The sequence below is a fragment of the Miscanthus floridulus genome, chromosome 7 (genome assembly GCF_019320115.1).
Source record: "Miscanthus floridulus cultivar M001 chromosome 7, ASM1932011v1, whole genome shotgun sequence".
NCBI lineage: Eukaryota > Viridiplantae > Streptophyta > Magnoliopsida > Poales > Poaceae > Miscanthus > Miscanthus floridulus.
Genome location: NC_089586.1, coordinates 36933250 through 37077428, shown reverse-complemented (window position 1 = coordinate 37077428; position 144179 = coordinate 36933250). Strand labels below are relative to the sequence as shown.

Genomic DNA, 144179 nt, shown 5'->3' with positions numbered 1-144179 from the left:
ATCTAGTTTCTTAACTTGATTGCTTTGTGTGAGCTTGATGCTTGTTATTTAGATGCTTAGGCTAATTAAGATAAGTTGTTAGCTGCCAGTTTTTGGCCTCGTACTGATGATGAACAACTTTACCTTAGGTTGCTAGAAAGTGGAGAGTGTATGTTTCTTATACTCGAAAAGAGATATGCACCTACTCAGTAAAATTAAGTTAATCATATTATCACCTTGTCATCATGTTGTTAAGAATGTATATATATACATTGCACCATATCATTCATATCATCCCTTGTGCATTCTATATAATTATCTATGTGCTCATGCATATAGGATCGATAGAGGGAGTGACCTTGTTGGAGTTCGAGTTCGAAGGAGAGGAGACACCGTAGGAAATCCCACAGCAGGAGGTTACCGAAGGAGAAGGACAGGATCAGGAGGAGTTGCTCGAGTGCCCTGACCACCGACCCTCAGCCTACTTGAAAGGTAAGCCCCAGAGCATTTTAAGCCTCCTATGTTTTATAAATATCCACTTGAGTTCTTTATGCTTGATGCATTAAGTTGTAGGAGTTGTTTGGAAACACTTGATGCATATATTCTCCTTGTCTAGAAATATATTCTTTGAACCCTATGTAGGTCCAGGATTGAATATATGCTTAGCCATGCTTAGCTCGGTAGAAGTCAGGTGATTTCCTGTCACTTGCGAGATATAGGTGGATACCAGATCACGACTTGCTATATTTGCTATCATGGAAAAGAACCATGTGATGATGTAAATGGAGGCCGAACGGAATCTATGTGGTAGGTTGATTTATGTGATTCCATCTGTGCCGATTAAGGACCGCATCATTAGAGGTCCTATTGTCATTTTGAACACAGCCTCTCAGTTAGCTGGCCGGATAACTCGTTCTGACCACGAAGCCGAGTAGCTCAACTCAGACTGGGAGTCATTCTGTCCAAGTGCGCACACTAGAGGTAGTAAGGATGTGCGGGGAGCCAAATGGAAGCCCAAGGGTAGGCTAGGCCTGAGCATCCTAGCAGCTGGTTAGTCCCTGAGGGTGCGGCGCTGATTGAACCCGCAAAGTTGAGTCTTGAGTTGTACCAAAGGTGACCCAACGTAACCTCGATGGGGGAAGTATGGGTTTGTGTTAGGATTTTTGCCCAGCTAGTTGCGATCGATTCAAATCGCCGTCTCTCTCGGATAGTGAGAAACTTGACTAAGCTTCTTCATCGTAGTAACTTGATGAATGGTGATGGTTATGATGAATGTGAAGATATTACACTAGATATGGTTACAATTGTTTGCTTCATCTTAAATCAAGTGATTGCTTTAGTATAGGTGCTAACCTAGACATGCTTAGGTATAACTTGTTGCTAGAATAACTGAACAGATCAAGATATGTATTACTTCTGCTTTTATGAAAAATGTCATCAAGCCAGCTCTACCTTTCACGGCCTTGCATAATCCTTGGTGTCTCTTTAATTTTGGTTTATGACGGGTAAGTTTAGCTGAGTATATTCCAGTACTTAGGGTTTATTTACCACTTATTGCAGATGGTACTGTGTATCAAGGTTATTGCAAGCACTGCTTCTCTCCAGCTATGGACGAGGAGTGAGACCGTGGGCACGGTCCTTCTATATTAGTTGTTCAGGATGCTTTTGTTGGACTTGATCATGGAACTGACATGTATTTGAACCGTGTGTTATGGTTTCAAAACTATGTTGCTTCCGCTACTAAATTTGAACCTTGGGTTGTAATAACTTTATTCATACTTCAATGTATGTTGAATAACTTGTGAACTTTATGTAACATGTAACATGTATATTGAATCATGTACGATCTTGGTTGTATATTGGTTATGTTTTGAGGTCCTTCACGACACTCGATGGGCTATCGGGTTTATATGGGCTCAAGTATGACAGTGTGACCGCTCCGGTGGTTGACATTATACTTGTGCTCTTGTAAATTGGTCGGTTCTATTACACCGCACTTATAGCTTTGCCTCACCCATGCGCTCCTCACTGATCGACTCGTGCCATCCCTAACCGTCGGAATTGGCCATGCGCCTGATTCCCGTTGTGGCATGCTGCCATGACCACCGCATGTCGCTCCGCCATGACCAGCCCTTGCAGATGTTTTGTACTCTACGTGGCCTCCTATAGCTCATCGGTTCACCGGTTCCTTGAATCCTATGTAGGATGCACTGGAACGCCATCGTGACACCGGCTCGCGCTGCCGCATTCACCAACACCGCCGGCCACCTCTCTCCACCGCATCCCCGCCTTGACCGGGTAGCCAAACGGCGTCGTGGTGAGCTCCTAACGCTAACTGTGCCCTCTGTTTTATCTCAATCACACCATAGCCATTGGAACGTCGTCGCCTTGACGTGCTCTACCCCGTTGTCCGCCATGGCCACGGGCAAGCTCACGTGAGGCCTTCATTCGATCAATCGATAGCGTAGATAGGCTCGCTAGGTCGAGGGAAATGTGATGGTGGCCTCGCCTTCACCGGAGGCCTCACTGTTGGGCACCTCCGCTATGTTAGGGCGCCACCGTGCCACCATGGCCAGCGTTGAGCTCACCGGGGTACCCATTTCATTCAACCGGTAGTGTGGAGGGGCGTGGGGGTTGATCGGGATCATGTCAGGGCGGTCGCCGTCGCCGGAGACCTCATCGGTGACGAGCTATCGTCGGTCAACGGCGGTGTAACCATGGTCACATGCGGGAACACTATGCCGCTGACCAGGGCCCCACCTATCAGTGGCTTTGGTTGGCTGGGTGTGGGTACGAAATGTTTTTCAACCTTTTTTCGATTTTTAGATAATACTTAAATGTGCTGATTCTTGTTAATTTCATAACTAATTATTTAGATCTGCTAAAATTATAAAACTTTTTGTGTAGCCTTGTTATCATGTACCATACCAAGCAAAAATATGAAATGGCTATTTCCAGTAGTTTTGTTATGCTCAAAAAATTACCTCTTTTAATTAATAAATGGACCTTCCATGATTTTTATAGGGTAAAATATTAATCCTTTAATCATGAAAATTTGTGTGTACGCTTTACATGCTTAGACCTGCTTTCACAAAAAGTTTCGTACTATTTTGATAAATGTAACTTAGTTAATTAATTTAAGTATTTTTAAATGCCTTTTATGAATTAATAAAAATACCAAAATGATTTCTATAAATCCTTAAATGGTTTTAATGTGATTTTGGAGTTGATTGTGGACCTTGGAACACAAAACCCTACTGTTCCTTAGCAACTTAATTACATGATAGTTATGCTCATAATTAACTTGTTAGTTAATAAATAAAATAGTCTACTCAATGTTTAATTAGTAAATACATGTGATTAGGTCATGTAATGATCCTTGCTTGCTCTCATGGTTCAACTTGATGCAATTTTTAGTTAAATACCTTGCCTTGCTTGATTAGTTTAATATATTAAGTGTTGCTTTCATGGTAACAACTAATTAACTTCTTAGTTAAATAATGGAAATGCTTTTATAATAATAACCCTAGTTCTTTGGTGAAGGAAAGTTGTACTCAACTTTCTTAAGGTTGTTATACTCTGTTATGCACCTGTGTATCCATCATCATGCATCATGGCATGTAGTCCATCATATTAAGCAAGCATCATTTATTACGTGTAGTGTACGAGAGTGAGAAGTTTCATGTTGATCAAGTTTCGGAGAAGGTCCATCCACCTGCGATGTAGATGCCAAGTTTGACTACTAGATCTTTCTCTGGAATCTAACCTTCTCTGCAACACAGGCAAGCCCCGATGCATACCACCCTTCTCTAGTATTTACAAATCGTTATCACACTTAACTCTTGTGAGATGTGCATTAAGTAATTAGGAGTTGGTCGAATACCATTGCTGCATGATTACCTTGATATATAGGTATCCTTCGTTGGACCCTGCTAGTATGAATTGGTCGATACCTTTAATGCTTAGTAATGCTTGACTTCGATAGAAGTCGAATGATGGTTTGATCATTCAAGAGAATCAGGTTTACCTTGTTCTTCTCAACTTTGGTTATGGGTTGTGAAATACCATAGTTATGATAATGATAAATTGAGATCGGGCGGGTAGCTAGCATCGAGAATGGAGTCTCCATGTAGTGCTCTGCCTATATCGATTAAGGACCGTTCATTGTAGGCCTATTATGGTCGAGACCTTGCAGTACTGGCCACATACCCTGGTAAGCCTAATACCTCGGCTATTCCATTATGTGAAAGGTCAACCACGCTCTGGGAGTGGAGAGATGGCGAGAGTAGCGTGTATCCATCATGTGAATCCACTAGCAGTGGCGTAGGGAGGTGGAGTACTGTGCTCTCGGGTAGCGCATGACCCATTCATGTTTTGGAGGATTCGAGTGAGGGTTGATATATGTAGGTTTAGGTCCGGGCCTAGACCTGCATATGTCATGTGGTAAGGAAACGCCAGCTGGGCCTAATCGATTCGAATCATCCTACTCTTCGGTTATGGAGACTCGATCCTCTAACCACTCATCATAGTTTAACAACGGAACATGGTGACTTTTGGATATGAGATGAAATGAGTTGAGATGCCTAATGAAGTGATTGATTTAGACCTAGTGCTAATAGGATACTGATAATGACTTAATACATAGTTAAAACATTGAAAGTAAGGATCCACTTATAGTAAGCTTTTCTGCAAAAGTTATTCTTCCTTCTACCTTACCTTTAAGCCTGCATACCCTTGGAGTCTTTTCTTTTAGTCGGGTAAGACTTGTTGAGTACCCTCAAGTACTCAGGGTTTGTTAACCCCTATTGCAGGTTCTGACTCATGCTACTAATTGAGGTCATGTTAGTGGGCTCGACATGATCTGGTACTCTCTTCTACCTTAGATGCTTTACCTAAGTTGCTTTCGCATTCTACTCATCATTTGGAACTTCGTTAAGTTCTCATTTGAAATTGTTTTGTAAGCTAATGTTATAATTCTTCTACACTCTGATGTAAGTTATTTTTGTACCAAATGTTGTAATATTGTGGCAACTCCATGTTGATCATGTATGAGTTATAAAATGTGGATGATTTAGGGTTCCCCGAGGACACCCGACAGACTACCAGAGTTATCTGGCTCTTGTGTGAAGTAGTTAGGCGGGCACATATGGGCCATATAATTTGGGTGGTTCTGCCACACCCCGAGGGTGCTCGGGCGACCCCGACGGCAACAGCTAGGACAGCGACTGCAGTCCCCGAGTCTGCACAGGTGATGCTAGTGATGGCGGCCGATACTACCATCTCGAGGGGCATGGAGACACTAGCCGTGTCTACTATAGGACAAGGCAGCTCTGGATGGTCGTGCCGCTTTAGGACCATGTGGCCAAAATACCAATTGTAAGTTTCTTTCGTTTGCAATATTTTGTTGGTGCGAAATCTTTGTTTGACGAGCTGTTTTCTTGTCATAGTGCGGAGTCAATTGAAAAGCTATGGCCATCAGCTGATGATGATGATCAGCACAAGATGGAGATGGTAGCACCCACCATCGAGCAGGGCCAGGCAGGAGCGGACACAGTTGCCCCCACCGTGAAATGGTCGCCAATTGCGGAGCCGGTTGCCCCCACCATGGAGGAAGCATCGGCGGTAGGGCCAACTTCCCTAGGTGGTGGGGCGCACGACGAGGGTGACCTACAGAGATGCCTAGGCCATGGCAGGTGTGCCTGTTGACTCTATGGGGATGGTGATGGAGGCCACGAGGGATGAGCCAGCTAACGCAGCATAGGATCCTCCCATAGTGGCAGAGCAGACAGCGCCTACGGTGGCACGAGAGACGGAGGTAGGCCTTGCATGTCCTATCCAAGCAAAGCAGCACCTAAGGAGGTTGCCTCCGAGGATGACTACTATGGAAATCTAGAAAATACTATGACAGCCCACCTAGCCTCCCCAAGTCCTAAGCATGGTTATCTGACGTGGCGACGAGTTCGACATGTTGGAGAAGGAGGTGGCAAGCATGGAGGCGAAGAGGCTAAGAGCCAATCTGATGGCAATGATTGGTCGGATTGAGGTAAGTTGAATTACTCTTGTTGCTGTATTCTTCTCGAAGATTTAATCTTTGACCATTCACTTTTGTAGAGCGTGATGAAGATGTTCGAGTAGCGCCGACGGCAATTGGAGGAGATGGCCCCAGTGCTAGCGAAAAACAAAAAATTGCAGACATCAGTGAATGACCTCTAGGCAAGGCTGTCCCAAGAATGCCACCGAAGGGAGGACGTGGAGGTGAAGGTCCTGGCACTGGAGAAGGAGCATCAGCAACTAGAGGCAGAAAACCAGTTGCTGATCGAGCGGCTTAGCCATAGTACCGACTAGCAAAAAGGTATGAACTTGGGTTTTGCTTTGTTGATGCTTGTCGTTGTAAGAGAATCTACCTGTTGTGTGCATCCTTGGAGACAGAGCTCGGCCTTTCCTGTGAGACCGTCAGCCAACTTCTTAAGGGGAAAGAAGAGGCAGAGGAAAAGGTCAAGAAGGCCAACATAGATCTTGAACGTAAGTGCAATCCTTGTTGATTCCACTTGTGCAGCATTAGAAGCATGCTTAGCATACTACTACTTTGTTGTAGAGTACCATTACCAGGCACACACGTAGTTCTAGGTGCTCGGAGAGCAAGTGAAGGCTGGGGAGGAGAAGCTAGAGGCGGTGATTGTGGGGATCAAACCCGTGCTCGACTATGTCAGCTTCGATCTTATTGAGTGTCAAGATCCTAACATATGGGTATGTTAAGCCTCGGCCCCAATGGTTCCCAATCAAGGAAGGCCTCCTGATTGATCCTTCTAGGATTGCCTGGGGGCTTGGGGGCTGTGCCCATCGGGCATGCTCGTGCATACCCTCTGGCAAAGAGATCCAGCCGAGCCTAACTCAACCGTAGCTAACGACATCTCCACACCTGGCCCTTGGCTCTTGCCTGGCTAACGATGATAGCCAAGGCCCAAGCATAAGAAGATAAGGCCCCAAGCTACTAATGCTTGGGGGCTCTCTGATGTCGCTCCCTAGGCATGGCCCTGCTAGCTGCTCCTCCAACAGGGGCATGTCTGGGGCATGACATAAGAAGACAAAGCTTCCCACGGCCTCTGGGGCTCGGGGGCTTCTGGGCCCATGTGTCAGCCCCTGGAGCCAACCTCCTTCGCCACTAAGAAGACTCTAGAAGGTCTCACCTAGGGGAGGCCGGTCCAAGCCGACACAGCCTGACATGTAGAGTGTCAGAATAGAGCAGCCAGACAATGCCTAGGCTTCTTCAGCTCCAAGACACCTCGATAGTCCACGACGCACCGCTGCAAGACCCTCCTAGACTCCAGCACATGTAGACCAAAGATTTGAACCCTCAAACCACCTTGTACCCGACCTATCTCGGTATATAAGGGATAAGGTCGGACCTAGAAGGAGGGAGCATCCCAGATTGATCATCGAACTCCATTCCATTCACCATTCCATCGTCTCCTTCCTCTCCGACAAGGGGGAGATTCCACTGATGGCGAGGCAAACCTTAGGATTAGCACCGAGCTGACCCCCTACCAATCCTCTTCTTCCTTTACACTCTATTATAACCCCTTAGATTTTGGGTTCTCTTGAGTATAAGGTTCATCAGCTGCTAGATGTAGGGACCAAATTAGCCCGAACCATGATAAACTGTTGCGTCTTCTCTATGTGATTCTTGTGTTCTTGAGTGTCGGATTGTTTAGCTGCGGCAATGCCTAGCAATGATATCATGTAGATCGATCCAGATGATTGCACAAGAGACACAGAGATTTATACTAGTTCGGGGCTTGGTGCACGCTAAACCCTACTCCAATGGTGCTTCTTCTTGTATTCGTATGCTCAGTTGCAGGGGCTATTGCTCCTAGCTATGTGGTAGATTGGAATGAGGCGATGGTGAACATGGTGATCATAGAGTCCTTACCCCTCTTTATATAGGTAGAGGGGTAGGGTTACATGAGGGCGATTGGCGCTATAGATTGGATTTTGGGTTTGTTGCAACAAATCAATTCTATCCTACCATAGCTGTGATGGCGGCATATATCCTTGATACATCATGATCTCTAAGTCGACGGTTGCGCCTAGTCCAAGCAGGTTTCCTCCTCGGTCATCCTTTGTTGTTGGGCTAGATATATGGTCGGTGAGGGTACCCCTAGCCCATATCTCGGACAGTAGCCCTCACGAGATTTAATGACGAGCTCGTAGAGCTGTAGTATCCTTCGAGTGCTTTAAGTCCCTGCAATGCTCGGGTTCCATAGGTCCCGGTGAGCATTTCTCGGGTGCCGAGACACTTGAATATAATCTGAAGGTCCCGAGTATCAGGACAACTATGCATTTTGCACTTGCTGGTAGTAATGCCTTCCCGAGTCTCAGGATTCCTTTGGGTGGAAGTCTTCTGCCCGTTTGAACGCATCGCATGCGCATCATTAAATCCAGTAAAAGAAAAGGGTAGTGGTGCCTGGGAACTCGAACTGTTCTATTTCCCATGCTTTTACTCTATGGAGCCCTCTCGATGCCTGGGTGTGTTTTAAATGCCAACCACCCACTCCCCCACCACCGTCCTTAGGGTGCTTATTTAAGCGGGGGATCGGGAGGTCAGTGAGTCTCACTTCTCCCTTCTTCCCTAGATCCCTTAGCCTTAGACGGAGTGTGAGAGTGGAAGCTTTGGTTGTGCGCCATGGTTCACGATAGTTTTTAGCGGTCGCGCCGTCACTGGGAGAAGGCATTTAAGATCAGGTTCCACGATGAACTGGTGGCGGTCATTCTCCTTGGGTGTTAGAGGAAGTTCCACGAAGATGGGGAGGCACAATACCATTGGTAGACCAGGTTGCCGAGGGCACGACAACTAGGCTCGATGATGGTGGGCACACGAAGATGCCCTAGGTCGAAGTATCTATGCAAAATCCTGGAGGGCGAAGGGTGGCTTGCTGTTACCGGGAAACCCTTCTTTCCCACAAATCTCGACTTGGGTGCCCTCGTGTATCGATCCGATGGCTTGATGCCACTGAGTCAATGTCGTTTGCTCCTCCCTATTGACGTAGAAGATGGTGCGGGCCGTCCTCCTCTTTGATGTTAGAGGAAGCTCCATGAGGTGGGTCTCCCGAAGGCATCTTCCAAGCGTTGACCATGCTTGTGAAGGTTGGAGGTGAGGTCGCCCCTCGTCCGGCTTCTACGCTTCATGAGGTGTCCATTACTTTAATGGTGGAGTCAAACCTGTACTTAGAAGATTTATCATAATTGTAGCAACTTCTGATAGATTTTGGTTTTTCTAAACTAAGTAATGTAAAAAGTAGCAGAGTTTAATCAAAAAAAGAATGAATTTTGTTGATTTTGAACGCTACTACCTATGCCCCGATCAAATCGGGTTGTTTCGTCTAGTCGAATCTAACCTTGCATTTTTGTGGGCCCCCTTCCTGACCTGATGGGTAGTTAGTATAACTATGGGTTATGCAAGAGACTCGAACTAAAATCCATCTCCAACCATGTGTGGTCGTTCGTGGCCCTGAGACCAGTAATCCCGAGGGCTCAGGGATTACTTGGGCGAATAGCGAACACATGTAAGCCTCTAGGGCTGTGGTGTATGCTAACCTATCAAGCTAATAACAGGTAGAACAGGTGACATTCACTATCCAAAAGCCACAAACCGAGGCTTAACCAGCTGGAGCACATCATGAAACTCTTTTCTCAGATTTTAGGAGCTCATACTCTGGTTGCAGCCATGGGATGAATAGTTTTCCAGTTTCCCCCGGAGGGGCACACATCCATTGAAATAAATTACTTAGATCCCATTCGAACATCCGAGGGAATTACATAGCCTCGAGGCCAGAGGTTTTTGGATCGGCTAGCGACCCCCCCTGAACATCCCCCTCATTCTAAAAATGGCAGAGTTCAGCTTTCATGATCCTGAGCCAAAATCACCAACTGCGCCTACCACTTTGGTGGGCTACACCGGGTTTTGGTGGGGCCCAAATGTTGGTCCACCCAGTTTCACCAGCAATTTTGGGCCTCAAGCCTAGGGTCCGTAAGGGTTTTTGACTAGTATTAGCCACCCTTATAAGTTAGCCGAGGGTGGAGATGGTCCATCCCTTTGCCACCGCCGACAAAAGCAGTAGTGCTCACTCCTCTGCTTACCTTGACCTAGCAGACATTGTCACATCGAGATCCCGCTCTCGGCAGTCATAGTCATGGCACCGATAAAGACCCTGGCCAAGAAAACCAAAAGCATTAATTTAGTAGGTGAAGAAGATATGAGCTCAAAGAGCAAGGGGGATGGAGTCCCGTCCCCAATTCTCCATGGGAGGTGTCGACGGCGATGGACGAGGACATCAAGAATCTTGTGGTTGGGGGTTCCTGGCGCCAAGGGAGCTTTTCGGTTACCGGTGTGCCCTTGGTCAGGACGTACCCTATGGTTGAACTGCCCAAAATAACATGCTTTCAGAGGCGCTCGTCTTCCACTAGACACTAAGCACCCTAAAAGTTAGCTACAGCGGACAGTTCCATCGAGCACACCCCACGGGAGAACTCGAATCAACCCATGTTTTACCTCTAGAATCCGATAATGAGTATGAGTTACAATACTTAGTCCATTTCATACAACAAGAGTTCTTGGAAATTATTTATTGCAATACCAGAGTTTAGAGTGCGATAATGAAACAACGGAATAAAAAATAAACATCTAGCGGAAACGATTCAAGGATCCGTCTGTGCCCACTAGAAGAATCCTCCACACAAGAGCTACTCCAAAGGTGCACCTATAATAGGGATAAAATAAACCCTGAGTACAAAACATACTCGCAAGACTTACCCGACTAGTGGGAATAGTTTCTCGACTCCAAGGAGCATGATAGGCAATATGGGTTTGCCATTTTCTTTTTGTTTGCGAAAAGCATTACTAGAAGTACGTCCTTAAGATCAAGTTTTATTAGTAGTCATGATTACTTCATTAGCTAACCATTCTAAGTAAGCACATATTCTACTTTCAAGCAAGTGTTGAGCAATCAGAACCATTTTACCATCTTTCATCTTCTAGTTCTTATTACGCTAGACCATAGCCAAGTTCTACCATCTTACTGAAACAGTGATTCACGAACCAATATATCCCAGCTAGGTACCCCGAAATACACACCCCGTTTGTACCCCAGGCACAAATAAGACCAACCCATTCCACTCCTGTTCAGGGGTCTAGATCCCCATCCAAACTTGGACTCCAAGCCCCCACACTTGAGTCCCGGTCTCAGTATGGTGCTTAGACCTCCACCTTTCCCTGTCTCGAATCAGTCGGTCTGAAAAGAGTCAAGAACCCACGACAAGAGCATAACGAGCCTTCCCGCTCTCATAAGCAAGTATGTGCTCAGGATAATAAGTCTATGACCTGACTACCATCCACAGCAATGGATGGTTCTCAATCAACACGGATAGGGAAAACAGTGTAACCAAGCTAAGCCCCATTGGCCGCGGGACCCAACTCGTCACACCCACCAATACCCATACCGTATCCCTGTCCGGTCTCCATTTTCCTTTCACCATTTTATTATGATAGTAATAATAATCCACTATTGTGAGCAACGGCAGGTTACTCACTCTACCGATGACCTAAGCATAGCATCTACTCGAACCTGCACTAGTAAGACTCTTAGGACATGTATATCTATGCATGTGGTTTCCATAAAATTCTTGTAACGTAAACACACATCACATATATATATTCAATGATTATAAAAAATAAGGGTTTTGCAATCGCTGGTGGCTCCAGGACTTCCTCTCTCATGAGGATCTCCTCCTCGTACTCCTTGACGATCTCCTTGAACTCACGATCATCGATGGTCACTATCTCCACAAACTCGTTCTCTACATGCATGCAATGATGATGCAACACTTAGCATTTAGGCAACAACGACTCTTAAAATAAGAATACGCATACTAAGCTACTAAGCTTGCTCTAATGACTAAGATACTAAGCTAACTATCATCTTCATCAAGCAGAGTGTTCGATTCAACTAACAAACCCTTAGCTTGGCAAATTAAGGATATATCTTTATTTCTACTAGTGATTTAATATATACTGAAACAAAGAGCATTTAACTACCCTAATGCTTAGTCTACCCTAAGGCTACAAAATTTACAGTGAGCACGTAATAATACCATGAAGCTACTATAAAAATTTCAGGACCAAAGCTAGCACCAATTTACCACAAAACTTCCTACAATGATTAATTTAATAATATGAAGCATTCTTAAATGATTTAATAGCTCCTGGTATCAACATGTATATATATGAACAAAATACACCAACAGATAGAGCACAATTTTATGAACCTAACAAAATTTGTTTCACAATTTTTGGACACCTACATGATTTTATATTAATTGCCAAAAATTAGCTCAGAAATTAAATTAGAAAACTATTTCTAATTCCTTATGAAAAATAAAATTGAATTTTCCCGTGCGGCCCACACGACGTAACGCGCGCATGAGCACGCTGTGGCTTTACGGTGTGGCCCACGCAAGGCCGGCCTGTAGCGTGAGATGGCCCGCGGCGGGGGGGGGGCAGGAATCCTACGCGCGTTGGCAATTTTTTGCAAAAGAGACCTCAAACTTCTCCCAAATTACAACTAAGTACTAACACTATTTTCCCCTCTCTCAAACCTTTTCACTTAACCCCCTCACTTTCCTAGAATTCCCCCACATATACACCCGGCGACTTAGCGCACGGCGGCGCGATGGCCGGTGACACAGCGCAGCTGTGCCGGCCACCTAGGACCTACGGTAGACCACCTAATCGACTGGTCACCATCTCCAACCTGAGCAGCTATGCTAAGCAGCGGTGCGGGGTGACATGACTTGCTAGGGAAGGCTACAACAGCGTGTGACCATCCGCAACGGCGGCGCCACTGTTCCGGTGAGCTAGGGTAGCTACAGACCTAATTGGTTAGCGCATGAGCATCAGGAGGCTACCATGGATTAGGCCGAGGTGACGGTTGGGGTGGAGGATAACGGAGGAGGGCTGGCCACGTGCAGCCGAGTCATGCGGCGGTGCACCATAGCGGCATGGTCATGTCAGTGATGATGGGGAGGCGGTAGCGGTTCCACTGGCGTGCGCAAGGTGGAGAGGGAGGCAAGGCAAAGCTAGTGGTGCAGGCGAATTGGCTTAGGAGGGACGGTAGGAGGGCTGCCCTCGACCATGGCCGAGCATGGTCTTAATGGCATGGCAGCGGGAAAAACTCCAAACTAGAGCTTGATCATGCTTGCTTCAAGGCTGGGTGGAGTTGGGGGGTCAGGTGGCTTAATGGAGAAGCCAGGGACATGATGCATCGGGCGATGGTGACTCAACCATACTGAATTAAGCGAGCGGGGTCGACCGATTGCGGTGGCAGAGAGAGAGAGGAGCAGGTCTAGCTCGGCTCATCCTCGCCTTAGCGTCAAGTGGTTGGCCAGATCCTAGGCAGTGTCTGCGCACCCGCTACGTGACAACATGGCCAAACCACGTGTCCGCGCATGGAGACATGTAGGGGCGTGGTATGCGCGGCCGCAGCACCAATAAGGCGAGGCAACGGCGCGAGGCAGCTGGGACAGCCCACATGCATGTGGGGACAAGGCAAGCAGCAGCACAACACAGCATCATAGCGACGTTGGTAGCGGCAACGTGAGGCAAGGCAGTAGCGAGGTGATGGCGCCGGCAGCGGCTCTGTTGCGGTGGGGCCAGTGACGGCCGGGCCACAGCTAGGCTAGAGGCACCATTGCCGACCACACACGGTGATGCCAAGCGCCCAAGCTTGGTGACCGCATCCACCCGGCGAGCCAGCCTGAGAACGTGTCATGCACGAATTTTAAAGCGTCGATAGCGACTAAACGGTTGAGGTTGACACTAAACCGCCTTCACTATGCTAAAGAGGATCTATTAGGCTACCAATCCGAGCTAAAAATGACACCACCTCTTAACTCAATTTCACAAAATAAATCCATAAACCTGGCATTGTCTAGCTGTCGATAAACTTAAAGAATCTTCTAAGTCTCAGCTGAATTCAATTCCAAGTTCCATTTCTAAGCTACTAGAATTACTAGCTAGCAATGTTATTTTTCTACAGCAAAAGTTGCATTGTCATCTACAAAGTCTATACTTCAAACTTTATTTAAGTATCACACATGGTGTATAGTATTTTTGCTTAATAAAAATTGGTTTTCAACCCGACTTGATATACCTGAGCTATTGAATCAACTTTCATTTAACATTTTTATTGATCATTTTAAGTTACAAGAAATTTATCTACACATTCTATCACATGCATTATCACATAAACATGATGCTCATTATATGTTTTAGTAGTTAGTTTAGGGCATAACACAGAGGGTGTTACAACTCTCCCCCCTAAAACAAAATCTCATCCCGAGATTTCATGTGTGTGCTTAGTGTGGGAAAACAGATAAGAAATAAACTTTTACTTAACCCATTACCTCGATACTTTAGGGAGCAGATGGGAATAATGCTCCAGAATATAACTCTCTTATTCCCAAGTTGCTTCATCCTTCGAATGGTTTTGCCACTAGACTTTATAAAATTTCACCACTTTGTTTCTTGTGACTCTCTCTCTTTCATCCAAGATTTTGACGGGATGCTCAATATAAGAAATATCAGGTTGGAGAGGGAGTCCTTCAATTTCCACCACTTCCTCAGGAACTCATAAACATCTCTTTAATTAGGAAACATGAAAGACATTATGTACTATTGACAAAATATCCAGAAGTTGGAGACGATAAGCAATAGTACCACACCGTTCCAAAACTTTATAAGGTCCGACATAACAAGGAGCTAATTTTCCCTGGACTCCGAACTGATGCACACCTCTCATCGGGGATACCTTTAGGTACACATGGTCACCAACTTCAAACTACAAAGGTCTTCTCCTCTTATCCGCATAAGCTTTCGGACAATTCTGAGCCGCTTTCAAGTGACTCTAAATAACACTGACATGTTCTCTTGCTTCTTTGATAAAATCAGGTCCAAAGTAACCATGGTCACCCATTTCCACTCAGTTAAGAGGTGTTCTACATTTCTTGCCATATATGTCCTCAAAAGGTGACATTCGAATGCTCTCTTGATAGCTATTGTTATAAGAAAACTCAGCTAGAGTCAAGCATTCGTCTCACTTTTCTGGATAATAAATGGCACAAGCTCTCAACATGTCTTCAAGTACTTGGTTGACCCTTTCTATCTGACCGTCAGTTTGTAGGTGATAAGCTAAACTTCTGAGGAGACGAGTACAAGACATTTCTGGAGTTGCTCCCATAAATGAGAGACAAAGACTGGCCCTCTATCGGAAACAATGGTAAGAAGAACTCCATGTAGGATCACAACCCAATCAAAATATAACTTGGCATACTTCTTGGCTAAATACCTTGTATCCACCGGGAGGAAATGAGCGGACTTGGTAAGGCGATCCACAAGGCGTACGCATATGGTCCGCCTTAACCCTTCCACAAATGTCACATTCTGAGATGTATTTGGCAATATCCTATTTTATATTTGGCCACCAATACAAGTGACACAAATCATGATACATCTTATTACTTCCTAGATGAATGGATAATTTGGAGTTGTTAGCTTCATCCAAAAATTTTCTCCTTAGCTCATCACTTGAGGGAACCACCAATCGGTTCTTGAACTTCACCACACCTTGATCATCAATACTAAAATGAGGACCACACCCTTCGGTGATTAGTTTCTTGATATGCAGAATTTTTGAAGCATCTTGCCTTTGCTCTATAATAATTTGCTCAAGTAGATCTGAGACTAGAGCAATATGGGATAACACCTCAGAATGGTTGAGAGGCAAAGATTCTTCTTCAACTTGATGTGATTTCCGACTTAAGGCATCAGCTACCACATTAGCTTTTCCAGGGTGATAATGAACTTCTAAATTGTAATCCTTGATTAACTCAAGCCACCTCCGTTGTCTGATATTTAACTCGGATTGAGTGAAAATATATCTGAGACTCTTGTGATCCATATAGATATGCACTTTATTTCCCAACAGGTAATGTCTCAAATTTTTAGAGCGTGCACCACTGCAGCTAGCTCTAAATCATGGGTGGGATAATTCAACTCGCGCTTTTTTAGCTGATGTGAAGCATAAGCGATCACACGTCCATCTTGCATAAGCACACATCCCAGCCTAGTTCTAGAGGCATCACAATACACATCAAATGGCCTATCAATATCTGGTTGGGCAAGAATAGGAGCAGAGGTAAGAAACTTCTTCAGAGCTTGGAAAGCTTCTTCACAAGCCAGACTCCATACAAACTTGACATCCTTCTGGAGCAACTTGGTCATTGGTTCAGCAACCTTAGAAAACTCAGGGATAAAGCATCAATAATAACCAGCAAGACCAAGGAACTAATGAATCTAATGCACTGACTTTGGAGATTTCCAATTTACCACATCCTGCACCTTGCCAGGATCCATGGAGAAGCCTTTAGGTGTTAGGACATGTCCCAAAACCTACATTCGATCCAACCAAAACTCACACTTGCTGAATTTGGCATACAGCTTGTGTTCCCACAATCGAGTTAGGACTATGCGAAGATGTTGTGCATGCTCTTCATTGTTCTTAGAATATATATCAATATGTCATCAATGAACACCACTACAAACTTGTCTAACTCCGGCATGAAGACTAAATTCATGAGATATATGAAGAATGCAGGAGCATTGGTGAGACCAAAAAACATGACTAGGTATTCATAGAGGCCATACCTAGTAGAGAAAGCTGTCTTTGGTATATCTTGTGGTCGGATCTTAATTTGGTGATACCCAGAACAAAGATCAATCTTTGAAAACACCTTGGCATCAGCCAACTGATCGAACAAAATATCAATACGAGGTAAATGATACTTGTTCTTAATGGTTACCGCATTAAGAGGGTGATAATCCACACACATCCGAAGAGTGCCGTCCTTCTTCTTCACAAAAATAGATTGGCAACCCCATGGTGAAGAACTTAGACAGATGAATCCCTTTTCCAACAATTCCTCTAACTATTTCTTCATCTCATCCAATTCTTTTAGAGCCATGCGGTAAGGACGTCGTGAAACAGGAGCAGTTCCAGGTTCTAACTCAATGGAAAACTCTACATCCCTATCCGGTGGTAACCTAGGTAGATCTTCAGGGAAGACATCCGGAAACTCACAAACCACGGGAATAGACACAAGATTAGGAGAAGCTTCAGTATAAGCAATAACTGGTAGTTCAGAAACTAAAGGCATAAGGAGAGACATTCTGTCCTCAGAAGAAGGAAGCTTCAACCCAACTATTATTTGCCTAAGGTTCAAGACTACCCCATAGTTTCTCAACCAGTTCATTCCTAGAATTGCATCTATGCCTTGAGCAGGCAGCACCATAAACTAGAGACAATAAGAGTGAGTGGCTAGCACAAGCCTCATTGTGTCCGTCCAAGTTTTAACGCACAACTGTGCACTCGGGGTTCTGATTCTATAGGCAATAGGAATAGCGATAGTAGATATATTGTGCCTTTGTGCAAACCCCATACTCATGAATGAATATGATGCACCAGAATCAAATAATACATATGCTAGGTGGGAATCAATGGTGAACATACCAGCCATCATAGGCTCTCCCTGTGGGATCTCCTCAGCCTCGATGAAGTTACATGTCCTGAATGGCTTACGAGCACCTTCTTCCTGATGATAGTCCTCTTGACCAAATGAGAGTTGGTTGAAGGCCGAGAAGATGGAGTAAGATGGTTCTAGGGGCACTCACGAGCATAGTGGCCTTCCTTGCCACACTTGAAATAAGCACCCAACTTGTTCCCCTATCCCTAACGAGGTGAAACCTGCTGTCCTTGAGGCTGCTGCACCTACTGAGTAGGTGTATGGTACTGGGTAGGAGGTGCTTGGTAAGTCTACTGAGTCTGACGAGATGACTGTCCACCTAGAGAGTGATAGGACACCCTCCTCACAACCTATACCTTCTATGACTATGGGTGACTAGAAGACCCAGTGATCACTCTCTTATGTTTCCACTCAGCCTGAGAGTCACGCTGGAGTCCCTCCATAGCAATGACAGCATTCATCAAAGCACTAAAGGTTTGATAGCCCCTGGTATACAACTTCTCTTGCAAGATGCAAGAAAGACCATGATTGAAATGGTCCATCTTCTTATCATCAATATCCACATGAGTCCCAGCATACTGTGCAAGGTGGTTGAACTTGTTCACATATTCCATCACAGTCATGTTTCCTTGCTTCAGCTCTAGAAACTCAGACAGCTTCCTATTCAGCAAACCAACAGAAATATAGTATTGACGGAAAGCAGTGGTAAACTCCTGCCAAGTCACATGGTGGTCCATAGGCTGCATGGCATTAAAAGTGTCCCGCCAAGTACTGGCAGATCCCAAAAGTTGTTGTGCGGCAAAGCACACCTTCTGCTCATCCATCACATTGAGCAACTGAAACTTCTGCTCCAGAATACGAAGCCAATGCTCTGCGTCTAGAGGCTCAGCAGTGCTCATCCATCACATTGAGCAACTAAAACTTCTGCTCTAGAATACGAAGCCAATGCTCCACGTCTAGAGACTCAGCAGTCAGCGTGAACGTGGGCGGGTGTGTCCCCAAGAAGTCCTAATAGGAACAGGGCCTCTCGGGGCCGTGAGCACCACCCCCGTTCCTACCATTGCCACCGAGGCCTCCACGGGAGAAGCCACTAATAGCCTGTGCCAGCATCTCCAAGGCATAGGCCAACTCACGATAAGTAGCCAACATCTCAGCCATTATCTCGGCATGGGTCATCGGAGGCGGTGGTGGTGGCGGAGGAGGAGGACCAAGGAATGGGGCCTCATGGCTCTTCTCGTTGGCATTGCCATGATCATCACCATGACCATTTTCGCCCTAGTCTTCACCAAGACCACGGTCCGTCCTAGCACCGGTGCTCCCACGACCAGACTTCAGGTTCATCTGTAAACAGATAGCAACCCACCGTTAGGGACCATGCCTCCATACTTAGAAACAAACGGCTAGAGAGATGATAAGGCTCAACAAATGGTTACTAGCGAGACTTTTCCTTAAGAGTTAAAGCATTTCTCTTTATTTATTATCCTATCAATTTACTACCCAAAATTATATGTGTGGAGATAGTTTAGTTTAAGCAAGATTCTCTTTTCATGATGCATGGATCGACCTATTCGTTCGCTCAAGCCAGAATATAGCGGTATTCGTATATAATTTTTGGCACAGCGCACACTCATTTCCTGAACGCTAAATGATTCTTACGCAGCGTAAGTTAGTGTACCTGTAGAAGATTGATTAGATAAAACCAGTGCCACTATCCTAGATAGACCATATTACTAGGGCTTATACTTATTTACGTAATTTATCGCATCCTACTTTTCGCAAAACTTTTGTTGGTCAAATTTTAGGTTTTGAAAATGATTTTTAAACTCGTAGACTCATTATTGGGCTCTGATACCATCTGTGGTAGAACCGCCTGAAATAACACGTTTTTAGACGCGCTCGTCTTCCACTAGACACTAAACACCCCGAAAGTTAGCTACACCGGACAGTTCCGTCGAGCACACCCCACGGGAGAACTTGAATCAATCCATGTTCTACCTCCAGAATCTAATAATGAGTATGAGTTTACAATACTTAGTCCATTTCATACAACAAGAGTTTTGGAAATTATTTATTACAATACCAGAGTTCAGAGTGCGATAATGAAACAGCGGAATAAAAAAATAAACATCAAGCGGAAATAATACAAGGATTCGTTTGTGCCCACCAGAAGAATCCTCCACACAAGAGCTACTCAAGCTGCACCTACAACAGGGTTAAAATAAACCCTGAGTACAAAATATACTCGCAAGACTTACCCGACTAGTGGGAATAGTTTCCCGACTCCAAGGAGTATGATAGGCAATATGGGTTTGTTATTTTCTTTTTGTTTGCGAAAAGCATTACTAGAAGTATGTCCTTAAGATCAAGTTTTATTACCAGTCATGATTACTTCATTAGCTAACCATTCTAAGTAAGCACATGTTCTACTTTCAAGCAAGGATTGAGCAATTAGAACCATTTTACCATCTTTCATCTTCTAGTTCTTACTACGGTGCTAGACCATAGCCAAGTCATACCGTTTCATGGAAACGGCGATTCGCAAACCAATGTATCCCAGCTGGGTACCCCAAAACACACGCCCCGTTTGCACCCTAGGCACAAACCAGACCAACCCATTCCACTCCTGTCAAGGGGTCCAGATCCCCATCCAAACTTAGACTCCAAGTCCCCACTCTTGAGACCTGGTCTCAGTATGATGCTTAGACCTCCACCTTTCCCCGCCTCCAATCAGTCGGTCTGGAAAGAGCTGGAACCCACGACAAAAGCGTAACGAGCCTTCCTGCTCCCATAAGCAAGTATGTGCTCAGGAAAATAAGTCTGTGACCTAACTACCATCCACAGCAACTGACGGTCCTCAATCAACATGAATAGGGAAAATAGTGTAACCAAGCTAAGCCCCATTGGTTGCGAGACCCAACTCATCACACCCACCAATACCCATACCATATCCCTGTCCGGTCTCCATTTTCCTTTCACCATTTTATTCTGATAGTAATAATAATCCACTATTGTGAGCAACGGCAGGTTACTCACTCTACCGATGACCTAAGCATCGCATCTACTCGAACTTGCACTAGCAAGACTCTTAGGACAGGTATATCTATGCATGTGGTTTCCATAAGATTCCTGTAACGTAAATACACATCACATATATATATTCAGTGATTATCAAAAATATGGGTTAAGCAGTCGTCGATGGCTCCGAGACTTCCTCCCTCATGAGGATCTCCTCCTCGTACTCCACGACAATCTCCTCGAACTCGCGATCGCCGATGGTCACTATCTCCACCAACTCGTTCTCTACATGCATGCAATGATGATGCAACACTTAGCATTTAGGCAACAACAACTCTTAAAATAAGAATACGCATACTAAGCTACTAAGCTATCTCTACTGACTAAGATACTAAGCTAACTATCATCTTCATCAAGTAGAGTGTTGGATTCAACTAACAAACCCTTAGCTTGGTAAATTAAGGATATATCTTTATTGCTACGAGTGATTAATGTATATTGAAACAAAGAGCATTTAACTACCCTAATGCTTAGTCTACCCTAAGGCTACAAAAATTACAATGAGCACGTAATAATACCATGAAGCTACTATAAAAATTTTAGGACCAAAGCTAGCACCAATTTACCACAAAAGTTCCTACAATGATTAATTTAATAATATGAAGCATTCTGAAACGATTTAATAGCTCCTGGTATCAACATGTATATATATGAACTAAATACACCAACAGATAGAGCATAATTTTATGAACCTAACAAAATTTGTTTCACAATTTTTGGACACCTACATGATTTTATATTAATTGCTAAAGATCATCTCAGAAATTAAATTAGAAAACTATTTCTAATTCCTTATGAAAAAGAAAAACGAATTCTCCCGCGTGGCCCACGCGACGCAACATGTGCGCGAGCGTGCGGTGGCCTACGGTGCGGCCCACGTGAGGCCGGCCTACAACGCGACACGGCCCACGGCGGGGGGAATCCTCCACGCGCTGGCGATTTTTGCAAAAGAGACCTTGAACTTCTCCCGAATTACAACTAAGTACTAACACTATTTTCCTGGAATTCCCCCACGCACACCCTCGGCAACTCAGCGCACGGCGACGCAGCGGCCGGTGACACAGCGCGGCTGCGCCGGCCACCTGGGACCTACGATAGACCACCTAACAGGCTAGTCACCATCTCCAACCCGAGCGGCTATGCTAAGTGGTGGTGTGGGGTGACATGACATGCTAGGGAAGGCTACAGCGGTGCGCGACCATCCGCGATGGCGGCGCCACTATTCTGGTGAGCTAGGGTAGCTACAGACCTAATTAGTTAGCGTATGAGCATCAGGAGGCTACCATGGATCAGGCCGTGGTGACGGTTGGGGCAGAGGATGATGGAGGAGGGCTGGCCACATGTGGCCGAGCTGTGCGATGGTGCACCGTGGCGGCACGGTCGCATCAGCGATGATGGAGAGGCGGTAGTGGTTCCACTGGCGTGCGCAAGGTGGAGATGGAGGCAAGGCGAAGCTAGTGGTGCAGGCAAATTAGTCGGGAGTGATGGTATGAGGGGTTAGGTGGCTTAATGAAGAAGCCCGAGATGTGATGCATCAGGCGATGGTGACACAACCATGCCGAATTAAGCGAGTGGGGTCGGCCGGTCGTGGTGGTAGAGAGATGGAGAGGAGCAGGTCTAGCTCGGCTCATCCTCGCCTTAGCGTCAAGCGATAGGCCGGACCCGAGGCAGTGTCTACGCACCCACTACGCGACAACATGGCCAGACCACTTGCGCGCGCGCGGAGACAGGTCGGGGCGTGGCATGCGTGGCCGCAGCACCATTATGGAGAAGCTAGGGACATGATGCATCGGGCGATGGTGACTCAACCATGCCGACTTAAGCGAGCGTGGTCGGCCGGTCACGGTGGTAGAGAGAGAGGAGCAGGTCTGGCTCGGCTCGCCTTGCCTTAGCGTCAAGTGGTCGACTAGACCCGAGGTAGCGTCTGCGCACCTGCTACGTGACAACGCGGCCAGACCACCTGCGTGCACACGGAGACAGGTGGGGGCATGGCATGCGTGGCCGCAGCGCCATTATGGCGAGGCAACGACGCGAGGCAGCGGGGACAGCCCAAGTGCGCGCGGGGATAAGGCAAGCTGCAGTGCAGCACAACATAGCAGTGGCGTCGGTAGCGGCAACGTGAGGCAGGGCAGCAGTGCGAACACGATGATGAGGTGATGGCGCTGGCAGCGGCTCTATCGTGGCGCGAGGCGAGGCAGGTGGCAGCAGCAGTTGCTCTGCGCGGTGGGGCCAGCGACGACAGCAGCAGCAGCTCCGCGCGATGGGGCCAGCGGTGGCCGAGCCATAGCTAGGCCAGAGGCAGCCACATTCGACCACGCACGGCAGCGTGCACACACACAACCAGCGCGGTGACGCCAAGCGCCCGAGCTTGGTGATCACATCCACCCGGCGAGCCAGCCCGAGAACGTGTCGTGTACGAATTTTAAAGCGTTGATAGGGACTAAACGGTTGAGGTTGACACTAAACCGCCTTCACTATGCTAAAGAGGGTCTATTAGGCTACCAATCCGATCTAAAACATGACACCATCTCTTAACTCAATTTCGCAAAATAAATCCCTAAACCTGGCATTGTCTAGCTGTCAATAAACTTAAAGAATCTTCTAAGTCTCATAGAATTCAATTCCAAGCTCCATTTCTAAGCTACTAGAATTACTAGCTAGCAATGTTATTTTTCTACAGCAAAAGTTGCATTGTCATCTACAAAGTTTGTACTTCAAACTTTATTTAAGTATCACACATGTTCTATAGTATTTTTGGTTAATAAAAATTGGTTTTCAACAATACTTGATATACATGAGCTATTGAATCAACTTTCATTTAACATTTTTATTGATCATTTTAAGTTACAAGAAATTTATCTACATATTCTATCACATGCATTATCATATAAACATGATGCTCATGACATGTTTTAGTAGTTGGTTTAGGGTGTAACACCGAGGGTGTTACATACCCGCCCCCGACTCCGGCAAGATTGTGGTCTTCGTTGACTTCTTTCGCCGTAGATTCAGGGTTCCCATCCACTGGTTCGTTCGAGATCTCCTCTGGTACCACGACGTGTAGGTACACCACCTGACCCCGAACGGGATCGTGCTTCTGGCGATGTTTGTTTCCTATTGTGAGGACTTTGCGGGGATAGAACCCTAGTAGGCGTTGTTCTGTCGTTGCTTCAACATTCTTCCCCAGTTTGAACAGAAGGTCGCCGGCGGCCTTTGGATCAAGGCGGCCGACAAATCTCCATTCTTTCACATCGATCTCCCCTCCAACGTCCCGAATTAGGTGAAGAAGTGGTTTTACATTTACGACTGCTCGGCTCTGGCTTTTTCCCACAAACTCCCTCCTCCTCTGCCGATGGCAGAGAAGGAGGAGATTCTCAAGTCGGAGCAGGAAGAGGCGGATGAACTCGAGAGCGACCTGTAGGATTATCACCGGAAGAGAGGGGTTACCAGTCAGGCTTGCCTGGCAGCTTTCTTTCCGAGGTGGATCCAGCCCTTGAGGGAACATGCGTCCCTGATGTTCGACTCTCCCAACGTCGTGAGTCCGTTGGGGGGAGCCCATCGAACTGATGACTGTGCTTCAGGTGCTGGTCCTCACCAACAAGGTGCTGGGTCCGAAATCCCAGCTTATAGGCAAAGACCATCTGGTGGAGCCCCTGAGCTCGAAGCCAAGGGACAGCAAAAACTCGATAAGGCATCAGTGGTTCAATAACCAGTTGACGACCTGTGCTGATTTCTTCGTATAACTTGCTCCGTCTTGTAGGATCATCGAAAGTACCGCTCCAGAGCCCTATTGGACAAGGTCCGGGAGCGGAGACATCCACTAGTAATGGTGAGATGTCCGCACTTTGAGAGGAGTTGAGTGCCATTGTCCCTGCTCCTCTCCCAAGCCGTGCCAGTCGCAGCGCGTCGGGTTCGGGCGTGCAAACGAGGAGATGGAGGGCTGCAGCAGAGTCTGCAAGCACCAACGAGGGGGATGAAGCCCCCGAGAGGAAGAAGAAGAGGCAATGCCGAGCGCAGGCATCAGTAGTGCCACGTACGTCGGTTGCTTTTTGGCCAGTCATGGCTTTGATGTATATAAACTTGGCTTTACTACAAGGTGCTTGCAGTGCCAATGGTGAGCCGCTGGCTGGGACGATCTCGGTCATTAGCAGTTTTGGCCCGAAGGTGGAGTATGTCCCCTTCGAGGAAGGTTCTGGGAGCTCGCGCAGGCGATTAAAGAAGTCCGCACTGTTGGATGTTCCCAGTGATGAAAACATGTAAGCTCAATTCCTTTATCTCGTGATTCATCGGGTGACGAGTTCCTGGTGTTTACTGGTTGGGTGCAGTTCCTGGCCGAAGAGTCTGTCGATTGAGAGGTTGCCCAAAGCAATAGCACTAGACAGCGCTAGCGAGATCATGACTCTAGGAATTCGCCCGAACGAGAGTGAGGGCTTGAGTATTTCAGAGAACATTTGGGTTGCTCACACCCTTAATGACTTCACGGATGGTTTCGACACAGGCGCGCCGCCTCTGGAGGATGCTCGGAACGATGTTCCTCCGGTGATCTAGGTGGGGCCTGTGCAGGGTGAACCTGCTCGGGTTCCCAGTGTGAGTGCCCAAGGGAAAGATCTTGTCATCGAGCCGGTTTGCGAGCCCGGCCCGTCGGTGCCTCCCCCAGAAGTGATCCCAGAGGATGGCCTCGATAGGGTGTTGCTTCGGATTGACTCTCCCCCGCAGGTGGACGATGTCCGCCTAGTTCCTCTCGGGTTTCGTGCCGAACGAGGAGGAGAAGGTCCATCGCTACAAGCTTTCGACGCTGGAGGTGAGAGCTTGTCCGACGATGTGGAGGAGCGGCGTCATTTTGTCTCCGGCTTCGGAGAGCTGGACGGGATGGCGAAACACGCGGACAGTCTGTCCACTGCGTTGCAAGCCCTGGCCGACGCCGTGAAGGCAAAAAAGTAAAACTGTAAAATCAAAGGTAAAATTGGTGAACAGTACATTTGATCTGTATGTGATCCATGTCCATGAGTAAAAAGAAAGAGAACAAATCCAATTTTGCGGTAACAAAGAAGATGGTTCCTACTTTGCAGGGACTTAAGTTCGCCTTCTCTGTAAGGCCAGTGTCACAGTGTGCTTTGCACTTTGGAGTTCGGAGATGTGTACATGAATATATATTTCTCTAAAAACATGTGTTACTTAATAAGCATAAAACGTACATATGAATTCAGAAAGCTCTTGTAAGAACACATTCCTTTAAAAAGTCAAGATTACAATTTAAACCTTTGTTCTTCAAGTCCTCTAGCTCCAGTGACGACAAAAAATTGTGAAGGCGCTCTCGTCATAGCCACAGAACGTTGTCGTGTTCAGGCTGGCGACCTGTGCATTACTGCAGAGTGCTTCTAGCACCTTGGTGAAGACACCAGCCTTATTGCATAAGATCTCGAGGAACCAGCTCTATCTGACACTGCGAAGATGTATGGAACAGTGAGTCTGTGAGGATCAACGGACACCAAAAATTCTGCTGCAGAGTAGAGATGGACCAGTAGTTAATAGTCTCAGGTTTTCTGCTCTCGTTCGTTCTAAGAAACTTTAGAGCTTAACCTTAGGTTTTCTGCCCTTAGGTTGTTTTGGAGGCCCCATCTGAACATAAAAAGTTCACAAAAATCGCATTTCTGTACTGGGCAAGCAAAATGTCGTTCGCATCTATCAAAATCATATATTAGCAAACATTTTTTTCGGCTCTTTAGCAAATCAAGCCAACACACCAAAGAAACAAGCAGGACAGGGCAGTAAGAATAAGATGTCACCCTTCAACTGATTTACAGCTAAGGTCCCTGAAAAACAAATAAGACAAAGATGACTACACGAGAAAACTTGTCCAAACTACAACCTAAGCCATTCTTAACTTACATCAGACCAATGATTCTATACAGACCATAGAAGTCCACTTATGGTGGCATAAGACAAGCATGTTACATAAAAGCAGGAATTACTGAACACTGACAGCCAAATCCTATATCAACTATTGCATAAATGATTCTAGTCAGACTATTGCATAGAAACAGTTTTTCAGCTCTTTACCAAATCAAGCCAACGCACCGAAGAAAGCAGAGACTGAGATGTCACCCTTCAACTGATTCCGGCTAAGATCCTTAAAAAACAATAAGACCAAGAGTAGTACATGAGAAATCTTGCCCAAACTATTACATAGAATACTGAATGACGGCCAAATACCAGGTGTAATTGATGTTTCAAAATTACCAAAGTGCTAATCCACCTATATCAAAATTACTCATGCAAGCAGTAATTATTCATGGTGTTGAAGTGTAGCTGGCAAGACAGACCTCATGTCATGACCGGCAATGTGTACCAGCGCAGGCACCGTGGCTGAGTCGGCCAAGGGCCAGTGCGCGGTTACTGTCAATCAGTTATCAGAGTCCTAGAGTTTAGGAAAGATATTTGGGTTTAGTTGTTGTCACCCTTCAACTGATTCCGGCTAAGATCCTTAAAAAACAATAAGACCAAGAGTAGTACATGAGAAATCTTGCCCAAACTATTACATAGAATACTGAATGACGGCCAAATACCAGGTGTAATTGATGTTTCAAAATTACCAAAGTGCTAATCCACCTATATCAAAATTACTCATGCAAGCAGTAATTATTCATGATGTTGAAGTGTAGCTGGCAAGACAGACCTCATGTCATGACCGGCAATGTGTACCAGCGCAAGCACCGTGGCTAAGTCGTCCAAGGGCCAGTGCGCGGTTACTGCCAATCAGTTATCAGAGTCCTAGAGTTTAGGAAAGATATTTGGGTTTAGTTGTTATTGAGTTTGTTAGGATTGGGTTGTATAAGTACTGCAAATCTTTAATGAAAGCGATAAGCCTGGGTTGAGATTTAATCTCCCTTTGCTTCCTGGCGACTCCTCTTCCCCGTCCAAACCCCATCTGGCGACGACGGCTCCGCCAGTTCGTCGCCGATCCTTCAAGCCGCGACCTTCCACCTCGCATTCTTACGCTCTCCGGTCCCTGGTCCGTAATAATCTGGTATCAGAGACCATGGCTTCATCGAGAGTCCCCACCACCGCCACCGACGATACTCTGCCAGCCACCACCACACCCATTGTCAATCCCCCCCCCCACCACACCCTGCATCATCCGACCCACTCAACCTGATCCTGACCGCCATCCAGGGGTTGCAGCGCCAAGTTGGCGACCTGCCGCTGCGCGTTTCCGCCCAGGACCTGCGCGTCTCCGCCCTTGAGGGCCGTCCTGGATCGTCATCACCGGCTCCACTGCCGTATTCGGAGGCGCTGCTCCTGACCTGCGGCATGTCGGGCTTTGGTGGCATTCCGGCATCGTCCCCGGTAATCTTCGAGGTGCAGTCTTCGCCGCTGGCGTCCTTGACTGCCACTTCGGCCGGCGGGCAGGTGTCCTTCCAGCCGATCACGGGGTTACCCATCCAGAGTATCCTGTTTCCCCACTCGCCGTCACCTGTCCCGTCGCTCTCGTCCATCATGCAGGCTCCGCTCATGTCGTCCTCGACTGTGGTGCACGCGCCACCACCCCGCCACCATCTGCCACAACAACAGGACAGTTCAGGGGTCCCTCGCTTCCACAAGCTCTCTTTTCCGACTTATGACGGCATGGAGGATCCGCTGGGGTGGTTGAATCGCTGCGAGTCCTTCTTCCGCGGCCAACTCACCCGGGAGGCTGACAAAGTGTGGCTGGCTTCCTTCCACATGACAGGCGTCGCCTAGCAGTGGTACCACGTGCTGGAGCGGGACGCCGGGCAACCGTCGTGGGACGCCTTCCGTCTACTCTGCCATCAGCGCTTCGGACCGGTGTTGTCCACCAATCACCTGGCCGACCTCTCCCGGCTGCCATTCTCCTCCAACGTCAACGCCTACATGGCCGCGTTCCAGGCATGGCTCGCTCATGCGGGCAGGCTGGATCCGCTGCAGCAGGCACAATTGTTTACCGGCGGTCTCCCCGATTCCATCTGGGCCGATGTTGAGCTGCATGACCCGTAGGATCTTCACCGCGCCCTTGGCGCGCGCCTATGAACGCCGGAATGCGTAGCCTGCTTTACCAGCACCTCCGAACCGGGGGCCGCGTCGCGGCAACCAGGGATACTCAGCCCTGCCAGCCCTAGGAGAGGCAGGTTCATCCACGGCGTCCTCGGGCTCTTCAATGGCATCTTCGTCTTCATCTCCGGGCCGTCCGTTCAAGCGGCTCACTCCGGCCGAGATGAGTGAACGCCGCAAGATGGGATTATGCTACAATTGTGATGAGTCGTACGTGCAAGGCCACAAGTGCGCCCGGCTGTTCTATCTGGAAGTATCAGATTATCTGGTGGAAGAGCTAAGCGACTCCGATGATGAAGAGCAGCCTGCAGCCGATGATACAGCATCCCCTAAGATCTCCTTGGCCGCCATTGCCGGCATCTGCACGGAGGACACCATGCAGGTGTACGTCCAGATCGGCAATGAGCAGTGTGTTGCGCTCCTGGACTCCGGCTCTACTCATAATTTTATACGCGGGGACGTCGCACTCCGGGTTGGTCTTCACTTCTCCCCGTGCCCTGGCGCTGTTTGGAAGACCAAATGTTATTCCACAAAGGACAGCTCTGACAACTGATTCAGCACTCCACGAAAGAGTACTTAAACCAAAGAAAATATCAAATCTGTCAGTTGCTCAATAAGGAAAAAGCCTAAATGTTAAACTTCGGATCACATGACTGTATAAAATGCACTGAATTTAGTAGTATCAAATTAGAAATATGTTCCACAACTTGCGCAAGAGACAGGTCACTTTCAATGCATTGGTAACAAAGGAATCCCACGACGGCATCGCCAAGAAGCCTCGGCGTGGTTTGCTCCATGTAGCTCAGTAGCTGTGCAGGATTCGAGCACACTGCATAAACCTGAACTTGTGTTGTACGTCACACTTTATTGTGCAATCTTACCAAAATGCAAAGTCTGCTCCAGAGGGTGCGCCGACATAAACAGCATGGGACATAATAGATATCCGACAAAACAAATGTCTTAACTTAAACCTTCGGCATCATCTAGATAAAAAGAATGAATGCTGAATGTTGTAGCCTTTAACTAATATGATGAAGCCTCGGTAAAAAAAAGATATATAGTCACCTTTCTAAGTTTCTATAACAATCAACTATTATCTAACTACGGTTCTATACTGAAAACTGAAAAGGCATAAACATAACCGTTCAAATATAATCCATTGAAAACTGAAAAGGTAAAAACATAGCCATTCAAAAATATATTCCAATGAAAACTGATCACAGAGCACATAACTGAAAAGGCATAAACATAACCGTTCAAATATAATCCATTGAAAACTGAAAAGGTAAAAACATAGCCATTCAAAAATATATTCCAATGAAAACTGATCACAGAGCACATAACTTCATCAAAATATAACCATACTGAGCAACGTCTAACTAAGCTGATTTCAAATATAACCATACTGATTCATTAACTCTTACAGGCCATTTAGATAAAACAAAATTATATAAACCCGACATAGAATAGATGATATTATAACAATGGCGGCGGCGGCGGCGCTCGGTGGCTGCGGCGGCGGCGGCACTCGGAGGAGAAGAGTGAGGGGCGAGTCGCGTTTTTTCTTTTTTGGGAACGGATGAGGGAGCGGGTACACTGGTGGGTAAAGATGAGCATGCAGCCCGCAGCCCGACGGCACGGCACAAAGCACATTTTTTTTGGCCCAATTCAAGCCCGGCCCGGCACGGCCTCCACCGGGCCCGTGCTAGGCATGGCCCAAAGCACAGGCACGGGCATGGCCCGGTATTTATTGAAAGGCCCGGTGGCGGCCCGTTAGCTGGTGCGGCCTACTAAACAATTCCCGCTTCCCCAGCAGCCCAGCCCAGCGCGCTAACACCCCTAACCCTAGCCCCAGCCGGCCCCTGCTCGCAACCCCCTCCCCCACGCTCACAGGTGCGGCCGCGCCGCACTCGCAGGCGAAGGCGAGTCACGGTCTGCTTGCCCCCTGCACCGGGGATATTTAACGTTTTACCATTATAACGGATGTCACCTCTTCAGATAGCACTCTTAAAATTGCTCCTACATATTTACCATTGAGAGAGAGAGCATTTGATACATTCTTGTCATTTTCGCTGACGTGGCACGCCAACTCGACCTGACAGCATAGACCAGCTACGGGAAATGATAATTTTGCCCCTCATCTATTTCTTCTATCTCTATCCCTTCCTCGCTCGACCTCCGGCCATGGCCGACGATGGGGTCCATGGTGGTGGCTGACAGGACATAGGGGAAGTTGGGGGGCAAGGCAGCCGGGGCCATGGCATGCAGGTCCACGGCCGCGCCCAACGCCGGCGACGAACATGGTCGTAGCCCATAGGGGAAGGCTCGGTCGCAGCGCCGAGGAATGGTGACCAAGCCGATCACCGTCGGCGACCTCATCCACCGCGTTGCCTCCTCCTGCCTCTCCAACCGCCTGCCCTGCAACTACACCCTCTGCGACTCCATCTCTGGGGTGTTCGACGCGCTGATGGCGGAGGTGTTCGAAGCCGTCTCCGGGGTGCGCCGCGCCTACGCCGCGCTCCAGGGCATGCACTGCCCCTAGGACCCCAACAAGATGCACGCCGCGGCCACGGTCGTCATCGTCAATCTCCGCCACCTCGCATGCCTCCGCGACCGCTTCCACCGCTTCGCCTCCGTGGGCCACATCCCACGCCTAAACCCTTCCGCGCCGCCCCTCCGCGAGGCCGTGGCGCTGTACGAGGCGGCGCTCGACGACCTCCAGTGCTATCTCCAATCCAAGTAGGCCGAGGTGGATGGGCTCAAGGAGAAGCTCGCGGCGGCCACCAGCTACCGTAACGGGTGCCACCACCACCACCCGCTTGAAAGCTCTAGTTTGGTTTTGGTGAATTGATGAAACCCTAAGTGCTAACCTAGTTTATCAAAGTGATCATGAGATAGGTAGCACATTCCAAGTGGTGAAGCAAATGAAGATCATGACATGATGATGGCAATGCCATGGTGATGATCAAGTGCTTGGACTTGAAAAGAAGAAAGAAAAAAACAAAAGGCTCAAGGCAAAAGTATAAGTGGTAGGAGCCAATTTATTTTTGGTGATCGAGACACTTAGTGAGTGTGATCACATTTATGATCGATAACCATACTATTAAGAGGAGTGAAACTCATATCGAAATGTGGTTATCAAAGTGCCACTAGATGCTCTAACTCATTGCATATGCATTTAGGATCTAGTGGAGTGCTAACACCCTTGAAAACATTTTGTGAAAATATGCTAACACATGTGCACAAGGTGATACACTTGGTGGTTGGCACATTTGAGCAAGGGTAAGAAACTTCACCGACAGAGTGTCCGCCCATAGAGTGCAGATAGTCCGATGGTGCCACCGGCGCCCTATACAGAAAAGACTGGGTCTCAGGGAGTGGATCGGACGCTGGCCTCAACTGGACCGGTGCGTCCGGTTAGTAGAAGTAGTAAAGACGCTGGCATCGGTCTTCAACCGGACGCTGGCTGGGTGCATCTGGTCCCACTGACGAGGCAGCGCACAGAGGAGACATTGAGTGACCGGACGCTGGGTGAGTCCGGTTGGGCATGACCAGACGCGTCCAGTCGTGATTTTTCGCAGCTGGAACCTTACTGGAAGTGACCGGACGCTGGGATCCTACGTCCGGTCATGGTACTATGTTGCATCCGGTCATCACTTGACTATTGGGATCGAGCGCTCAGTATTTGAATAGAGGGATGATGTGGCAGCCATCCGTTGACCAGATGCTGGCAGGGTGCATCCGGTCGATCTTACCGGAGCGTCCGGTCACCTAAAGTTGTGCCCAGTGAAGGGGTACAACGACTCTATTTCGTGGGGGCTTCTATTTAAGCCCCATGGCCGGCTCTAGCTCACTCTCTTGGCCATTTGCATTGACATAGCAACCTTGTGAGCTTAGCCAAAGCCCTCCCACTCATCTCCATCATAGATTCAACATCTTTGTGAGATTGGGAGAAAATCCAAGTGCATTGCTTTAGTGTTTGCATCTAGATGCACTTGGTGTTTGTGTCGCTGTGGGATTCACTTGTTACTCTTGGTGGTTGTCGTCGCCTAGATGGCTTGGAGCAGCGAGGATCATCAAGCGAAGGTTAGTGATTGTCTCTGGCTCCGATCGTGGTGATTGTGAGGGGTTCTTGACCTTTCCCCGGCGAAGAGCCAAAAGGTACTCTAGTGAATTGCTCGTGGCTTATGTGATCCTCATCTTGTGTTGGTTGTGCAGCACCCTATTGAGGGTTTGGCGTGTGATGCCAATTAGCGCGTGAACCTCCAAGTGAGTGAATCACCACAACGAGAACTAGCTTGCCGGCAAGCAAGTGAACCTCGGTAAAAAAATTATTGTGTCATCATTTGATTCTGAGGTGATTGATATTCATTCTTGTGATTGATTGGTTCACTCATCGACTCAGCGGTATAACCATCTTGCTCACTCTCTTTACATTACCGCAAACTAGTTATCAAGCTCTTTAGTGTAGCTAGTTGTGAGAGCTTATTAGTTTGGTTAGTGTGACTCTTTAGTTAGCATTTGAGAGCACACTTAGTATAGTGACATAGCCATTGTGTGGTTAGAAACTATAGAAACCAGAATTATGGTAGGTGGCTTGCATTTTTAGTAGGCTAGCGCAACACTTGCTTCGTCTCATAATTGTCTAACTGGTTTGCTAAGTGTTGTTGTAGAAATTTTTAATAGGCTATTCACTCTCCTCTAGCCATTAGGACCTTTCAAGTGGTATCAGAGCCGAGGTCACCGTGATTTGAGGCTTAACAACCTTCGGTGTAAAAATGGCTCAAATCAACAACACCAAGAAGTCACCCCAATTTGATGGCTCAAATTATCCCTATTGAAAAGCTAAGATGACAACTTATATCAAGTCAATCAATAGAAAGGTTTGGAAGGTGGTAGAGACAAAGATTGAGATTGAAGATGAAGAGGCTCCCACCGCCGCCGAAGAAATGCTACTCTAAAATAATGGCATTGCTCTTAGTGCCATCCATGATGCTTTGGATGAGAGAACTTTTGAGCAAATCAAGAACATTGAGAGCGCTCATGAGGCATGGAAGAAATTGGAGGAATCATTTGAGGGTACTCAAGCCGTGAAGGGTGCAAAGGCATACATTCTCAAAGAGAAGTTTGCAAGCTTCAAGATGAATGAGGATGAGAGTGTGCTGGAGATATTCCATAGGCTTCAAGTGCTTGTCAATGATCTCAAGGCACTTGGAGAAGAGGTGAAGGACAAGGACTTCTCCCACAAGTTCTTGAGATGTTTGCCTTCAAGATTTGGCACATTGGTCACTATTCTAGTGAGGAGTGGTTTGGACACCATGACACCATACCAAATGTTGGGAGATATAATGATCGATGATACATATAGAGATGATGATGAGAAGGAAGAAAAGAAGGAGAAGAAAGATGAGAAGAAGGATGAAAAGAAGAAGAGCGTGGCATTCAAGGTCACATCATCCAAGGGCAAGGCAAAGCAAGATACATCAAGTGAAGATGATGGCTCATGGGATGATGATGATGATGATGAGAAGATGGCTCTCTTTGTTAAGAGATTTGGCAAGTTCATGTTGACGAAAGGCTACCATGCTAGAAGGAAGAAATCTTTATCCAAGAACAAGAAAGAGTCAAGAAGGTGCTTCAATTGTAGAAGCAAAGATCATCTAGTTGCTCAATGTCCATACAATAGTGACAAAGATGATGACAAGAAGAACAAGAAGAAGGACAAGAAGGAAAAGAAAGAGAAGAAGGACAAGATGACCTTCAAGAAGAAGAAGGGTGGTTCATATGTGGTCACTTGGGATAGTGATGATGATGATGATAGTGATGATGACAAGACCACCAAGAGGAAGGCACTTGCAAGCATTGCTGTCAATGAGAAGTCTTCTCTGTTCGACACTCCATCATGCTTCATGGCTAAAGCCACTAAGGTACAAACTTGTGATGATGGAAGTGATGAGGAACATGATAATGATAATGAAAATGAAAGTGATAGTGATGATGATGAACCAACTAAGGATGAACTATTTGACATGCTAGAAGATGCTAAAGAACACTTTGACATTAAGAGAAGGGAATGCAAAAGCTTGCGTAAGGAACTAAAAGCCCTTAAGCAAGCCTTTGATGAGCTCAATGTATCTCATGAGAGGCTAGAGAAAGCCCATGAGAAGCTTGGCAAGGCTCACAAAAAGCTTGAAAAGGCTCATTCCTCTTTGCTTGATGAGCAAAATAAAAAGAAGCATGTTGAGACTTGTAATGTAGGCTTAACTTGTGATATAATTGATGAATCATTATCTATGCCTATCATTGTTCCTCCCGCTAACCCTTCTTGTAGTACTTCTACTTCCACCTCATCTAGTAGTGATGGTTTCACTTGTGATGCCTCACTAATGGTTGAGAATGAGAACCTCAAGAAGGAGGTCAATAAGCTCACTCACACCTTGGCTAAGGCCTATGGTGGTGAGGACCGCTTGCTTATGTGCTTGGGTAGCTAAAGAGCTTCTCTCTACAAAGAGGGATTGGGCTATACCCCCAAGAAACGCAAGGCAGCCTTTGCTCCTCACAAGACTAGTTTTGTGAAGAACAATGGTTGGTTTTACACTAGTTGCAAGCAAGTTGGTCATAAAGAGCATGAGTGCAAGAACAAAGCAAAAATGCTAATGTATCCTCAATTAAAATTAATTCTTTCTATATGCTTACCAAGGGTGCAAATGGTGTAAAGGCTAAATTTATTGGTAAACCATGGATGGGCTCAAAGAACAAAGCCATTTGGGTGCCAAAGAGCTTGGTCACTAACCTTCAAGGACCCAAGCAAGTTTGGGTACCTAAAAAGAATTGATCTTCTTTTATAGGTTAATTACAAAGCCAGAGGTAGGCATTGGGTTCTTGATAGTGGGTGCACTCAACACATGACCGGTGATGCAAGAATGTTCAACTCAATCAACACCAATGTCAATGATGGTTATGATAGTATCACATTTGGTGACAATGGCAAAGGCAAGGTCAAAGGGCTTGGTAAGATTGCAATATCCAATGACATGAGCATATCCAATGTGTTGCTAGTAGAGAGCTCTAACTTCAATTTGCTATCCGTGGCTCAATTGTGTGATCTTGGATTCAAATGCATATTTGGGGTAGATGATGTAGAGATCATAAGTGTAGATGGCTCTAACTTGATCTTCAAAGGCTTTAGATATGAGAATCTATACTTGGTTGATTTCAATGCTAGTGAAGCTAAATTATCTACATGTTTGTTCACTAAGTCTAGCATGGGTTGGTTATGGCATAGAAGGGTTGGTCATGTTGGAATGAAACAATTAAATAGATTGGTTAAGCATGACTTGGTTAGAGGCTTCAAAGATGTTGTGTTTGAGAAGGATAAGCTTTGTAGCTCTTATCAAGCCGACAAACAAGTTGGAAACACCCATCCTAAGAAAAGCATGATGAGCACTAGTAGATCATTTGAGTTGTTGCACATAGATTTGTTTGGGCCAACTCAATACACTAGCATTGGTGGTAATAAATATGGCTTTGTGATAGTGGATGATTATTCTAGATACACATGGGTATTCTTTCTAGTGGACAAAAGTGATGTGTTTGCAACATTCAAATTATTTGTCAAAGGCACTCACAATGAGTTTAAAACAACCATCAAGAGAGTTAGAAGTGACATTGGTAGTGAGTTCAAGAATACTAGAATTGATGAGTTGTGTGATGAATTTGGAATTAGACATCAATTCTCGACCAAGTACACTCCACAATCAAATGGCCTCATTGAGAGAAAAAATAGAACACTCATTGATATGGCAAGGTCTATGCTTAGTGAGTACAATGTGAGTCAATCTTTTTGGGCCGAAGCTATCAACACGGCTTGCTATTGTAGCAACCGCCTCTATTGTCACTCATTAAAAGAGAAGACACCATATGAGCTCTTGAATGGTAGAAAGCCCAACATTGCTTATTTTTGGGTCGTTGGTTGTAAATGCTATATCTTAAAGAAAGGCACTAGATTGGGCAAGTTTGACAAGAAATGTGATGAAGGATTCCTACTTGGTTATTCCACTACAAGCAAAGCATATAGAGTTTGGAATTTGGATAGTGGTACTCTTGAGGAAGTTCATGATGTTGAATTTGATGAAACCAAGGGTTGACAAGAAGAGAATGAGAACTTAGAAGATGTTAGAGGCATTCAACTTTCAAATGCCATGAAGAACATGGATGTTGGTGAATTGAGACCTAGGCAAGTGAATGATGATGAAGATGATCAAGTGCAAGTGCTCTCTAACTCATATGTGCAAGATGATACAAATCAAGCTAGTACAAGTGGCTCTCATGACAATGAACAAGATCAAGTAGCTAGTACATCATCTCAACCCAATGATCAAGTAAATACATGCAATCAAGTTTCAATGCTCCAACCAACAAATATTGTAAGAGATCATCCATTGGACACTATAATTGGTGATATTTCTAGAGGTGTACAAACAAGATCAAGATTGGCTTCATTTTGTGAGCATTTCTCATTTGTGTCATCCATTGAACCAAAGAAGATAGATGAAGCATTGAAGGATCTTGATTGGGTGAATGCTATGCATGAAGAATTGAATAACTTCACAAGAAATCAAGTATGGGAATTAGTAGAGAGACCAAAGGGACACAATATGATTGAAACCAAATGAGTCTTTAGAAATTAGCAAGATCAAGATGGGATAGTAGTAAGGAACAAAGCAAGATTGGTAGCACAAGGATATACACAAGTTGAAGGTCTTGACTTTGGAGAAACATATGCTCCGGTTGCTAGTTTGGAAGCAATTAGAATCTTGCTAGCCTATGCTTGTGCCCACAACATCAAACTCTATCAAATGGATGTTAAGAGTGCATTTCTCAATGGTTACATCAATAAAGAAGTATATGTTGAGCAACCTCCTGGTTTTGAAGATGACAAGAAGCCCGACCATGTGTATAAGTTGAAGAAGACATTGTATGGCTTGAAGCAAACACCTAGTGATGTAGACTAGGCCCGATCTTCCGAAAGGTATAATAGTGTTGATTGGTGGAGACTCGACGTTCACGATCTAGGCTTCGAACCAAGACTAATTCGGACCCCCGCAACCATTACACTACTGCTCCGTTGGTTATCAACCACGCGAACACGATTCACCTCGCCGAGAAGGCTTTCCTGCAAGCGAATCGAGAACACAAGCAAGAACGGGATGAACGCAATCTAAAATTGCAAATAAATATGAGGCTTATGATAACAAGAAGGAGTTCAAGTCTTTATTCGAAAGGACTAATCGCCACAGGTGAACAAGATCAAGAACTGGGGCCCTCGTTCACAACAAGCAGCCTTGGCGGCACAGTTGCAGCAAAATGATGTCTGTTTCATGAGAAAATCAAGAACTAAACAAAATCCAAACCCTAAGGAGAGTGACGGCTGCTATTTATAGAGTCTTGGGCGTCACCCCCCTGGACGCGCCCCCTAATGGGCCCAAACATGATACACGGTCCAACGGACCAAAAGATGGTGTCGCAGCACCCTGGTAGATTCTAGATGCTGACTTGTTTCAATGATTCCTGTTAATTTTGAAGGTCTTTTGATGTGAGATCACTTGGATTGACTTCCTTATCAAGTTATCTTTCCAACTATATGTGGATCGTCGAAAATGGAGTCTAGATGCGTCCTGGGTGACCAATTTAAGACAGACTGGTCCTAGAACCCGAGATGGGCTCCAACTTCAGTTGGACTAGGCCTCCACCATGAAAAAGATGAATTGGACGCCCATGCTGGAACTCCTCCTCTCCTTGTCTTGTATGTGATGAAGAAGTGATGTCCTCATCATCCTCCCTTTCTTGAATTGAAGTTGTCCTCGACTGAAGTAGATCGTCTCCTCCATTGGATGACAGCAATGATGGCTCCGGAAGAAGACATTCATCTTGGCGCCCAATCCTTCGCAAAGGCGGCTGCCATGGTGGTTTCCCAGCTGGGAATTCATCCTCCTCCTGCAAAAGGTTAGTACCAACAAGAGGCATAGCACTAGAAGCAAGACTAGGTGGACATATAGATGATGTACAAGTTAAAGCATAACAAGGTTCACATGATCAGCAAGAACAGATTTAAGAGCAAATAAAACTTCTTTCATGTTACTTGATGGTTCAATTGTTGGTTTGCTAAAGTCTTTATCATGGTCTTTCTTTTTGTTTTCAGCAAGTTCCTTTTCATATTGCATAATTTCAGCAGGAGTTAAAGGAAGTAAAGCGATGGTCTTTCCCTTAAATATAAAAGTATATCTATATTGCCTACCATGATGTAGAACATTATTATCATATTGCCAAGGGTGGCCTAACAAAAGTGAACAAGCTTGCATAGGCACGACATCAAAATCAGTATAATCATGGTATGATCCGATAGAAAAATGCACACGAGCAGATTGTGTTACCTTTGCCTTACCACTATTGTTGAACCACTGAACATGGTATGAATGTGGAAGAGTACGTGTAGATAAACCAAGGGTCTTGATAAGCTCAAAACTTACCAAGTTATTGCTGCTCCCTCCATCAATGATAGCACGAACACGGAAATTATTGACAATGAGGAACATTTGAAATAAATTGTGGCGTTGTAGCTTGTCTACTGGCTCAACTTGTGTACTTAAAACACGCTGAACAAGGATTGATTGGTAGTTTGCAGTGCATGTCACACTATCAATTACCTCATCAGGATCTTCAGCACTATCTGCAAATTTATCTACATAAAGATCAATTGCAAGTGCAAATTCATTCTCTTCATCACTAGCACTAGCATACCCACCATCATCAGTAGCAATATATGCGTGTTTGCTAGGGCATTCTTTAGCAATATGTCCCATGCCCTTGCAGCGGTGGCAAACAATTTTAGAAGAGCTGCTAGAGAAAGGTGTAGCAGATCCACTGGAAGGTGTGATAGAAGAACTCTTCTTTATAGGCGCTGGTGGTGTCTGCACATCAGAAAATTTACTCACCTCGGTTGGACATGAAGGAGTGGACGGATTCGTGGAACGCCAAGGTTGTTGTCCCTGTACTTCCCTTTTAGCTTTAAGAGCATAATGATATAACTGGGAAAATCTAGTCCATTCTTTATAGTCAAGAACATCCTGTATTTCACGATGCAAACCTCCAAAAAATCTAGAACACTTATCCATTTCATCATCTTGTATGTTACTACTTGCAAGACCAATTAAAAGCTCCTATTAATATTCCTCAACAGTCTTACTACCTTGATTTAAACGTTGCAGTTTTAATCGTAGATCACGCTGATAGTATGGAGGAACAAATCTCGATTTCATTCGTCGTTTAAGTACAGTCTAGGTTTGAGGTATTTGAGCATTAGCATTAGCATTAACATTATTGCAAATATCATTCCACCAGAAAAGAGCAAAACTAGTAAACTCACTAGTAGCAAGTCTAACTCTATATTCTTTAGGGACTTGATGGGAGCTAAATTTTTGATCTACAGCCATCTTCCAATCTAAATATGTTTCAGGATTAGCAGAACCAGAAAAAGGAGGTATCTTAAACTTGGTTTTAGAGAAAGGATCATTATTACCTTGGTTATTACCTCCCATACCGCGTCGATTAAAGTTTAACCGATTATGGTTACGTGCATCCTCAGCACATCGTTGAGCTTTGGCTTCAGCCTCCACGTCGCCATCCTCCTCCTCAGAGAGATCATCATCATCTTCTTCATGATGTGGTTCAGGATGTCGTTGTTCAACATCTTCAATCCTCTTGGCCAAGTTGGTGATTTGTTGAAGGATCTCATTGAACTTGTCATCAAGAACGGCGTGAAGCTCATTCTTAGAAACACAGTCATTGAAATCTGTAGGTGTGTCCCCATTTCCTTTGCCGCTGCCTTCCGCTTTTCCTGACATGGTTAGTAGAAAGAAGAAGACAACACAAATAGTATTATCCCTACCAACTACTTAGGTTGTGGACAAGGAAAAACAAGGCACTTAACTCTCAAGCGTCTTACCATGGTCTTACAAGTGTTCCTACCAAAGCAACAGGCGGTGTAATCGGTCATTGACTGTGATACCGTTGTAGCTTGAGTGTAATAGTTGCAAGGTGAACCTATACTTGGTTAGAAGAAAGTGGAGCTTGGACAGGCATAATATAGTAGCAAGGAATAGCAAAATTCACAACTGAATAGCAAAGCTGAATAAGTGTCCCAAGTACTTGTCTTAGTTGCTGGCCTACTCACGTTCTAAGTACCAGATGTATGAGCTGATGTGAACAGCAGGAATAAGATTAGGAACAAGGCAGCAATCAGCACACACAAACACAACTCAAATGGCGCTCTCTATGTGCTCCTCTAGATATTGTTCCACTTTTGCCTCTCTTTTTTCTCTATTTTTGGGCAGTCATTATTTTTGGGAATCTTTGACTTTTTTGTTTTATTTTTTTGATATTTTTTCTTCACTTAGGAGCACAAAAGAAGTAACCACAGAAATATGAGCTTAAACAAGTGAAAGGCGTGGCCTATGGAATTTTTAGAAGACGTGCTCAAAATTGACAAAAACTTGTGACCACGAAAAGAGGATTTTGTGACCAGTTTTTGACCAAAATCCGAGTTTGTATGCGTGGCCTATGGACGGATCTGAATTTTTTTTCTGATCAATTTTGATATATGGAACGTCGAAATCCGAGTTTGTATGCGAAAACTAGACCAGTTTTATGAACTGACTCCGAATTAGAGGACAAAACGGGAACAATGCGCGCAAAATTGGTCACGGCAGCAAGGATTTGATGGAAACAGTAAAGACAAGTATAACAAATTAGTTGGCATGGACTAGGGTTTGATGGATATAAAGGAAACACAGCAAGACTTGAAGGTATTCATGGATTATGATGAAAAACAAAGGAAAAACATAAACTAGACTCAAAAATGATCTAAAACTAGCAACCAGAGCTTGACCTAGGGCACAAACTCAACCACATGACGAAATTGCATGGCACAACGAGGCTATAGGACAGGGAATATGTGGCAATGTATATTTTTTTGGCTTTTTGTGGACTATAGGTAATGCAAAAATAGTAACAATCTAAAGGGAAAACAAAGTTATATCTAACGAGCAACAAGATCTCTGATACCACTTGATGTAGACTAGGCCCGATCTTCCGAAAGGTATGATAGCGTTGATTGGTGGAGACTCGATGTTCACGATCTAGGCTTCGAACCAAGACTGATTCGGACCCCCGCAACCGTTACACCACTGCTCCGTTGGTTATCAACCATGCGAACGCGATTGACCTCACCGAGAAGGCTTTCCTACAAGCGAATCGAGAACACAAGCAAGAATAGGATGAACGCAATCTGGAATTGCAAATAAATATGAGGCTTATAATAACGAGAAGGAGTTCAAGTCTTTATTCGAAAGGACTAATCGCCACAGGCGAACAAGATCAAGAACTGGGGCCCTGGTTCATAGCAAGCAGCCTTGGCAGCGCAGTTGTAGCAAAACGATGTCTATTTCACAAGGAAATCAAGAACTAAACAAAACCCAAACCCTAAGGAGAGCGATGGCTGCTATTTATAGAGTCTTGGGCGTCACCCCCCTAGACGCACCCCCTAATGGGCCCAAACACGATACACGGTCCAACGGACCAAAAGATGGTGTCACAGCACCCTGGCAGATTCTAAACGCTGACTTGTTTCAACGATTCTGTTGATTCTAAAGGTCTTTTGATGTCAGACCACTTTGATTGGCTTTCTTATCAAATTAGCTTTCCAACCATATGTGGATCATCGAAAATGGAGTCCGGATGCTTCCTGGGTGACCAGTTTAAGGCAGACTGGTCCTAGAACGTGAGATGGGCTCCAACTTCAGTTGGACTAGGCCTCCACCATGAAAAAGATGAATTGGATGCTCATGCTGGACCTCCTCCTCTCCTTGGCTTGTATGTGATGAAGAAGTGATGTCCTCATCACCTAAAGCATGGTATGAGAGATTGAGGGACTTCCTACCCTCTAAAGGATTCATGATGGGCAAGGTTGACACCACTCTCTTCATTAAGAAGATTGGAAAAGATTTATTTATGTTGTAAATCTATGTTAGTGACATCATATTTAGATCAACCAATCAAGACTTTTGTGAAGAGTTTGGAAAGATAATGGCTAATGAGTTTGAGATGTCCATGATTGGAGAGTTAAGTTACTTCCTTGGTCTTCAAATCAAGCAATTGAAGAATGGTACTTTTATGAGTCAAGGCAAGTATATCAAGGACATGATCAAGAAGTTTGACACGAGTGATAGTAAAGCCATTAGTACACCAATGGGAACAAATGGCAACTTGGATAGTGATGCAAGTGGAAATATGGTGGATAAAAAATTGTATCGGTCTATGATTGGAAGCCAACTCTATGTGACCGCATCAAGGCCGGATGTCATATTTAGTGTATGCATGTGTGCAAGATTTCAAGCCTCACCAAGAGAAAGTCATTTGAAGGCTACAAAGAGAATATTGAGGTACTTGAAGCATACACAAAATGTTGGTTTGTGGTATCCCAAAGAAACAAAGTTTGAGCTAGTTGGTTACTCCGACTTGGATTATGCGGGATGCAAGGTTGAAAGAAAGAGCACCTTGGGCACATGTCAATTATTGAGAAGATCACTCATTTTATGGTCATCAAAAAAACAAAATAGTGTTGCATTATCAACCGCTGAAGCCGAATACATATCCACCGGTAGTTGTTGTGCACAAATACTTTAAATGAAGGCCACCTTGAATGCCTTTGGAATCAAGTTTAAGAAAGTGTCATTGTTATGTGACAATGAGAGTGCAATCAAGTTAACCAACAATCTGGTTCAACGTGCAAGAACAAAGCACATTGATGTCTGCCACCATTTCATAAGAGATCACCAACAAAAGGGAATATTTGCATTGAGAGTGTAGGCACCGATAATCAACTTGCCGATATATTCACCAATCCATTGGATGAGAAAAGGTTTTGCAAGCTAAGGAATGAGTTGAACATATTGGATTTCTCAAATATGTGTTGATGCACCCCCCCCCACTTATATGACATGCCTCTCCAAGGTAAAAGTTGATTGGCATGGCATACATCCTTGCTAATGACATTTTTAGTGCATGTAGTAATCTTTCACATTTAATAGGTTCATTCAAGAAAATCAAATGATTTTGATGATTGTATGGTACCACTATTGCTTCTATGCTTAAATTGGTTTAGTGGTAGCATATGACATATTTGTGGGCTTGTAAACCTAGTGTTTGATCTAGAAAATGAGCTCTAAGTGTTTAACTCAACATGGTACAAGATAACCCTTATTTGGAGGTGTGAAGAAGCTTGTCCTTGGATCAAACCAAGTTAAATATCTTTGGCAAATGATCTAGATTGGACCAAATTTGAGAAAATGATCCTCACCCCATTGATTGACATTGATAAATCTCAACCTATCCACATTTTAAACCTTTGTGGTCATTGATGACAAAGGGGGAGAAAAACAAAGATATTAGTTATATTAATACGATGGGGAGAAAAACAAAGATATTAGTGTACTAAGATAGTGAAAAGACAACAAAGGGGGAGAATTTGACATTAGGGAAGAGATATGACAAAGGAAAGGGATCATTTAAAATTTTGAGCACACAAGTAGGGAGAGCAAGCTCATGAACTTGTATGGTGCATCTGAATGTGCATTTCACATGGTTGCTTACATGACACAAATTTTTAAATTTCAATATCCATACTTGTGTGGTTTATGCTAGTTGAATGATGAAATGAAAATCTAGCAAGCATATGTTATCTAGTGATTTCATTTCCAAGTGGTATTGAGCTAACCATGGTGCTAAGGATGGTATAATGGTGCACTCCAATTGGTATCACGCTTTAAAGATCCATCTTTTATACCTTAGCATCATTTGGTAGACATTGTCTCCTATATTTCCTATCTAAGCATATGTGCAAGCTTCAATCCAAACTCTTAGCACATATGTAGGGGGAGCAATTGCTACCATATGGAGTTCATGAAACTTGTCTATATCCTTTTACACATAGTAAATATGCTTGGACAAGCAACATGGATTCAATTGAATTTCAATTCATATCTTTGTGAAAGGGTTGTCATCAATTACTAAAAAGGGGGAGATTGAAAGCTCTAGTTTGGTTTTGGTGAATTGATGAAACCCTAAGTGCTAACCTAGTTTATCAAAGTGATCATGAGATAGGTAGCACATTCCAAGTGAAAAAGCAAATGAAGATCATGACATGATGATGGCGATGCCATGGTGATGATCAAGTGCTTGGAATTGAAAAGAAGAAAGAGAAAAACAAAAGGCTCAAGGCAAAGGTATAAGTGGTAGGAGCCAATTTGTTTTTGGTGATCGAGACACTTAGTGAGTGTGATCACATTTAGGATCGATAGTCGTACTATTAAGAGGAGTGAAACTCGTATCAAAATGCGGTTATCAAAGTGCCACTAGATGCTTTAACTCATTGCATATGTATTTAGGATCTAGTGGAGTGCTAACACCCTTAAAAACATTTGTGAAAATATGCTAACACATATGCACAAGGTGATACACTTGGTGGTTGGCACATTTGAGCAAGGGTAAGAAACTTCACCGACAGAGTGTCCGCCCATAGAGTGTGGATAGTCCGATGGTGCCACCAACTCCCTATACAGAAAAGACTGGGTCTCACAGAGTGGACCGAGCGCTGGCCTCAACTAGACCAGTGCGTCCGGTCAGTAGAAGCAGTAAAGATGTTGGCGTCGGTCTTCGACCGAATGTTGGGTCATTTCATGACCGGACGCTGGTTGGGTGCGTCTGGTCCCACTGACAAGGTAGCACACAGAGGAGACGTTGAGTGACCGGACGCTGGGTGAGTCTAGTCGGGCATGACCGGATGCGTCCGGTCTTGATTTTTCGCAGCTGGAACCTTACTAGAAGTGACTGGACGCTGGGATCCTACATCCAGTCATGGCACTGTGCTGTGTCTGGTCATCACTTGACCGTTGGGATCAGGCACTTAGTATTTGAAGAGAGGGATGACGTGGCAGCCATCCGTTGATCGGACGCTGGCAGGGGGCGTCCGGTCGATCTTATTGGAGCATCCGGTCACCTCGAGTTGTGCCCAGTGAAGGGGTATAATGGCTCTATTTCGTGGGAGCTTCTATTTAAGCCCCATGGCTGGCTCTAGCTCACTCTCTTGGCCATTTGCATTGACATAGCAACCTTGTGAGCTTAGTCAAAGCCCTTCCACTCATCTTCATCATAGATTCAACATCTTTGTGAGATTGGGAGAGAATCCAAGTGCATTGCTTGAGTGTTTGCATCTAGAGGCACTTGGTGTTTGTGTTTCGCTGCGGGATTCGCTTGTTACTCTTGGTGGTTGCCGCCACCTAGATGGCTTGGAGCAGCGAGGATCATCGAGCAGAGGTTGGTGATTGTCTCTGGCTCCGATCGTGGTGATTGTGAGGGGTTTTTGACCTTTCCCCGGTGAAGGGCCAAAAGGTACTCTTGTGAATTGCTCGTGGCTTGTGTGATCCTCATCTTGTGTTGGTTGTGCGGCACCCTATTGAGGGTTTGGCGTGTGATGCCAATTAGTGCGTGAAACCTCCAAGTGAGTGAATCGCCACAACGAGGACTAGCTTGCCGGCAAGCAAGTGAACCTCAGTAAAAAATCATTGTGTCATCATTTGATTCTGAGGTCATTGGTATTCATTCTTGTGATTGATTGGTTCACTCCTCAACTTGGCGGTATAACTATCTTGCTCACTCTCTTTACATTACCACAAACTAGTTATCAAGCTCTTTAGTGTAGCTAGTTGTGAGAGCTTGTTTGTTTGGTTAGTGTGACTCTTTAGTTAGCCTTTGAGAGCATGCTAACTTAGTATAGTGACATAGCCATTGTGTGGTTAGAAACTATAGAAACAAGAATTGTGATAGGTGACTTGTATTTTTACTAGGCTAGCGCAACACTTGCTTCACCTCATAATTGTCTAACCGGTTTACTAAGTGTTGTTGTAGAAATTTTTAATAGGCCATTCACCCCTCTCTAGCCATTAGGACCTTTCACCGCTCTCTAAGCAGAACGGCCCTGGTGGCACCGATGATGGAGCTGTTCACCTCCTGTGTCGAGTAGGCCCGCGTGGTGACACGAGTGTTTGCGGGGCACCTCGCGCACCTGATGCGTGCCATGGGGCTGGAGCTCACCAAGATCCCAGTGTCCTCCCCACAGCTAGCCAAGCATGCGCTGGCACACATCATGCATGCCCTCCTCTGTGGCTTCGAGCACGAGTCCTTCTACCTAGACGGCTCCCTCTTGTCGCTGCTGGATCCCGCCGTGTTCCGGTGGGAGGTCGAACGAGGAAGGGATAGAGATAGAAGAAATAGATGAGGGGCAAAAATGTCATTTCCCATGGCCGGTCTATGCTGTCAGGTCGAGTTGGCGTGCCACGTCAACGAAAATGGCAATAATGTATCAAATGCTGTCTCTCGATGGTAAATATGTAGGAGCAATTTTAAGAGTGCTATCTGAAGAGGTGACATCCGTTATCTCTACAACTAAAATATTCATAACTATTCCGTCCACAGGTGCGACACCAAAGCCGCTCCATGTGATCAAATTAGGAAGGCAATGCACACTTGCTCCATGGGATCAAATCAGGAAGGCAATGCCACTCGATCCATGCGATCAGCTCAATCCCCATAACAGCCGTAGCAAATCAGGAAAGCAAAAATCAATTCCCTGCGATAGACATTTTTTTGGTGCCACAATCACCGCTTTGGGTCGTCGGTCTGCCCCTATGATCCTCGCCTGCTTTCACCGTGCTTCCCCCCGTGATATAAAAGGAAACCACCATCCGCGTCGCTCCCCCGCGATTCATCCGCCACCATCCGCGTCGCTCCCTGTGATTCATATACTGATCTTTGTAGTGGCAATAGCTCACCTGCGATCTTTATTTTGAACTATGTATTTGAATGATGTGAATTTTTTGTTTCAGTATCCTTGTTACGTAAAATTGATGCTCATTTTTAAGCTATTGGCTCAAAACAACATTTTGCTAAGATAAAGTAGATTTTAGTGTCTGGTGACAAAACGTAAATTTCTTGATGCTCTTCATGTTGAAATTTCTTTAGCTCAAAATATAAAATTGATGCTTATCTCATTATGGTTTTCATGTAATAGTGATGATTGGCTAAATAAAATGTTACTGAAATTATATCATTTTTCTGAAACAATGAATTATCACAGTATTATTTCTCGCACTCCAAAGCAGTATACTCGACGGCTATCGATCTGTGTGTTTCTGTTGATCACGATTGCGTTTGTCACTCTAGCACTACACATGTTGAGATGGCTAGGTACTATTTTGTTCTCATTGCAACGCACGGGCATGATGCTAGTAATGGTAAAGACCCTGTTCGCTTCTCTTATAATCTGTACTTTTCAGCTTAGTTTTTCAGCGAGAACCGTGTTTTTCTCTCCCAACGAATCAGCTAGAACCGTGTTAACAGGAAAAAAAGTTAAATATCCCCCTGCACTGCCCCAACCTCATCCTCCTGCTTCCCCTGCTTCCCGCCCCAACCTCGTCCTCCTGCTTGCCCACTGCACTGCCGGCGCACCTCCCCTGTGCGGCCTCCAGCGCAGCGTCCGCGCCAGCGTCGAGCGTAGCGGCCTCGAGCGGTGGTCGCCGCCTCCTCTTCCCTTTTTGTCGACAGAATATCATCAGCAGTCCTCCAAGGGGTATCCCACAAAGGTAGATTGATCGGTAGAGGAGCGTGAGATCAAGAACAAGAAGGCAACAGAGACACACGAGTTAGATATGTTTCAGGCCAGTCAGTATGACAGTAATACCTTACTCTTGTGGTTTGTTGGTTTGTATTAGCTATCATATGATATGCCATGATTTTAGAGGGTGGTCCCTGTCCCACCTTATATAGTCCAGGGAGGTAGTGTTACAAGTCGGTTAGATCTGAGAGATAATCCGGAAAGTAATAACTGATTATATGAATCTTGGAATCATACATATCCTAACAGAACTCGTAGTATCTTTAGGATATCTTCCTAGTATCTTGCGGTAGGCGCCGAGCAGAGTCCTGCCCCACAAGGCTTCATCTAGTGGGCTGGGCCACCCCTAGGGGCGCAGCCCATGTGGCCTGTCCGTGGGTATCCTGGGGTCATACACCCCACAGCTAGTCCACGAGCGCCTTGTACCTATTACGCAACGCCATCTTGAGCTCATTGAATAGGTGCAGATAATGCTAAGCAGTCAAACTCATGGTCCAACCACCGTGTTGAATTGCCGAGCAGCGTGAATCGTCACTGAGCAGCGTGTACCATCGTTGAGCAGCATGACCTATCGCCGAGCAGCATGAACCATCACCGAGCAGCGTGTACCATCACCGAGCAGTGTGACCTGTCGTCGAGCAGTGTGACCCAAGTATGGCTTGCCATAAGGGTGTAAGGAGCTCAAGTTCATAATCGAAAATTTCTTCGTAGTAGACCAAGTGTGCCCACTTAGAGTCTGAACAAAGCAGTAGGAGTCAACATTCTTCTTTAGGCATGTAGTCATTGAGAAAAAATTCCACACACTCACTATGAGGTGAAGTGTGCCCACTTAGTCCCTGAGCATGACAGCAGATGATGTAGTCATATGGTGCCATGGTTAGAAACTAGAAGAATAGTAGAAAAACCAACCGAGCAGGCAGCCAGTCCCCGAGCGTGGCCCAAAAAGAGACAAAGCACATTCACCACAAGGTAAAGTGTGCCCACTTAGTCCCCAAGCCTGACAGCAGATGATGTAGTCATGTGGTGCTAGGGTCAAAAACTAGAAAAACAATCAAAGATCAGCGGAGTAGGCAGCTAGTCCCTGAGCTACAAGCGGAGACATCGGAGAAACCATACCATGGAGAAAAAAACTAGAGTAACGGTTGTATAGTGTCGGCTATTGAGCCTTAATAAATGGCGGAGAAGTCAGCTATATTTCGGCGAGTAGCAACTTATGGTAGTGATAAATGAGCGACATGGGCTGCAGTTGCGCAGAAGCCTAGGTAATGGCCCATATGCCGCATCGGAGAAATCAAAGTGGCACAGATCGCGGGAACAGTTCCCAAAAAAACCCTTGAATGCGGAACGGTGGGGAAAATCCTATATAATAGTGCCACCGCATACCCCATTCCCACCTTTTCCACTTCATCTTCCTCCTCACCTCTCGCTCCGCTGAATCCACAACCACATTGCCTCTATCGCCAAACCCTAACCAGATTTGAGAGATGGCACCGAAAGAAAGGAGCTGTGAAATCGAAGAAGACGAGTCCCAAGAAGACGGATGCCATGGCCCGATGCGACGAGGAGTGGGTGCTGTCGCGAATAGGAGAAGCGGAGCTAAACTGATTGGTGGAAGCCGGTGTTCTCCCCGACCGTGCTACCGCCAGATGGTGGCTAGCCCTCGGTGAGTCCTTTCCAACACCTCATACTGACGAAGCAGTGGTATTCGAAGACTATTTCTGGCATGGGTTAGGGTTTCCTGTTCACCCATTTCTGAGGGATCTGTTGGAGCTCTAGGGGGTTACTCTGTGTAATCTCCACCCCAATATCATTTTGCACATCTCAATCTTCATCCACTTTTGTGAGGTATACCTCGGAATCCTACCCCACTTCAATCTTTTTCGTCACCTATTTTGGCTAAAGAAGAGAGGCGGCGCTGGTTCCAAGGTGGTCGGCGGGGTGTATCTCTAGCTGCGGGATGGAATAGCGAGTGAATACCTTACCGTACCACTTAACACGTCGCTGAAAGGGTGGAACACTAGGTGGTTCTACATGAAACAAAGCCACCCAGCGGTTCGCTATAATGCCGACCACATCCCAGAAAGCCAGAGGAGTTGGTCGGAGCTGTCGAGCAATGACGATATGGAGCAAGTGAATGAACTCCTCGGCTTAATAAAAGGCATGAAGACCAATGGCGGATTGGTGGTGGCAAGTTTCATAGTGCACCACATTCAGCCCTGTAAAGAGAGGGCGCACCCAGGCTTTGAATTCAAAGGGGAGACCGACGGTACCCGAGAGAGGCTAGAAATACTATCCAGGAACGTCGTTGAAGACCGGACTGCCGAGTTGTTCGCTCCGCTGGCCTCATTTAGCCCTTCAACTGCAAGAATCTGCCTCCTCAGGTGAATATCCCGACTGAGTGTTTCTGAGAAGTTTTTTTATATATTATCATTGCCGAGCAATAAACTAATCCTACTCATGTGAAGATCCATTCACAGGATAGGGCAGTGTATTTCTCGGGCGTGCCGAGAAACGATTGGCCGCCATCAGTGGATGCACGATGACCAGTTCAACCTGAAGAAAGCTCCGTTGGTGTCTCCTCGGAGTCTAGAGGTATGGATACTGGTCGGACGGAGAGTCCTCCTCCGGTGTCGGCAAAAATCCGGGGGAAGAGGCCGGCGGCGGATGAGCCAGCCTAGAAGAAGAGGAAAACAGCGTCTACTGATCCCCGCAAACCAGGCAGCATCTCACTTGATGATGATCAGACCAATCGAACATGAAGGACCGTGGTGTTCGATTGGTCTAACGACGATGAGATTCTCACGAATCCTCCCCCGAGCATGAAAGAGCCTCCACGCAACCCACGCGCGGAGAAACAACCCGGGGTAGGTGGAGAAGTCCGTGAAGCGCCGACAAGGAGAGTCATCGAGCAGCGAGCGGAGGGAATTTCTACACATCAGATGATGGAAGTCCCCGCGAGGCGAGCAACGGAAGTCCCCGAGCAACAAGCGGGAGTAGACCTGAAGTAGCAGGCAGAACCAAGGCCAACCGAGGAAGAGCTGAGAATTCCCCCACTGAGCATGGGAGTCAACCCCGCTGCTACGCCTGGAGGCTCAGGTCAGCACTGCCGGTTCAAGAAATTGAACCGTCAGACCAAACCGTAAGTGTCCTCGTGCTAAAGTTACTTTGCTGTATTTTCTTTACTTCTATGGTGACTGAATAACTGATTTGATACAGTGCAAGGCAAACAACAGATTCAACCCGGCCCGCTCAGACTGAGCTGCAACCAGAAACTGGCCCTGGAGCGGGGGAGATGCCAGTAGACCCCATCCTGGAGTCCCTGAGTGCTCGAGAGCACACGAGGGAGCCAATCGCTATCCCTGGTGGGCATGGTGGTAGCGAACGACTATCTACAACAGCGAACAAGTCGGCGACAGCACCTGTGGCAACGTCGGGATCTGGAGCGAAAAAGCTTGCGGTGCCAAAGGAGCAGACGGCAGTCCCCGAGGCTTCGGAGGGCATGGTTGGACCTGCTATCCGACCACCGAGCCCCCAGGTGGTGCCTCGGCTACAACAGAGGAGGACAAGGTGGAGGAGATCGTGCATGACGAGCCTCGACCACAAGCAGTCCGGATCCTTCGAAAGCGCGGCTGATGAAAGTAGTGATTATCGAAGATGAGGACACCACCAAGGAGTTCAGGAGATTGGAGACTGCCCTTACCGGTGTGATGAAACAGATCAAGGTTAATACTGCATCTAGAAAGGTCCTAGTTGTTTATTGGAATTGGATAACGATACTGTCATCGTTCATTTGAAGGAAATATCTCGAGTTGCCGAGCAGCGCCGCTAGCTAATAAAGTGAATGGAGCCCCTTGCTGAAGAGAACGAAAAACTCAAAGAGGCCAAGAACCTCTCGGAGAAGAATATCCAGAGGGCCCAATGCGAATGAGACCTTGCGGAGTCCAACGCGCGGGACCTAGAATACCAGAAGGGGGTCCTCACTAAAAAGCTGGCTGTTGTGTCCTGAGCAGGTGCGGAGCCAGTCTGAGCAGCTGGCCGCTGTCTCCAGCTAATAGAAAAGTGCTTCTAAGCAACTAGAGAGGAAAACCGAACAACTCAACAGTGTATCCAAACAGAAAGCAGGTACGGGATATCACAGGAATGTACTTTTGCATTGCTAAACAGCCACATTTCGGTGACAACTGTTGCGCTTGTAGAGCAAGACGCTGAGCTTGGCCAAATGCGCTAGGCTATCGATCAACTTCGCTAGGAGAAGGCAAAGGAAACAGAGCGGGCGGACAAACTTGCTTCGAAGCTGAAAGGTGAATTCCTCCTTATCGAAATTACTGTTGAAGTAGCATCCTTGTATAATGGATCATTGTAACGCTTGTAGGCTATCATCATAAAGCCAAAGCATAGTTTGACGTGCTGATGCAGGAGGCCAAGGTCCAAAAGGAGAACTTTGACGCTGTAATCGTCGCAATTAAGCCGGTGCTTGACTGCGTCGACCTAGAACCAGCCACTCAGCGCGATAGCAGGCGGCAACGTCCCGACACTATCATCCAGAGGTACAAGGTAGCATGGGAAAACTTCAAGACCTTCAACCGCGCCACCATTACGATCGTCGCTACCCATGTCCTTGCGGTTCTTTAGGTCCCATTACCCAACCATCGACCTTCAGTCCATAGGGGGTGGGTTCACCGAAGGACTGAGCGACGTGGGGACCCAGCAGCTGGAGGATGAGGTGGAGGACGTAGCGAAGATGCTGGCCGACGATATAGATCTATTTGGTGAGACAGATGGTAATGGCGGAGCTCAGTAATATGCTCATAGATTATCATCTGTAAAACCTTGACAGTGTATTTAGAAAGCACGAAAGTGTAAGAAACAATTATTTATCGAATAAATTTTTTAAGGTGCATGTATATGCAATATATGCAGTTTGCTTGTATTTTGACAAAAAAACCTTCGCGGTTTCAATCCTGACGCGATTATGCGTAGTTCAAATAATGTCTGAATAGTTGGTCGGCCATTGATCCCTAGTGGCCTTGGCCAGACCATAGTCGATAACATCGAGCGCGGAGCCCGTGCACGTGTAGGAGTAACAGGCGTGACCTAGGAAGCGTAGTCGACCACCCATAACGTAGAGCGTGGAGCTCGTGGCATGTGTAGGTAGAGATCGGTGACTGGGTCTTCTAAAAAAACAGCGCTAGAAAGTGTGCTGCTCGGCAGTTATTGTATGAACTTGGAGATAAAGGGAGCATAAGCAGCAGTCCGAGCAATGTATTCTATGTTGAACTCTTCGGCCTTGGCTGACCCATAGTCTATAATGTCGAGCGTGGAGCCCATAGACATGTAGGACAAATAGGTGTGACCAAGGAACCGTAGCCGACCACCCATAACACAAGCGCTGAGCCTGTAGCACGTGTAGGGAGAGATCGGAGACTGGGTCGTCTCTGAAGAGAACAGAACAGAACAGAAAGGATGTTGCTCTCCGATCGAGAAAAGTGTTCGGCGATTTGGAGATGATGTGTTCGACGATAACGTTTGGAGAAATCGTGTCCGGCGGTTTTGGAGAAATCATGTTCGGCGATTTGGAGAAATTGTGTTCGGCGATTTTGGAGAAAACATGTTCGGCGATTTTGGAGAAATCATGTTTGGCGATTTTGGAGAAAACATGTTCAGCGATTTTGGAGAAATCGTGTTCGGCGATTTTGGAGAAAACATGTTCGACGATTTTGGAGAAATCGTGTTCGGCGATTCTGGAGAAACGTGGTCGGCGATTCTAGAGAAACATGGTCGGTGCAGTTATGGCGATTACGTATTGGAGTTCGTTATGAAGTAGCATGGAGCTCGGCGACTGCAAGTGGATGTTAAACCATAATAGAGACAAAACCGAGACAAGTTATGGAGACCAAAACTTTACTGAATATAGAATTGGAGAGTACATATCTGGAGTGTTTCAAAGATAGAAACGTATAAGGTGTTCGATGTGCCACGAGTTGGGAACATCGACTCCTTCTAAGTCACTTAGGCGATAAGAACCTGGTCAAGTAACCTCTTTGACGACATAAGGCCCTTCCCAAGGGGAAGAGAGCTTGTGCATCCCTTCAGTTTTTTGTTTTCTGCGGAGAACAAGATCACCGACAGTAAATGAACGACCTTTGATGTTTCGGTTGTAGTACCTCCGCAAGCCTTCTAGATATTTAGCTGTATGGACGCAGGTGATTAGGCGTTCTTCCTCGGCCCTGTTGACGTCCTCAGATCGAACAGCCTCGGCTTGCTCTTCATCATAGTTTTTCACTCTAGGTGCTTAGAAAGTAACATCCGCTGGTAGTATGGCTTCTGAGCCATAGACCAAAAAGTATGGAGTCATGCCGGTGCTGCGACTAGCTTGAGTACATAGCCCCTAGACAACAGCTGGAAGCTCCTTGAGCCATATACCTAGGTGCTTTTCTTCTTTCTGATACAGTCACTTTTTGAGGGCATCAAGGATCATGCCATTCGCCCGTTCGACCCAGACGTTGGCTCTTAGATGGGCAACAAAGACATATTTGACAAAGATGCAACGGTCTTCACAGGAGTCCCAGAAGTGATGGCCAGTAAACGTAGTTCTGAGATTGGTGATGATGCTATTTGGTAGACCAAATCTATGAATGATATCTTCGAAGAGCTTAACTACCTTCTTTGCAGTAGCCGAGACGAGCAGTTTGTATTCAATCTACTTGGAGAACTTGTCGATGGTGACATATACATACCGAAAACCACCTAGCGCTGGTTTGAAAGGCCCAATCATGTCTAGTCCCCAGCATGCGAAGGGCCAGGAAACTAGGATGGTTTGTAGCTCTTGCGCCGACATGTGTATTTGCTTAGCGAAGAATTGGCATCCTTCACAACATCGGATGAGGTCTTCTACATCAGTGATAGCTATGGGCCAATAAAAACTAGCTCGAAAAGCCTTGCTGACTAGTGTTCTCGAGGCCGCGTGGTTGCCGTAGGAACCAGAGTGAATTTCGAGAAGTAGCTTTACTCCCTCCTCTTGGGTGATGCATTTCTGCAGTATCTCTTTCTTAGCACTTTTCCTCATCAAGCTGCCATCCACCAACATATAAAGCTTGCTTCGACGAACTAGGCGTTCAGTTTCAGTCTTGTCGGTGGGTACCTCGGCGCTAGTGAAGTACTTGATGAATTGCTCCCTCCAATCGGCGACCAGCGAAGGTACCGCAAGTACCAACTGCTCGGCAATGGGAACCTCTTTGACTTCCTTATCTTCTTTGATAGATGGTGTCGAGAGATCTTGAATGAAGACCCCTGGCGGGATCACAGTGCGAGAAGAGCCTAGCTTGGATAAATGATCGGTGAGTTTATTTTGGTCACGTACCACATGGTGATACTCGATGCCGTAGAATTTTTCTTCGAGCTTCCTGATTTCGGCGCAGTATGCATCCATCTTCTCACTAGAATAGAACCAGTCCTTGTTGAGCTGGTTGATAACCAGCGCGAAGTCCCCGTACACCATGAGGTGCTTGACACCGAGCTCAATGGCTATACGGAGACCATGAAGACACGCTTCGTATTCCACGGCGTTGTTGGAGGCCAGAAAGTGTATCCAGAGAACATAATATAGCTTATCCTTGGTCGGCATAATGAACAGAATGCCCGCGCTAGCACCATTGATGTTAAGGGCACCATCGAAGTACATCACCTAGTGTTCAGGGCAAGTATCGGCGATGAGCTCTTGGATCTCGGTCCATTCAGCGGTGAAATTAGCAAGCGCCTGTGACTTAATGGTAGGTCTGCTTCTGAATTCGATAGAATATGTGCCGAGCTCAATAGCCCACTTAATGATGCAGCCATTGGCCTCTTTGTTGTGGAGAATGTCCCCCAGAGGGAACTCAGTGACCATGACAATCTTGTAGTATTCGAAGTAGTGTTGGAGTTTGTGCAACGTAATAAGAATGGCGTATAACAGCTTTTGTACCTAAGGATAACGAGTTTTGGGCTCATTAAGTACCTCGCTGATGAAGTAAACTGGACGTTGTACTTTATAAGCGTGCCCGGCCTCCTCGCGTTCGATAATAATAGCTATGCTCATGATGCGAGAAGTGGCGGCGATGTATATTAGTAGAGTCTCATCTGGACGTGGCATCGTTATGATGGGAGGCTTTGTTAAGAACACCTTGAGTTGCTCAAAAGCTGAGTCTGCTTCCTCCAACCAGGAGAATTGCTCGGAGGCCTTGAGGAGTTTGAAGAATGGTAGCCCTTTTTGCCGAGGCATGATATGAAACGACTTAAAGCAGCCATGCAACCTATAAGCTTGTGTATATCCTTGACGCATGTCGGCCGTTTCATATTGGTGATGGCAGAGACCTTGTTAGGGTTAGGTTTGATACCTCGAGCACTGACGATGTAGCCCAGGTAGTATACTAGATGGAACTCCAAAGATGCACTTTGAAGGGTTTAGCTTCCATCGGTACTTGTTCAGGTTGGCGAAGATTTCTTCAAGGTCGGCGATGTGGTTGTCGGCTGTCTTGGTCTTGACGACCATGTCATCTATGTAGGCTTCAACATTACGACTGATCTAGTGATCGAGGCACATCTGGATGGCCCTTTGATAGGTAGCCCCGACGTTCTTGAGTCTGAAGGACATAGTTGTGTAGCAGTATGCACCAAAAGGCATAATGAACGGCGTCTTGATCTGGTCTTCTTCCTTGAGGGAGATCTGATGATATCTGGAGTAACAGTTAAGGGAGGAGAGCAGTTCACAGCCGGTGGTAGAGTCTACAACCTCGTCTATCCGAGGCATGCCGAAGGGGTCTTTAGGGCAGTGTTCGTTAAGATCAGTATAATCAACACACATTCTCTATTCTTTATTCTTTTTTCGAACAAGAACAGGGTTTACTAACCAATCTGGATGATACACTTCTTTTATGAACCCGGCAACTAAGAGCCATTTTATTTCTACCCTAATAGCCTCCTTCTTATCTGGCGCGAATCGATGGAGTTTCTGCTTGATCGGTTTAACGGTCGGCGAGACATTCAAGGAGTGCTCGATCTTCTCCCATGGTACCCCCGGCATGTCTGTGAGTTTCCAAGCAAACACATCGGCATTGGTACGTAGGAAGGAGACGAGCGTGTTTTCCTATTTGGGGTCAAGGTGAGCCCCGATCTTCATGGTTTTGGAGACATCATCGAGGCTGAGGCTAACCTCCTTGATTTCCTTGGACTTGGTGGAGGCGCGGGGAAGCTCTAGCTCTGGGATCTCCATGTCATTGGTGGGCGCTGTCTTGGCTTCGGTGACCACGCTAGCCATCTGGATGGAGAGGTCGGTGGCTTCAGCGAGAGCGAGACTCTCTGTCTCGCAAGCGTAGGCAACGGAGAGGTTGGCCCACAGAGCTAGGACTCCTACAGGCAAAGGCATCTTCATCACCAGATATGCGTAGTGCGGTACGACCATGAACTTGGCTAGAGCTAGCCGGCCAAGTATGGCGTGGTAGGTGGTGTCGAAGTCGGTGACGTAGAAGTTGATATGCTCGACACGGTAGTTGCTTGCCGTGCCGAACTATACTGGTAAGGTGATCTCTCCAAGTGGTCTGGATGCCCTTCTAGGTACCACACCCTAGAAGGAGGAGTCTAAAGGTGTGAGATCTATTATCGCGAGGCCCAACTCTCTTAGGGCCCCGATGAATAGTAGGTTCAAAGCACTGCCACTGTCAACGAGGACTTTTCTAAAGAGCACCTTCTGGATGGTTGCGTCGAGGACGAGGGGGAAACGCCCTATGTAGGGTATGTCCGCCCACTGGTTAGCCCTACTGAAGGTGATGGCGACCTCGAACCATAGGCGATAGCTAGGGTCGGTGGTGGTTTCCTCTAAAGTGACGGCGAGCACTCATCGGGCAGTGAGCTTTCGTTCTCTTCTACTCTCAGTGGAGGTGAGGCCCTCGAAGATGGTGGCGACCACCTTATCGTGGTCCTGAAAGGCATTATTGTTGCCCCCAGGTGGTCAGCAACCTCTGGCTCCATCATTGGCGTCATCATCGAGCCTCTTGTCCTAGAACTCCTTAGCTAGGCCAATGCAGTCCTTCATCTTGTGTTTGGCGTTCTTGTGAAGAGGGCACGAGCCTTCGAGGATCTTTTGGTACTGTTCATCGTAGTTGCGCTTGGTGCGAGGTTGACTAACGGCGGCGACGATGTGTTCTGGCCGACGGTGGCGATTTTGGCTAGGCTTGTGTCCTCCTGTTCGATCACAGCCGCTGTTGTGATGGTAACTGTGGTCATTGTGGCGGCGGTCGTTGTGGCGCCGGTCATCAGGGCGATCGTCATAGCGGTGAGACGGGCGATGAGTGCTTGCATCCTCATTGAAGCTCACCTCGGCTTCCTCGGCATCGGCATACTGGTTGGTGGTAGTTATCATTTCGCCGATATCGGTGGGCGGCTTGCGGTTGAATTTGGAGCGAAGCTCACGATGGTGGAGTCCTCGGATAAAGGCGGTGATGACTTCAGCTTCCGTGATGTTGGGAATAGAGTTCCTCATCTTGGAGAAATGTCAGATATAGCTATAGAGGAGCTCAGATGGCTTCTAGTTGATGCGGCTGAGATCATGCTTCGTGTCGGGTCGAGTACACGTGACCATATAGTTGTTGGTGAAGACTTTCTTCAGCTCTTCCCATGATCCGATAGAGTCCGGTGTAAGGCTGGTAAACTAGCTCATGGCGGGTGGCGTGAGCATGATGGGGAGATAATTCGCCATGATGTTGGTGTCTCCTCCGGCGGCGCGGACAGCTATGGCGTAAGCCTGTAGCCACTAAGTCGGGTTCATTCTTCCTTCGTAGGGCTTGACCCCAGCGATCTTAAAACCACGGGGCCACCAAAGCGTTCGGAGTGCCCTTGTGAAAGCTGGAGGCCCCTTAGGGTTGTCGACACCATCGTCTGCGGCGTTGTGGACGGGGATGGGCTTGAGGGCTGAGTCCGGGTTGCCGTACTCTTTTTCGTACTCCTAGCGGCGATGCACTTCGTTTTCATGGTGACTGAAGCGACATTGCTCGATATGCCATCACACATCCCGGAGGTTGCTGAGATGCACTCGAGCGTCCTGTTCGATCTTCTGGTCGTGTTGGCGATGGTGTTCGGCGTGATGCCCCTCGGCTCCCCCCGGAAGAGGTAGCGACTGGTCGGCGAAACAGCTTTGATAGGGGCGGTGATTGGATCTCGGCGTAGCTGATTAGTGAATCGTGCTTGTGGAGCACGAATGTCTCTAATCCTCATGAATCTCATTGACCTGATAGTGAGTCGCTTTAAGCATGGCGGCGATCTTGGCGAGCTCGAGCATTTGAGGGAAACGAGCGAGCTCATTGGCGGCTACTACCAAATTGGCGCTTGGAGTCTTAAAGACGTCATGGCCGTCAACGTGGAGAAATTCTTCGTCGAGGTCGCGGTGGAGCGGGAGCGGTCTTCCTTGAGAATCGAGTCGATTATTCCAAGCAGCCTCGGCCCTCGCAATGGCTGCCTTGTTTTCTCGCTGCTGGGCATGGTTGACGTTTTGGTTCTCTCGAGCAACGCGCTCCTCCTCGGTTTCGCCATTCCGAGAAAGGCTGTCGATACTGACGTTGAAGATTGCACCACCCGAAAGGGTGGAAGGAGAAATTGCTTGGAGAAGGTTTCAACGAGGGTCTCCGTAGAGCCCTAAGACTCGAAGCTCGAAGTTCCTTCTAGGATGGACTGGAGGGGCACCCCAGGGCTCTGGCCTAAGTGTAGCATGTTGACGCCTGGCGGAAGCTCGATGGTGACTTGGTCGATGAGTAGATAGGCGCAATCCACCTGGTCGGCGAGTTTACCCCTCAAGGCGTGTTGGTAAGCGACGGCGGCGTTGGTGAACCCGAAGAGTAGGGCCGTAACCCCTGCAGTTTTCCGAGCAGCCTCCGATAGATCTTGATCGGAGGGTGGTCGGCGCTAAACCAGAGTGTCCAGAGCTAATTCGGAGATGGAGAGACAATCGACGAGCTTCAGTCCGACCCGATTGACAGATTCGATCAGATCGTCGTTGTTGATCTGCCTCCTCTAGTAACGAGGAAGCGGACGGCGAGTCGTTGCTAAAAGAGACCCCAGAATCGGCTCCGAGATAGGATTTGTAGTTGCAGGAGGGTGATCGGCGCAGAACCGATCTGCCTCGGCTTGAGGAGCTCTCCGACTCCGTCAGCGTTGATAACCCACGAGATGGATCCGACCGTAAAGATCTAGCCGGGCTGCGGAAGGGACGAAGAGCCTGCGGAAAAAGCCATCTTGTTCAACAAGGAAACAACACGCACACTCTTACCTGGCGCGCCAATTGTTGACAGAATATCGTCGATAGTCTTCCGAGGGGTATTCCACAAAGGTAGATTGATCGGCCGAGGAGCATGAGTTCAAGAACAAGAAGGCAACAGAGACACACGAGTTAGACAGGTTCAAGCCGTCAATATGACGTAATACCTTACTCTTATGGTCTGTTAGTTTGTATTAGCTATCGTATGATATGTCGTGATTTTAGAGGGGGTCTCTACCCGCCTTATATAGTCCGGGAGGCAGGGTTATAAGTCAGTTAGATCTGAAAAATAACCGAAAAGTAATAACTGATTACTGAAATCTTGGGATCATACATATCCTAACAGATCTCGTAGTATCTTTAGTATATCTTCCTGGTATTTTGCGGTAGGCGTCGAGTAGAGTTGTGTCCCGCAAGACTTCGTCTAGTAGGCTGGGCCACCCCTAGGGGCGTAGCTAGGGATGAAAACGGTACGTATATTTTCCGACCGTATTCAAAATCGAATCCGTTTAGAGGGGTTAAAATCTGTCCGTATCCGAGTCTGGATATCCAACATCTGATACCGTATCTGTATCCGAATACTCAAATCGCATATTTATGATATCGATATCCAATCATATTCTATCCAACATAGTTAACACTATCCGTATTGAATCCGAATCCAGACAAAAATATAAAAACAAATATAATATCGGTATACGTTTTCATCCTAGCGTGCCCACTTGGCCTGCCGTTGGTACGCGGGGTAGTACAACCCCCCACACTTTTCAATCTCGCCGACACGACTGACGACCCCGCAAACCGCAAAACCCTCGGTCGCGGCTATGGCCGCCTCCGCCTCCCCGCAGCGCCGCCGCCACGGCCACCGCGATGACGTCTCCCCGCGCCGCCGCAAGCGCCGCGCGTCCCCGTCCCCGTCCCCACCCCGCTCGCCATCCCCCGGCGTCGACGCGGACCGCCGTCGCAGATCTAGGGCTTCGCCGCCTGATTCCGACCGCCGCGGCCGCTGCCGCGACGCCAAGCCCTCAGAGGAGAAGGAGAATGGCCACACCAAGCCCGGAAGGGATGAGGACGGCGACAACCGCCCTCTCCGGCGCGACAGGGTTTCAGATGGGGAGGATGGTGTCGAACGCCGGAGGATGCGCGATAGGGTTTCCGACGATGAGAAGGAGGAAGGCCGTCGGCGCAGGCGGGCTAGGGATGCGGATGACGAGCCGGACGACCGCCGTGGCAAGCGAGACCGGGAGAGGGAGAGGGACAGCCGGCGCCACCGCCGCCGGAGCCCTAGCTCGGAGTCAGGGTCCTCACCCGACGACCGTCGCCACCGCCGCCGGCGCCGATTCGAGGGCTCCGGGCGGCGGGATGACCGCAGGCGAAGGGAGGACGACGGAGACGAGCGCCGGAGAAGCCCTGTGAAGAGGGAGCCCACCCCGCCACTGCCTCCACCACCACCGCTGCTTCCGGAGATGATCCCTGGCCGCACGGGTGGGATCTACATCCCGCCTTTCCGCATGGCACAGATGATGCGTGATGTGGAGGACAAGTCAAGCCCTGAGTATCAGCGCCTCACCTGGGATGCTCTCAAGAAGAGCATCAATGGGCTGGTGAATAAGGTGAATGCGACCAATATCAAGAATATAGTGCCGGAGCTCTTTGCAGAGAACCTTGTTCGTGGGCGGGGGCTCTTCTGTCAGTCTTGCATCAAGTCACAGATGGCCTCACCTGGGTTCACCGATGTATTAGCTGCGCTAGTTGCGGTTGTGAATACCAAGTTCCCTGAGGTTGGGCGGTTGCTTCTTGTTCGTGTTGTGCTCCAGCTCAAGAGGGCATATAAGCGAAATGACAAGGTGAGCTTGTCTTCATTATCCTTAGCTCAAGAAGTATTAATACTTTTTTACCTTTTGGTTTAAGAATGACTCATTTATTTAGAATTTACAAATGCTGGGGTCTAGTTGCATTCCAAGGTGATTTCATAGAACTAATTTAACTTAATGTAAGGTTGCTTACCTAATCCTCATCAAGATCTTTGCAATTGTTTCAACTCACTCATTTACAAAATGGGCTATGCCATTTATATTAGTCTGGAAAACAAAATTGGCTACTTAAGTCTGCAGCGAAGCAGAACTATTTGTACCAATAGGTCTGCTGTTCTGTTGTTACAAAGGGTTGTAGTTAGGCTCATGAAAATTTTTGCACAACACTTTACATTGCTTTCCATTTGTATTAGAACGCATGAACTGGATCGATGCAGGTTTGGAAAGTTACATAGGGTATACCTTCTACTTGGATTCTGGTTTCAAATCAAATAAAAGAATGGAAGTTGCTGTTTATACCTGGGTCCTATATACACTGGCGTCTGCTGTTTATGTACATAGGATGAATTGTTGCTTACATTCAGGATGCTTAATATTTGAGTATGAAGAATTACATACTTTACTGTTAGTTTCTGCATATGTTTCTTACTAAAGTTCTCCTTTACTTGCAGCCTCAATTGCTTGCGGCAACCAAATTCATTGCGCACTTGGTAAATCAGGTGGTGGCACATGAGCTTGTGGCGCTGGAGCTTCTTACTGTACTCCTGGAAAATCCAACTGATGATAGTGTTGAGGTACATAGCTTGGACCTTATGTACTTTTTGACTTTTTTTTTATCTTGTTAACAATTAACAACTTACTCATTTCTGGAATATGTGTATGTTTGTCAATGATAGGTCGCTGTGGGGTTTGTCAAAGAGTGTGGGGCAATGCTGCAGGACTTGTCTCCTCAAGGGCTTCATGGTAAGCTATTTCAAACAGTGCTCTGAGTATGGCTTGCTAAACTTGTTAGCTTTTGGTGATGCAGAATGGTTTTCTCAACACACATTTTATACCATCGACATTCATTTATGGATTTTCAAATTGTTTGAGTCTCTAATGTAGTATGGTCTCGTGGTTAATTCTAAAATACTTGGATACCATGATGATGGTTAGGTCAATCATGTGATTATCTGGGTTTTGGCAGAATGTAGAAACCTCGTTTTAACTTTGTATAAGATGCATTATTGTGGGCCAATGGTGAACGACTAGATGTTCAGCCTTAGTTTTGGATGCTCTGGAGAAGAAAAGTTTTGATGCGTAAGTACAATTATTTAATTTATGCTGCTATATGAATTGAATTGAATCTGCCAACATTATCCACTGTGCTAGTTGCCTAATTAAGTAAGATGGAAACTTGTGTACATAGGTTAGCTATGTGACATGAAGGTTGCTTTTAAAGGTACAAACTACTGTTAGCCACCATAAGTTAACAGTAAAAAATTTTCTGAATTGTTCTATACATCTTGATTGTGTAATACTCCCTCCGGTCCAGTTTATAAGGCACAGTCAGACATGACATGGTCCCCCAAATTACAATTTGGTCATTCATTTTTTTTATGGTTATAAAGTTATGATCATTGTCAGTTATAATCTAACTATATCAAGTTTGTATTACAATTACTGGCCAAATTATTGGTTCAAGATTGTGAAGTTTGAATCTTGATATGCATGTGCAAAGGTGTATTCCTTCGAGCCGATGCATATAATCTTTCCATTAACTATATGCATATATTATTTTAGTGTGTGTATAGTCAACTATTTATGTTCTGGCTAATATATTTCTCCATTAAAAATTGGATGAGACATACAAAAGATGATATAGTGGACTTGTTTGGGTTGTACTTGAAGATTGTTATTTTTTCTTTATGTTTGTCACTAAGACGGATTGATGTTTAGTTTTCTGTTCTCTTTTGAATACTGTGTCCAAAAATATTTATTTTTTATTTGAGGGTGAATGCTATGTTTGGCATTAAATGTGATTAGTGATTATTTATTTATAAATGCTGAAACACTTACTCAGCCTTAATTTGACCATTGTGGATAAGCCTTTATTGATCCCACGCTGTTAGTTTTGTTCTCTCTCCTATTTCTTGTTCCATTCACAAAGTATTTACCTGTTGATCAATTCATGCAGCTATTTTTGAAAGATTTCGAGGCATTCTTCATGAAGGAGAAATAGACAAGAGAGTGCAGTTTCTTATTGAAGGCCTTTTTGCAATTAGAAAGGCTAAATTCCAGGTAAAGTTACACTTGTGGTCATGGTTTTTGAGGTGCTGTGGTGTCCTGTTGTGCTGGGGATACGGCTGTACGCCTAGGCTCCTTCGAGGCGACACCTAGGTGATATGGCGTAACTAAAACCTTGTGGCATCCTGTGGCACCTGGGATATGCCTCAATGCCTAGGCGACGCCTCAAAAACCATGCTCCTGATTTAGAAAAGGCTCGAAGTTGAGAAGCCTGGTGTTTTTTGTGTTGCATGTTCAATTGAATGTTCTGACATGATTTTTGTTCCATTTATGTAGGGTTTCCCAGCCATCCGTCCAGAGCTGGATCTAGTGGAGCAGGAGGACCAGTTTACACATGAGATATCCCTTGAAGATGACCTAGACCCTGAGACCAATCTAAGTAAGGTTTTGCTGCATGGATATTCCTCTATGCTACATTGATGATATGAACTTTCTGACTGGAGATCCAGTTGTGTGTAATGTAATGCTGACCTCTCTTTAATTGCAGATGTTTTCTGGACAAACCCCAATTTTGTTGAAGATGAGAAGGCATATGAGAATCTAAAGAGAAGCATCCTGGGAGCAGAGTCTTCTGAAGACGAAGAAGGATCAGATGCTGCTTCTGATGATGATGAAGATGAGGAAGAATCCGATGAAGAGGATGAGGAACAAATGGAGATAAGGGATAGAACAGAGACGAATCTTGTGAATCTTAGAAGAACAATATATTTGACTATTATGTCCAGTGTTGATTTTGAAGAAGCTGGGCACAAGCTTATGAAAATTAAGCTTGAGCCTGGTCAAGAGGTAAGCATCAGAAGCCCTTCTTGATTTCATGTGATTCTGATTTCTGATATTGATTTTGATATCTAATATTGATTTATGTTTGTTTGTTGAGGTGTTTCTTGCTTGCTTGTTTGTCTTTGGTTCCCTTTTCCTTTTTGATAGTAAGCTGCCACAGTTTAGAAACTTACATTCTGTATTTGCTTCTAGTACCACTATTCTTTTTTACACTGATTTAAACTTTCATAAACGTTTTAAGTTTTATTGATTATCTTTTTATTGGACTAATTTATCTTGTCAAAATTTTCCCATAGCTATGTTTGAGTAAAGCTTGCTTTAGATTAAACCTAATACTTCAATACTCACCATTTTATAGAGGTTAGATATGTTGTGAAAAGTGACCACACGTTTGGTCACCGCCTACAGCCTCAATGGCTGATTCAATGGTAATTAGAAAGATAACTATCCATTACATGCAAAGTGCTCTTGAATGGTTGAGCATGATAGAGGAATCCTGTTGCGATTGCCTCCAGGACATACGCTGAATTTATTGCTGTATATTTGTGTCAAAGGTGCTAACAGGAGTACAAGTTATCATTGGCTGGTTAATCCTTCCTTTAACATATATAATAAATTGCATTGTTACAACTTTTCACCTTCATGGACTCATTTTTATCATTGGTTTAGCCGAGCTGGTTTTGGTAATTTCACAAGATACCGTTTTATGATAAATTGGTCCTGCAGTCTTTACTTCTGAGCATTTCATTACATGCTATGCACTTTGTAACCTCAAGAGATTCGATTAATTGTAGTAACTGATCTGTCCAGAAGAGCAGAAAACTAGTTTTGAAAATTCTGAGGATACATGTGAAATGTATTCATGACTTGACATTAATTGTTAGTTGATGCATTGCTAGTAACAGATGTATTGTAACAAATACTAATATTGTGTGCAGCAGTGCAGTGCGTAACCTACATTAAGACTATCTTTCTGGTTTTTGTTGTTCCACCTGTCACAAAATATTTCAACTAGCTGTGGCCTGAAAGAAAAAATTGAATAAAGCAAACATCCATTGTTTTCGTTATTGTCACTAAGCTTGAAACAGATAATATGCACAGAAACAAATAATGCTTAAGGTTAAGTAACTTTATAGTTATAAATGTAATGAATCTTTTCTTGGGTTTAGTGTCTTTTCATATGGGGGTGTCAAATATGGGGCTTTTAATTGCTTTGTCTTTTGTTGTTGACTTTGATGCAAAATCTGCAATCTTTACTTGTTTGAGGAGAATTCTGCAATGGCTTGATGCGGAATCTGCAATCTTTACTTTTTTGAGGAGAAATCTGCAAGTATTGTTCCCTGACGAAAATTGTTTGTTTTGTGGCAGATGGAGCTGTGCATTATGCTTCTTGAGTGTTGCAGTCAGGAGAGAACATACCTTCGTTATTATGGGCTGCTAGGACAGCGATTTTGCATGATCAATAAAGTGTACCAAGAGAACTTTGAAACATGCTTTGTGCAACAATATTCGATGATTCATCGTCTTGAAACAAACAAGTTGAGGAATGTTGCCAAGTTCTTTGCACATTTGTTGGGGACTGATGCTCTCCCTTGGCATGTTTTGGCTTATATCAGGTTGACAGAGGAAGACACGACATCATCTTCTCGAATTTTTATAAAAATTCTATTCCAAGTATGTTTGCAAAGATTCTGCTTTCAAGTCATAGCTATTTATCATTATTTATATTGTATTAGAATACTGATGCCTTTTTCCTGATGCAGGAATTATCGGAGCACCTGGGCATACGCCTACTCAATGAGAGGCTGAATGATCCTAACATGCAAGGTTCCTTCGAGTCTATCTTCCCAAAGGATCATCCGAAGAATACAAGGTTCTCGATCAATTTCTTCACGTCCATTGGTCTTGGTGGTATAACGGAAAGCCTGAGGGAGTACTTGAAGAACATGCCGCGCCTAATAATGCAGCAGCAGAAGCCGAAATCATCGGAGTCAGAATCAAGTGGATCTGAATCTGGTTCGGAAAGCTCTAGCGCAGGGTCTAGTTCTGAGTCTGAGTCAGAATCAAGCTCTGATGAGAGTGACAGGAGGCGGAGTAAGAAGAGGAGGAAGAGGACTTGAGAGCACTTCCAAATGTGCTTATTGGAATCACGTATTTGGTTTTGTTCAAATTCAAATGTGCTGCTTCAGTATGCATGTGCAATATGTGATCTAGCTCTTGATGTGTTCCGTTGTAATCAGAAAGCTGTAACATGTAAGATACTATACTATCCAAACTTGTACGGGGCAGGTTGGTAGTCCAGCAACAAAGGGCTAACAGAAATCTTAGTTTTTTTCCCCACATTTTTCAATGCAGAACAAGTTTTGTACGCGGGGGATTTGTACCATTCCGACATCACACTGCTAGTTTGCATGTTCTGGATCCTGTAGTGTGGTAACTGGTAAGCATCAACTATGTGAGTTTTTGGTTTTGATTTTTTTTCTATCTTTTTTCCCTAGCTGTATATAATCAAAGCTATCTAGACTCGTGACCTTCCCAAAATTTTTTGTTCGTACTGGTACATTCTTTCTTTGAGGTGATTCGGCATTCATTAAATACATACATGTGGCATGTAAATGCTCCAAAATATGGCATTTGCATATTTTCTGTTGTGAATTTAGAGATGTCATATAAGCACATTACAGAAATTGTACAGCCTAAACCCGCTGAAAGTTCTATAGGGCCATTTGCACTTTGGTGAGTATGAGAGGTCGTTGACGTCGGCGTGTTCGACGTGGTCGATGAAGAGGTGGTGGATGGCGTTCTGGTATACGGATCTTGCACCCTCTAGCCTGAAAGGATAGGGCCTCGGCACGTTCTCCATCGGGACTCGTAATCGGCTAGGCGTAGGCTGGTAGTAGAGAGTGGTTGGCGTCGCACTGTGTGCACCTCCGGAGTAGCCGCGATCACCAGATCTGAATCTGGTCACCTCGAACGATGTGGCCGAGTAGGTTGCTCGGTCATAGCGGTTTGGCGATCTTGGAGTGTAGGAACTTCGTCGCTCGCGGTAGACCGATCTAAGATCGACTCCGTGAGAGATAGGTGTTCGGCTAAGCCATTGGTGACCCTATCAATAGGTGCGATCAGATCGTCATTGTCGATGGATTTCCTAACCCAGCAACGAGGTGCTAAGATTAGAGAAGTTGTTGCAAATGTTGGCACGACTAACGCAGGGTGATTCTGCGCCGCCTCCACAATCTCCCCGACGCCGTTGGCGCCAATGACCCTGGTCATGGATCCAACCGTGAAAGTCTGGCCTGGCTTGGGAAGAACCATGAGCTTGAGAAACGGACCATCTGGCTCGCCATGGAATCAGCATGCACACCCCCTACCTGGTGCGCCACTGTTGACGAAATCTAGTCGACAGTCTACCAAGGGGTATACCCATGGTAGTAGATGAATCAGTGGAGGTGCGCAAGGGAAGTAGACGGTGACACAAAACGTAAGAGATAGCAATTAGGTAGGTTCAGACCATTAGCTTGACGTAATACCCTACGTCCTGTGTATTTGGTGGATTGTATTATGAGGTGAGATAAAAACGAGGGGGTCCCTACCCACCTTATATGGCCTGGGGGTAGGATTTACAGGTCGGTTGTTTATAACCTGATCGGTTTACATGATAGGAATTACAGAGATTGCGGAATCTAGTATATCCGAATAGATTTGCCTTGATTGCCAAGGATCTTCTCGTAGCCTTACGAGGCACGTCGACCTATGCCATGCTCCGCATGGCGTAGTCTCGTGGGTTGGGCCCCCTGGCGACTCAACCCATGTGCAGCCCTATGGGTATCTAGGGTTATACCTCCACAATGCCGTATACACATCGATAATGATATAGACCAGGCGTCCGGACGCACCATTTCAAACTCCGCTCCCCTGCACTCGCTCTCCCCCTCTCTGCCCGCTTCCCCGCACTTGCTCTCTCCCTGCTCCGCCCGCCCGCTCTTCGGGCTGTCCCCGGGACAGGGATGCCGTGCCCGTGCCGGCGAGCTCACTGCGTGCCCTGGGCACCCGTGCTCCCTCCGTCCCTCCGTCCCTCGCCCATCCGCGACCGCCATGCAACTCCGTGCTCTCCAGCGACTCATCCTCTCACCGGAGACGAGGATGACAGCGGCGGCTCCGATGAGGTAGGTCAGTCCTTCTCTATATCTGATCCCTCCTCCCCTCCTCCTCCTCCTCCTTTGGATCTAAGCCCTCCTCGTCCCCCTCCTCTAGATCTGAGGGACATGGCAGTGACTAGGGTTCCGGCGAGCTTTGGGGCCCAATTCCCTCCTCCCTCTGTCGAGCTCAAGGTGATAGGGCAGGGGCTGTTTTTGTACGCTTTTTTTCTTGTTTCTCCCGTGTTGCAATGGGTTTTTTTGGATGTTGCAAAAGATGATTTTCGAATGTTGCAATGGGATTTTTGGGTCGTTGCAACAGATGTTTTTCGAATGTTGCAATGGAATTTTTGAGTCGTTGTAACAGATGCTTTTGCGATGTTGCAGTACTTCTGCTTGAGATGTTGCAGTACATAATTTTCGATGTTGCATCACATAATTTTCAATGTAGCAGTACATATTTTTTTGTTGTTGCAGTACATTTTTTTGATGTTGTAGTGCATGTTTTTCAATGTTGCACTATATATTTTTGCGATGTTGCAGTTTTATATCCCGATGTTGCACTACATAGTTTTTTCATATGTTTGCAATGTTGCACTTGAAGTGTTTCGTACTCTTTTGGGACAAGGGCGCGGTGGGGTCACGGGGGTGTGTTGGGGAACTGGGAACAGGGGTGCAATGGGGAGCGGAGGACAGTGCGGGTTCCGTTACGCATGGGGAGGATGAGAGTTCCGTTCTATTCACGTGTGGAGGGCGGGCAGGTTTGGGAAAGGGACCGGTGCCCGACGCATTCGCACGCCGAACGTCCGGACGCTAGAATCACTGTATACACCGATACACATCAGCCAGAAAGAGGTGGTGCAGGCGTCCCGCTGGCTTGGTAGAACGGGAGGAAGCATCACAGCACACCCCTTTGGTGGTGGCCGTGCACACCGTCGTCCATGTTGGTGAGCCTGTAGGAGAGCGAATCTCACCAAGCAATTGCAATGACCTTCTCAGGTTTTTATTGCGCTGTAGAACCAATACATCTCATCATGACAGGACGACCATGGCACCAGCCACCAGTTAGTATGAACTTCCATGGCCACTTGGCCAGTTACAAACTACTTTCACTCGCTATTATTACAAGAACTTGGTAGAGTTCTAGCTAGATCGACGCGTTACTAGGGTTCAAGACGCAGTATTTTATTTCTATGTACAGTTGCACCTTGCACGAGTGCACGACATCCCTTAGCTGCTAAACTTTAGCTTAGAAGACAGGGCAAGCCAGTGACGAATCTAGGATTTTAGCTTAGGGTATGCCGTCTAAAAAATTTCATATACAATTCGATGAACCCTAGTAATTCAGCAATAATTGTAAATTTTGCAACATGGTTCGGTAAATTCAAGGACATGAGTGCACCGTGCACTAGATCATTGCCGGCGGCCCACACATAGCGCAAGCGTCTCGCTGTCTCCCAAGGGCAGGTGCTCCCTCATGACCCTTGTGGTCCGCAGTCGGTGGGGAGCAGGATCAGCCCGCGCTTCCTGATACCATGTAGAAGAGAAATAGGAGCCAATAACATGTATTGATCTCAATGAATGAATATATAGTACATCGATGGAGGTTGCTATGTTTAGCAACTGTCCCTAGTCAAAGCACTATGTGTGCGTGTGGTGATCGTGGTGACCGCGCACTCTGGTGGCTGCGGTGACCGAGTCTATATCCTCAACACCACTCTCCCCACGCCGTACGCCCACCCGTCCTCCGGCCGTGCCACCTTGCTGACCACGTACCACACCTTGAGCCGCGCCGGCCGCCGGGTGTGCAGCAGCCCAGCGGTCAATCCCCTCCCGCAGGAGCATGTCGTCCTCCGTCCAGTTTGCGTACACGAGATGCATCTCCGTGTCGTCCTCGAGCTGGTCCCTCAGCATGGCCTGGATCACCTGGTACACCGGCGTGATGCCTGCCCCGCCGTCGATCATGGCGAGCCTGCGCGCTCACCGGCTCTCGCCGTTCACCACGAAGCCGCCGCGGCCGGCGTACTCGATGTGCCCTATAAGGCCCTTGATGTCAATGGTCGCGCCGAGCTGCAGGGAGTCTAGGTACTGCGACATGAGACCGCCGCTGGGTACTTGGGGTCCTCGCCCTTGAAGTATATCTTGATTAGGAGCTCGATGTGGCAGACCTCGTCGACGGGGCTCATGGGCATTTAGCTTAGAAGACAGGGCAAGCCAGTGACGAATCTAGGATTTTAGCTTAGGGTATGCCGTCTAAAAAATTTCATATACAATTCGATGAACCCTAGTAATTCAGCAATAATTGTAAATTTTGCAACATGGTTCGGTAAATTCAAGGACATGAGTGCACCGTGCACTAGATCATTGCCGGCGGCCCACACATAGCGCAAGCGTCTCGCTGTCTCCCAAGGGCAGGTGCTCCCTCATGACCCTTGTGGTCCGCAGTCGGTGGGGAGCAGGATCAGCCCGCGCTTCCTGATACCATGTAGAAGAGAAATAGGAGCCAATAACATGTATTGATCTCAATGAATGAATATATAGTACATCGATGGAGGTTGCTATGTTTAGCAACTGTCCCTAGTCAAAGCACTATGTGTGCGTGTGGTGATCGTGGTGACCGCGCACTCTGGTGGCTGCGGTGACCGAGTCTATATCCTCAACACCACTCTCCCCACGCCGTACGCCCACCCGTCCTCCGGCCGTGCCACCTTGCTGACCACGTACCACACCTTGAGCCGCGCCGGCCGCCGGGTGTGCAGCAGCCCAGCGGTCAATCCCCTCCCGCAGGAGCATGTCGTCCTCCGTCCAGTTTGCGTACACGAGATGCATCTCCGTGTCGTCCTCGAGCTGGTCCCTCAGCATGGCCTGGATCACCTGGTACACCGGCGTGATGCCTGCCCCGCCGTCGATCATGGCGAGCCTGCGCGCTCACCGGCTCTCGCCGTTCACCACGAAGCCGCCGCGGCCGGCGTACTCGATGTGCCCTATAAGGCCCTTGATGTCAATGGTCGCGCCGAGCTGCAGGGAGTCTAGGTACTGCGACATGAGACCGCCGCTGGGTACTTGGGGTCCTCGCCCTTGAAGTATATCTTGATTAGGAGCTCGATGTGGCAGACCTCGTCGACGGGGCTCATGGGCATGTACGCGCGCATGCAGAGCTTCACGTGCCTGCCGGTCGGCAGGCCGAGCTTCTGGTCCGGCGATAGCAGCGCGGTCCAGAAGAGGCGCACGTTGCAGGACAGGCTCTTCTTGTCGACGAGCTGGCACCTGACCTTCTCCCGTGGGTTGGAGAGCGCGATGGTCGACACTGGCAGCGGCGCCGGCGTGGCTACAGCAGGGGCCTCGTCGATGGCCCTAAGATCGGCGTGGCTGTTCTGTGGGGAGTAGTCGTTGCCGGTGATAACTAGCTCGCCAACGCGGTGCATCTCGAGGAGGCCGCCAGCCTTGTCCGAGTGGATGGCGTCGAACTCACCATGTAAAAAACGGTTCGTAGCAACGGAATAATTTTTTTTAGGGGCGGTCGGTGATAGAGCTATCCCTATAGTGACGTGCTCGGGAGCCCAGAGACCAGCCGCCCCTAGAAATGGAACAGTAGGGGCGGTTGGTCATACGAGCCGTCCCCTACAAATAGGTCGGATTTGTAGGGGCGACTCACTCACCAACCGCCTCTGGTATTACTATTTATAGGGGCGGCTTGTGATTGAGCCGCCCCTACAAATATCGACGTATAAATACCTCCGATTTGTAGGGGCGGCTCAATCACCAGCCGCCCTTATAAATGATCCACATATAAAGCAAACTGCAACACATTCTTCCTCCTCGGGTTACTCACTCCAACCTATGAAAGAAAGGTGGGAAGGTCTTGGACACCTTCTAAAAATTACTCTACTAAGGGGGAAAGATTTTGGTCTTAAATCCTTTGGTGGAGATGTTGTAGACGGTAAGAAAATGCTATTCCATACTTTTTTGAAGTTTTAATGGTTGGTTAGTGAGTAATTAGAGTTTTATTTCTCTCTCTCTCTTCTATAGTGCTTGAGCTACTTATGAAGCAAATTAGACCTAAGTTTTGAATGTATTAGGGTAAATTAGGGAGGGGAACAAGATCATACCCTTATTTGGTCCATGTTTCTTGATTTTAGTGAACAATTAGTTAGTTTTATGGATGTTTTATGTGCATATAGATCTAGATCTAGGGTTTATTTTTATTTTATTAATTTCAGTTTTGTAAATTTGTGTTCGATGAAATTGGACTAGGGTTTGCATGAAAGATATTGATAAAATATAATTGTTGCTAATTGTTGTCTTTGAAATTATTTATTGTAATCAACAAATATGTATTTTAATTATTTATGGATAAATCGGCTATTAATAATTTTTCTTCTACCATGGTGTGTTTGTATGCTTCATATAATTATATTTGATTTATATTCATATATATCTGAAGTATATACAATTATTCTAAAGTAATTATTAATTTGATTCATTTTTATATATATCTGAATAAGTAGTCCTTTAATGTTTGTTTTGTTGTTGTTGTAAAAGATAGAATATAGGAACTCTTAAATGTATGGTTCGTTAAGGTTCAAGGTAGGTTTTCGTGAAGAGGTGGATAAATTTATTAAAGCCGTAAAGAAGTATGCAACGATATTGACAGAGAATAAGGATACAATTATTTATCCCTGTAAAGATTGCAAGAACCGTATGGCATGGACAGATGTGACTATCATCAGATCACATTTGATTATACGAGGATTTGTTGAGGACTACACAGTGTGGATTCATCATGGTGAAACAGTTATTGTTAACGACGAGGATAAGGAGGAATACGACGATGAAACCCTAGAATCTCTGTCCCAATATTCAGCAGAGCTTGATGCACGAATGGATTCGGAGTTTGACAAAGAACAAGGTAGTGATGCTGGTGGTTGGGATGGTAACGACGAAGGTGGTGCCAATAATGATGGTGGAGCACGTGTCGGGGATGAAGATGATTTAGAGGACATGATTCGAGCCATTGGACCAGAAATTTTACTAAATAGCTCGAAAGGTCTAGAAAATTTAGAAATGGTGACAAAAGCATCGAAGGAGACTGTGTATGGTGTTGAAAAGGGCTGTCCGACACATTGGATATTGCTACGTTTTGTGCTTGAGCTACTCATCCTGAAGGCTAAGTACAGCTAGTCAGACTGTAGTTTCAATGATCTATTGCATCTCCTGTCATGGGTGCTGCCACAATCAAACTCAGTTCCCGTCAACACATACCAAGCGAAGAAGGTCATAAGTCCATTGACAATGGGGGTTGAAAAAAATCCATGCATGCCCCAACCACTGTATACTTTTTCGTGGCGAAACGTTCAAGTCACTGGATAAATGTCCCTGGTGTGGGGCTAGCCGGTACAAGAACAATGACCTTTACGGTGGGGACGAAGCCTCCACAGGGAAAAGAAGGAATAAGAAGGGTATAAAAAAGGTGGTACAAGAATCTCAGCCCCCAGAGAACACTCCATTAGGCAACAATGCAAAGTAGAGAAGAATTCCTACCTTGTTAATGTGGTACCTGCCAGTGACCGATCGCTTGAGACGTATCTTCCTAAACCCTAAAGAAGCCGCACTCATGACATGGTGGGATGATGAGCGCAATGTGGATGATGATAAGATTGCACACCCGGCTGATTGTAGTCAGTGGCAAAGGTTCGATGAGAAGCACAAAGAATTCAACGATGACCCAAGGAATGTATGTTTTGGATTGATCACCGATGGAATGTATCCCTTCAATGAGAGGACGTCATAACGGAGAACACGTGTACAGAATGGTGAAAAACATACACGTCGTCTATGGAAAGAAGAATCTGGATGGGACGAATAGAGATAGAAGCACAACTCCTGTTGAAGGCGTACCTTTCAAGAAACAATCGATCTTCTTTCAGTATCTACCTTATTGGCCAGACTTGGAGATCCCCCATGCCATTGATGCTATGCACGTGGAGAAAAATGTCTTTGAGAGTCTTATTGCTACCTTGATGGACATAGGCAAGTCAAAGGATGGTCTGAAAGCACGGAAAGACATAGTGCAGCTAAACATGATGCCACAGCTTCACCCGGTACCTGAGGCTAATGGAAAATACACTCTGCTCGCGGCGTGCTTCAACCTAACACCAGACGAGAAGAGAGCTATATGCACTTTCCTGAGGGGGGGTCAAAGTCCCGACTGGGTTTTCAGCAAATGTGAAGAAGCTAGTGTCGATGAAGGACTTGTCAATAACACACTGCAAGGCTCATGATTGTCATGTGATGTTGATAGTATTTCGACCTATTGCAATCAGGGCTATAAAGCCAGAGTTCATGAAAATGGCCATCACCCACATGTGCTACTTCTTTTCGAAGATCTCACAGAAGACGATTGGCAAGCAAGAGCTGAGTGACCTACATAAATTTATGGTGGAGACACAAAACCAACTAAAGATGTGTTTACCTTCTGTTTTTTTTGATATAATGCCATATCTCATGATTCACATGGTTCATCAGATACATGCATTGGGCCCTTTCTACTTGTATGAAATATGGTCCTACGAGCGGTTCATGTCGGTTCTAAGTCGATACGTGCATAATCGAGCATACCCAGAGGGCTCCATTATAGAGAGTTACAATACTGAAGAAGTTGTCGAGTGTTATCAAGAGTACCTAAAAGTAAAGAAAGGGATTGGTAACCCTATTCTCGTCATAAGGGTAGGCTAACTGGGAAGGGCACCAGTGGTAGAAAAGTGTTCACCGACCATGATTATAAAGAGGTGAGTCGAGCGCATTACAGTGTCTTGCAGAGTACACAACTGATGCAACCGTACATTGATGAACACTTGGCTATCATTATGGCGGAGAGAAATGGCCGTTCGGACGATTGAGTCATGAAACAACACAAGCAACGACTAACTACATGGTTGAAGGACCAAAACATACCGCCTGGAGAAACTATAGACTCTATTACCATCAGTACGTGTGTGTTTATAAGACTTCATTTATGCATGCGTGTGAGACTATATATTTATATATGTGTGTAAGACTACATATTTTTATATGTGTGTGAGACTATATTTATGCATGTGTGTGAGACTATCCTTTACAACATCCAGATGAATCTATTTCAACATCCACTCTATTACTACTAAAACTTTATGGAATCACTTAACACTGTTCAAATTTTATCAAATAAAAAGATGACCAAAATAAAATTTGTAGATAGTGATGTGTTCAATAACTTTTATATTCATCACCTTTACAGCTGAAATTATTTATTGGTTGAAAATCATGTTTGAAGCTGTTATTTTCTGAAATTCAAAATTTAAATTGTTCAAAATTAGTGACAAAGATAGATGACTAGACTAAAATGATAGAACATGATTTTAGAAATTTTTAGGAAAAAAACCATCACATTTGAAGTTAGTATGAGGGAGAAAAACTAGTTACAAGTTTCAGCCACAGATTAAAAAGAGAAATCACACTTGTTCATCATTGATCATCATGAACAGTTATGATTTTTCTTTTTAATCTCTGGGTAAAATTTGTAACTAGTCTTTCTCCCTCATACTAACTCCAAATGTGATGATTTTTTCCTAAAATTTTCTAAAATCATGCCCTATCAAGTTACTGTGTTGATTTGGTCATTCTTTTCATTTGACAAAGTTTGAGCACTTCAAATTTTCAAATTTAAAAAAAATGACAAGTTCGAATGAGATTTTCAACCATTAAATAATTTCAGCTGAAAAAGTGATGAATACCAAAGTTGTATAACTCATCAAGATCTACCACTTTTATTTTAATCATTTCTTTATCTGACAAAGTGATAGTAAACATTGTTCACATATCAACAAGTTTCTCGTATAGTTTATGAAACTATCAGTCATATGTGAATTTGTGAACAATGTTTACTAATACTTTGTCACATAAAGAAGTGACCAAAATAAAAGTTGTAGATAGTGATGAGTTCAACAACTTTTATGTTCATGACTTTTATTGTTGAAATCATTTAAGGTTTCAAAATCTTGTTTGAAGTTTCCATTTATTGAAATTCAAAATTTCAACTATACAAACTTGATCAAATGAAAATATGATCAAAATAAGAGTTGTACATATTGATGAGTTCTACAACTTTGGTATTCATGAGTTTTTTAGCTGAAATCATTTACTCTTTCAAAATATTATTTCAAGTTGAAATTGTTTGAATTTCAAATTTTGAATCGTGCAAACAAAGTCACATGACAAGATGACCAAAATAAAAGTTGTACATGTTGATGAGTTATACATCTTTTATGTTAACAATATTTTTATTTTATTTCATTTCATGTTATAAAATTGTAGTCGAAGTTTTAAAATTTAAATTTTTAATTTTTGTTTTCTATATTATTTTGACTACAATTGTTTATATATATATTTCTTCATATATAGAATAATACAAAATATTATATTTGTGCATATATATAATTGTTTTTATATTACTTTGTGTTTTTTTGTGATATAAAAAATACAGAATTAATAATTTAATAAAATAGACAATATTTGTAGGGACGGCTGGATCAGGAACCGCTCCTACAAGTGTATTTGTAGGGACGGCTGGATGAGGAACCGCCCATACAAATCGTCCTGAGTATAAAAACAAGGGCACACAGGTGAAAATGTGTTGGACGCACTCTTCTTCCTCCCGACGCCGTCAGGCTGCCCATCTCCACGGTGCTCTCTTCTTCCCCGCTGTCGTCGCCTTCCGGACCTCTCCCGACGCTCGTGCCCCATCTCCACAGCGGCTAGGGTTTTAGAGCCCCCGGGCGGCGGCGGTAGGGTTTTAGAGCCGCCGGCCGCCGCCTCCTCCCCATCTCCGTGCCGTCCACATCCACGTCCCGGTCCACCACCGCCTCATTTCCGACCTTGAGGTGCCGCGGGCCTGCTCCCCGCCCTCCCATGGTCCAGGTGCGTTGGCGTTCGTGCTCCCTCCCATGGCGAGCGGCCACAGTGCCAAGCTCTCCGGCGTCCGCACTCCTTCCCTAGTGTCCACACCTCCAATGGAGGGTGGCCCGGCTACCCATGCTCTCCGGCGTCCGCGCACCTCCATTGGCGTCCGCGCTCATCCATAGCTTCCCCTACACCTGATCGGTAATTTGGACCCACCACTACTGCTGCTCGCTGCTCGCTGCTCCATCACTTGCTCCTGATGCTTTACCCAATGTCATTGCCTTGGATTGCCTGTTGTTCCGTGGTATTCCGATCACTGTCATACGGGTTTGCCTATTATTAGGTTTAGCGAGTCTACATTCTATCCAGACCAAAATGTTGCCCTGCTGGTGTATTGAGGACTGATTAATATTACTTTTAAGACCTGATTATTAATATAGGGTTGCTCTATTTGTGAATGCTTATGTGCCTTGGTTTGTCAATGCAATCCTAGTAGCTCATGAGAAGGCAACTATGACAATCCTGCTGGTGTTTTTGTGAGTCTACATTCTATCTAGACCAAGAAGTATATCCAATTAGGGCACAAAATGTTGCCCTGCTGGTGTTTTGAGGACTGATTAATATTACTTTTAAGACCTGACTATTATTGTAGGGTTGCTCTATTTGTGAATGCTTATGTGCCTCGGTTTGTCAATGCAATCCTAGTAGGTCATGAGAAGGTAGCTATGACATTGTATAGACTAGCCTCTTTAGGCTTGCTTGACAGATAAATTTTCCCACCAAATTATGGGTCAGCAGCTAAAAAATTATGTGTCTTAGCTTTAGAAAGATTACATTAGCATGTTTCTGTGAGTTGTCATCTTGACTAATTGTTATCGCCTTTTAGAAGATGCATTATCAAAGGCTGTTTAGTTGATGGTGTGTTGTGTTTCATGCAGTGATTTCAAGATGAAAGGTCAATCTCGTTTTAAGACTAGATTACCTATTTTGTAGCTTATATTTGTGTTGTGTTTTATGCTTATTTATGGGTTGGGAATGGCTGTTTTCTTTTATTTTTTAGGAATGGTCTTAGCAATGTTGCAGTGTCTTACTACATATGTTTTGGAGCAAATGAGTTTACGGTGCCACGCTTTCATAGTTTCAGCCATGTGTAGGGTTAACTTATATGCTAATATTACTATTTTTACATCCTAGGACTCAATGTAATTTTTTCCAAATCATAGTGTAGTTTTAGTATTTTTTTGTTGGTGTAAGTTTTTGTTTTTGAGTTTTATGAATTGTGCTTAGGTGATCAACCTTATGCAATGAAAGATAGCTGATTTGTGTTCTTTTGCATATTCTCTACTGCTTGTTCTTTATTTTTTTTCTTTTTTTGATCTTTTTTATGTGCTATTTGAACTATGCTCATTTACCCTGTAGTTACTTTATAGTAGTGAACTATGCTATCTTTTGATCTAGCAAATGGGTTGGTTATAGAGTTATCTAAGTGGCTGCTGCTCTTAACTTCAGTTCAGTTATCGATTGAGCTCTTCGTATTTTGACTAAAATGTGGCAATCCAGCTTTTGATCTGTAGATCAAAATCTGGTAACTGAAATGTGAAAATCTGGTTGATAGAGAAAGTCCTCTCTAGCTGCTGGCTCAACTTGGCTCAACTGCTGGCTGCTACACTGTTGGCTGCTACTTCTATACTACTGTCCTACTACTACAACAACAACAACAACAATAACTACTACTACTACTACTACTACTACTACTACTACTACTACTACTACTACTACTACTACTACTACTACTACTACTACTACTACTACTACTACTACTACTACTACTACTACTACTGTTCTACTACTACTCTATACTACTCTAGTGTTGGTTGCTGCCCTGCCCTCTTCCCTATATTACTAAGTGGCTCCTGCTATACTACTATCCTACTACTCCTCTACTACTCTCAACTGCACTACTAAGTGGCTCTGCTCGTGTACTACTCCTGCTATACTACTATTCTACTACTACTCAACTACTCTCTACTCTACTACTACTGTACTACTCTCTACTCTACTACTACTCTACTGCTATACTATTGTCCTACTACTGTCCTAGACTACTCTGCTGAACTACTACCACTCTACTTGCTACTGCTAGCTACTCCTACTACTACTAGCTGGCTGCTACTCTACTCTCTTCCCTAGCTGCTGGCTGCTACTCTACTCACTTCCCTATACTACTAAGTGGCTGCTACTAAGTGTCTCACTTCTACTACTCTATCTATGACTACTACTATATCTAAGTGGCTGCTGCTCTTAACTTCAGTTCAGATATCGATTGAGTTCCCCGTATTTTGACTGAAATGTGGCAATCCAGCTTTTGATATGCAGATCAAAATCTGGTAACCAAAATGTGAAAATCTGGTTGATAGACAAAGTCCTCTCTAGCTGCTGGCTCAACTTGGCTCAACTGCTGGCTGTTACTTCTATACTACTGTCCTACTACTACTACTACTACTACTGTTCTACTACTACTCTATACTACTCTAGTGTTGGCTGCTGCTCTGCCATCTTCCCTATGCTACTAAGTGGCTCACTTCTACTACTCTATCTATGACTACTACTGTATCTAAGTGGCTGCTGCTCTTAACTACTGGCTGCTACACTTCTCTACTCCTCCTCTACTCTACTCCTCTACTATTACTCTATCTACTATTACTCTTCCTCTACTCTAATCCATTATTTACCACATCTAAGTTACCAGATTTTGATCTACAGGAGTCTTCCAATCATGTGGCAGCAGTCAACTTCTATCCTCTATGTTTGGAAAGCAGCAACTGCTTTTTTTACACCTTTTCCTCTCTATATTTGTTAAGCTGTTGTTGCTTTTTTTTTGCCAAATCTTCCCTCTCCTCTCCTCTCCTTTGTTTTGCCGATGATGAAATTGTCTAAGTCCATACATTATATGGAATATGAGCTGATGATCAAGAACTTATGAGGAACTTGGCATCATTAGCAGCCGCCCCTACATTACCTTCTCCTCTCTTCTCTGTTATGATGCCTTGATGCTCCAAGTTCAAGATCAGATAATGATTGACATGTTTCTAAGGCCTCTACTACCGCTACTATTCGTTTTTTTATATATTGTTGTTTTATAGGACTACTTTGGTTTATAGATCTTTTTGATTTCTTATACCTTCTCGCGTACCTAAAGCACACTTTCTTGCATCTATTAGAACAAAACACAAAATAATGTCGCGGACACCAGACAGTGCAGCCCGATGCCCCGAGCATGATGAGCAGCCAACCTATGAGGAGCAAGCACTAGAGGACCATCTTACTTAGGAGCAGTTCGATAATGAGGTAGAAAAGGATATAGAAGTGATGCTTACTCAGAAGCAGTGTGACGAGGAGCAAGGGAGAGCAGAAGGAAGAGCAGGAGAGGCTGCTGAAGGTGAAGAAGTTGATGATGATGATGAGGACTCAGAAGAGGGATATATAAGTCCCGAGGATCCTTTCCCACGTGAAGCCAGAAGGAGGCCAACGGAGAAAGATTTGAACAAGGATTTTGACCCGAATGAGGAGGTAGGGAAAAAGCCTTAGCTTGTAAATTTTGCTAAAGCTTTGGCTGTGTTACCTCTGCTAACACTTTGACCTATCGTATATATAGGTCCCTCCTAAAACTCGGAAAAGACGATGTCGACGTCCGCGACATCTCGCTGGACAAGATGGAGTAGAGAAAAGGAGAGCAGAGGCAACAACCATAGAGACGGATCACGATGCCTCTGCTCCACAACCTCAAGACACAACGACGACTACTGGATGCCTTTCGCTGGACAAGACGGAGTAGAGGAAAGGAGAGCAGAGGCAACAGCTTGAGGAAAGACCCTCAAGCTATAGCCCAAACAAATTTTAATTACCCTAAACAGTGGGAACTGGATGCCAAAGAGCTAGCTGCTGCAAAGACTCTTCGGGAGAAAGAGCACATCCATACGGCAAAACGAAGGAAAGAGTCCCTTAAGGTTGCGGCATACATTGCCATAGCTTTCAAAATTCTCCAACAGCACTCTACTATATGGCTACCATACAACTTCGAGTAAGTTCAACTCTATACTTAAAGCTTTGTTCGATATATTATATTCGATGCAAAAGAGCTTATCTAGTTTTATGATTAAATCCATGCAATAATCACTGGATTTGTATAGCCGTTGATGTTGGGAGGAGCATGACATGGGTCTTTGATTCAATAGATAGGGACCCGGTGACATACAAAGACTTCATATCGATTCTCAAGATGTATACATATCGACAATCATCATTACCTTATATGTTTGTATACATACTTGTAACATTCACTTTTAGATACTAACAAGTTGTATTTGCTAAAATAATTCGAACAGGGCATTTAGGTTCTATGTCACTAACCATCACGGAAGGCATGATCCAGCAAGGAAGGAAAAGCTGGCTATAAAAACACTATGTGCGGTAAGTGTAACTTACTTCTTCAGTACTCCATTACATGGCTGTCAAAAGCATTACTTAATATTTTCATATGCAAAACACACAGTGCCCCAAGCAAAAGCCTGGGAGTGTACATTGTGGATGCTATATATGTTCTATGATGAGTAACACCGGTGCCTACAGGAGACACCCCTTAAGGGTAAGTTTGAACTTATTCACCTGTAGTATAAAACTACGTACATGGTATGAAATACTAAACCAAAATTTGTTCTCTTGTAGTGGAAAGAAGAGAAAGAAATGAAAAGAGACCCATACAAGGATGACCAACTCTTAGAGCTTATCGACGACCTTTGCAACTTCATATTGGACCAGATTGTACACGTCAAAGGCGCCTACCATGATCGAGAGTCTGACTTAGGTAAAAATCCTCAGTACCAACATCTTCGTGAGACTGAAAGGCTAGCTCTAGGACGTTGATAACAATGTGTATGGAATTTGACATTGGTTTTACCTTGTGAATTATGTCTATTTAATGATGGATTGTATATATTCTTGTGAATTGGACTTGTAATTGTAGTTTATATAATACTCTTGTGCTTGTAGTCTAAGGGGTTTAGAACGCTGGTCGTGAGGCGTTCGGCAACGCGAACGCGGTTCGGAACGTTGGTCGCGTGGCGTTCGGCAACGCGAACGTGGTTCGGAACGTTGGTCACGGGGCGTTCGGCAACACGAACGCTGGATGGAATACGCGGAAACAAACAGTGTTCTGGTCGAATTTGAATTGTAAATTTGAATTTTTTTTACGAGAAAACATACTGTAGCCGCCCCTACAAACAGGTATTATAGGGACGGCTGGTACTACAGCCGCCCCTACAAATCGATTTGTAGTGGCGGCCTGAGAACCGCCCCTACAAATGCACGATTTGTATAGACGGTTTGGTAGGGGCGGCTGGCCAAACCGCCCTTACAAAGGGTTATGAGCCGCCTCTAAAAAAATGTTTCTGTAGTAGTGACTCCTCGGTGCAGTTGCGGTGCCGGCGTTGATGAGGATGCTGTCGGCAGTCGGCACCGCCGGGGCGGTCCTTGAGGAATCCCGTGCACGGTGGTGTAGCGTGAAGCAAAATACAGGGAGGCCAATTTGCAAAATCTGAACCAACATGTACACTGAAAACAGAGTGCAAAATCCATTTTACTGCAACTTGATGTTAGGATTGGTTTGTAGTACCTTGCATGGTTTTCTGTTCATATATTTCCTCAGCAGCTACGCATTACATCATTCCTAATATGCTGGAACTTCAGTTCATAATTAATATTGTAACTATGACAAGAAAAAAAAGATTAACACCCGAGAAGCGATAATTAAACATTTCAACCACCACATCTAATTCAAATGATGATATGATTTCAATGAAATAATTCCAGGGAGCTCAAAGTACGAATTTAGATGACAGTTACCATGGATTTTTCTTTTAACTCGGAGAAATATCCCAAAAACAAACGCAGATGTTGCATAGTTTAGTCTTCCAAACAGAACAGCAAAAGTCTAGCTGACAAGTGACCACATATCACAAGAAACCGTCACATTGAGTCCTAGGGCAAACATCAAGCTTCCTTGTAGCCAGTAAGAACCTGTGTAGAGACTTTTAGGAACATTTCTGAACATCACAGCCCACCAAGAGTTCAAATGTTGGATTGGAGGGTAGCTTGATCATCTGGCCGTCGCAAAACCTCTGGATATCAAAGACTATGCGTTCATCGGCAGGAGTCACAAAATTAATGGCAACATTCTGGTGAGCCCACCCCCTATGTCTGTACCTCACAATGTAGGCAGTCAGCATCTGAATGCTAGTTTTTCAAATGAGATCTTAGATGAACATAGTCAACCTACAGCTAGCACGTTGCTGGATATGCAAAGCCAATCTCTAGGTGGGAAAACTGCTCAGTGTACACAACCAGTAGAACAAACCATCGCTGAACCCAGACTAGTGTGTTGCCGGATAGGCAAAACCAATCACTGAACCTCGGACCAACACCGCAGATCCACAACAGGCCACGCCGATAGATGAGTAACTTGACTCAATTTCGACTCCGGTCCTGAAACCTTTGTTAGCTCTGGATTTTCAGCAAACAGATCCCAGCCAATGTGCCAGCCTACCGCAGAGCACAATTAAACGGCACAATATGAGACTAGCTCAAAAAGCGGTTGCAAATTCAGGAAAGGGGGCGATTGAGATTGCACAAGACCTTTTAGTCAGGAAATTGGGTGACCTTGGGGGCACAGATAATACAGTTTCAAACAAAGACCCAATCACTGAAGATTTTTTTGATTACTATGCGCAGCACTTTGCAAGGCCTATGGATAAGACCGCGATGGGCGCCATCCAGAACCTCATCGAGCAGGGTACCATGATCCAGAAGAAGAGCAGCTTCAATAACTGCAGCTGCGGCCCCAGGGCCGATGGTCTAGGAGCCAAGTTCCAATTGTTTAATGTTCAATGTCAGCCCCGCTGGTGCTGGGGGCATGGGTTGTATGCCCATTGTATCTTCATCGAGTAGTTGGTAGAGCTAGATGTGGCACCAGGATCGAACTTTGGATTTCCTGGTGGATGTGCGCCTGCTGGCCATGGAGCCTTCGGCGTAAAACTTGTTATCTCCGGATTTGGGGGGAGAATTTGGACCTGCTGGCTGTGTGGCCTTCGGCCCTCCCCGATTATGTTGGTTGTAAGCTCTAGACCTTGGGGGTGAACTCCGACCTGCTGGCTCTGTCGCCTTCGGCCAACCCCCAATCAACTTATGGCTTCTTAAGTGGATGGAACCTAAATGTCAGCTAAGAACTGCAACCTACTATGCTGGAACGTAAGAGGTCTAAATGACGGGGAAAAACGTGCATCTGTCCGAAACCAGATAATTGCTACCGGTGCCACAATCGTATGCCTTCAGGAAACTAAGATTAGTAATTGGACCCATAATCTTCTTGTCGATATGGTCGGTGCGGACATGGCCAGCAATGTGGCGTTCCTGCCCTCAGTGGGGACTTGTGGGGGTATCCTCTTGGTGGCAGCCAAACGTTTCTTCAAACTCGGCCAGCCCCAACTAACCAACAATACTGTCACAGCTAACATTACAATGCTAACTGAGAACAAGACATGGTCTATGACCGGGGTGTATGGACCACAAAGCGATGCGGACAAGGTCGCATTTCTTCAAGAAATTACAGACGTCAGCACTCGCGTCCTCCCGGCTTGGCTACTACTCGGCGATTTTAACTTAATCTTGAACGCGCATGAGAAAAACAATGCACGGGTAAATCTGCCAATGCTTAACAGATTCAAGGCGACAATCGACAACCTCGAACTAGCAAGGATCGAACTCAGGGGGAAGAAGTATACTTGGTCCAATGACCAACAATCGCCAACAATGACAAGAATCGATTATTTCTTCGCTTCGGCAGATTGGTTAGAGATGTTCCCAAGAACTGACCTCCGTGCGCTTGCATCGCTGGGTTCAGATCATAGCGCCCTTTTCCTACAGGGTGATGTGATCATGGATTTTTATAGAGGCTCCCGTTTTGAGTCTCATTGGGTACACATGCCAGGCTTTCTAGACACGGTGCAAGAAACTTGGTACAAGACAGTGAACACGCAAGATGCCATTTTACGTCTCCATGTGAAATTGTTGCGCACGGCCAAATCACTAAGAAATTGGAGGCGTAAATCACTAAGTAGATGGAAGCTGAGCTGGGCCATCCTGAACCTAACCCTGGCAAATTTGGAGAAGGCACAAGAAGAGAGAAGTCTAACACAGGAGGAGCTGGAGTTTAAAAAATATCTCAAGAATAAATCAATGGGTATGGCGGCTGTGCAAAAATCCGGAGCTCGTCAACATGCAAGATTATCCTGGATCCGGAGTGGGGACACTAACACATGGTTTTTCCAGCTGCATGCAAACATAAGAAAGAAGAAATCGTTCATTGCCTCTCTCAATGGGGAGTCCGGTGTAGCTATCTCGCAGGAGAATAAATCGAAGTTGGCTTTTGAACATTTCTCCAATCTTTTGGGAAAACCTAGTGTAAGAACCAGGGCCATTAATTGGACTGATCTCGGTTATGTGCGTCATGACCTGGAAGACCTTGATGCCCCAATCACCACACAGGAAATCGAGTCTGTAGTTAAAGACATGCAGTCTGAGAAGGCGCCCGGCCCTGATGGTTATATCGGGTGCTTCTATAAAAAGTGTTGGTCAATAGTCAAAGATGATTTGATACAAGCCATCATGAGTTTCTTTAATCTCCACACGTCAAAGCTTAATCTGATCAACACAGCCAACATAGTGCTGCTGCCCAAGACACATGATGCAGCATCACTATCAAAGTTTAGACTAATAAGCCTCATCAACAGTGTGGTGAAGATCATCACGAAATTACTAGCGAACAGATTGGCGCCACACATGAACGCCCTGGTCTCCAATGCACAGAATGCCTTTATTAAGAAGAGATGCATCTATGACAATTTTATATATGCACAATGGGTAATCCAATTATTGCATAAGAAAAAGAAGCCAACTCTCTTCATTAAATTAGATATCTCCAAGGCATTTGACTCCATTGGATGGAGTTTCCTACTTGAGGTACTTGAAAATCTGGGATTCAGCACTAAATGGAGAGACTGGATAGCGGCACTACTCGGAACGGCAACGTCAAGAATACTGATTAATGGGCAGCCGACAAAAGAGATCAAACACGCGAGAGGGCTAAGACAGGGGGACCCGCTATCACCTCTCTTGTTCATCCTTGCTATTGACCCTCTACAACGTATCATTGAGGTGGCGGCAAATAGGGACATCCTAAACCCGGTTTTGCCAACGGCGGCGAAGCTAAGGTGCTCACTCTATGCTGATGACGCTGCGATATTCGCCTCACCAAGTAATCTCGAAATTGAACATCTTCATAGGATCCTAAATTTCTTTGGGGATTGTTCGGGTCTCAGAATTAACATATCCAGGACAGAAATCTTCCCCATCAGGGTTGAGAACAATACGGTCACCCATCTGCTCCAAAATTTCCCTGGAAAAATTTGCACATTCCCTGGCAAATATCTTGGCCTTCCCCTCCATGTGAGAAAACTAAGGAAAATAGATGTACAACCTCTGCTAGATAAAGTCGGGGCAAGGTTGCCTGGTTGGAAAGGGAGGTTTCTATCTTCAACAGGGAGAGAGACGTTAGTCAAGATGGTGCTCTCTTCTCAACCAATTTACCACATGACAGCTTTCCCAGAGCAAAAGTGGTTGATTAAAAAGATTGACCGACTACGTAGAAGTTTCCTTTGGAGGGGGGAAACGCCTGATAAAGTCTATTGGGAGACATTCGATCGTAAACTGGCCAACATCCTATGTACCCAAAGTTAAAGGAGGTTGAGGGATCCTTGACCTGGAACGTTTCGCTCGTGCCTTACGGCTACGTTGGCTCTGGTTCAAATGGCGCCAAAAGGAAAAAGCGTGGAACAACCTTGATTTACCGTGTGACACCAGGGACAAGGATCTATTTGCGGCATCAACGGTGGTAATGATTGGCGATGGCAAAACGGCCACATTCTGGACCTCCTCTTGAGCACAAGGAAAACCCCTCAAGACCTTGGCGCCAACGTTATTCACGAAAGCGAAGAGAAAAAAAACATTATGGTTCAGAAGGCTTTGTAGGATAATAAATGGATATCACACATCCTCTCCATCCTGACAGCGGAAGAAATCCATGAGTACGTCCAGCTGTGGGAGACTGTCTAACATATTGAGTTAGATGCTGACAGGGAGGATAACATCGTATGGCGCTGGACAGCAGAGGGGGAGTATACAACCAAAAGCGCCTACCGCATCCAATTCGAAGGAACGTTCAGTAAACTCAAAATCATGCCGATCTGGAAAGCCAAAGCGGAACCTAAATGCAAATTTTTTGCATGGACGCTGCTGCATAAGAAGATCCTCACGGCTAACAATCTAGTGAAGCAACATTGGCCAAACGATCCCATTTGCAAGCTCTGTGGAAATGACCCAGAAACCCCCACGCACCTGTGCAAAGATTGCACTTTCACAAAGCAGGTGTGGTCTGTCCTGAAATCGTGGTTTGGCCTATCTTTCATCGACACCATCAGTACTAATGGCTCATTGCATAGCTACTGGCACAAATGTCGAATGAAGGTAGACAAACCTCATAGGAAAGCTTTTGATGGACTAATGATATACTTTTGGTGGAATATATGGAAAGAGAGAAATAGAAGAACTTTTCAAAACAAGAGTTTACAGGCAAGAGAGGTGGCTTTCTTATGCAAAGAAGAGGTCGATCAATTTCAATGGGCAACAAGATCAAACGTGGAGACCAGCTAGGCTCTGTAACTTATGTAGTTTCCTTTCCCTTTTGGGTGTTTTGTTTCTTTCGTCCTCAGGTGGCATTCTGTTTTTTTTTTCAGCAGAGTAGTGTGGTGTTTTCTGGGACCGGTGCGGTCACCATGGTTAAACCCTTACTCTTTTTTCATTTTTTCCTCGTTTAATAAAAATCCGGCAAAAGCTTTTTGCTGCCTTTCGAAAAAAATTTCAGTTTCAGAATATCTCCTTTGCTGCTGAACACGGCTGATATACTGCATCAGTTGTGTTGGCAGATCATAGTTGATGAAAACGGGAACCTGCACCAGATTGGTGCCTCGAAGGTCAGTGGCGATGAGAATACGGGATGATCCAGCCCTGAACTCCTGGATGTCAGTGTCCCTGCCAAGCTGGCTCATACCACCATGGCTAGCTGAGACAGCATAACCCTTGGCTCTGACATCTTGTATGAGCGACTTGACACCCTGCTTTGTGTTCACAAAGATGACGATTCGTGTGAACTCTAGTGTTTCGAAAAGAGCATACAGCTTTACTAGCTTCTCTTCCTTCTCAACTTTGTGATAGAACTGCTTGATTCCGATATCCTTCAGCTCTTCATCTCTCGGCACTTTAATCGTCACATGCTTATCCATGAACCAGTGGCTAGTTTCTAGAGCTTCACAGGAAAAGGCAGCAGAGAAGAGCCCGATCTGGATTTTGGCTGGGAGATAGTGGATAATGTTGCATATCTGCATAGGAACGTTTGAATAAGCACAAAAATCGGGTCTAGGAAAAATTTCGAGTCTAGAAATAATTGTTACATATTGGCATCTCAAGAAAACAAATATAACATATGACCTACCGTATTGATATATTCCCTTGAGTAGGTTTTCATGAAGACCCATATCACTGAAACTGCCATATATATGGATGTCCTCAGTTTCAGTAACTTACTGCTGCTTACCTCTTCTTTTGAACATATGTTTGATAGGAGGCTTTAGTTTACCTTCAGGGAAATGTCAACACAATGATGTCAATAATAAAAAAAAAGAACCAAACAGTCCTACCTCCTACGTACTCAAAACATTCACCCACAGATGTTTATTAGGATAAAACCTAGAAAAAAATCGTGCTTGTTTACCTTCGAAGTGCTCTTCTCCAATCATGGTTGTTGAACTTCGACCTACAGGTTGCACCTCTTCTGGTTTTGAACTGTCCATTGTTGTTTTCTTGGTGTTGGCTGTAGTGGCTGCTGGGGCACTTATTTTGTTTCCTTTGATCTCTCCTGCCAACCTTGACTCTTCAATGCACTCTGGCTCTTCCAGAAATATACTTTGTGAGGCATTCAGTTCCTTATTATGCTCCTTGTCTGATTCCTTATTTTGCTGTTGCATACCTTCTGCTTTGTCTTATACTACTGTGACCATGACCAGTCTGGAAGACCTTCCAAGCGCAAAGTAGTATGAGAAGGGAGCACCATCAAGGCTTCTTAGTGCAATCTTCAGCCTAATAGGCTCCTTATCCCCAGCTTCCAAACTTTTCTCATCTACATCAATCAGCACTCCAAACGCGGAAGCAACTTGATATAAATCCTTCCAGTTTCTGTATATTCTTCGAACCCCGCGCACTAAAACCCACTCTTCAATCAACTCAAGACTTTCCTCATCGCCTTCCTCCCACCTTGTTACAGTTAAGTTTACCTCCTTATCATCCAGTAGTGTTTCCATCTTAGGATGCTTTAAACAACTTATGACGTCATCCTCAGAGCTGAAAGAGGCCAGGAAACTCTTGCTGCATTCCCTCCTTGGCTCCCAGTCACCGGACAGCTTCCAAAACGTCTACAGTTCAGATTTCAATATCCCCTGGTCCAAGTTACTGAGATTGGATGTGATCAAAACACAGTGATGGTAGAATTTCTCTTTCTCAACCGTCTCCTCTGAAGGATGAATCATGGTAAACGGATATTTTGTAGCATAGCCAAACTGATGTGCCACAGTGGTATGATTGTATTTTATTCCACACTGCTCCAAATTGTGCGATGTATCATGACAAGCAAAACACCTCTTTTTAACAGATTGCTCTGGCATGGCCTTCTTTACAGGACCCTTACTTTCCACAACTTGTGACGACATATGCCCTTCATTAGTCCTTGACGAAACCAGTTGCAGGCCTTCTGTCAGACCCATGCTGTAACCTACCACATATATAAACCCACGTAAGCAGCTGATGATCAGAGAAAGCAGAAAGAAATCAGTGCTAAGCTGTAATAAGGAAAACGAGGGTAAATTTGTATAGTATTATTCTCTAAACAGGTGAAAACTGTTGGCCCACAGGATCACCGGCTCAGACGAGTGAACCACTCACCAGTCTTGCCGAGCACCCGCTAGTGTTGCCGAGCACCCACTAGCCGTGTCGACCACGAACGAGTGTTGTCCGTCCCCACACGCTATGGCTGAAGCTAGAAGAAGAAGGGAGAACAGAGCATGCACACACAATACAAGACACTAGCGTTGGCCGAAGCCCTGTCTGTGAGATGGCAAATCTGAACTCTCTTTACTGAATTGCCTTGATAGTTTATTTATACAACTCTATCTATCTAGTCCTAGTACAGTGCACATGCTGTAACAGTAACTAGATAACATACAGAGCTGACTCTGCACCGGCCTCTGCATGTGCCTACAGTGCTGCAGGTGAGCCGTGCGGCGCCTACACCTGCAACGGCTACAGTATCACAATAGGGGGCCTTTTCGGCGCCGCCTTCCCTTGTTGTGTTCACACAAGGTAGCAGTAGATTATCTAACAATCTTCCCCTAATCCTATGCTAACCCTTGTACCCCCTCCATGCGGATCAGCTCTTTCAGCTCCGTAAGTCGAAGATGTCCGAGCGGCTTGGTGAGGCGTCCGCGAGTTGCCGACCAGTTTCGACGAACTCGATGACGATCTGCCCTCCATCGACACAGTCCCTGAGGAAGTAAAACTTCATGTCGATGTGTTTACTCCAGTCGTGCAGAACCGGATTCTTCGCGAGGGCGATGGCGGGCTGGTTGTCCACCATAAGTGCTGGTGGGTGAGCTTCCACACACCGGTCAGCTCGCCCAGCAGCCAGCGCAGCCACACAACTTGGCACGCCGCTGTGGCTGACGCTACGTACTCTGCCTCGCACGTAGATAGCGCCACCACCTTCTGTTTCAGTGGCAACCATGAAATTGGGGCCGACCCGAGGAAGACGAGCACGCCAGAGGTGCTCCGTCGCCCGTCGATATCCCCCGCCATGTCTGCATCACTGAACACAGTGAGCTGCAACCTACTCCCGTTGGTCTTGGGGAAAATAATTCCTTGATCTACCGTTCCCTTGACGTAGCGTAGTAGCCGCTTCACCGTAGCCTAGTGACCCTCTCTGGGATCCTCCATGAAGCGACTGACGTAGCCCACGACGAACGCAATGTCCGGCCTCGTGTGGACTAGGTAGCGCAGACCGCTGACGATGCTCCGGTAAAGTGTTGCATCCACCTTCGTCGCGGTACTGGCCTTCGTCAGCTTCAACCGCTCCTCCATCGGAGTCACGCATGGCTTGCACTCAGCCATGCCGCTCCTCTCCAACAGCTTGGAGGCATACGCGCTCTGACCGAGCGTGAGTTCCTCCTTCCCCTGTCTCACCTCGATGCCGAGGTAGTAGGAGAGTGCGCCGAGATCGCTCATTCGAAAACGAGCCGCCATCTCGTGCTTGAAGCTATTGATGTCATCCGTGCACGCATCGGTGACGATAAGTCATCCACATACACGCCGACGATGAGCTCCTCCTTCCCCCATCGCCGCGTGTAGAGCGCATGCTCAGTTACACACCGTTGAAACCCAAGCTCGTCCAGCGTGACGTCAAGCTTGGCGTTCCATGCTCGTGGGCCCTGCCTCAGCCCGTAGAGCGCCTTACGCACTCGGAGCACCCTGTGCTCCTCTCCCTTGACGGCGAAACCTAAAGGTTGCCTGACGAAGACCGTCTCCGCTAGCTCACCGTTGAGGAAGGCTGATTTAACGTCCAAGTGATGGATGCGCTAGTCCTTTGCTGCTGCCAATACTAGTAGCAAACAGACCAACTCCATGCGCGCTACTGATGCAAATACCTCTTCGAAGTCTATGCCCTCACGCTGAACAAAGCCTCGGGCGATGAGGCACGCCTATGCTTGACAATGGCGTCGAGCTCGTTCCGTTTGACCTTGTACACCTACTTCAGGTTGATCGGACGGATCGACGAGCTGCAAGTCTCGTTTTCCTCGATCGCCTTCATCTCCTCCAGCATCGCTCATCGCCAGTTTCTGTCCTGCTCGGCCAGCGTGAACGTGGGTGGTTCCTTTGCACTGACTAGCAGTAGCTCTATGTCATTGAGCAGCCAACCAACCAGTCCTGAGGGTCCTATGTCATCCATGATGTCGTCCAGCCTGCGGAACCGCATCTCCTCACCTTCGTGGAAGGCATCCACGAACTCAGTGATGTCACTTGGAGGTGAGGCAAACTCGATCAGCGTTGATGGAGTTCCCTGTTCCGCCGGAGTGCTTGTCACAACACCTGGAGTACTCGGCACCCTGGTTGCCGTGCTCGACACTACTTTTAGACAGCTCATCATAACTCCTGTAGTGTTCGGCCACACTATAGGAGTACCTAGCCTCAGTCTTGGAGTGGTTGGCGCCACTGCAAGACGTCTTGGCTCCGTCGTGGGAGTGCTCAGCACCCGTCCTGGAGTGATTGCCACCACTGCAGAACCTCCTGGCATCACTCCTGGCATGCTCGGTATCCCTCCAGGAGTGCTCGACACTCTTCCTTGAGTGCTCGACATCCCTCCCAAAGTGCTCGGCACTGCCCCAGGAGTGCTTGGTTCTACCGCTGGAGTGCTCGGCACTCCTCCCGAAGTGCTCGGCACCTCTTCCCCAGCGTCTCCACCACCGTGGATGACCAAGTGCTCGACGACGAAGGTGCTGGTGAAGCCGCCAGCTTCCCCTATGCTCGGACTGCTCTAGTCCCAAGCCGCCTCCTCGTCGAACACGACATCGCGTGAGACAAGCACCTTGTCTCCGCGTGGGTCGTAGAGCCGGTACGCCTTGGTACTCTCCGCGTAGCCTAGGAACACCATGGGTGTGCTCCTGTCTTCAGCTTGGTGAGGTTCGGCAAAATATAGTGATGGATATGCTTCAACCAAAATTGCACATCGTTTTTTCATCGGCAAATAGATTTCTATGTGCTCCCAAATAAGTCAAACTCCACACAAACATCCTCTTGAGTACTTGATGACTTCGAACAAAACGGTGGAAATATATTGAAAAGGAACCTAACTGTTTCACAGTTCAAATATTATAACAGCCAAAACTACTCAAACACCTTCGTACTCTAATATCAGATTGAACTATGCGAATTTCGGTAACGGAACACCGTTACAATAGCACGCAACGCCTATTTAGTTAAATGCACCTCTAACATGTGAGAAAACATTAGATATCCACGTGGCGACCTGAAAGCGTGCAAATATAATATGCCAAGTAAAGGAATCATCAATTGTTTCCATTCTAAAATAGCACCTTCGATCGGTGACCCAAAAACAAGACACTTAAATGGCCAACAAATTTCGTCCACAAAGAACCCCGTCGCACGAGGACTGACTCCCACCGTTAGATCTAATTAGGTTAATCTGCACTCACTACCGGAAATAGTAGAATTGTCGAGTGCCTGAGGGTTTGCCGAGTGCATTTCATCGGGCACTCGGCAAACATCCTATTTATCGAGTGTTTTTAATTCAATACTCAGCAAACAGATAGCACTCAGCAAAATCCAACTTTGCCGAGTGCCTAATAAAAAACACTTGGCAAACTACAACGAAACACTCGGCAAACATGGACACTCGACAAAGTAGAGGCACGTGCGCTGGGCGTGCGGCGGCCATGTGACGACCGTTGGGTGCGCTGCCCTGCGGTTATAACTTTACCAAGTGTCCGTTAGTGACACTCGGCAAAGACAAAGTTTGCGAGTGTTTTTATTGACACTCGGCAAAATAATATTTTTGTCGAGTGTTTCTTATTGGCACTCGGCAAAATAATATTTTTTCCTCTCCTACCCTCCAAACTTTTTCTACTCTCCACATACAATATGTGGTACTACATTTTAAAATTTGGTATATTTATCGATCTGTTTGCTATATTTAATTAGTTTATTGCATTTAGAGGAATTTTTTGGTTTAAGTCAAATTTGAGCTGCTAGTGATTCAAATAATGGAATAAATTGAGTGGAAAAATCATATTCATGTTATTGAGTCCATTTTTGGGCCTTACCCGGAAAATGAAAAGAAATTTCGAACATTTTGTTCAGGAAACACAACCACAAACGTGTGGCCGAATGGTTTTTAAATTCTAAAAAACGCAAACGAAGTATGAAAATCACAAGATTTGTTAAGATCTCATGATATCATACGTGAAGACTGTGGAAAAAAATTGAGAAGGTTTCGCACAATTTGTCACGTACAACCTTTACAAATCGAAGCATCTCCGAAGAAGAATCAAGGAGTTGAGAAGAATCTAGTAAGATTTGGAGTCAAAGTGACGGTTGAATTGGGGTTTGACTTCAAAACTTTTTGTATAGGCAATAAACAACATAAATTGGTTCACGTCAAATTTTTGTAATTTTTCAGATCCGTTTGATAATTTTAATTTATTAACTGCAATTATAGAATTTTAATTGATATAAATTGAATCTGAGCTATAACTGCATGAATTAATAGATTAATATTCGTAGAAAAATCAAATATGCATTGTTGAGCGAATTTGACAAGGTATTTTCAAATTATATCGTAACAAATTTAGTAAAACACGTTATGAAGGAGGATGGGTGGGCATGAAATATCAATTTATTTTGCCGAGTGTTAACTGTACGACACTTGGCAAACAATATAGTTGCCGAGTGTCATATAGTGGACACTCGACAACATGCCCAAGCCGGCCCCACTTACCAGTACCGTACCGGTTGGAAATTTGAAAAAAACAATGCCGAGTGTTTTGAATCTGGCACTCGGCATACCTTTACTTTGCCGAGTGCCAAATCCCGGGCACTCGACAAAGCCCTTTGGTTTTTACCCGATCCGGCCGCACACTTACTCACACACACACTCACACACTCACCCACACAAACACGCACACCGGACCACCCTCCGCGCCGGCGGAGCGCCACCCACCACCCCGTGCCGTCGGACCACCCTCCGCCGCCAGGTCGCCAACCCCCGCAGTCGGGCCGCCACCCTCCGCCGCTGGACGACCGCCCCCACTGCCGGGCCCCTGCCTTCCCGTGCCGCCACCGGTGCCCCCCGCCTTCCCGGCGTGCCGGCGCGACTCCCGGCCCCTCGGCGTGACTCCCGGCCCAGCCCCCGGTGCCCCGGCCAGGCCACCCGGTGCCCCTGCCTCCCAGCGGCCACCGCTGGGTTGTCCCCCTTGCCTGGCCGCCCCCTCACTAGGTAGCCACCTACTCGATCTCCACCCCTGCTCCGTGACTGCCCCCACCTGGCCGCCTTACCTCGTCCCAAGAACCGGTGAGCCCTTCCTCTCTCCTCCTTGTCCTCCCCAGATCTCCCCAGATCGAGCTCCTGCAACTTGGATGTGTAATTTTTACTCATTGGATGTGCTTGTAGTAGTATATTGAGAATATCATGTTTTGTCTCATGGTTAAAGAACTGCCTTGTAGTAGTATATTGAGAATTTCGGCAGCTACAGATTTAGACAAAAGAGAGAGCATAAGGCATTCCATGAAATCCTGATTGTCTGCCCAGCATAAATGCATCACAGATAAGAGATCACGTATTGAGAGGAAAGCTTAGGTTGTAATGGGGGCAATGATGATACAAAGTCATGCACCACTCTGAATGAGGGGATTATTTTCTCTCTTTGGGCTGACAAACAAACTTTCTACCCATTTTTTGTCTGAGCCTTCTACTTACATGTGCTTTCTCCCTGTTTTTTGGTTGCGTTTTGTGGGGTTTCTTGTTATTCCTGAGAACTGATGATGTGGATCGACCGATCCAACCATGATGCAGACTGAATTTCATTTGAGGTCAAATCTAATGGTTCTGATGGTTCTCGAGTTACCTCCCTATGTCATTGCTTGTCCAGCATCTTTCTTTCTTCCCTCAAAATCCAGAGGGCGAAAATCAATGCTTTTGTCTTTTGTTTTTTAGCCGGCTTTGTTTTGGATCTGCTGCTGCTTTCAATTGGTTTTGATTAAAAGAGTAGTTTCAAAGAAACAGATGAAGCCAATTTGCAGAGCAAAGGGGCCAGATAAGTGGCGATCTTTGCATTGAAGGTTGGCGACATCAAAACTGCAGTTCTCCATGCCGCTCAGATTTCCCTCTGTTTTGTGACGGCCTCGAACAAGCTGCTACATCTCTTATCTATGATCCAAGCTGTATTTTTTTCGTTCTAGTCTCTTTTTTTTTCCTTCGTAACGTGGAAGAAAAGACACAATCGATACTGCAAATAGGTAAACTAGTCCACACCACACAAAGTGCTTACCCAGTAGCATGGAATATGAGACGGGACATGGAAGAGAGGAGAGAAATATGTGTTTGACTAGAGATACTCAATAGAAATGTTAACTTTCTCTAAATTCAAATTTTAGTTCAGTAGAAACATTGAAGATACTCAATAGAAATGTTAACTTTGTCTGTTTCAAAGCCAAATACATACTTCTCAAGTGACAATAGCAGCTATATTATGAACTTTAGTAAACCAAAATTACACAAATAATCTGCACAACATTTCTTTGCACAATAGCAATGCAAATCCGTGACTAAGGAAAATGAAACACAAGCAAAGGATGAAGTCTAAAATCATGCAAAACAACTATACAGAAAAAAGGTTTCCAACAATAGATTAGCCAATTGGTCTTGGTTATCCATGCTTGGCTTCTTATGTTGATGCTCAATTTGATTACACTCCTTATCATATGAGTCCCACACAAAGTTGATAATAAAACTCTAGAGCTTTTCTAAACACTTCTTGCTTGAATCTTACAACCACATATCAACTTGCAGGTTTTTGCCGCCGCTCCCTGCCCCGCCCTGCCTCCTAGTTCCGCCTTGCCCTCCCGCCGCCCCACAACTTGCCATCGTTTTGCAAGGTATAAGATGTGTATGTGGTTGTCGGCCATCGTGCCGTTTGTTGCCGAGTGTATGTGGTTGTCGGTCATCGTGCTGTTTTATTTGTTGTAGGTTTTGGAAACCTCCCCGTGCAGGGGAGGTGCTGCCGAAATTTAGATTTGACACTATTATGTTCCTTTTATTGCAGGAGAGGCTATTGCAACGTCCTCGACTCGTCACTTTGCAGGACAGCAAGGTGAGGCATAAAAGACCCTTCTTTCCGTATCATGTTCGTATATCACGTAACCTAGCTAGGCGTCTCCCGTTCGAAAGAGATACGGTTGAAAATATGCAGAACTTTGCATATCTATAACCGTATCTGTTTTGAATTGTCGACGTTTTTTGGACAACCCGAGGATGTGTAGATGTGGTTAGTTTTCATGCTCTACTCCGATACGTGATAGAGTTTTGGCAGCATCTCCCTGTTGTTCTCTGGATACACAATCTCCCTTCCAGGACGTGTATTTGGAGAACAGCAGGGATGTGCTGCCGAAATTCTATCTCGGATAGGAGTAGAGCATGGAAACTAACCTCATCTATACATCCTCGGGTAGGATTATGACCTATCTTCACCTATTAGATAGTATAGGAACGTGTAGATGCAACGTGATTTTTTATATTACTCGCTGATATGCTAGAGGATGGATGACCGTGAGTGGATGTACATGGGCCGCTCTAGTCAGACTTCGTTGATCGAAGAATGGATTGACAAGACCGATGCTTTCTTGGAACGGGCATTTGCAAGGGTTAAAGGAGCTAGTGTCACTTGGTGTCCCTGTAGCAAATGTGCAAACATGCGTCGGCAAACCAAGGTGGTCATGGGTAAACATCTTTGCAAGAATGCATTTACGGCAGACTATACTAAGTGGATCTACCATGGTGAAGCCGATCGTGGGAGAGACAAGGTCGTGAGACAACGCATCGAGGAATATGATGGGAATGTCGGGGTAGGAGACATGTTAAATGACTAGCGGAGTTGAGCAATTTTTTCCGCCAGCTTTGTGCCAAGGAGTTATCTCGTACCGTGGTTACAGAAATGGAAAGAATGGCGCCTGTGTTGCTCTGTAAGTTGGAGAAGATTTTTCCACCCGACTTCTTCAATCCGATGCAGCATATGATTCTGCACCTTTCGTATGAAGCACGAATTGGGGGGGCCTATGTAGAGCCGTTGGTGCTATTCAATTAAGAGATGTCAAAAGGTTCTTCGAACTAAATGTAAAAATAAATGCAAAATTGAAGCATCCGTGGTAGAGGCATACATTCTGGAGGAGGTGTCAAACTTCACAACAAAATACTATGTTGACAACCTTCCTAGCATGCATAATCCACCCCCTCGTTACAATGCCGGCGAAGATGAATCGAGCCTTAGCATTTTCCGAGGGCAACTCAGAAGTGCAAGTGGTGCGACCCACAAGACCTTGAAACATGAAGAGTGTCGCACTATCATGCTGTATGTGTTGACCATCCTATCCGAAGTGAAGCCATACATGCTGTAAGTTCTCAACAAACTGGCGTGAATCAAGGGAACCTACCCCGCAGGAAGCTGAGACCCTTCTTAGAGAGGGTGCGGGAAATGGAATGCCTGATTTTATTTCTTGGTTCAAACAGAAGGTATAGTCTAATTTAGTTCGTACTTAGTTTGACATTACAAGTTGCTCGTACATGCGAATAATATAACAAACCACCCTGCTTGAACTTGTAGGGCCAAACTGATGTGTCTATGAGTGCCGAGTTGAGATAGGTTGTCGATGGTTGTGCCTATAGGGTCAGGTCGTTTACCGGTTATGACGTGAATGGCTATCGCTTTCACACAATAAGCCACGAGCAGAGTCGGCCCAATCGAAGAACCACAAATACCAGAGTTTTTACACCAGGCTTTGATGGGGTCGAGTACTACGAAAGAATTGAAGAAATATACGAACTCATGTTTCGTGGTTGCAAACCTCTTAATCCAGTCATATTCAAATGCCATTGGTTTGATCCATTAGTAGTGAGACGGACCCCTAATCTTGGGCTAGTCAAAATTCGACAATCATCCGTCTTACCAGGAGACGATGTTTATATTGTGGCTCAACAGGCCATGCAAGTTTATTATCTCTCTTACCGGTGCCAAACCGACGACCGTCTTAAGGGTTGGGATGTTGTGTACAAGATATCGCCACATAGTAAACTACCTATACCAAACAATGAAGATTACAACATAGACCCCAACACATATGAAGGAGAGTTCTTCCAAGAAGCTTGGCTCGAAGGGAGTTTTGAGATAGACTTAACCGAAGCGATCGGAATGGAAGTAGACAATGAAAGGGTTGCTGACGAGGACGTTGGAGACGAGGTTCAAAATGTGAAGGACTTAGAATTACTTCAGCGATTACATTTAGGCAATGACAATGATGATGACATTCCCAATCATGATGATTATATCGACACGCGTGATAGTGATGATGAGACTTATGATCCAGCTAATCCCGATCATGATGATTATTTCTAATACATGTATGAGCCGTACTAATTTATTTATTATTTGTCATACCATGTTATTTTTGAAGTATGTTTAGTGTATTTTGCATATCTTTCTATGTATGGTTTGTTTATCTGTGCTGATTCGTTTACTCTTTTTAATTGCAGGTGATTGAACAATGGTGGGCGGCACGAGGAAGATCGCGGCGCTTTATGAAAAGATCGCAGCTTCAGGGTCAGCTTTAGGGTCAGCTTCAGGGAAAGGTCAAGGGAGGGGACGAGGCAGGGGTGGAGGGAAGGGTAAAGGAGCAAGGCCCCCGTCGCCTGTAGCTCCCTCGTCGTCGTCTGAGGAGGAGGTACCTTCCGCGCATGCCTCTGGTGACGAGAAGGTGGTACAGGAGGAGCAGGAGCAGGTGGAGGAGGAGACAGTTGGTTCCCAGGTCTGGTTGCGAGGTCCCTCGACCCTCCCGAGGCGACTGATACCTCTTGAGAGGCGCCCAATGATTTGACCCTCTAGGAAAAAGTAAGTAACTTTAGATGTTCTCAATAATTTTTCGTTTGATATGTTGAAAATTACAATGGAAACTAATAATTTATCTTAATCACTTGGGTAGGGGTTGGATTAAGGTCAGTGGGGGTGATCACAACCGTAAGGTCAATGGCATCCTTGGCCTTTTGTGTAGGCTACACTTCCCTGGCTTAGTGCAGTTCGGCGAAGAGCTGCAGCTGGCCTACACGTGGGATCACTACGTCGCCGCCCGCGACACTGCTGATCGTGACGACAGGGTATTCCCCAACAAGGCAGAGCGAGTGAAGGGCGAGCTGTGGGTAAGTATTCCTCGCACTACATTGCTCAATACATCACATTCACTGGACATTCTTGAAGTAATGACTGTATACATCGCGTCTATATGCTGGACTTCTACAGATGCCAGGAGGGGTATGAGGCCAAGGTGGCTTCCATCTCTGAAGAAGCCGCCAAGAAGCTCGTGAAGGACATGCACTACGAGGCGCGCGTCCAGACCATCATCGACTACTATGCTCAACACAGAGGGATGAAGATTAAAAAAGAAGAGGCAAGAACAATGAACCTGACCTGAGAACAATTCTTCAAGGTAAATATAGAACATTAATACTTATTTTTTATGAGATTAATTACGCTTAATTTTATTTTTTTATATGTCATACACTTGATGACGTAGGTGTCTCCGTACTGGTGCGCCCAGCATACCCAGTGTTGGGAATACATGGTGGACCAGTGGGTGGAGACCGGGTGGGTGGAGACGCACAATTCTTGCCGGGACCGGCGTTTGCTGATGCCACGTGCATCACACCATCAAGGCAGCCTGAGCCTCGACGAATACAGGGAAAAATGGGTACGCGAATTCATTTATTTATTCTAACGCTCAATTCTGCATAATTTCTAATCATTTTGTATTTTTGCCGCAGTCGTCGTCACATGATGGCCAGCCTTGCTCCCAGTTCAAGGCATGAGTTATGTCCAAAAAGGGCAAGGCGATGGCAAACATCGACTTCAACCCAGAGGGCCCGCCCGAGGCATACAGCGATCCCAGCATCCACAGCCGCGCCAGTAAGTACACAGCGATGGCAAGACAGGTTCATGGGCCACAGTTCGATCCAAGCACCCAGGATCTTGATGGAGAAATCATGATGAGGGTGGGAGGAGGCAAGAAGCATGGCCGGTACTGGATTGACGATAGTACAATCGATACAGCCTCTACTCCCACTCTCTCCTAGATCCGAGCAAGGAGCACGAGCTCGAGCCCGGCGATACGCCCACGGCCAACCGCTTCACAGTTCCAGATGGAGGCTCTCCAGGTTATTTCTGTTTTATTCATCGTTCGTTGATTGTTACGTACTTTAGCTTTGCATTGTAACATTGGGATGAAATGTTATAGGCCCGGGTGGAAGCAGAAACGAAGCAACGGGAGGAGATGGAGGCAAGGATGGAGGAGGTGATTCAACAGAGGATAGAGGCCGAGCGGCAGAAGATGGAGGAAGAAAATCGGTTGAGGATGGACCAAATGTTCTAATACATACAGAATTTTGCATCGAGTATGGGTCAACCTTTGCCACCGCCACCGATGCTATTCCCTCCACCTCAGCCACCCACAACTACTTCTATGAGTCACTTGATACCTTATACTGCAGATTGAATACTTTGACTTAGAGAACTTTAGATGTTAGGGAAAAATGATTCATCATGAGGAGAGACACTAGATGAAGCCTTCTGCTACTACTAATGTTATTGGCAGACTGAAAAAATGTAAATTAAACACGTAGGTCCATAATTAATTAACTGTGTAGCGTGTTAATTTAGTGCTCCCTGTTGATGCGACACATCTGAGAGCCTATTTGGTTTTTATCTGCAGTTTTTTGCTTTTCGCTTAGAAGCTGACTTTCTAGATTTTGACTTTTTTTTTATCTGCGGTTAGAAATTAAGCTAATTAATGAAATTCCCCGCAGTCATATCAAACCTTATTACAAATATATACGGTTCTGTCACTGGAAGCTATATATGGGTAGCTGATGGTCCATGACTATGTACGTGACAGCAAATCGCTTTCAGAGATAGTGCAGTGAATCAATGTCATAGCAGCCTATTTTGGTTGAAAGCAACGTTAGAGCTACTTACAGAATGAAGATAGCAAGCCATGGCTACCTCCTGCAACTTTTATTTTGTTTTTGAACATAACTTGCGAATTTCTTGCTCCATTCTATCAAGTAATTTAAAAGATATGATTATTATCAACAAGAACATCAGAAATAGTCTAAATGCTGTTGTCATTGACCACCTACGCGTGGACGACTGTCCTTTGTCAGTCTAGTGGACAAATGGACAAAACTGGTTTTGAATACACAGTTAGCCAAAATAATTGGCCAGCAGCTAGTTGTCTTTGTTTGATAGTGAAACAAAGCTGCCAAGTTAAAACATGTTTCACATTCTGTTTATAGCTTTTATATTTATAGTTGACCCAGGCACTAGATGAAGCTAAAGTATGGGTCAAATTGAATCTATTATCATGTTGAATTTAACAAAAATATATATGTTTTGTTGTCAGTAAACATTGCTAGAGTTGTTAGTACTAACCTATATATAATTTTCCTGCAACTTAAAAAGGAAGCTAACACTGTTTCGAATACTTCTCTTTTGTGCAGAATCAATCGGCAGCATCATCAAATAATCAGTCTCAAGACCCAGATTTGTCGCAGTGGTTCCAAGGGCCTCCGCAGTGATTGCATTTGCATTTGTGGCTTATTGTGACTTAGTTGTGGCTTGTGATGATGGTTTATTGTGAATTGTGAAGATGGTTTATTGTGAATTATGATGATGGTTTATTATGCCTGTGACATATAATTATGCCTGTGATGATGGTTTGTTGTGAATTGTGATGGTTTATTGTGAATTGAGAGGGGTTCGTTATACGTGACAGATTAGTAAAAAAAGGGGGGGAATTGGTCGCTTTGCCGAGTGTAACACTCGGCAAAGAGCGGAGTTGCCGAGTGTCAAGGCAAAACACTAGGCGAAGAGGCCATTTTTTGTTATTCTGGGAACCTTCTTTGCTAAGTGTTTTGGTTTTGCCGAGTGTATTCTAATGGACACTCGGCAAAGTGACCATAAAATCTAGTCGTTGAGCAAGTGTTTGCCGAGTGTTTTGGGCGTGACACTTAGCAAAGTGTCTAAACTTTACCGAGTGTTTTGGGTTGGACACTTGGCAAACTTTAGAAACTTTGCCGAGTGTTTTGGGCTTGACAATCGGCAAAGTTGAGAAACTTTGCCGAGTGCTTTTTCGTCGTGCACTCGGTAAAAGCGCCGTCACCGTGCCATCCCGTTAATTTATTTTTGCCGAGTGTTTATTGACACTGGGCAAACTATTTGCCGAGTGCGCGATAAAAAACACTCGGCAAATAGTTATTTGCCGATACTGTAGATGCAGTGTTCTCTATGCCGAGTGTTACACTCGGCGAAGCCTTTGCCGAGTGTTTTTGGGCAAAGCTACTGTATCTCGTAGTTACTATCCGATTCCAACGGTCGAGGCTTGACCATTAGATCTAGGTGGGTTAGTTCACGCCATCCGATATATATGATTCGACTTAGACCGTTAGATCTAGACAGGTTAATCCGCGCTATCCGATTCCAACGGCGGTCAGGGCACCGAGCTTCCATGCAAGGATGGCACATACACCATAGTATGAGGGTAACAACTACGAAACCCCCTGCCATGATCTCCTCCAATGCAGTGAACGAAAGACATGAACAAGAACATATTACAGATCCAATGGTCCCTATACGCAGATATATCAAGTTTCATCGTGCTTGAATCAGTTTAAGCATACAAAGACCAGCATCGCTGGCTCGCTGCCGGGAGTGTCGAACCCCAGGAATTCACGTGTAGGTGCATACGGTGGCCGACAATGTTGGTTGGATATGGTGTGCTGTGCCCTAGCCCACCGAGAAACGAAAGAAAGACGGTCCTAGCTAGCTAGCACGGCAAACAAATCCGCCAATCGATTAAGTGGCCGAAAGGAACTAACGTGGGACAATCAATCGAACTCCTAGGCTAGAGCAATAGTACACGGGAGCGTTGGGCTCTTTATTTCCTTACTAGCAAACCAGATTTAATCCAAGTGCGGCCGGCGGGCGGCGGCTCTCCGCTCTCTCCACTCCCTACGTGCTGCGGCTGCAACTAGGGAGGAGGCGGATCGGAGGACGACGGCTACCTAGGAGCGAGAAGGATTCGACCGATCGATCGATCGGCAAAGAGAGGACCAGGATCGCTCGACGGTGGGGGCAACTATGGTCGCTGCCTTTTCGAGATCGCCGAAATGGAGGACGCCGGTTTCACCGGCGCTAATATATATGCCAGCAGGGGGCATTTCGGTCACTTTTCGCAGTGCGAAAACGAGGGCGACATTTCTCAAAATCGACAATATTCACATTGGAATTCTCAAACTTCCACACCCCCCCCCCCCCCCCCCACCCACACACACACACACCCCTCCCCCCTCTTCCACGACCGTATGAACCACATGATCGGCAGCGAGTCTTGGATGTTTGTTTAGTTTTGGGTCTATGGTCTGATCTGATGATGTACACATTCGAAGGCCTGGTGCAAATCCATGACGGGTGAGGAACACAAAATAAACCTCAACTTTATGTTTGCCTAATAACACTCATAAAGGGATAAAATCTGCAAGTAAAAAAATGAGGGTCCAAAGGGCCATTCTCTCATGCACTTGAGAGTCTCTAGTCTTTATTTGATTTTTTAAAGGCGGACTAAAAAATAATACAAAAGTAAGAGAAAAATACAATGATAAAAACTGAAAACAACAATTTGTATCTACCGTTTTCTAGTGTAGCATACCACTTTGCCACAAATGTCATGTTTTCCATTCTTGAAGGTAGATATATCTAAAGGGGCTTTCATTTTCTTTAAATGCAATAAATGTTACCAAGCTCCATCTAGGATGGATTTATGAGTGTTTGCTACGAATTGTTTTTGAACAAGCTGTAAGAGTTTACTCATTTCTATGTGTTGGTTACTCGTATGCATACAATTCGTAAATTGCAAGTGCACGGTGACATTTTAGATTTTCCACAAGAGTATTCCATGTTTTATATCGTATCCACATGGATGGATTGCATATGTTATAAGGGTAAACCCCATCAGAAGATAATAGTAATGAACAGAGGTGGATCACATCACTGAACATGAATAAGAGGTAAAACACAACCACAAGTAAATAAAAGCCTATCATGTTCTAGTTGTAGTTCTAGTCAATGAACAAGTTCATTGATGAATCTCATATATTGCATCTTTAAACTAATACCCTATGGTCTACCCTAAGTATTGCCCATTTATTACTTAGCTCAAGACCTATCGCATCCCTGCTATTTTATCTGAGGTCTTCCAAGGGAACGACCACATAGGATCACTAAGGGAGACATTCCTACATGTATATAGCTACCATGGAGGATCATGTATATCAGCAAAATAGACTAACCTTGCATTAGACTAAGGAATGAAACAACCATGCATGATAGCTAGAAAAGCATAAAAGGAGGCATTAAATTGCTAGCAGATTGGAAAGCATGATGAGCTTTACTCAATTAAAGTTGCATACATCATCACCACTGAGTACACATATACCACCGATGATGAATGCTTGGCGACTCTAGAACTCTGCTATGGCTTGAACCTCGCAGGACGATGATGGCGGCTAGGATCTAACCTAAGCCATATCCTAGAAAATCCCAAAGACTTGCAGAGGCCATCAACTCTGTCTTGTGTCTATCCTTCTTCTAGTCTTCTTGTTGGGTTGTGGTGGATGAATGCGTCGAATGAGCAAAGCGGAGGACATCTGTAATGCAAGGAGGTTGTAGTTAAAGGAAAGGCAATTGAGCGCCAAAATAGATTAGGTTGGTTGGCCTAGCTTGATTCCCATGTCATTTGCTTCCATCTTTGAGTATGTCCATGATGGCAGTTTTCATAATCTTTTAGGTCACTTGCATGTAGGTCCTTCACTTCATAATATTTAGGAATTGGCCCAATAGATAAGATTGATCATCTCTTTCCAATCTTCACCTGATCCTATCTTGAGATCTTTGAAAAATCTCCATGTGCCTATTTTCTTCATGTTTAAATAATCCTCGCGTGAGGTCAATTGCATGTGAATACTCTAGGATCACGGGTTGGGCTATGGAAGCCCACATACCGCATCATTATTGGGTAATTTGGGCCACTTTTTCTAGGCTGATTTTCCCCAAGCTTGTGCTTCTACATGGACCTTGTACAAATCACTCCATTGTAATGAAAAAAACAGCACATTGGTTTGGAAATGTAGTGTTTGAGGGATAAAATAAAAAAAAGGTAAAAAAGACAAAACAGATATGTTTGATAGATGCAATTGGACACCCTCAATCAGCCATGGCCTTTTTCATATTTGTTGGCTTTCATTTTAATAGGGTGAGGTAGTCTTACCAGGCCCCCTTGGAATGTTTTAATAATAATACATCATCAACTGTTCTTAGAACTGACTAAAATCCGACATGCTTAGTAAAAATCGAACTCTGCGATGTATGCAGGGTCCTCCAGTTTTGTCGATGAGACTTTTCCCTGTGTGCCATTATAACAGATCGTAATTCCCTATGTGCCCCTAGAAAAATTCAGCGGCCTTCAGCGCCACTACTCCAACTTTTTCGTGTCCTCCATGCCACTTCCGTCAGTTTGGGCTCTAACGCCGTCAAACTGCAGGTGTGAAAAGACAAAAATACCCTTAAGTCTAAATATGTTATTAATTTTTTTGAGCATCTTAACGACTTCAAATGAAAAAACTCAAAACTAGAAAGTTGTAGATCTCGTCGAGATCTATAATTTTCATATAAATTTTATTTTCATTTAATTCCACAAAAAATGATGATTTTTCTAAGATATATTAATCATATCAAATCATATTTTTTTGCGGAATTAAATGAAAATAAATTTTATATGAAAATTATAGATCTCGACGAGATCTACAACTTTCTAGTTTTGAGTTTTTTTCATTTGAAGTCGTTAAGATGCTCAAAAAAATTAATAACATATTTAGACTTAAGGGTATTTTCGTCTTTTCACACCTGCAGTTTGACGGCGTTAGAACCCAAACTGACGGAAGTGGCATGGAGGACACGAAAAAGTTAGAGTTGTGGCGCTGAAGACCGCTGAATTTTTCTAGGGGCACACAGGAAATTACGATATTTTATAATGGCACATAGGGAATAGTCTCTTTGTCGATCGTGGAGCTTTCTGGTTGCCATATCTCTTTATTAATTCAAAGTCAAATAGGGTGATCTCTCGATGTGAGCTACACAATGGCTAAATCGATTTAGTAAAAGGTTTGATTATCCCGGACTAACCATTATCTGACAATTCTAGTCGCTTGCAATAGTATGTGTTCTCTCGTTGATAATTTTAGTCAAATAACAATATCAAAGATTATATCTTGCATACTTTCACAAGGAATTTGCTTTATTTGACGTTGCAGGGAGTACAATTTATGTGCCCATTCCTAGATAATTTCCATCGCTATCTACTAGCTGCCTAAATTTTAGCGAGCTAATAGCAACTCTAAGAGATTAGTTAAAAATAGATTCCCAAATCCATAATTTAGAGCATCTCCAAGAGCATTTCTACATCTCACTCTCTAAATCAACATTTGGAGAGCCATTTGTATAAAAATCGTTTTCTATATCTTTTCACTCTCTAATAGTTTTTCTATATCTCATGCGTACTCTAGAGAACCATTTCTCGCCTTCTATTTTTGACTACCGAAAAATCTGGAATAGAAGATGGCTATATTTAGATGACCATTTAGAGAAGCTATTGGAGGGTATTTTTTCACCAAAATCTCTATTTTTAGCATTTATAAAGGATATAAAGAGTCTAGATGCTCTTATCCATCTTCTAAAGTAAAATCTTCTAAAACAACATGTGTACTCTAACAGCCTCGGTAAACATGTGTACGTGCAGGTCCGCAGGAAGCAGGAATAGGAGAAGGTGCGTGGGAAGGGAGACGTCTCGTGCGGGAAAGAGGTGCGGATAGGGCGGTATTTTCCAATAGCGAGCGAGATTGCCTGTCCATTTTTAGTTAGCGATCTCTACGGAATGGACAACGAGTAAATTTGCAAACGGGCCTAGAGAGTCTGTTGGAGATGATTTTGGGCCCATACTCGCTATATATGGCTCCACGGATCCTTTTAACTAGTTTGTTGGAGTTGCTCTAATTCGGCTTGCATTTTAAGAGGATTGTGGCCTGAGAGAAGGAAAGTAACCCAACATAGAGTAGCTAAATATGGCGGTAAATGACTCTTGCTAAGATACCAATATTTTCTAACTTTAGCAGTGGTTTGATAGAGATTTAATGGGATCAAGCAAATCAATCCATAAGACCAATGGAATTATTTTGGCAACATGGCCCCAACTTTAAAATAATAAAAGGAAATTAGCCGCCACTAATAACTTTAGAAAGAATGCATGTCTAGCCTGAAGATGATCAATTTTTGCTAGTAATTAGACCCTGTTTGAATCCCTTGGGCTAATAACTAGTTGCTAAACTTTAGCCCTTGAGGAGCCAAACAGGAGGGGCTAATGGGTGGGCTAAAGTTTAGCCAAAGCCCTAACTAGTTGTTAGTTCACTAGTCCATAGAACCTACCTATCACAGACTAAAGTTCCACCCGATTGGGAAAAAGACACCGATACCCCTTCCTTTGGCACCGCCCGCGCTGCATCTCGCCCGCCCACCGCCGTCCTTTTCCTCTGGTCCGCCCAGCGTCTGCGATGTCAGGAAGTTGCGGCAGCAGTAGTGGCACTCGAACTTCCTCTCGGCGTCCGCGGCCGCCGTGTGACACCAGTGGCGCGCCATTGCTCTCGGACATGACCGTGCTGCCATTGGCGGCGTCCTGCTGATTGGCATGCGCCTGCCGCTGCTAGTCGTTGGAGAAGTCACAGCCGAACGGCCGGATGGGGGCGTCCCTCGGCGCCGGCGTCGGGGTCAACCGGATGAATGGTAGGTGAGAAGAGTCGATGTTGTGCACCTCCTGTGGCTTCGCCATGGTCGGCTACAACTGCGAGTTGTCCCTGCCCCCTGCATGCTCGCGATGAGCAGAGGCAGATGGGGCCTACACACTCGCGATGAGCGGAGACGCTTGTGGTCACCGAGACCGCGTGTCTCCTCCATGGCGAGAAGGAAGGTGCGGACCGCGAAGTGTGGGGGAAGAAGGATTGATGATAGAGGAAGGGTAGACGAGGAAAGAGAAATAAAAAGAGCTAACACACTACCCCAGATCTGGACATCACTGTCGGTTCAAAACCCCCCTTCACTGCCGGATTTTGAACCGACAGTGGCATACCGACAGTGATGGGGGGTTGACATCACTATCGGTTCTTAAAAACCGACACTGATCTATAGGAAACAGTGTCGGTTTCTGGCTCCACCCGATAGTGTCTAGTTGAACAACACTACCGGTTTGTAGTCCTAGCCAACAATGATGGTTGCTTCAAGAGTGTCGATTCATGGCTCAAGCCGGTAGTGTTGAGCTAGCCAACACTGTCGGTTCATGGCTCAAGCCGGCAGTGTTGAGCTAGCCAACACTGTCGGTTGATGGCTCAAACCGGCAGTGTTGAGCAAGACAACACTATCGGTTCATGGCTCAAGCCGGCAGTGTTTTGCAAGACAACACTGTCGGTTCATTGATAACCGACAGTGTTTTGCAAGACAACACTATCGGTTCGTTGCTAACCGGCAGTGATGGCCCATTCACATTTTATTGTTTTATAATTGATTTTGATTTATATTTTTTCGTGGAATCGGGTTTTGCTTTATATACGCTACATAGACGACAGGTCTATTAATATTAAACATTACAAATGTTACGGTTACAATTCAAATGTTCGTATCTAGATCTCGATCCCTCAAAATAAAAAAGAAATGTTCTCGGACTTCTTACAATAATCTGGTGAGCCGCTCTAGGCCATACTGGTCCTTGAACCTCACGGATTGTGCAATGGAAAATACTCCATCTTTTTCCAATACCTTGGCTAAGATGAATTTTGCGAGCTCCGATTGCAGTGCGACGATCTCCATGTCTAACAGCCTTTGGTGGTTATATTTCTTGCGCTGTCGTTCAAAAAAGATGATATCCAAAGAGGAATAGTAAATCATTTTGTTGAATTATTAACAGACATAAATGAAATGGGGATTATACACACCAACTTATCGGCTTCTTCCGATTTCCCACCGATGTAGCAAAGCATTGCCCACATTACATAAAACCCGCATTCATTGTTTCCCGCCGGCTGTGACAAGTACTTCCCCTCCATTTCGACAACCTTGAATGGGACCGGCGTCCCACCGATATGTCTTCTTCGGACACTGAGCAACATTAAAGGGAGAAACATTAGAAAGTGGTATGTCTGATTAGAAAATAATATGTTATTAGGATCGCTTACTAATTCAGCACTGCCACTAGTGCATCCAGATGATGAAATGGTTTTTTCTTTGAGTCCCACACCTCGATCAGATTTTTGGCAAGATTGACACAAATGAAGATGAAATGGTTGCTACAATCACAGAATCCTAATTATCGAATAATCTTAACGAAAAAAGAAGCATAAAATTAAAAGTCGAGAACACATACTCGCAGTTGTAGGCTAGCAGTATGTGGGTTTTCTTCATCATCGTGAATTCATCGAAAACAACAATCAATCTCTGTTTCAGGTCTTCCACGTCACATCCATAGAGGCCTAGACATGTCCTCTTATTGACTCACAAGAGGTCCAAGAAGCCTATGTAATCCCATTTGCTTTTTAGAATGCAAAATTTTGCTATACACCTACATAAAATCATGGGAAGTGCTCAAAAGTTAACAATTTGTCTTGAGAGAGTAGTTAATTGTAATATCGTGCATATAGGGTACTTACATAGTCCACAGTGTCAACATTTGAATATCGAGAGAGCGTTTCTGGTATAGCTGGAACAAGCACTCCCACTCGACATTGAACTTCTCTTCTTCAGGATAATGGAAAACATGTGGCGAACGGATAATAACCTCAAAACCAAAATCGTCCGTCTCTGTTGCTTGAGCCATGTAATATTCATGCAACTGGCGCATATATGTTGTCAAATTTTTATACTCATCATCAGGAACCAAAAGATTGCCTCTTTTATACTTCATTGCCGGTGTTCCCGTCCCTTGTACATCATAATAGATGTTCGCGGCCTCTTCCATGGTTAATCCTAGGTTGTCTTCGACGTACTTCTGTATGTTCCTTAAATCTTTATTGTGTATTTCTTTGTCTCTTGTTGTAGCGTATTTATTCTGTGTTTGCCTTTCGAATTCGGACTTCAACAAATACGAAGGCAGTGAGGCACAGAGATTGAAGAAACTAACACAATCTTCCTTCGAGATGTGTGCTGTAAATTTTTCTTTCATCAAGGTGGTAACACTGCCACTGAATGGCCTTTTCTTTTCTGTTGGTCCACTTTGGGAGCATTAGCGACCGAATCCAAGGACCTTTTCTGCGACTGTGAGGATGTCCTTGATATTGTTTTGGGCTGAGGTGGAGGAGGAGGACGATGAGAATTCTGTTTTCTCGGCGTTGATGAAGATGGAGGAGGAGGGGGAGGAGGAGGAGTCTCTTTTCTTGGGGCTGATGAAGATGGAGTCGGACGAGGAGGAATAGAAGGAGACCTCTGTCTTCTCGGGGTGATGGCTCCGGATGAGGAGGGGAGTGATCTCTGTTTGGAGATGGTGAGTGATCATCACGGGTGGGCGAAGACTCGCAGTCGTCCTCATCATCAGAGGATAATTGATGGTCAAGCTTAATAAAGCGCTTGCGCCAGGCCAATTGAGAGCCCTTGTTTTGACCAAGTTTTGGCCTGTCTTCCGCTACGGGGTACTCAATGGGTATCTTGTTAAACTTTTTATCAAGTATTCTGTCAATGGTGATGCGAGCGTACCCTTGTGGAATTAGGCAGCCATTAATTATCCTGTCTCCCACAGGCCAGGCCTGGCCAAGCACCACCTTGTCCTTTGTCCATTCCTGACAGATGTACAACTTGACATTGACGGGTTCAGTGATGCCGTCCACCGGATGAAGCACATTCGCCTCTTCTTCGTCGAGCGGGGTCGATCCGCAGCAGCTGTGACCCCTAAACTGTGGGCTAAAGGCAGTAGGAGTAGGGTTTTTGGTACTCCTGACCCCTTGGACAACAAAATTTGCTCGACTCGTGCTTCAATAGTCGCCTCAATCTGTGCTTCCATTCTGTCTTCCATCTCTTTTAGTCGCCTCAAATACTCTGCCTCCTGTTCCACTTTACCCCTCGAGCGGCTCCGATAAGTGTTAGATTCTTGGGGGAATGCTAGTTTCCAAGGAACAACACCGGTTCCTCTAGTGCGACCAGGGTGCTCCTTGGTTCTGAGTGCTTTGGTGAGCACGTCTTTCTCCCTATTAGAAGTGCGAGTCCCTTGCCTCACCTCCTCAGTTACCTAGGAGATCCTCTGGATGAGTTCGCTCATGGGTTCATTTGTGGAGCTAAAGCTCCCGTCCTCGGCGTGCCATACATTCCTCCCCATACAGTATCATACCGATCTGGGCTCCCAATCGGCTGTCTCAACCTGAACGCCTTCCTCAGCAAGGCGATCCATCTTTTGAAGTTCTGCTTCAAATTCTAGCATCTTTTTGGCGTAGCCACGAGAGCCGAGATAATGAGGATTCGTTGCTTTCTATGAGTTCTCCTTATTCTTCCTGCTCAGTGCTAAGTACTCCTCAGACAACCTGTATTCCTTGAAATGCTACCAAAAGTCCTTCTGCTTGCTAAACTGTCCACCATCGAAATCTAGCTCTTTATTTTGGAGGACAAAATTCTTGTACAATGTCCCCTTGAAATTCTTGAAGCATGTCCCCATGATTTCTTTTGCTTTTTTCATGACTAACTCCCTGTCATACTCGGTTGGGAAAGTGAAATACTCTGGGATCTTGACATCCCATATGTAATCCTTCTCACTTTCGGGAACCCTCCATGGGTCATCATCTTTCCCAATCCACTTCATGTACCTAATCGGGATGAAGTCCCTAACAAGTAACCCGAGGATAGTCTTGTATTTGGTCAAAGCTATAGGCGGTGAGAGTGGATCCTTGAATTCATCGAACTTAGTAATGTGCCAGTGTGCATTCCTACCAACAGGAATCTTTGACACGCCTCGCTTGGATCTGGCCTTCCTGCTACCCGAACCCTCTGGCTCCTCGGCCGGCGGAGGCTCCTGCTAGAGATACCATGTAAGCTATGACACTCTCAATTGATTAGCGTGTGTGGCTACATAGTCACATGATACCAAAGTTACCTGGCCATCTTGGTCATTTTGACCCAGATCGAGTAGGCCGGACGGGGTCCATGGCTGCTTGTTCTCACCGACCTGATTGATACCATCACCGTTTGTCGGATCATGCGGCTCTCCCGTCCCAGCGATATCAGCCTCTTCTTGTTGCCAATCTGTTCTTCGGCGATGGGGTAACAGGCGACGATGAGTCATGGCTGTGACACGATCGTGGTTAGTTTTGGCCATGGACAACTACTAAAAGCATATGTTCATATATATATAATATGTTTAATGCAAAGTCTAATAATAAGTCCACATACAACAAAGTCAAATAATAGCATATGTTCACCTAGAACAAATTCATTGTTTGATTGACCACATACAACAAAGTCCACCTACTATTCTATGAAACTAAGCCTACATCAACTTCCAAATAAGAAAAGCGATGACCATAGCCATAAATAAAAGCATGACATCTTTCCAAGACCAAGGAGCATTTCTCCTAATCTTCACATCTCCGGTGGGTGGCTTCTCTTCGATCTCCAGTGCTAGCGGATGGCCATGGTTTGCATTCATTGGACCATAGTAGGCCGGTTGTCCATGGTTTGCAAGGTAGGCCGGATGACTATAGTAGGCCCTCAAAACTTCAGCTTCTGTGTTGTATTTTTTGTGCAAATTACCAGGGTAGCGATTGAGTTGAGCATAGCAATCTTCCCAGGTTCGATAAATCCCAGGCATATGACCAACATGCACTACATACCATGCCATGGCTGCCTATACATTTAAGTAAATTAGGTTGTCATTCAAACATGATGTATTCTTATACAATTTAATATATTTATGAATAACACACAACCATTGCATATATAGGAGTGTTTGGAAAACAACTATTCACATGCCTTAGTAATAGTTGTTAGATGTAGGAAAGATATAAAGAATATTTTTTATTCGTTAAAAACCAAATGATGATTTAGAGAGCCAGTTTAAGGCTTTTGGATATACTCCTAGAGATGTCTCAGAGTCTTCAGTCTCACTATAAATCCCCCAACCATCGGCGCGAGGTTCTTTCACAAGTATCAGTGCAGGTAAGCATCTTTCCAAATTAGTGATACTTTGATCTGAAACTTACATGGTTGGTAGGGGCAAATATGCATCTCATACTATCCCAGGAAAGTGACATGCAAAAACTCATAATAAGATAGGATTGTTGGAAAATATTCCTAGTTTAATGCACAAGGCTACATAACTATGTATTACTTGTAATCTTGCATAAGTTAATAATTATGCATCTTTATGCTGATAGCATGGAGAATTCCATGAAAAGTTTGGACATATATTAGTTCTATAGGTCTAAAGTATATATACTCCATCCTCACATCCAAAAACATTGAGCGTTGGTGGCACAGTTCCAAAAACATTGAGTATCTGCCTGATGGGAGCGCAGTTGCAATTGCAAGCTACGAGGTGAGGCCAGCCATTGGTTTCACATATGTATCCACCCAAGCTCCAATGATGCACAAGATGGTTTCACAGAGAAAACGTAAGTTTGTTTCACAAAGAAAATGCAAGTACTCTAAAAACAAACTACCATTAACGTTCAGAGAGCAATTTCTGTCAAGTATTGTGAGTCCCTGCTATGTTTATCCTGGTAACCAAAAATAAAATTACGCTTTTGTTCTTATCAGTATACTGATGAATAGAGCTAAGCAACGTGCTACTAAGTAATAATGTACTACTTACTAGCAATGCGTCCAGAAACACAAAGAAACAGACAGCACACACTATGTGGCAAACCTTGGTTCTAGCATTCATAGCTGCATGATCAAACTATATGACAACACACACTGCATCATCAAACTGATTCAAGTAAGCAGCTGTGGGACATTTCATCAGACACGTAGTGGGCAGTGAGCCACGCACTCATCGTGGGGGTGGGAAAGTAGTTGTCCGCGCGCTCCTGAAGGCCTCAGCGGTGGGACAGATGGCATAGTGCTCCGGCTTGGCACAGATGGTGCGGTGCTCCAGCTTGGGGTGGTGCTCCGGTGTGGGGCGGTGGACGGCGTGGGGCGGTGCTCCGGCGCAGGGTGGTGCTCCGGCGGTGTGGGGGGAGGGGTTGGCGCGGGGTTGAAAGAATTGGGATAATTTCAACCCGCGCCACTTTTATAGCAATAGCTCATCACTGTCGGTTTTGCTTGTAAACCGACAGTGATGGGGCACATCACTGTCGGGTCACTACCCAAACCGGCAGTGATGTGCTGTAGGAGTTATGTGTTTAGTTAGGTGTTAAGTAGGATAAGTTTCTATTTTCTTTGGAACTCCTCCTACTAGCGCAACGGTTAAGACCCCTCAACTTAGCCCTCGATACCCATGTTTGAGTCCCAGGTGGGCCAATTTTTTTTGTTCTATTTTATAAATTATTAATTTATTTCAGGAAATAGCTCATCACTACCGGTTTTGCTTGCAAACCGACAGTGATGGGGTACATCACTGCCGGGTCACTCCCCAAACCGACAGTGATGTTGTGTAGCAGTTAGGTGTTAAGTTAGGTGTTAAGTAGGATAAGTATTCATTTTCTTTCGAACTCCTCCTAATGGTGCAACGGATAAGACCCCTCAACTTAGCCCCGAGACCCGTGTTCAAGTCCCAGGTGACCCAATTTTTTTGTTCTATTTTATAAATTATTAATTTATTTCGAGAAATAGCTCATCACTGCCGGTTTTGCTTGCAAACCGACAGTGATGGGGTACATCACTGCCGGGTCATTCCCCAAACCGGCAGTGATGTTGTGTAGCAGTTAGGTGTTAAGTAGGATAAGTTTCCGTTTTCTTTCGAACTCCTCCTAATGGCGCAACGGTTAAGACCCCTCAACTTAGACCCTGAGACCCGTGTTCGAGTCCCAGGTGGCCTAAATTTTTTTGTTCTATTTTATAAATTATTAATTTATTTTGAGAAATAGCTCATCACTGCCGGTTTTGCTTGCAAACCGACAGTGATGGGGTACATCACTGTCGGGTCATTCCCCAAACCGGCAGTGATGTTGTGTAGTAGTTAGGTGTTAACTTAGGTGTTAAATAGGATAAATTTTTATTTTCTTTCGAACTCCTCCTAATGGCGCAATGGTTAAGACACCTCAACTTAGCCCCTGAGACCCGTGTTCGAGTCCTAGGCGGCCCAATTTTTTTTATTCTATTTTATAAATTATTAATTTATTTTGGGAAATAGCTCATCACTACCGATTTTCAAAGATAAACTGACAGTGATAACCAGTATCACTGTCGGTTTATTCTCATCAATGTCGGTTTTTTGAAACCGACAGTGATGTTTATATATATTAAAAAATTCTTTTATATACTGAATAAATAGAAGCATATGTATTCTTATGTCGAAATGGCTTGAAATTTTTTTGCAAGCTTGTACACCCAAATTAAGACCCCACATAGGATCTTAGGTTTTTCTGATCAGTTTTTTTATTTATTATATTTTTCTGTGTGCTGAATGAGACAAAAGAGGGTGAATTTCATCTTGGACCCAATAGATTTTTTCATCCACCTCTACAAATTCTTATCTCTAGGGCACATTAGAGACTGTGTAAAAGTTTGGCACCATTCCGGATCTTTTCGTGGGTAGACTCAGTTCAACCTATAATTAATCGGTGTCGTCGCGCGGAACTTCAATTAAACCTCAGAAAGTAGCAAACCATCTCCAGAAAATACCAAACTTGGTGTTTCCTTCACACGTGGTACATGCAAGCCTAAGAAAAAGTTTGAGATGAATACGACACCGGAATGCCTATGAACCATAGAAACCTTGATAACATATGTGTATAGTCATGGTTCGATGAAAGGGCACGTGTACCTCTGTGAAGCATATTTACTCCGCCTATGTCGAAATGGCTTGAATTTTTTTGGCAAGCTTGTACACCCAAATTAAGACCCCACACAGGATCTGAGGTTTTTTTGATCAGTTTTTTTATTTATTATATTTTTCTCTATGCCAAATAAGACAAACGAGGGTGAATTTTATCTTGGACCCAATAGATTTTTTATCCACCTCCACAAAATTCTTATTCCTAGGGAACATTAGAGCCTATGTAAAAGTTTGGTACCATTCCGGATCTTTTTGTGGGTAGACTCAGTTCAACCTATAATTAATCGGTGTCGTCGCGTGAAAATTTAATTAAACCTCAGAAAGTAGCAAACCATCTCCGGAAAATCCCAAACTTGGTGTTTCCTTCACATGTGGCACGTGCAAGCCGAAGAAAACGTTTGAGACGAATACGACACCGGAATGCCTATGAACCATAGAAACCTTGATAACCTATGTGTATAGTGATGGTTCGATGAAACGGCACGTGTACCTCTGTGAAGCATGTATACTCCGCCTATGTCGAAATGGCTTGAATTTTTTTTGACAAGCATGTACACCCAAATTAAGACCCCACACAGGATTTGAGGGTTTTTTGATCTTTTTTTATTTATTATATTTTTCTCTGTGCCAAATGAGACAAACGAGGGTGAATTTCATCTTGGACCCAATAGATTTTTTCATCCACCTCCATAAAATTCTTATCCCTAGGGCACATTAGAGCCTGTGTAAAAAGTTTGGCACCATTCTGGTTCTTTTCATGGGTAGACTCAGTTTAACTTATAATTAAACGGTGTCGTCGCGCGGAAATTCAATTAAACCTCAGAAAGTACCAAACCATCTCCGAAAAATCCCAAACTTGGTGTTTCCTTCACACGTGGCACGTGCAAGCCTGAGAATAATTTTGATACCAATACGATATCAGAATGTATATTTCTAGTTGCCCAACAAATGTTACACGAATTACATGCATGACAATAATTAAACACACAAAGCCGTACATATTAAAATTAGAACCCAATTAAAATACGACCTTGAAAACCTAGCTAAATAAACATTAATTACTATCGGAATCACTGTCGGAATCAATCGGGCTACGCACACTAACATGCCTCTATAGCCATATATGGTAATTGATGTGACGGATTATGTATCCGCTTGTATCGATAAAGTCCAATGCCTGTACGAGTGCACTCTCTCATGCCTCACAATACCGAAAGAATGGTCGGCCATAGATGTAACCTACTGAACGACCACTGCCCCTGTTAGTAATCCTTATGCAGTACTGGCGTTCTTCTATAGTGAGCTGGCCGAGGTTTCCATTGTAGAAGTCTCAATCGTACCCGAGTTGCTCTGTAGCTTGGTCTAGAATGGCCCACAAGCCACATGCAGCATAGGTAAAGTCCTAGAGCGCAATCTACATGTGGAGAAAAAGAAAAAAAATTATAGAATGCTATTACAATAATAAACAACAAATAACCACGACTCAGGTATAAATGACCATTTTACCACATCCGCATGGTTGTAGCTCGCAAACCATTCGCTTGCTTGTGGGACGGGGATATCACCAGCATTCAAAGCAAGTGCCTTAAAGTGTGAGAAATCAGGCACATCATAGCAAATACGTCGAAGTGCCTCTAAACAGATGCACACAACACTTAATTGGGCGCTTATCACATCCGGGCTCTATATTCCTGTCCCGTGGATACTGTTCTGATGATTTGAACCCCTCACAGGGATGAAAAAATTGAGTTCACATGTCCATAGCCGACCACTTGCATTAGATGCTGTGTTCTCAATGATGTTCAAGATAAAGAACCAGCTAAGTGCTGTTCGCAGCTAATCTATTGGGGATATAGTCTGCGACATATATGCATGCAACAATGATATTAAACTAATTACACTTATTTGTTAGCATAAAAAACAAAAGATGTTGGAAAATATTTTATACAATAGCTGGAACAGGGAATCGTGGAATGGCCACATTAGGAGCGAATGGCTCATCGCCAGGGTGGAAACCTGGTTCTTGTGGTGGGGGATGTCCGTTGTTCATACCACCTGATCGATAAAATGCAAAAAAAAACTTGAACATAAAATATATGCACAAAAAATTGTTCCAAGTAAAATGTGGCAACATAATTAAATATAAATCGAATGCAAGGAATAAGAATATATATAAATGTAGAATGCAAAGAAACATGAATATAAATATAGATCAAATGAATATAGATAGAATATTGGAGAAGACAACATATCAATACCATTGAAAAATGCAGGAGCCACGACCAAATCACATAGAGAGAGAGTGGATGTCTTGAGAAGTGAGAGTGAAACGTGAGAAATGAGACTGAGAGAGTTCGTGGGTGGGTAGGATAGATGTATGTGGCCGGCAGTTTGTTTTATACAGGGGGGCATGAACATCACTACTGGTTTGTTGTGAGAGAAAAACATTGTATCATGGCTGATAAGGCCTGGTTGAAACCAATATGCATGGAGAGGCTAGCTCCTGGCCGAGGGCCATTTTATAGGGGCTAGCAGTCGTGGTACATTTTTATTTCTGAACTAAAGTTGTCGGGGTAGGTGGGAGCAGTGTTCCAACTGTTGTGGTCATGGGAGCACTGTTGGCATGTGAGGAGCATCTACACATCACTGTCGGTTTTAGTTTAAAAACCGATAGTGAATTGGGCCTTCTGTGTCGGTTTGAGCAACCGACTGTGATAGAAGCTATCACTGCCGGTTTTAAAACCAAAACCGGCAGTGAAGTGCCCTGCCGCCATCTTTTAGTAAAAAATATAAAATAGTTTGGCCCACTAGAGATTCGAGCATGGGTCGCGGGGTCGAGAGTGCGCGGCATTAACCGCTGAGTTAGGATAGGGAGTTCGGTTAGAATGGTTTTATTTTTTTTCTTTTATCCCATCGTAATGCACTACTAAATAATAAATGCAAAATCAAAAAAGTTTGGCCCGCCTAGGATTCGAGTGCGGGTCTCAGAGTACAGAGTGCACGGCCTTAACCGTTGAGCTAGGATAGGGAATTCGGTTAGTTTGCTTTTCTTTATTTATTTATTAATAGAAATAATGCAGTTAGTTTATATTATAAAATAACACAAAAATTTATGTCTTGATTATTTAATTCTATGATAATTAATTAATGGTCTATAATTATCAAATAATAGTGTTTGTGAACATCATCTTAATATTTGATTACATAGTCAATAATTAAATTGTAGAGATGCGCACAAAATATAAATTAAATATTTAGTGCGAATTACTGATACAATGTCTGCATAATGATTACATAGTTAATAATAATCTAACTATCTTTAGGTGCATCAACAATGAGGGTCTCATTGTGATCAATTCATACGTAAGCAGGTTCGTCACCCTCTTGAAGGATAGGTAGGGGTACGTTCGCCCCGAATGGATACATTTCCTGATAGCCCCTATAGTCTTCTTAGTCCATCACTCCATCGACATCAACAATCTTTCTTTTCCCTTCTAGGACTACTTTTAGCCTTCCTTTTGTCTTGTTGTCCCTTGCATAGAAGACTTGCATAGTATCTCTTGCAAGGACGAAGGGGTCGTCTCTGTATGCGGTCTTAGTGAGATCAACAGTAGTGAACCCTTCGCTGTCAGTGTTGATTTTCTCGAGCCGGACCCACTAACAGCGAAAAAGAGCTGCCTTCAATGGACCATAGGCTAGCTCCCATATCTCCTCTATGAAACCATAGTATGTTGCCTGCACGTTGCCGTTTTCGTCGTGGGCATCAAAACGAACACCACAATTTTGGTATGTGCTCTTTCCATCTTGTTTTTTGTGTAAAATGTGAATCCATTGATCTCATGCGCTTGGTACTTAAGATATGTACTCGAAGGCCCCTTGGCTAAGGCATCTAGTTGATTACCCAACTTTATTCCAAGCAAGTGACGTCACAACCAACTGATAAATTCCTCCTTATGTTTTTTATCCAGCCAAGCCTATGACCTGCTCGGATACAGAGTTTGCAGCGATTGCCTATGCTCGTCAATGTATGGCATCACACCCTCGGCTTGCTAGAGAACAGCGAACTGTGCCTGTCTGAAATAAACAGGGTCATCTACTATAACAGATTTCTCCCCGATCATTCCTTTGCCACGTAGTCTTCTCTCATGATGAGATTCTGGAACTCCGACCCTTTTGATGTCCAGATAATATGTGCAGAACTCAATGGCCTCCTCTGTTGAACATCCTTCAACCATGCCCCCTTCTGTCCTGAATCTGTTCCTAACATACCTCCTAAAAACTTTCATCAATCTTTCGAAAGGGAACATCTGATGTAGGTACATTGGGCCAAGGGCTCTAATTTGGTCAACAAGATGAATGAGCAGATGCAATGAGATATCAAAGTACGTCGGCGGGAAATGCATCTCAAGCCTAACGAGAGTTTCAGCTATGTCCCGCTACAGCTGCTCTAGCGTGGACACATCAATGACCTTTTTTGAGATCGCATTGAAGAACGAGCAAAGCTTTATGATTGATGATTGGGGCGCGGACCTTTGGGGGGAGGATACCACGCAGGGCAACAGGGAGCAACTAAGTCATAATGACACGACAGTCATGGGCCTTTATAGGGCCATAGTTGAACTTGAGTTCTCTCATATTCACTAGCCTCTTCGGGTTCGCACAGTAGCCCATCAGGACTTTGAGTTCATTGAAGAAAGAAATAAGCGCATGCTTTTCTTCCTTCTTCAATGTCCATGACGCAACTAGAAGTTCGAACTAGCCATTCTCTAGCTCCATGGGATGTAGGTCCTTCCTGATTCCCAAGTATTGCATGTCCAGGCGTGTGGCTAGTGAATCCTTCGATGTCCCCCTGGTGTCCATCAAGGTGTTAAGAGTGTTAGCGCACACGTTTTTAGTGATGTACATGGGATCAAGATAGTGGCGTACACTCGGAAATGGCCAGTAAGGTAGTTTTTAGAAAACCGATTTTTTTCCAAACGCTCCCATCAGGCACTGCTACTGCATTGTCCCCCTTCCCAAGGACAACCTGTAGTTTATTGAGTTCTCGAAGTATCGCAGGCCTGTCTCGATATTTTGGAGCTAAGCGTTTCTCAATAGTACCGTTGAAATCTTTTCTGTTCCTATGGTAAGGGTGATCCTTAGGTAGGAACCTATGATGTCCCATATAAACCATCTTTGAGTTATTTGGCAGATTTACCGCATCGATGTCGTCCAAGCACTCGACATATCCAGTATAGCCGTTTGTCTTCTCTCTAAACAACGAACTTCAACCTGGCAGGTCAGTGATTGTAGAGATAAGTACTCCCTTGATCGTGACATGTTCCTTTTTGTACTCGTCCCAAACATCTGGCACACCCTTTTCAAACATCTCCACTAGTTCATCGATCACTGGTTCCAAAAACACATCGATGTCATTCCTAGGTTGTCTTGGCCCTTAGATCAGTAGTGGCATTTGGATGTATGACCACTTTATACAGACCCAAGGTGGAAGGATGTATATACAGAGCATCACTGGCCAGGTGCTATGATTGCTTCTAATCTAGTCGAAAGGATTCATCCCATCTATGCTCAAAGCAAACCAAAGGTGCCTTACCTCTCCACCGATGTCCTTATAGAACATAGTATTGACAGTCCTCTAGTCATGCCCATCGGCGGGGTGCCTCATCATTGTATCTTTCTTATGCTCTTCGCCATGCCAGCGCAACAGCTTGGCTGACTTTGCACATGCAAATAGCCTATGCACTCGGGGAGCTATAGGGAAATACCAAACAACCTTTACGGGACCTCCTCTGGTCTTGGTACCCTCATCTGACGGCCCTTCCTTGTACCGTGGAGCTCCACACTTGGGGCACTTGTCCAAGTCTTTGTATTTTTCTCCATGGTACAATATGCAATCATTGGAACACACGTGGATTTTATCAACCTCGAGGCCGATGGGGCAGATCATTTGCTTAGCCAAGTATGTCTTTTTTGGCAACTCATTTTTCTAGGAGCATTTTCCTTATTATACCTAACAACTGATCGAAGCCTTTATCGCTCAATCTGTTTGTCGATTTGAACTCTAATAGCATGATGTCGGCTTCCAGTTTGCTCATTGGATAATCCCTATACAATGGTGTTTTGCCATCTTGTCTCATTTTCTCTAGCTTTCTCAGTTGTCTTTCACTAAGACATCCGGTCTCTACATTACGTAGAAGCTGAGAAATGCCATCGTTATCCTCGGTGTCGTCAACTAGCGTGTTCCTAAACACATTATTAACTGTGGGCATAGGTTCTGTGTTGACACCAGGTTCCTCATCACCATCGTGGATGGCTACGTCAGGCATGTCCACATCATCATCGTTTTCCTGTAGAACATTCACACCAACCTTGCTATGCATAGTCCATATCGTATAGTTTGGCATGAATCCCCTAGAAATCAAGTGCGATCATATAGACTCAATTTGATGAAAGTTCCTTTGATTCTTGCAATCTTTGCATAGGCAGAAGACAGGGTTCTCATTCCCAGCGTGGGCTTTGGCATCGGTGATAAACTGGCTGACGCCATGCATGTACCGCTTGTCCGTTCAGGATAGATGCATCCACTCTCGATCCATCTCTACACAAAAAAAATACTGAGACAGTAATTACAAAGAATTAATAAGAAATCGAGCTTCATGAACAACAATTGTAGCTCGAAAGTACCATTTTTGGAAAACATTATTGTACACTAATTATTGGAAAATTGAAATTGGTAGCCCCGGCCCTGTAAATTGAAAATCGTAGTAAAAAACAATTATTGCACAATATTGAAGAACAACTATTCTACTCTACTTCTAAGAACTAATTATAGCATCACATACTAACAATGATGATCTTGACCACCATGGAATAATTAGCCACGAATTTAAATGTGTTCATAGACACCAACCGTTTGGATGATAGATTCACCACATTTTTTAGCCTTGCACAAATGTCCAATTGAAAAAATGCTCTCTAGAATTGAGAAAGAACTAGAATGAGAATCAAGCAATGTAGCCATCAAAACGAAGCTAATTAAGCAACTAAACCAATGGAGTGGATGTTTGTTACTAACCTTAAAGCAAAAAGATCAAGTCATTCTTCAAAATCCAAGCGCTAGCTTCATGGTGAAGAGCAGCCGCAACAATGGAGGGAAGGGCCCAAACGCACGTCTCTGTTCTCGGGATGGAAGAGAGGAGGAAGAAGAGGATGGCTGTAGCCTTTTTGTGCTGTAGGCTTATCACCGTCGGTTCTTGGCTAGAACTGACAGTGATAGAGTTCAATCACTGCCGGTTTGTGGCTTCAATCGGCAGTGATGAGTGGCCGCCAAAATACTGTCGGTTCAAGCCACAAACCGGCAGTGATGTGGTGCTTCACTGCCAGTTTTAACCCAGCCCCAATTATTTTATCATTTTTGAGCTCATAACCGGAAGTGAAGGTACATCACTGTCGGTTCTCACAAATCCGGCAGTGATGAGGCCGGCAGTGATGTCCAAATCTGGCGTCGTGACAATTAGTTGTGGATCCAAACAGTACTAGGCTAAACTTTAGCTAGCTAACTACTAGTAAGCTAATCACTAGTCTTAGTCCATCCAAATAGGGCCTTAGCATTCATGCATAGTGTCTTTTTATCGTATACTGTATGAACATGTGTATGGGCCAAACGCATCACACATGCTAGAAGATCATGTCCCCCTGAACATACAAAAAGAATTTTGTTCTTTACAACATGGCAACACACCTGTGTCTTAAATCTCTAGCTATGGCAACACACCAGTACCTATTTAACAGCTAATAGTGGTGCTAAATAACACTATTACAAAAAAGATTTCAGAAGTGTAATGAAGTGTGCTTGTTTTCCAAAATGCATAGAGAATTTTAGAGGCGGACAAACCATTTTTTGGAGGCACCCAATAAGCTATCATCTCTGTAAATCAATTAACAAAGACGGGCCTCTTAAGAGGTCTATCTTTAAAAATGAAAGAGACGGACCTCTTAAGAGACCCGCCCCTATTAATTGAGGCCAGCTTGATAATAAGCATCTGGCTCCTCTCGGCCCGTTAACAATATCAACGTATATAAAAGAGCCCCCTAACCTACTCTTCCCCACCTGCCGCATCCATCTCCCTCTCGGAACTGTGGCCCCTGTCTGTTTGAGTTCGACTTGTTTTTTCGAGCCAATTGATGGGGGTATTTTATAACACCCCAGCCTGTTAGAAGCCTGTAGTAGTTGTGTTGTTGGCCCATGTGTCACCTGAGGTGTTGTTGTTGGGTTTAGAACCACCTTAGAAGTTTAGGAGGGTGAGGGCTAGCCTATAATCTTTATTGTTCTAAACATAGCACATCGGGGTTAACCCTTTTATATGAAACAAGAACGAAAGTGTAAGCGAGGTGATATGCATATGCAGCCTGTTCCACGTGCGGAGCTAGACCAGAGCATCAACCCTTGTTGCATGTGCCCGTGAAGGGGTGGTCCTAGACATTTGTTGTCCTTATTGCATGTGCCTAGTGAATGTAACACCTGAGCTCATTAGAAGCCTATAGTAATGCCCTTAAGGGGGGTTGAATGTAACACCCAAGCCTGTTAGAAGCCTAAAGTATTGTGTTGTTGGTGGGTTTAGTACGTGTACTATAGTGAGCTGCCGAGGGCGTCAGCCCCAGCCTGTTAGAAGCCTACAATAGTTATGTTGTTGTTGGGTTTAGTACCACCTTGGAAGTTTAGGAGGGTAAGGGCTAGCTTATAATCCTTGTCATTCCAAACATAGCATCTCTGGGTTAACCCTTTTACAAAAAGCGAGGACGAAAGTGTAAGCGAGGTGCTACGCATATGCAGGCATGTTCCACGTGCGGAGCTAGGCCATACAAGCAGATTTTAGACTCGGCTCTCTCTCATGCAGGGGAGATGGCCTGGCCTCTTGGCGGCTAGAGCTAGCCTAATATCCCTCTCTCATGCAGAGTGGCGATGGCCCGGCCAAGGCTGCATACGGTGATGATGGCTCGGATCCCACACCGAGGGCAAGCGACAGCGGCGACTCGGCAAAGGGCTCCAAGACGTGGTAGTTGTGGCCCGACCGAGGATGCTCGTGGCAGGTGATGAGGACGTGTTTGACCAAGGAACGAAGGCCTTACCAGGCAGGATGACCGTCTTGGAATCATATACTCTAGTCGTCCTAAACCATAAGGAATCCAGAGTTCAAAATCTATACCAAATGATAATGGATTCTAGATGAAGAAACAATTTAAAAAGGCAACATTCACATGCATACCTACCATTAATGTCTATCACTAACCTTAAAATGATAGCAGGGAGGTTATATATGTCATTGGCTTACCACATAATATATTCTAAAATTACTTGGATAACCTATATTTCAGGACAGAGGGAGTACATATGGGCGTCAAAATCTGACATAGTAGTGGTTTGTCCATTTCCTCCTTAAAAAAACTTAGGATTCAAGTGCCGGGTACATATTGCACACCAGTGTTCAGCTCAACTTCTCATGATTCTGAGCTGGTGGTAACAGTTTCATTATTTGTGATATTAAGTTACTCTTGAAAGACACAGATGGTCTCTATAGCTAGATATGTTGATGACGAGTGACTATGTGAGTTCCGGTAGATCATAGCAGCAATGAAGTAATAACTTTAGGCTTATTTGGATTTGAGGATTTTCATAGAAATTTCAAAGGAATCTGATGCCTATGCTTTTTTTTTACATAACATGGTGTTTGGAATGAAGGAATAATGAAGTTTTCCTTTCATTCCTTTCCTATGGAAAGGATTACTTTTCTTCATGAAATAGAGGAAATAAAACATCCACATCAAGCTGTTGGAAAATTTTCCTACATGTGAATGGAGGGATGAACAAGTCCTTATTCACTAGAACGGAGGAATAAACATGTTCTTATATTTCTGTGTTCCAAATATCCATTCCTATAACATTCATGTATTTTTAATTCTTTGTTTTCACTTACATCCATTTTTATTCACATATTTTCTTCTTTTCCTCTATTTTGCGTTCCTCCATTCTAAACAGGCTCTCATCCAAGGGCGCGCAGCCACAGTTTTGCCAAGGGCATCATCACCACTGCAGCTGTTGCATCCGTGTTTCTGGTTGGTTGTAGTAGCAGCTTGTTCGTTTCACATGTCTCAAAAGAAGCAGTACTTGTTCAGCTGTTCATCGGAGTTTGTTCTAATTGCTCACACGGCTTTGGATTTTGGAGGTGTTTCCTAAAATTTAGTCTATGTTACATCGACTACAGTAAACATGTTTGACACTATTTGAAGTATTAAACATAGACTAATTATAAAACAAATTATACAGATTGAGACTAATTTGTGAGATGAATCTATTAAGCCTAATTAGTCCATGATTTGATAATATTGTGCTACAGTAATATGTGCTAATAATATATTAATTAGGCTTAATAGATTCGTCTCACGAATTAGTCACGGCTTTTGTAATTAGTTTTATTATTAATATCTGAACACCCGATGTGACAATAAATATGATATCCGACGTGACATCTTCTAAACTTTTGTCCCTGGATCCAAACACCCCCTTCGTCCTCCTCGCAACTAGTGTCTACATTCGACAATGACACAACATATGCATGTTTCGTGGCTTGTAAACTCTAGCTGAGAGACACAACATATGCATCTGTAGCAATCTATATCTCTTATGAATGAAGCTAGTCCTCACTATAAGTCTATCTCACATCCATATCATCTGCCATTAACTATCCACATCATTCTGACAGCCATGTCATCCCATTAACTTCCGTCCTCTTAATTGTAAGCTATCCACATCATCCCTACTTAATTTCATTAGTGTATCCTCTAGTACTATCTAAAACAAGCCTCCTAGTTGCCTATTAGATAGCCCCTGTTTTCTAGGTCCGCTTTATGCTATTGTCTCCATAAGGGAACGTACAAGCGTCCCTTACCCTCGCCTCTATGTCACTGGTTTTGCAAAAATCACCCTGGTTTGGCTTGGAGACGGCCATCCTGTCGCCCCGCGAGACGACAGTGAGGGCCCGTGCTCTGAGGCTCGGTCGCCGGCTGGAGCTGTGCTGTATGAGTCGTCTTCTCGACTCGACGATGCACGAGGACCCCGCGCGACCGCACGCCGAATATGGTATTAGCACGCGCGAGGATGTTGCGCGCCCTGGCCGCCGCGAGCCGTGTGGTCGAGCTCCGCCGCGCGCATGGGCTGTGCACGGCGACCTCCGCCCCAGTCACCGCGAGCCGCACGGGCGAGATCTGCACCGGCCGCCATGAGTGCGCGGGCGAGCTCTGCTCCGGCCACCGCGAGCGCCTCGTCATCCAAAACCCCACCTCCCGCTGCCCTCCATCGGCGGTGCCGCGCGGAAACGGCCAAGCAGGCCCAGGCTCTTCGTCATCACCGCCGCGGTTCCTCGTGGATCTAGGAACGGTGAGGGTACTTCTGATGCTTTTTCTCATCCTGATTGTGAGCGCTGTCGACGATGGTGGCTTCCTTCAGGCTACATCTGGTGCGGCGACGATGGCTTCCTCCCATGGCGGACAGTACCCATGTGCCGTGCCGCCAGCTCTTCCCTTGGTAAAACACTAATCTTGCCTATTTCCATGTTTGACTATGCAAATTTTTTGGCCGTACTTGTTCTTGAAATAGAAAAATAGCTGCTCTGTAGTGAGTTTCAGCATCTTGTGTGCTGCTCCTGCAAATAAAATTATAATTCTAAGCGATGCAGCTGAACTGAATATATTGGCATGCATCATTTCCTGTCTGTGGTGATGCAACTAAACTATATGTAATTTTATATATATTACAATTATATATAATAATCGTTTACGTTGATGATTTAAAAAATTATTGTAATCATGTTCATATTATTTATGCTTGATCTGTTTTCTATCAAATAGCAACACAATGATATGGAAACAAAGGAAATTAGACAAAAGACGTTGCAACTATATATAATAATTATTATATCGATGGTTTTAAAAAATATTGTAATCATGTTGCTCTTTTTTTTTGTCCTTGATACATTTTCTATCAAATAGCCACACAATGTGATGGGATAAGTCTCTGTGTTGGCTGGTCTTTGTGGGGCTACAGCATATGGTCCTTTGTGGGGCTGCAGCATATGGTCCTTGTGGCTACATGGTAGTCTTGCTGCCCATCAAGGACAGCATCCTTGACTGGCTAGGACAATATCTTAGCATCTAGGACAGCATCTTAGCATTTAGGACATCATCTTAGCATCTAGCATCTTGGCACATGCTTGGCTGTCTAGTAGCCTATAAATATGTATCCCCAACCCCTCAGGTTGGCATGGCATTTGTGTGAGAAATAAACCAGAAAATTACCCTAACTCTTAGTGTCATCCTCTCTCGATGAGAGTAAGAATTCTGCTACTACCAAGAGTAAGAATTCAGCGACTAACAACTAGTATCAGAGCGGTACTATCCTGTAGCCTGAGCATCTCCTGCTCATCTCCTTTCCCACCATCGCAACAGCCCCAGCTAGGAGTAGCAGCAGCTTCGGCCGCTCCTGCTCACTCCTCTCCCTCTATGCAGACGAGCAGCAGCTCGTCTAAAGCAGCCCTCTCCCCACACAGCAGCCCCCCCGGTAGCGCGTCATGTCCGCAGGACAGTCTCAGCGCTCGATCGCCTCGAGCACGCAGCGTCGATAGGAGACCGAACTTGCCGCGGCAGAGGAACGCGAGCGAGCGGCGGCAGAGACCGCTGCGGTGGCGGCAGAGACCGCTGCAGTGGCGGCAAGGGCGTCGAAGCTGGCAGCAGCGGAGCTGGCAGTAGCCAGAGTGGAGGTGGAAGCGGCGACGGCGGCGGATGCAGCGCGTGCGGCGGCATCGGAGGTCGAGGTTCTGCGCGGGAGCATCAGCAGCTCCATTTCTACTGACGACAGCGCCGACGCGGACCTTGAGCAGCTAGGGAGGGAGGCCGCGTGAGCGCGGGCAGCGCAGTGGACAGCCACGCACGCCCACGAGCACGGCGGTAGCCCAGATAGGCGCGGACGCACCGCCGGTGCTCCTAGACGAGGCGCGCACAACGGTGGCGCTCCTGGAGGAGGCGCGCACGGCAACGGTGGCGGACGGGTCGATGGAGAGCGCGGCCTTCACAGGCAGCGTGTCTCTCTCTCTGGATCGGTACCATGGTTACCACAGGCTCCAGGCTATTGTTAGGGACGTCAGCCCTGGCGGTGGGTGGCCTACCCTCACTAAGACCAACTACGTCGAGTGGGCTGCAGTGATGAGGGTAAAGCTCTAGGTGCGGCACATGTGGGAGGCAGTCTGGTACGGCGACATCGACTACGACCAGGATCGATGGGCACTGGATGCCCTCATCGCTGCAGTCTCGTCCGAGATTTAGTTCTCGCTTACCAGCAAGCGGACTGCCAAGGAGGCTTGGGATGCCATCGCTGCGGCACGCATCGGCAGCGACCGCACCTGCAAGTCCACACTGTAGGCACTTTGCAAGGAGTGGGAGAACCTAGCCTTCAAGCCAGGTGAGGAGGTTGATGACTTTGCCCTCCATCTCAACACTCTGTTGCAGAAGATGGTGCAGTTCGGCGATGACACCTACGGCGTGGAGAGAGCTATCGAAAAGCTCTTCCGCTACGTCCCTGAGAAGTACAAGCAGATGGCTCGCTCAATCAAGTCTCTGCTGGATCTCTCCATGATGTCGATCGAGGAGGCAATAGGTTGCCTCAAGGTCATCAACAGCGATGAGCCACTATCTCTCTCGGGGCCCATCACCACTGGCGGGAAGCTCCTTCTCACTCGGGAGCAGTGGGTTGCCTACCAAGGTAACTGGAAGAAGGGGGAGCCTTCTTTCGCGACAGGCAGCCACAAGCGAGGCAAGCCACGCAAGGCGCGCAGAGGTGCCTAGGCTGGGGTGCAAGGACGTGCCGAGGGTGATGCCCATGGAGGCGCCCAGGGTGGTGCCGCAATCAAGCACAAACCGGCACGAGACGACACCTGCCGCAACTACAGCCAGCTTGGCCATTGGGCCAAGGACTGTCGACAGCCACGACGTGGCCAGGCCCATGTCGCACAGGCAGAGGAGGATGAGCCGGCTCTGTTCATGGCACATCCAAGCATCGAGCTACCTCCAGCGACACTGGCCGTAGTGGCTCTCCTCCACTTTGACCAGCCAAAAGCACACGCCCTCCTCGGCGACGGCTCTAGCAATGACAAAACTGACGGGTGGTGCCTTGACACTGGTGCCACCCATCACATGACCGGTCGACGGGAGTTCTTCACTGAGCTTGACTCTAGCGTCCGAGGCTCTATCAAGTTTGGGGATGCCTCTGATGTGGAGATCAAGGGCATCGGCTCCATCACCTTCACCGTCGTGTCTGGTGAGCACAGGCTGCTCATCGAAGTCTACTACATGCCCATGTTGAGGAACTCTATCATCAGCTTGGGACAGCTGGATGAGAACGGTTCACGCGTGGTGGTTGAGGATGGAGTCATGAGGATTTGGGATCACCGTTGTCACCTTCTTGCCAAGGTAACTAGAAGCACAAATCGACTCTACGTCCTTAACGTGCAGGTGGCACAACCCCTCTGTCTCGCTACTCGTCGGGATGACGAGGCATGGCAGTGGCACGAGCACTTTGGGCACCTTCACTTCGAGGCCCTAAACCAGCTCAGTGCGACGGAGATGGTGCGAGGCCTGCCATGCCTCGACCATGTGGAGCAGCTCTGCGATGTCTATGTGTTGATGAAGCAGAGGCGACTCCCCTTTCCACAGCGGGTGAGCTTTCGAGCCAAGGAGAGGCTCGAGCTTGTGCATGGGGACTTGTGTGGCCTAGTGACACTGGCCACACCGGGAGGACGACGCTACTTCCTACTGCTCGTCGACGACCTCTCCCACTACATGTGGGTGATGGTCCTCGGTAGGAAAGGAGAGGCCGCGGACACCATTAGGCACATGCAGGCTGTGGTAGAGGCGGAGTGCAGCCGCAAGCTGCGCGTGCTGTGCACCAACAACGGTGGCAAATTCACGGCAGCTGAATTTGCATCGTACTGCACTAATAAGGGCATTCAGCACCACTACTCCATGCCATACAGCCTATAGCAGAATGGCGTCATCGAGCGGCGCAACTAGACGGTTGTGGGGATGGCTCGGGCCCTTCTCAAGTAGAGGGGGATGCCGGCTGTCTTTTGGGGAGAGGCGGTGGTGTTGGCTGTCTACATCCTCAACCGCTCGCCTACCAAGGCACTTGATGGCAGGACGTCGTACAAGGCTTGGCATGGGCGCAAGCCGGTGGTCTCCCACTTGCAGGTCTTCGGCTGCCTCACGTTCACCAAGGAGCTTGGCCACATCAGCAAGCTCAATGATAGGAGCACTCCGGTAGTGTTCATCGACTACGTAGAGGGCTCAAGGCCTACCGCATCCTCGACCCAAAGACACAGCATGTGAGCATGGCATGTGACGTTGTGTTCAATGAAGGGCGAGGATGGGCGTGGGACAAGGCGGTGGACAACGGCTCGGCTCTGACGTACGTCGACTTCACTGTCGAGTATGTTCACTTCGAGGGAGCTAGGGGAGTAGGCAGCTCTTCTTTGATGAGCGTGTCTACCCTAGTCCCTGAGCCTCCACCAACCCCGGTGCCTACTACTCTGACAGCACCACGCTCTCTAGCTAGGACCTCGGCAGTGATGAGTTCTTTGTCGGCTCCACCACAGCTGGCACCGCAACGCACTCCAGCACCGACAGGCACCTCTCCGGGCACATCTACTCCAACACTAGCTCATGTCAAGCACAAACCGGTTGAGCTCGCTACTCCGCTCTCTCACAACGAGGAGCGCATCAACGCGTACCACGACGGCGAGCCATTGCGGTACCGTACGATGGAGAACCTTCTCGGTGACTAGCCGGTGCTGAGACTAGTGCCTCATGACCTGGAGGCGTAGTTGCACCTTGCGTGTGATGACGGCGAGCCTCGGTTGTTTGCTAAGGCCGAGAGACATGCGGCATGGTGCGCTGCAATGCAGTTGGAGATGGATGTGATTGAGAAGAACCACACCTAGGAGCTTGCTGACCTTCCTCGTGGCCACCATGTGATCACCCTTAAGTGGGTGTACAAGCTGAAGAGGGATGAAGCCAGCGCCATCATCAAGCACAAGGCTCGCTTGGTGGCACGAGGTTTCGTGCAGCAGGAGGGGGTCGACTTCGACGACGCCTTTGCTCCCGTGGCACGGATGGAGTCTGTACGACTCCTCCTTGCGCTAGCTACCCAGAAGGGCTAGCGTGTTCATCACATGGACGTCAAGTCGGTGTTCCTTAACGGTGACTTGAAGGAGGAGGTCTACGTGCACCAGCCATCAGGATTTGCCATCCCCGGCAAGGAGGGCAAGGTGCTCCGCCTATGCAAGGCCCTCTATGGCTTGCGGCAGGCACCGAGGGCGTGGAATGCCAAGTTGGATTCCACGCTAAAGGGGATGGGCTTCAAGCAAAGCCCACACAAAGTGGCCATCTACCGATGGGGCAGTGGAGGAAATGCTCTGCTGGTGGGTGTCTACGTCGACAACTTGGTGATCACTGGCACCAAGGATGCAGAGGTGGCGGCATTCAAGGAAGAGATGAAGGCCACCTTCTAGATGAGTGACCTAGGGCCTCTCTACTTCTACCTGGGAATCGAGGTGCACCAGGATGACTCCAGGATCATGCTTCAATAGACCGCCTACGCCAAGTGCGTCGTTGAGCTTGCTGGGCTCACCGACTGCAACCTAGCTCTCACTCCGATGGAGGAGAGGCTAAAGCTGAGCCACGATAGCACGACCGAAGAGGTGGACGCTATGTAATACCAGTGTCTTGTGGGGAGGCTTCGCTACCTCACCCACACACGGTCGAACTTGGCATTATCCGTCGGCTACGTTAGTCGGTTCATGCAGCGACCGACGACGGAGCACTAGCAGGCTATGAAGAGGATCATCTGCTACATTGCGGGGACTCTCGACCATGGCCTCTACTACCCTAGGTGCCCTAGGGCGGCACACTTCATCGGGTACAGCGACAGCGACCACGCCAGCGACATCGACACCAGCAAGAGCATGAGTGGAATCCTCTTCCTCCTCGGCAAGTGCCTCGTTAGCTGGTAGTCGGTCAAGCAGCAGGTGGTGGCCCTATCCAGCTACGAGGCCAAGTACATAGCGGCCTCCACCGCTTCGACTCAGGCGCTCTGGCTCGCTCAACTATTTGGTGATCTCCTCGGCAAAGACACTAGAGTGGTGGAGCTCAGGATGGACAACAAGTCCGCTCTGGCCCTGGCAAAGAACCTCATTTTCCATGAACGGAGTAAGCACATCCGGGTGAGGTACCACTTCATCCAAGGCTATTTGGAGGAAGGGAGCATCACGACAAGCTACATCAACACCAAGGACCAGCTTGTGGACCTGCTTACCAAGCCTCTTGGGAGGATCAAGTTCCTTGAGCTCTGCTCTAGGACCAGGATGGTTCAACTTTCCCACAAGACGATGCACAAGACTTAGGGGGAGAATGATGGGATAAGTCTCTATTTTGGCTGGTCTTTGTGGGGCTGCAGCATATGGTCCTTTGTGGGGCTACAGCATATGGTCCTTGTGGCTACATGGTGGTCTTGCTGCCTATCAAGGACAGTATCCTTGACTGGCTAGGATAGTATCTTAGCATCTAGGACATCATCTTAGCATCTAGGATAGCATCTTTGCATCTAGCACAGCATCTTAGCATCTAGCATCTTGGCATATGGTTGGCTGGCTAGCAGCCTATAAATATGTATCCCCACCCCCTCAGGTTAGCATGGCATTTGTGTGAGAAATAAACTAGAAAATTGCCCCAACTCCTAGTGTCATCCTCTCTCGATGAGAGTAAGAATTCTGCTACTACCAAGAGTAAGAATTCAACGACTAACACAATGGTATACAAACATTTATTTATAGTTGATCCTAACTACATGCAAAGCATTAAACAACTTAGAGATGGACCCCTGTCTATGGGTTGTATGACATGTCTTTATACCTATCTACATGATAGATCCAAGACGCTTAGAGACGGACCCATATGTGGGTTGTACATGCCCTAAGTAATACCTAAAAGTAAAACAAGGTCCCTATATATTCTTTTTAATTGGAACCACAAGCTATTTCTAAACCATCTCAGCCCTTCCAAAACATTTATTCTTTCATACACTTTAACACTTGGAACCCTACCTTCTTTCTATTCCCCCCCACTTTCTACTTCATGTACAACACCATCACAAAGTGGGGAACAAACAATGCGGCCGGTGCCAACCATGTCGATGGCATGGGGTAGGTCGATGAGCTGCACCAAGCTTGCACGCTCAGCCAGAGGGATCCCAGGTGGCACGACACCGGCACCGTGCTTGGCTGTGAGAGGGATTTGGGTGAGAATGAGTCACCGGGGGTGGAGAAGAAAATGGGTGGGCGACAACGGACAACAAGGAGGAGGTGGTGCCTAAGCCGTGAGAGGCGGGATTTGGGCGAGGAGGAGTCACCGGGGGTGGAGAAGATGATGTGCAAGTGGTGTCGTGCTACAAGGAGGTGATGCTCAGGCAGGGAAGATGCAGTAGGGCATCGAGGAGGTGTCGAGCGGGGAGTACCAAGGCCATGGCGAGTGAAAACAACACAAAGCAGGAGGAAATCAGCACCCTGCTATAACATCCCAGATGTTAAAAAAACAACAATTAAAACTTGATCATGAACATCATCAAGCATTCAGTCAAAAATGCAATTTATGTTTCAAGCATAGCATTCATATGTTGCATATGTGATGTTTCATATGTTGCACCAAGTGATATCAATGTTAGTGCATAAGAAACTTTGTGATTTTATATAGGTGAAATTGCTTAAACAATTAAATTTTTGTTAATATAAACTTTATAGTGCAAAGTGTGCTCTTTGATATAGAATGAAAGTTTGTTGGAGATTTCAAGTCAAACATGTTTAAAATTGAGCCCAAAGATTGAATTCAATACTGAATTTCACACAGCAATTTTTTCCTGTCCCTGAAAAACTGCTATTAAATTCAATCTTTGGTGAATTATCAAATGGATTTTCATGAATAAGAATAGTCCAAATTTTGTTCCATTATTTGGTAGTATATTTGAGCTATGATAATGTGTAATTAGTTGATAGGTTTGTTAGATGGTTTATCTTTAATTAAATGCAAAAGTTTGCTAATCAAAACAGTTTTACAAAACCCTAGAACTAAATTCAGTTTTGGGTTTCAAAGTACCTGATTTCAAAATCCTAAATCTTCAAAACTAGTGATTGTTTGATGTTGTACCTTTACCCAAAGTTGGAGATCTCTAGTTAGTGAACAACTTTGATTAAGGGAGTTCATCAAGTGTCTTTGTGAAATCGAGAGAATGAGGGGGACGAAGATGAGGGTTCAGACGAGGAACAGTAAAACTGGCAACAGGGTGCTCGGCTGCTCACCGCCGACGCCACTGCCTCCATGATCGCTTCCCAGCATGTGGACATGCACCTACTGGCATGTCTGGATGCTTCACCTGCATTGCCTTAAGCCCGCACCGGTCGCCATCTTCTTTTCCCTTCCTCTGCTCCGCCGCTGGTGAACCCGACGTGCCGGCGCAATTCGTTGCCGTTAGAGCCGCTCAGTCCAATTGGCTGCGCCCATAGCATTGCCCCGCCCTTATGCACCACCTGATCCTGCTCACCTCACCTCTCGTCACCGCAATCGCCCACACACATCGTTCCTGCCATGGCAACCACGCCATGGCCACCGAGCTCGACCTCACCGTGGCCTAGCCACTCTAGAGCTCCTCTTGTCGTCCCGTATCTTGTTTTGGCCTTGACTTGATGCCGTTATGCTCACCAACCTCCTTATTTTGGCAGACACGCGCCGGAGCCATCAGAACATGAGCTCGCCGTCCCGTCCATGCTGCCGTCGTTGTCCTTCCTAACGACAGCTGTCCCAGCTGCACCACCACTTCAACCGGCACGCTTTGCGGGTCATGTGGGAAACCTGATCATGTGCTGAGCTTTACCAGAGCTAGATAGGGCCTGCCATGGCTGGTCTGTTGTCACGCCGTTGTGCCATGCGCCGCCCGTCCGCCGTGGCTGTGGCTGCGCACACATCGTGCACTAAGGCGTTCGACAGATAGAGTAGATAGGTACGTGGGTTATTGGGAAGCATGTAGGTGTAGTCCCCACCGCTGGTAGCCTCGTCGACGGTCACCTCCGTCATGGTGGAGCGCCGCCAAGCCACCATGGCCGGTATCGAGCTCACCGTGGAGCCGGAGACGTTCAACCAGTACCGTGAATCGATGCAAGGGTTGATGGGGGATACGTAGGAACCATCCTCGCCGCGGGAGACCTCACTGCCGGCGAGCTGCGCGGCTTACCCGCTGGCCACCTTGCGGTCAAGGTCGGTTTGACCCCGGCCCCTTCTGTCAGTGACTCGGGTTGGGTCCGGGGCGAGTGAGAAAAGTTTCAACCGGTTTTATCTTTTCAGAAAATGTTTTTCTGTTCCTTTTCTTGTAAAATGCATAACTGATTTTTGGAACATGCTAAAAATGTGAAAATTTTTGTGTAGCTTTGATATCATGTACTCTACCTAGGAAAAATATGAAATGGGCATTTTTAGTAGTTTTGTTTTGCTTAAAAATTACCTCTTTTAATTACAAAATACACCTTCCATGATTTTTATAGGCTAATATATTAATCCTTTAATGATGAAACTTTTTGTGTATGCTTTACATGCTCAGACCTGCCTTCACAAAAAGATTGGTACTGTTTTGAGTTAGTTAACTTGGTTAATTGATTTAAGTGTGTTTAAATACCTTTTCCCATGATTAATAAATACTAAAATGAATAAGGTAAATGCTTGATTGACTTTGGTGTATTTTGAGCACTGCTTGTTGACCTTGGAACACATAAACCCCTGTTGTTCCTTGGCAAGTTAATTACTTATTTGATATGCTTTGAATCAACTTGTTTATACAATAAATTAAAATGATTTATTTAGATATTTAGTTTAGTTTTATGAATTCTTCATATTGATCATGAGTTAAGATAAATGCTAATCACTTCTTGCTGATCCATGTTAGTTTAATTTATTTCTTAATGAAGAACTAATTAACTTGATTAGTTAAATAACTAAAATACTTTTATAATGATAACCCTAGTTCTTTGGTGAAGTAAAGTTGTACTCAACTTTCTTAGGTTAGTTTAAGTTTTGTTATGCACTTGTATGTCTCCCATCATGGATCATGTCATGCATTTTATCATATTAAGCAAAGCATCATTTATTACATGTAGTGCATACGAGAGTGAGAAGGTCTGTGTTGATCAAGTTTTGGAGAAGGTTCATCCACCAGTGGTGTTGGCGCCAAGCTAGTCTGACCCTTGTGATCTTCTGTGGAATCTAACCTTCTCTATAACACAAGAAAGCCTCAGAGCATAAGCTAGTCTTGTGAGATGTGCATTAAGTAATTAGGAGTTGATCGAATACCGTTGCTACATGATTACCTTGATATTCATGATTCTTAGTTATTATCCCACTAATAGGTGTAGGTAGATATCTCAAATGCTTAGTAATGCTTAGAGTTCGATAGAAGTCGAATGAAGCACTACTAAATTTTGACCTTGTTGCACCGGCAATTTTTTGATGTAATAGGTCCAAAATTGATGCCATAGCTTGGTACCGCTATTCTCGGGTGGCGCACGACCCGTTCTTGTTTTGGAGGATCCAAAAGAAGGTTGATATATGTAGGTCTAGGACCTACATTTGTCATGTGGTAAGGAAACCCTAGCTAGGCCTAATCAATTCGAATTGTTATGCTCCTTAGTTATGGAGACTTGATCCTCTAACCTGCATCGTAGTTAATCAAGGAAATAATGGTACTGATGGATACGAGCTAATATAAAATGTGATAAGATTATAAATGAAGTGATTGATTTAGACCAGGTGCAAACTAGATACTACTGATAACTTAACACAAAGCTAAAACATTAAAAGTAAGGGTCCACTCATAGTCAGCTTTTCTACAAAAGTACTCTTGCTTCAAACTTTTCTTAAGCCAGCTGTCGACGAAATATGGTCGGCAGTTCATCTAGGGGTATGCCCATGATGGTAGATTGTCGGTAGATGGTGTGTGAAATCAGGAACCAGATGATGACACAAGGCGCAGAGACAGCGATTTAGACAGGTTCGGGCCGTCTGATCGACATAATACCCTACGTCCTGTGTCTTTGGTGTATTGTATTGAGATGTATATTTTGAGGGGGACCCCTGCCTCTCCTTATATAGTCTAGAGGAGAAGGGTTACAAGTAAAGTATCCTATTTGGTACTATTACAATATCTAGTACAACTTGTAATCTTGCCGTGCACGCCTCGATCTTATGGGCCAGGCCACCTCTAATGGTGCGGCCCATATCTTGTCTTGAGGATATCGAGGGCCATACCCCCACAGCTAGTCCCCGAGCACCTTGTATCCTTCGAGTAGTGTCGTCTTGAGCTTGATAGAAGGATGTAAGGGGCTCAAGATAAAATTTGAAAAATATTTCCCTCGAAGTGTGCCCACTTTGACTCTGAGTCAAAAAGAGACACCATCATCCTTGTAGAATCGGAGGTGTTTGAACCATCAGAGCGAGCACATTCACCGCAAGGTGAAGTGTGCCCACTTAGTCCCCGAGCCTAGTAGTAGGTGATGTAGGCACGTGGTGCCAGGGTCTAAAAAGAATTCCTAGTTAAGTTGAGAATCCAATCATCGTTCAGGCGATACAAGAGGCACCGGCAGGTGCATCGTACCGATGTAGTCCCCGAGCTTGCTGGAAGGCGAGGTATGAGCCTTGTAGCAAGGTCTAAACGAGAAAGAATATCCCAACTGTATGCGAGTCGCTAGTCGCATGTAGTTGAGACGCAAAGTCCCCGAGCTATGGTCGGAGAGTGGTCGAGGCAGTCCCCGAGCATAGGTCGAGGAGCGAGCAACGAAGTCCCCGAGCATAGCTCGAAATTCCTGCAATATAAATATGTAGAATGGTAGTACATGATGTACAAAATAATAAATTATGGAGAAAAAATCAGCAGTGAAGAAACATCGCTCAGCAGTCATTTGCAAATGAGCATGATGTGATAAAGCAATTGGTGCTTTGTAAACATCAGTATTAATGTGAAGTTTGTGTTTATACTTAATATAAACTGCCCGACCAGTTAGTATGTAGCCGAGTCTTCAGCCCTAGCTAGCCCGTTAACCATAATGCGGGGCGCGGAGCCTGTGCACGTGTAGGAAGAACAAAGCGTCGCTAAGGAGCCGCTGCCGGCCACCCATAACGTAGAGGGTAGACGCTCGTGCACGTGTAGGGAGGAGCCGGAGACAGGGCCATTTCTGGAGACATCGAGCGTCAACATGACTGGTCAAGGATTTGCATTAAGTATAGTTGTATGTTATATTTAAGATTGTATACATGGACACACGTTATTTGAAGAATAATCATGATGAGGATGTTGTGGAGAAACGTCGTAATGAAAATTATATTAAATATTAGAAGTGTACTTATCTTTGGATAGAAATCTGGTCGATGGCGATAAAGTTGTCCGATCCTCATATTTTTTGGCCTGTTGCGATGTTGGTCACGGTTGTCATAGCGTCGTTCTTCATGGCGATCATCATTGCGACATGGTCTGGTGGTCGGAGCTCGGCGGAGCCACTCGGGATGTGGTCTGGTGGTCGGAGCTCGGCGGAGCCGCTCGGGACGTGGTCTGGTGGTCTGGTGGTCGGAGCTCGGCGGAGCCACTCGAGACGTGGTCGACGTGGTCTGTGGTCGATGTGGTCGGAGCTCGGTGGAGCCGCTCGAGACGTGGTTTGGTGGTCGGAGCTCGGTGAAGCCGCTCGAGATGTGGTCTGGTGGTCGGAGCTTGGCGGAGTCGCTCGGGACGTGGTCGACGTGGTTCGTGGTCGATGTGGTCGGAGCTCGGCGGAGCCGCTCGAGACGTGGTCTGGTGGTTGGAGCTCGGCAGAGCTGCTCGGGACGTGGTCGACATGGTCTGGTGGTCAAGGTGGTCTCGGGGGAGCCGCTCGGGACATGGTCGACGTCGTCCGTGGTCGACGTGGCTCGACGTGGCTCGCTCAGCGGCTCCCTTGGCTTGACGTGGCTCACTAGATGGCTCGGTGTGGCTCGCCTCTGGCTGAGACTGCTCGCTATTGGAGTCATCGTATTTAGCTCCATGATGATGGATACGTGCAAGTAGACCTCACGTGTAGTTGCTTTGCTTCCTTCCGTGTAGATGTATATACGTATATACATGCTACGTATCTTGTTAGCTTTGCATGGCTTGGGTAGATCACGCGTCCTTGCTGCATGCAAAGCCGGAATTAACTAGAGCTTTTCAGATCTTGCATGCTGTCGATGGTTGACTCCGATCCGGTGCATGGCTATGATGCCTGGGCCCATCGCGTGGCCAGAGCATGACTCTGTAGATTGAACCCACGTCGGGCCTCCTTGATTGGTCAATGATAAGTGTCGTTGGTGCAGATCCATGATCGATCGTGCCTGGTTGCTAGCCGCTCCTGCATGCAGTCGTGTGTTGTGATGCATGTCCATGCATGTTGATCTCATCTAGAGTTGGCTTCTTTTTTCTCGCTTGTTCCTCCTTGGTCCCACTGATCTGGCTGATTCGTACAAGGTGGCCATGAGACCTGGAGCTGTGTCGCTGACGTATAGTAGCTTGTAGGATTACTGACCACTCCCGATGAGATCCGTACTTTCGAGATGAAACTGCATGTGACAACATCGAGCAGCCTGCATCCCACCGCTCCGTAGATCTAGATGCATACGTGCTTGAATATTTTTTTGATTGCTCCAGTTTGCTCATATGGCCGATTAGCATCTTTGATGGAAACATAGCTCCATGTTGCTTTATTGCTGGCTGCCGCTTTATCATTGGAGTGCAGTAGATGTGAAATCAGATCCGTCTGTCGAGGGATGCCGCCGCCAGTCGCCAGGTTGCCACGGATGAAGTTGGTGAAGAAAATCCCATCTGGTTCGCTGGAGGATCAGCACGCACACCCCTAAAGGGGCCCCCTACCTGGTGCGCCACTGCCGACGAAATATGGTTGGTAGTCCATCTAGGGGTATGCCCATGATGGTAGATTGTCGGTAGACGGTGCATGTAATCAGGAACTAGATGGTGACACAAGGCGCAGAGACAGCGATTTAGACAGGTTTGGGCCGTCTGATCAATGTAATACCCTACGTCCTATGTC

The 144179-nt window shown here is 45.6% G+C and overlaps 2 protein-coding genes, 2 non-coding genes and 4 pseudogenes across 4 annotated transcripts; 4 read left to right on the top strand and 4 right to left on the bottom strand.

Annotated features, from left to right (window-relative positions):
- Positions 1–31096: 31096 nt before the first annotated feature.
- LOC136465364 (uncharacterized) lies at positions 31097–53339 on the top strand (annotated as a pseudogene).
- An 8217-nt stretch (positions 53340–61556) lies between these two features.
- LOC136466889 (uncharacterized) lies at positions 61557–68235 on the top strand. The gene is made up of 8 exons (XM_066465402.1): positions 61557–62665; positions 63304–63426; positions 63529–63595; positions 64809–64912; positions 65195–65297; positions 65406–65704; positions 67067–67372; positions 67462–68235. Exons 1-8 carry the CDS (start codon positions 61643–61645, stop codon positions 67816–67818), a joined length of 2382 nt encoding a protein of 793 aa, XP_066321499.1. The 5' UTR covers positions 61557–61642; the 3' UTR covers positions 67819–68235.
- Positions 68236–71218: 2983 nt separating this feature from the next.
- LOC136465363 (nitrate reductase [NAD(P)H]-like) lies at positions 71219–72020 on the bottom strand (annotated as a pseudogene).
- Positions 72021–72482: 462 nt separating this feature from the next.
- LOC136465362 (nitrate reductase [NAD(P)H]-like) lies at positions 72483–88329 on the bottom strand (annotated as a pseudogene).
- A 1397-nt stretch (positions 88330–89726) lies between these two features.
- LOC136465361 (putative eukaryotic initiation factor 4A-2) lies at positions 89727–91326 on the bottom strand. Its single transcript, XM_066464123.1, has 3 exons — positions 90710–91326; positions 90431–90574; positions 89727–90317 (listed from the first exon to the last, which is right to left on the bottom strand). The coding sequence occupies exons 2-3, from the start codon at positions 90488–90490 to the stop codon at positions 89727–89729; spliced, it is 651 nt and encodes a 216-aa protein (XP_066320220.1). The 5' UTR covers positions 90491–90574; positions 90710–91326.
- Positions 91327–97421: 6095 nt separating this feature from the next.
- LOC136468262 (small nucleolar RNA Z221/R21b) lies at positions 97422–97522 on the top strand. Its single transcript, XR_010761779.1, has one exon. It is a non-coding gene; the product is annotated as a small nucleolar RNA Z221/R21b (small nucleolar RNA).
- A 331-nt stretch (positions 97523–97853) lies between these two features.
- Positions 97854–97975, top strand: LOC136468266 (small nucleolar RNA snoR86). The gene has a single exon (XR_010761783.1). It is a non-coding gene; the product is annotated as a small nucleolar RNA snoR86 (small nucleolar RNA).
- A 33499-nt stretch (positions 97976–131474) lies between these two features.
- LOC136465360 (uncharacterized) lies at positions 131475–132945 on the bottom strand (annotated as a pseudogene).
- Positions 132946–144179: the final 11234 nt, after the last annotated feature.

Coding starts and splice junctions, on each gene's coding strand:
- LOC136466889 (XM_066465402.1), top strand. CDS start 61,643: ATGGCCGCCTCCGCCTCCCCGCAGCGCCGCCGCCACGGCCACCGCGAT. Junction 63,427..63,528: donor CAACTGATGATAGTGTTGAG/GTACATAGCTTG, acceptor TGTCAATGATAG/GTCGCTGTGGGGTTTGTCAA. Junction 64,913..65,194: donor TTAGAAAGGCTAAATTCCAG/GTAAAGTTACAC, acceptor CCATTTATGTAG/GGTTTCCCAGCCATCCGTCC.
- LOC136465361 (XM_066464123.1), bottom strand. CDS start 90,490: ATGGCAGTTTCAGTGATATGGGTCTTCATGAAAACCTACTCAAGGGAA. Junction 90,318..90,430: donor CAAGGGAATATATCAATACG/GTAGGTCATATG, acceptor GTTCCTATGCAG/ATATGCAACATTATCCACTA.